The sequence below is a fragment of the Macaca fascicularis genome, chromosome 7 (genome assembly GCF_037993035.2).
Source record: "Macaca fascicularis isolate 582-1 chromosome 7, T2T-MFA8v1.1".
Lineage (NCBI taxonomy): Eukaryota > Metazoa > Chordata > Mammalia > Primates > Cercopithecidae > Macaca > Macaca fascicularis.
The window spans coordinates 109,209,326-109,353,504 of NC_088381.1; the positions used below are offsets into that span (position 1 = coordinate 109,209,326).

The 144,179-nt window shown below is 35.4% G+C and overlaps 1 long non-coding RNA gene across 6 annotated transcripts; it reads right to left on the reverse strand.

The window, feature by feature from the left end:
* Positions 1 to 3,881: 3,881 nt before the first annotated feature.
* LOC107130405 (uncharacterized) lies at positions 3,882 to 102,784 on the reverse strand. Of its 6 annotated transcripts, XR_012416305.1 has the most exons (6): positions 102,626 to 102,784; positions 85,391 to 85,458; positions 76,119 to 76,176; positions 49,872 to 49,973; positions 38,366 to 38,650; positions 35,131 to 35,901 (listed from the first exon to the last, which is right to left on the reverse strand). It is a non-coding gene; the product is annotated as an uncharacterized lncRNA (long non-coding RNA). The 6 variants fall into 6 exon arrangements; XR_006699515.3 differs by lacking the exon at positions 76,119 to 76,176; XR_010588448.2 differs by lacking the exons at positions 35,131 to 35,901; positions 38,366 to 38,650; positions 76,119 to 76,176 and adding an exon at positions 3,882 to 5,248.
* Positions 102,785 to 144,179: the final 41,395 nt, after the last annotated feature.

Here is a 144,179-nt window from a genome sequence, read left to right on the forward strand (position 1 = left end):
TTCCAACTGGGTCCCTCCTACAACACATGGGAATTATGGGAGTACAATTCAAGATGAGATTTGGGTGGGGACAGAGAACCAAGCCATATCAGGGGACTACTGCGTGTGTGTTGGTAAACAAACACCTACACACACATACACATATATTTACACATCTATAAATACATATGTGTATATCCATATATATGCATATATTTTCTGGGTGCAAATAGGTATCTAGACATATATAATATATATGTATACATGTATGTGTGCATAAATATTTATCTGAATATTATCAGTTTAGAAAAGAATTACATTACTACCATTTCCACCTTGTTTTTAACGAGCACCTAGTTCATTTAATTAATTTTCTAAAAGAAAAAAAAATTAGACCTTTTATTTTTTCAGAAAAACCCCCATATATATGGACTTTTAGTAAAGAGTGTGTTTAAAAAAAAATACTTTAGATTTGAAAATTTAAAAATGCACTTACCAGAAACTTTTATTTGTTTGATAGTTTAATAGTTAATGCTGTATTCTTTAGCCTAGTTCTGTGGTTCTCAACTTTGGTGACCCAGTACAATCCCCTTGGAACATTTAAAAATCCTAATGTCCACACTGAGCTGCAGAACGATTAAATGTGAATCTCTGGGTGTGGGATCCAGGGATCAGTATTCGTTAAAGCTCTTCAGGTGATTTCAGTGTACCGCCAAGATTGAGAACCAAAATGCCTGAGGTGGATGGGATGGAATACAAGTAATGGTTTGTGTGTAATTAAGGAAAGAACTCATAGTTGTAATTCAGTAAAATTCACTACAAGGCTGCTAAATTTTGATAAACAGACACACACATACACACACACACACACACACACACACACACACAGACGAGCATACATACATACTGGCTTGTATTTAGTGAAACTAAAATAATAGTTCCATTTCACTAAAATTCTAGCCCATTATGTTGTGCAGAAAGAGCAATTGAGAAGTAATTTTCAGATACTGGCTGCTTCTTCCAGATGCATCATAAATACTTGATATGTTGATATTCCTTGTATTTTCAATCATCAATGCTATGGAAGCATTAAGTAGATTATATTTCTCTATTAAAGTGAATTATAAACAACAAAATGGTTCCCCTAAAAATATAAAGGAGTGTTAAATAGGATTGATCAGAATTTAACTATATAAGAAGAGTTTTACTAAGAATCAGAATGCAAATTAACATATAAATATCTTAATACTTTGAATCAGTAGTCTTTTAGCTCACGGTGATTCTATACATTACAGAATTCATTCTGGGTTATTTTAATGTGAGGATAAAAAGCACAAAATGTAAAATGTGTGACTTTATAATGACATTTTCTCAAATCGGTTTCCTGGTGCAACTAAATAAAGGACAATTTCATTTGTGCCTAACATGACTGTGGCTATGAGGTTCAAATAAGAGACGCATTTATTTCATTCCCTATACATCGTTCAAAACAGGAAAACTGAGAGTTTATTTGGATATCATGGACAATGATAAAATGCTTAGCAGTGATATTAAAATTTGGTAGTGCATTGGAATTACCCAGTGAGCTTTAAAAAAGTACCAGTGCCTCTGTCCATATTTTAAAAATCTGACTTAATCCTTTGGGGTGTGGTCTGACCTTTGGGAGTTTTAAAAAAAATTCCTAGTTTATTCTAACGATTACTGTAGATTTAGGGTGCATAAATGTCTTTGAATATGGTAGGTCAATATTTGATGGCAATAATTCCACACATAAAAAATGTACACTTCTCTCCCTTGTAGAACAAGTAATATTTCATATTTGCCTAGAGTTTATTAAGAGAAACCCCATAGAGTGCAGTGTTTCTGCTGAAATCCACTAAAATCAAGAAACAAACTTTGACAGCTATTTAGTGCGGAATATTTTCCTGCTGTCTGGAAAATCCCAGATGTAGTAAGACTACCTCACTTTCAGTATGAGGTATTTTCAGGTATTGTAGAATTTGCTATACAGCAAAGATATGTGAAGGATGTTTTTATCACTTGCCAAACAATGTACCATATAACTCCTCTCAAAAATATCTGTTGTTTACTGCAAGAGTTCTCATTTGAGGTCAGCCACTCGATTCCATGTCCATTTCCATTTTTCACCTCTAAAATCACCGTTATTAATCCACAATTTTTATCCTTTATAAAGCCTCAAAACCCAGGAATTAGCTACTTCCTTTCCTCCTAGAGACATCCCAAAGGCTATCTATTATTACTTAAGCATGTGCTGGCTGAATCTCATTGTCTGCCCCCATCTCTGCAGCTCCAAGCAACTTATTATGATATTCAAAAGGAAACAGATCATGGTAATGAAGAAGGGCAGAAAAGAACAGTGAGGATGTCAGTCTCTAGGAAGATAAAATCTATTCCACATAACAACCCTGGTTTTTGTACCTGTCTGAACTCCAATGTGTCCATCAGCTTGAAATATGTAACCCCTTTCAACCCTCTTTCACTATCTTTAGGTAATATAAACTTACCTAAGTAAGTGAGGGAATGTAGCACTGTTGTATGTAAAAGATACACAAATGTATGTAAAAGATCTAACTAAATGAGGGAATACAGTACTGCTGCCATTTCTGATTCACGTGAAAAATGCATGTGACCAAGAATGGAAGTTTAGGTGGAAACCCCGAGTGCCCATTAATTTTTGAGCTTTTAGGGAACTGAGCCTCTGGAGAACCCCTTCCAAAGTGCCACCAATTTAAGAGGGAAATGAAAGGAACTTTACTAGTCAGCCACTGGTGAAGTCTGGTAGACCTTAATAGGCATAAATATAAATATGGTACTCTGATAAATTATAAGATAAATAATGTTGATTTTTATGTTTCAGGCAGTTATACTAGATTTATAGTGTTTGAATCTTTTATTTCGTAGATGAAGCCTATGATGTAAGTATTGGCATTATTCTCATTTTTAGAGAAGAAAACTAATGCTCACAGAATGTATCAGTCTGTTCTCATGCTGCTCTAAAGACATCCCCAAGGCTGGTTAATTTATAAAGAAAAGACATTTAATTGACTCACAGTTCACTAGGGTTGGGGAAACTTACAACCACCGCAAAAGGGAAAGCAAACATGTCCATTTTTACAAGGCGGCAACAGAGAGAAGAATGAGAGCTGAGTGAAAGGGGAAGCCCCTTAGAAAACCATCAGATCTCATAAGAATTTACTCACTGTCCCAAGAATAGCATGAGGGAAACCAGCCCCATGATTCAATTACCTCCCCCCAAGTCCCTCCCATGACACGTGAGTATAATGGGAACTACAATTCGAGATGAGATTTCATTGGAGACAGAGCCAAATTGTGTCATGGAGATTAATTAAAACAAATAATAAAAATACAACTCTACACATGATAAGAGAATTCTTCTGTATTGCGGTATATAGTGTTACCCAGTAAACCTAGACACATAATTTGTGGATAGGGTGTGACATCTTACAAGCAGATATATTTCTCTGACCACTTCTTTAGGCTGCTTCTGACATATACCAATTGTTTCTAAGTTCCTCCAAACTACAATCCATGCACAAAATAAGCTTTTCTACTAGTCCAGGAGTTTGAAGTAACAATCCAACAAGGCCACACACTGACTGCAAAGGGTGAATGGGAGCAAGAGAGCAGGCCTTGCCCCACATACCCCAACAGGCCCTGATGTGTGATGTTCCCCTCCCTGTGTCCATGTGTTTTCATTGTTCAACTCCCACTTATGAGTGAGGATGTGTGGTGTTCGGTTTTCTATTCTTGTGTTAGTTTGCTGAGAATGATGGCTTTCAGCTTCATCCATGTCCCTGAAAAGGACTTGAGCTCATTCTTTTTTATGGCTGCATAGTATTCCATGATGTATATGTGCCACATTTTCTTTATCCAGTCTATAATTGATGGTCATTTGGGTGGGCTCCAAGTCTTTGCTATTGTAAATAGTGCTTCAATAAACATACGTGTGCATGTGTCTTTATAGTAGAATGATTTGTAATCCTTTGGGTAGATACCCAGTAATGGGATTGCTGGGCTAAATGGTATTTCTAGTTCCAGATTCTTGAGGAATCATCACGCTGTCTTCCACAATGGTTGAAATAATTTATACTCCCACCAATAGTGTAAAAATGTTCCTATTTCTCCACATCCTCTTCAGCATCTGTTGTTTCCTGACTTTTTAATGATGACCACTCTAACTGGCGTGAGATGGTATCTCATTTGGTTTTGATTCGCATTTTTCTAATGACCAGTGATGATGAACTTTTTTTCATATGTTTGTGGCCACATAAATGTATTCTTTTGAGAAGTGTCTGTTTATATCCTCACTCACTTTTTGACGGGGTTTGTTTTTTGTCTGTTTGTTTGTTTTTCTTGTAAATTTGTTTAAGTTCCTTGTAGATTCTGGATATTATTATACCTTTGTCAGATGGGTGACTTGTAAAAATTTTCTCCCATTCTGTAGGTTGCCTGTTCACTCTGATGATATTTTCTTTCACTGTGCAGAAGCTCTTCAGTTTGATTAGATCCCATTTATCAATTTCGATTTCTGTTGCAATTGTTTGTGGTGTTTTATTCATGAAGTCTTTGTCCCTGCCTCTGTCCTAAATGGTATTGCCTAGGTTTTCTTCTAGGGTTTTTATGGTTTGGAGTTTTACATTTAAGTCTTTAATTGATCTTTAGTTATTTTTTTTATATAAGGGGCACTGAATATTTATATTTATGCCTCAATTTTAATCAGATAATGCTGGATTGAGTGGATAAAGGGTATTTTGATTCTTCAACTGATTTTTCAAAAACCAACCTTTGTATACACCAACCGTAAGTAATGTTTTAAATTCCTTGAAATTTGCATAGTTGGCCCAATCAGTGGTAATAATGATCATTATTATAATAATAATGGCAACTAATTTAAAGCCTTTAAAAGGTATTATCTCATTTAATCACAGTAACCTAATGAAGTCTATTGTGTTAATCCTTTTACAGATGAAAAGTCTGAGGTCCTAAAAGGTTAATTACCTTTCCTAAATTCACATAATTAGTAACTGTATTAGTCAGGGTTCTCTAGAGGGACAGGACCAATAGGATAGATGTATATATTAAAGGGAGTTTATTAAGGAGTGTTAAACTCACATGATCACAAGATTCCACAATAGGCCATCTGCAAGCTGAGGATTAAGGAAGCCAGCCTGAGACCCAAAGCTGAAGAACTTGAAGCCCGACGTTCAAGGGCAGGAAGCATCCAGCACTGGAGAAAGAGGTAGGTTGCGAGGTTAAGCCAGTCTAACCTTCTCACGTTTTTCTACCTGCTTTATATCTTGGCTGAGCTGGTAGCCGATTAGATGGTACTCACCCAGATTAAGGCTGAGTCTGCCTCTCCCAGCCCACTGACTCAAATGTTAATCTTCTTTGGCAACATCCTTCAATCCAATCAAGTTGACTCTCAGTATTAACCATCACAGTATAGAGAAGAAATATAAGTTCAGGGTCTGTACTCAACTTGTGATACTACATGCTTTAATTATCTTAGTGATGCAGCAGAATTAGTTTTTCTAAGCAATAACTCATGTCTGTTTTAGATTGTTGAGTATTTCAAGTAGTCATTATTCATAAAATTTAAAATATCATCTATATAAAATAGCCACTCTGGATAGTACATAAATAAAATTACTGACTCTTTAATAATGGAGGGATCCTTACACTTCATTTGACAGTAAGCATTCATAAAATGCAGCACTGTAAAATGCCATTCCTCAAAAAGAATCTTATGACAATTCTTCCCAAATTTACTTGTACATTATTAAAACATGAAGGTCTGATCAGAAATACAGATTCCCGAGTTTCATTACAAACCTAACGAAACTGAATCTACAAGTTTAAGAACTAAGAGTCTGTATTTTTAATAAGCTCTTCCTGTGGCCACAAGTCAGACAAGTCTGCACTGGTCCTTTTATTGATTTGAGATAAACCAGCGCTCTAGTGTTTAACAAAATAGGATCCCCAGAACAGCAGAATCAACATTGTCTAGAAACTTAGGCTATAATGCATAACTTCTGAATTAAAAACCTTGGGGTGGAGACCAGCAATATCTATTTCAACAAGCTTTCATGTGATTCTGACACAGGCTAAGTTTGACAGCCACTGTGCTGACCAGTGCTTCTCAAATATTAATGTGAATATGGGTCACATGAAGATGTTGTTAAAATGTAGATTTGGATACTGTAGGTCTTGGCTGGAGCCCGACAATTTTCATTTTTAATATGTTGTTTGATGGTAATAATAAACAGATAATACTACACGTGTGTATCTATTTAATGTTTTTAATATTACAGAAAGCAAAAATAAAAATTCAAATCTTTAGCAACACATGGGTTCTACCAGATTGAACAGCACAGATCTGGAAGATTTACATCATTGCAGAAATTTTATTCAATAGAAGTGTTCTAGAGAATCTTGAACATGCAGTTGAAGGTTATGCTGTGCAATTAAGCACAGGAATCCAAATTTTCTCAATATTTTCCCCAAAAATGTATGAGAATAATGTCTCGTCAGGGATTCTCAGAAAAGATTTCTGAGAAAAGGTTCTTAAAAATTATTCCTTTAAGATGATCCACAAGGCATTAGTTAGAGAAAGTTGGGAGCCTGCACATAATTCATATTGAATATATGATGAGTGAAAACCCCTTCTGGCTATAAATTTTTCAAAATTTCTTTTCCCTTTTTCAGGTACTAGGAGTGCCCCAAATCAAAGGAATATGAGTTAAATTGAAAACAGCCATTTGGGACAGTTTCAGGAACAAAAACACTGGTTAAAGTATTTTAACATTTTCTACCTGTATTTTTTGGCAGATTTCTGTATGCAATCACCAAGTAGAAAAGATATCTGGATGTTCTATTAAGGTATGTTGGGTATAACTTTGAAGACACACTTTGAAAATATAAAGTTGACCCTGATTAGCAGTCACCTTCATTATGTCTTCTCTGTAGGGGAAGAAAAACCAACCAAAAGCCATCAGTGCAAGTCTTTATTAAAAGGCTACCAAAAAGAACAGCTCTGAGATGACAATTATAGGAAAAGCAAGAAACTGAAAGAATTTGCAAGGCATGGAACTCAAAGTTCACCTTGTTCTGAATATCGTTCACTGTTCAAATGCTCAGAAAGCATGGGGAAACTGAAGTTGCATTAGTAATGAGATGGTAGTGGCAGAAAGAATGGGATTATGGTTTAGCATCTGTTAGCTGGGCAATTTTTACTTAACAAGAAGGATATTAAGAAACAGTTGGAACTAAGTTCTTACTAAAGTTAATGAAAAACATTTTATATTCAGTATTCTTTTATCTATTACTGTCCTGAAACTCATGTACCTTTAAAAAAACAACCTTTATAATCTCATATCCAAGACATCAACATTCAAAGCACTTAATGTTTTGCTCAATTTGCTGAAAGGTATGTCAGTTTTGTCCTTTGAACTACTTTGAACTTTTAAATATCATTGGTTGGCATTACCTTTGCCCCTCATTTTTCTTTTTCTTTTATTTCCTGTAATAGTACATTCCCTTTAGACAGAATCCATGAAACACCACACTATCATATTTCCTTGGCAAGGTGATTTTATTCATCTATGTATTCATTCAATATACTAAATGTTGAAATATGAATTGAGCACATCATATGCCCACTGTTCCACATGCTAAAGATGCAGCAGTGAGATTTCTATCTTTAGGTCTTTGAGGAATTACTACATTGTCTTTCACAATTGCTGAAATAATTTACACTCCCATCAACAGAATATAAGCATTACTTTCCCTCCACAACCTTGAACAGCATTTATTATTTTTTGATTTTTTAGTAATAGTCATTTTAACTGGCATTATATGGTATCTCATGGTGGTTTTATGGAGCTGGAGGCCATTATCCTTAACAAACTAACACAGGAATAGAAAAACAAATACATATTCTCACTTATATGTAGGAGCTAAATGATGAAAACACATGGACACAAAGAGGGGAACACCACATGCTGGGGCCTTTTGAAGGGAGGAGGGTGGAAGGAGGGAAAGGATCAGGAAACCTGGGTGATGAAGTAATCTGTACAACAAACCCCCATGACACAAGTTTAACAAACTGCACTTGATAAACTGCCTTATATAACAAACCTTCACTTGTACCTCTGAACTTAAAAGTTAAAAAAAGGAAGAAAAAAGATGCAGCAATAAACAATCCAGTAAGATTTCTGAACTCATGATATTGACTGTCTATTACATGGAGAAAGAGAATAAATTAAAGATAAACACGAAAAACTCAGTAATAATCAGTGCTACGATTTTTAAAGGAGTCAGCACAAATAGCACCCATTATCACAACACCAGCTCTCCATGTACTCTTTTTGCATTTGGACTTTTTAGCCAATAAATCAGGCAACCCTAATTTTCTAGGCTTTTAAATAGTCATACCATGTTTCTATTACATTTCTATTTCTTGGAACAAAAGAGCATTAACTGTTGACTATACAATAGTATCACTGAGCACCAAATCAACTCCATTCATTCTGCATCATGAAATGATGAGCCACCATGGATGATGGAATAAACCATCATTCCAGGTCTCGCTAATCCTTATAAGGTTTGCTCATCCTTGTTTTCTTTCCAATAAGGACATTGAATCATTTAAACCATTCTTCCATTTACAATTAATATTAGAAGTAATTTCAAAATTAGAACTAATTTCAATAGGTTTTGTACTCGGGTACATATATATATTTTATATATATATAAACATTTAGAATTTATATATCATATATAAATAAAAATAAATAAATAAAAATATAAATAAAATAATATACCTTTTAGAGTTTCCTGAGGAGACTTATTTTATCTTTGGGTTGCTGGTTTCCACTAATGTCTACCCTTTAAGGGCTTGCCCTTGATTTCTTTTTCCCAAAAGATGTCTGGCCTAAGACATATTTTGTCAGGAGTTTATCTATATTTGTCATCAGGATGTTTTATGGTGTTTTTGTAGTCACCTCAATTATTCCTGGCTTCCTCTTCTAATTTATTGGCCTACTGCCTTCTTTTTCTCTGCTCATCTCTAAAGTAGTTCCAATATTTGGAAGAAGTTTGGGATAACAGCTGTTCTTGAACTGAAATATTCTTTTTAGCAATTACTCCTTCAGGACTCACTTTAGTGAAAATGCTGCTTTTTTTTTCATTTCTAGTAGCATTTTTGAATTAGAATAATCAACATTATTGTTAGAGAAATACCTTTTTTTCCACCATCAGCAAATGGTATGACTTCAGACCTGATCTATCCTATGATTCACAAATAGCCTGAAGCATTCTTACTGCTTCATTTTTAACATTGAGAATGTCAGTTTTCCAAGGCCTTCTGTTTATCTCCTCCTCTCTTTTTAGAGTATTAAGAGCATGCCGTATTCAGTTGTCCAATGCACTTTTCTCTTCTAGTGGGGTAGTAACCCCTAAGTTTAAGTTTAAATACTGTTTCTTTTTCTTTTATGGTGTCCATAACAGCTGGAATAACATTTCTCTCTCTCTTGGACCCCTGACTTGGGTGGATGTCCAAAGCCAAAATATAACCAAGGATTCTCTCTTACCTTGTGTGACCTTATTTAATACATTTTATAGTAAAACAGTAAATCTTTTGCAATTGAATATCTGAGGCAAGAAATTGAAAATCATTTTGCACACATATACTTTCCTGATATCTCCATAGAAATTACATAGTCATTTCAGCAAACTCCTGCTAGGTCCCATTCATATTAGTTTTCCTCTTAAAGATTTTAATAAGAACTTAATATCACTCCAGAAAATTGTAAACTGCTTTAAATGTTTTCAATTTCATTCTTATTAGTTCATAGTATTTATCAAACCCATATTAAAATCTGGAAGTTCACATTCACTCCCACATACCAAAGTTATTACCATTGTTTTGGTTGTCAATTTTCTCCAATTCAATGACTAGTAAATAGATTTTAGTGCAAAAGTACAGTGACAATTCATGTAAATATTAAATAAAATTAGAAATTGTTTAAAAATCAACAGTGGTGCCTCAATATCTTTTGCTGGTGATTGACACCTATACCCTTAGAGTAGTAGATACAGCTCCTGCCATCACCTGCCCTACACACACACACACACACACACACACACACACACACACACAGCCCAATTAATATACACACACAAACTAGAACAACAAGTTTGTGAAATCTAACAAGAAACAGCCAATTCCAAGCAGTACTGCTGAAAATCATAGCTCATGTTTTGTATAACTGATGGCAGTGGTGGCCTGGCTGGGGCAGCCACTGTGGGGATGCTAGCTGCAGCAGGGGAGGCACAGCCAGGGCTACACACTCCATGGAGCCAGCAGGAACCAGAAACACGCAGGAGCTTCACCCCATTCTGAGTTGGCAGGGCAGGAGCCCCACGCTCCCCGGCACAGCTGCAACCAGCCAGCTGCAGCTGCCGACCTGAGCATCCTCCCTGTCCCTGTAGAACTCAGAAGTACCTGTTCCCACTGCCTGGCCTCTCCCTGCTCCTGGCACCCACTCTGACTTTAGAGAAAAGTTGAAGCCAAGCCTGGGGCACTGTCACAACCCAGAGAGGTGTGAATGCGTTCGAGGTGGTGCTGACACCCCAGCCCCGTGCCACCTGTCCCCTCTGGACTTTGGGCACCAACAAAATCAGGGAGGGAGGCCGGGGCTGGGGGCTGAGAGTGGCCTGACATGGGCCTGCAGGTGACCCTTGGCACAAACAGCGTCAGCACTGTCGACAGCATGCTGACGGCGGGAGGCAGACAAGTTCCTGGGTGGAAAGGGGTGGGTCCTCAGCGAAGCCCCACTTTTAAGCCAGGAAAAGACTGAAGTCTGGGTGCCAAGCTGTGGCTCCAGATGAAGTCCACAACCTAGGGGGAGAACTTACGTGCTTTTTCTGGGCCCACCCATGGCCACCCTTGGACCAATCAACACACACTTCCTCTCTTCTGAGCCCACGATAACCCAGGACCCAGCCAGATTCACACAGACATGGGGATCACCAGCTGTAGGAAGGAGCTGCTCACTTCTGGTCTCCTCAGTTTGTCAGGACGACCTGCCTGCAAAAAGGGTTTCCACTCCACGGGACGACCTGCATGCAGAAAGGAGCCACCCACTCCAGCTCTCCTGAGAACCATTCTGCTGCTCAATGAAGCTCCTCTCCACCTTGCTCGCCCTCCAGTTTTCCGTGTACCTCATTCTTCCTGGATGCTGGACAACCACTCCAGACCTACCGAATGGCGGAACTGAAAGAGCTGTAACACAAAAAAGGCTTAAACAGCCCCAGGCTCCCCATGTTGCTGGTGACAAGAGGGAGAGAAGAGCTGTTGTCCTTCGGGGATCTCAGACCTAGGGACTCTCAAAGTCAGGGCTATGATACCCTCTTTGGCAATCTCTGGTTCCTGGCATCTCCGTGCTTCTGAGCACCACGGTGTTCCCTTCGTCAATCCGCAGGTGCCAACAGTGGAAGCTGCGTGTGGTACACCTGGTTTAGCTGCAGCCTCACATGGAGCCAGTACCTGTGCTGGCTCCCGAAGCTTCCCTCCCTACTGCAGCAGTTGGCATTCCTGGCTGTGGCCAGTGGCTGAACCACACGCTCATTCACACACACAACCCTCACTGTTCTGCACCTGGCTTGCCCATGGCAGGTGTGGGATCTAGGCTGATAGCAACAGTCAAGCTCAGCCTGCTGGGCCAAGTGGGAAACATGAACCTAGCGGGAATGAGCAATACTGAGGCAGAAGGTGCCCTAGGCCACAGAGGTTTCCGGTTAGCAAAGCAACACCCCTAGGATCATGTGACATATTAAAAGCAGGTGAAAAAGAAAAGATTATCATGCCAAAGAGATTTTCTCTAACCTGTCCAAGCCATTACATCATTAATATTTATTAAATATAATCTGGTAATTAAATACCACATTAGGAAGACTGAAGAAATCAACTAGATATTGAAGACACAATAAATACTTTCCAAAAGTCAACACTAAAAAATAAAAACAAACAAATGATAAATGAATCATATGAGGTAAGTTTAAATATATTATCACAATACAGATATGCACATAGGTAACTTTATTTTTCTGAACTGAACTCAGTCTAACAACATCTTATTGTCTAAACAAATATGAACTTGTCCACATATGGCAGTATCATCACTTCCACTATAAACTTAATTTTTCATATTTAATTAGTATCTTCCAAGTCAATACTCAGTCTTTCAGTGTTTTTCCTCCTGCCCCTACTCTTTGTCTTCTCCTATGGTGGCACCTGGCTGCATGGAATAGTTTATACATTATCATGGTATTTTTGAAGTGAAGCTCCACTTCCACATAAAGCACTTTAGATTCAATGATTTTCATTTAGATGGTTCACCTTGTTTGGCCTAGGAGATATGTAGGCATCTGCTGTTGGCAATATCTATGTTTAATACCATGATTTCTAGATGTAAGATCCAGTTACTCTGCAATTTTCTCATCTTAATGCTAAAATGCTTTCAGTCCACTAGCCTCCCAATACTTGGGGGCTGTGTTGGAATGTTCAGATGTTCTCTACACCACAGTGGACTACAGGAATGGAGATGGGGCATAGGCAGGGGAATGGGGTTCCGGCAGAAGGGCTACCTGAAGCCCTCTCCTGAATTTTATTCCAGCGCTAAGGCTCCTTGTTATCATAGGTGCTTTTTTCAGTTAATCTGGGCGCAGAATTCCCATTGGGTAGCAGGGCAGAAACCACCTTTGTTTTAAAACTCCCGAAACTAATATAAAGGCCTTTATTCCCAGCTTTCCAGGTTGTCAGCTCACAGGTAATGGGCAGAAAGTAGATCCTTTCATTGTCTGATCTCTGAAACTCTTCAGCCTCCTCCTCCATGACAGGCAAGGATCTGACTGGTCTTTTAGGGTAGGAATGAAAGCTATTTTTAAGTTAGATTCTACATAGATCTATATTTGCATTATCCTTAATGAACTCTCCACTATGGATGCCCATATTCTAACTTAATATTTCACTCCAAGATCTTTCAGATTTCAAGGAAGAACTGTTTTTCTATTTCACTGATGTGAGTTTGGTTTCAAGCCAATACTCTCCCTTGTACTTTTATTTGAAGAAAAATATAAGGAAATATTTTATTTTTTATTGATGCATTATCATTGCACATATTTATGAGGCTCAGGTGATATTTTCATACATGTATACAATGTGTAATGATCAAATCATGATAACAGATATCCATCACTTCAAACATTTATAATTTCTTTGTGTTGGAAATGTCCCAAATTTTCTCTTCTATCTATTTCAAAATATACAAAAATTATTGTTAATTGTAGTCACTCTACTATGCTATCTAACACTAGAACCTATTTCTTTTATCTAACTCAAGTTTGTCCAACATGAGGACTATGGGCTGCATGTGGTGCAGGACACAGCTTTATAAACTTTTTTAAAACGCTGTGAGATTTGTGTGTGTGTGTGTGTGTGTGTGTGTGTGTGTGTGTGTGTGTGTGTGTGATTTTTTTTTAGGTCATCAGCAATTGGTAATGTTAGCATATTTTATGTGTAGCCCAAGACAATTTTTCTTACAATGTGGCCCAAGAAAAACAAAATATTGGACTAACTGTATTTTTGTACCCATTCATCAACCTCTTTTAATCCTTCTCTGCTCCCTACCCTCCCCAGACTCTGGTAATCACCATTATACTTTCAGCCATTGTGAAGCTGAACTAACTTTCATTCTCTAGAGTATATCTGCCCTTCCCCTAAAGCTATAAAAAGCTTAGAGACTTGGGCAATATTAACAATTCTGGAAAGACAGAACACGTTGCAAAATCTCCAATTTTTGTTTCAGCTACAATAACATGATATCTATTACTGCAATCTATTAATTCATAAATAAAACTTTCCAACTATATTAGTATAGCTCATGCAAAAACCTACTTAAAATCCTTACTTGAAATGGGCAAATCAATTATGTGAAAATATGACCAGTATAAAAACACACAACACATGATTTAAAGGTCAGATTAGTGAGTAATCTGTCACTCTATGTAAAAAAATATATCCAAATATATCTGTAAATAAATCTAATATAAATTACTTTTAAATCATAAAACTGGTTTACACACAGTATTATACTTTATCCTTGACATATATAATCATGAGTTTATTGATTTATGAGAAAAACTAAAATCACATGAATTTTTCAGTCATTTAGCCAACATTTAGATATTGATATCTAAGTAATCGAAACTTGATTAGAGGCACATGTATACAAAGCTAAACATACAAAATCAGTTCTATATTTAATTCATATCAGTTGTAAGTTTTGTTACAATAAACATGCTAATCGTATATTTCTGTAAAATGTTTTATAGACAGAAAACTATTTCAAACACTTTATTTTCTTATGCTGTGAGATATATATGAAATCCATATACCTTTAAAAACTCAACCTTTATAATCTTATATTCAAGACAATAATAACATCAACACTCAAAAAACTTAGAGTTTCAGTCAATTTGCTCAAAAGTAGATCAGTTTTACCCTTTGAAGTACTTGAAAGTTTATTATATAAACTTAAGAGACACAAATGCACTTAGTAGTTTCATTACATGGATATATTGCATAGTGGTGATGTCTGGGCTCTTAGCATAACTATCACCCCAATAATGTACATTGTACCTATTAAGTAATTTCTCAACCCCACTTTCCTCACATTTCCCCACCCTTCTGAGTCTCCAATGACTCTTATTTCACACTCTATGTATACACATTATTTAGCTCTCAACTTTTAAGTGAGAATATGGATATTTAATTTTCTGAGTTATTTCAGTTAGGATAGTGGCCTCCAGTCCTACACATCTTTCTGAGAAAGATATGCTTTTATTCATTTTGTGGATGAATAGTATTCCACTGTATATATAATACAGGTTGTATTTTAAAATTTTCAACATTGTGGTTGATATTTTCATTGCCTGTCCTATCTTTCCCTCATCCTTCTTGTAACAGAATGTTCCCCCTTCAATAGGAGACATAATATACCAAAGTATCACATTTCCCTGACAGTGTGATTTTATTCATTCATGTATTCATTCGACATCCCATACTTTATTTTTAATGCTTTTTTTTAATGCAGTGAGGAGATCTTTTCTGCCTTAATTACATATTCCAACAAATTCAGCCTTTAAGGCTCCACCTGCATGGCTTTCCAAAAGCTATGTATGTTGGAGCTAATTGTTTGAAAGTACAAATAATAGTGAAAAACCCCTAAGAAATACGAGAATCTTTCATTCATCAGTAGAAGCAGCACTGAATTAATATGTATTTCAGAAAGAGACTGTGCCAGCCATGAGGAAGTACCTTGCAGACCTCCAACTACAGGGAGCATAATTGGCCTAGGGCATGAGAGGCTGCTCTGAGATTATGGCTGTGTTTGTGCAGAGACCATGCTTCTATGTGCTGCTCCCAACCAATTACTAAGCCCCATAGGATACTGAGCAGGCCGTTTCCTGGGAGACATATGGCTCCTCAGGCTGAAGAATGCTTAAGGCCTTGTCAGACATGCCTCAGTCTAGGATTTTCCATCAAAACTCCCTTCTTCCCTCATCCTTTCATGTTGTGTCAGATTTGCATAGTGATGGCTATCCCAGTCTTCCCAACTTATTTCTCCTTTTCTCTTGGTTTTTGCTTCTCTGAGGGCCTAGACTAACATAAAGCTACTAAGGACCTGTGTCAACAGTAACAGGGAAATAGCCTACGAAGAAAGAATTAAGAACTCTACTGAGGGTGGATTCAATTTCAGGGGGGTAAATTGGAGTCTAAACTATTTACATTATGATGTTTCTTTGTCTCTTAAACCCATGTTGTAGTCTTCCTCCAGGGTGGTATTGTGTGATAAACTAAGATTTAGATGAAGATTTCAATTTAAGTGCCTGAGCAAAAAATTGTAAACCGATTACCACTGTTTGGGGGGAGGTCCACCATAGACCCTGATTGTTTTTGCACATTTTGCTTACTGTGCTCACCCTCAAGACATTCTTCTCTTATTCTAAGTAGTTTCCATAATTAGCCACATAGGCAACAATGTAGCTCAAGCCCACAAGGGAATGATGACCATGTAAAGTCTTGCTCCCTGTAGGGAGGAAGACTGGCTTATTTACTGCTTGCTACCAAGTTTGCTGCTAGCTCAGAAAGTACTGGGCCCTTGGCCCTGGGATCTTCTCCTGTAAGAGAAACCCCTTCCTGTACAGGTATAATCTGCCTGCACAGGAATCCCTCCATATTGCCCAGTGCAAATTAGGGGTCAGAGAACAAGCACAAACTTTCTGACACAGTGGTTACTGCTTTCTCTGTGGCTATTAATGCCTTTTGTCTCAGAATTCTCATGTCTCCTTCCACCATCTACACAGTGTGGGCAGGCTAAATTGTTAGCTTGCAAGTAGAGTAAAATTGCATACTCTTCTCAGTTGGTGACACTACTTCTTTCTTCTCAAAACTGCTTCTCTTCTATGTTCTCTTTTTAGTGAATGAAGCTATCAGTCATGCTACAAATAAGAAAACTTCTCAGATATCTAAGAATACCAATGGTGGTCCAGCATGACATATTAAAAAAAATTTTCTTAAACATTGTTTTTCTGTAAGCAGAAAACAGTTTTAATTAACTCAATATAACTGGCCACTATTAACAAACGACTTATCCTATAGTATTTAATGAGGTTTCATTTATGTTTAAGCTATGTTTAAGAGACTAGTAATCATTCATTTAAAAAATACAGTGATATAACATCAGTTAATGAGTTGCTTTTTCACTCCAATGGTTTCATTTTAATCCTGCAATGTACTTCAGTTAAGCATTTGGGCCAAAATATAATTTAAAGGGTGCACAAACTCATTAAACTGTTCAGCTATTGAGCATGTTCTTGTTTGATCATAGGATCCTGGTTATGTGTGCTTCAACTCCTATGCAATATATTCACAAAACTAAGTGTACTATACAATCATATTTTTCCTATTGGTATTTTGCCTATCTCAGTTAAGCATCCAAGTGTCCAGATGTTTTAAGAAATTCTCAGATAACTAGAGATTACATAAAATATATCTCGGCCAAATTAAATATTATTCTTTCTGCCAAAAGCTAAATAACATTTGTTAATGACTTCACAAAAGAACATAACTCTGGACCAGAAAAAAAATTGAAATGTAGAATTTTAATTCTTCTAAGATCTAGTTATATAAAGATATTAAACCAAAACTTCAGTATTTAACATCTGAGGGTTTTTTAAACATGTAAATATAATATTTTTTGAGTTCTACTTTACATTAATTTAACCTCTGGTTTAAACATACTATGAGATACCCAAAGCCTCATGTGGCCAGGTCAGAGAAAGTGTAGCAAATGCTTGCATAGGAAAGCAAGGATGAGATGAGAGAAGCCACACTGGTGTGAACCACTTGAAGTCCAGAGAACAGCCCAGGAGCAAACCACTCTACTCTGCTGCCATGAAAATATGTAAGATAAGTCTTGTAAGCAGACGCTAACAAGGGAATAGTTAAGGAGTAACAAGAAAGAGATACTAAGTTTCCATGGATCTCAGTACATTATTTTAAGTTATTTATACTTTTAAATACAAAAGTAAAGTACTTGTTGTCATTAGCATAATTATTTCACAGCATTCTTGCTTTTCTTAATTATATCTTCAGTATATTTCTGTATAGAAAACCATATGCTCCAGTTTGTGCAGGATAGTCCTGGTTATGTGTGTTGTCTCAGCATAAATGACTAATTAACAGATCCCATTTTCTGTGCAAAGTATCCCACTTTGGACTATATATTACATAATCAATATCCTTATTATATTTTCTTTGTATTGTGCCTTATATTGCTCATACACATACACTTCGATAAGTTATATGTAATACACATTACTTTTTGGCTTAGATATTATTTGAGGATAAAAATACTTAATGCTTAATACATGATGAATATATTGCACATACCACACTTGGCCTTGTAAATAAGACAAAATTATTTTGTTACAGGTTCAGTTATAATTTTACTTAAAGCCATTCCCCATACACTCTTTGAGTTAAACCTAATCATAGCTCTATGCACAGGAGAATTCGAACATAATCACCACAAGTAGTAAAGTAGTCTCCTGAAGATGAAACAAAGAGTTCTAATCCATTACACACTGATCGACTTGCATTCCCATTCATCTAGCAGTAATCTGGGAGCATTGCTATAGCTGGAGGAGAAAACATCAAGCTAGTTGCAATAGACTTTATTTTTGGCAATGCTTAAACTTCAGGTGTTCACCTATGCTCCCATAAATTGATTCCTTGCCTGGCTATTTCCCATTTCAGTGAATAACAACAAACAAATTCCATTACACAGAAGTATTTTATTTTATGGTAATTGGAGCAGAATGAACAAAGTATTTTAATAACTTGAAGATTTTCCTTACATCAAAGCTCAGTAATTGTTTCTCAAAATGATTCTCTTGCTTAATATAAACATCTAAAATTGAAAGCAAAAAACAGACAACCTTAACTATCTATGTAGTTTGGCATCTGTGGCAATGCTATTTGCCAGGAGTTTTTCAAGAGAATATAATGGATATTGTCATATGGAACCAAACAGTGTCAACTGCAGTGTTCCTGATAATTAAAAAGATTGGTCACAGGTGTAAATTGGAGCACACAAGAAACACAGTAAAAATCAGGGTTTTAGTCATTAAAGCAGTGGGGCAAAGGATAAAACATTACAGAGGAAAAACAGCTGCATGCCTGATGCATGCTTTATGAGCGTCATGAGTATATTTGATGCTTAATTAAATCACCATAATTATAATTTAGGGTGCCGCCCTCAAGAAAGAATATCTGAACTTTAATTATCTGTCCAGGAGTTGCTACTCTGTTTTGCATAGATAAGAGCAATAATGTTTAATCATAGTACAATAAACCAAATTTTAAAGCTGTCTAAAAGATATTTTCTAAAACAAATAAAACAGTAAATCTGCAATGCAATGTTTATCTACCTTTGTTTTTATAGGAAGCTCTGACATTGATTTTATATGTTTACGTATAAATAAAGTAAAATTAACTTGGGGCAAATAATGAATAGAAGTTGCTCACTGTTCAATTCCCACCTATGAGTGAGGACATGCAGTGTTTGGTTTTCTGACCTTGTGATAGTTTGCTCAGAATGATGGTTTCCAGCTTCATCCATGTCCCTACAAAGGACATGAACTCATCCGTTTTTATGGATGTATAGCATTCCATGGTGTATATGTGGGGTCGGGGAAGGGGTAAGGATAGCATTAGGAGATATACCTCATGTAAATGACGAGTTAATGGGTGCAGCACACCAACATGGCACATGTATACATATGTAACAAACCTGCACGTTGTGCATATGTACCCTAGAACTTAAAGTATAATTAAAAAAAAAAGCAGTAGCTAACCAACATAAAAGTTTTCATTTAATTAAAAAATAAACAAACAGTGTGTTCATGAATTATGTTAATAGTATTAACTTTTACATTTTATTAGAAGTTAAGGAGTTAAGGGTGATTTACAACTTATATGATTTGACAGTGTCCCCACCCAAATCTCAACTTGAATTCTATCTCCCAGAATTCTCACATGTTGTGGGATGGACTCAAGTAAAGGTAATTGAATCGTGGGGGCCAGTCTTTCCCATGCTATTCTCATGATAGTGAGTTAAGTCTCATGAGATACCATGGTTTTATCAGGGGTTTCCACTTTTGCTTCTTCCTCATTTTTCTCTTGCCATCACCATGTAAGAAGTGCCTTTCACTTCCTGCCATAATTCTGAGGCCTCCCCAGCCATGAGGAACTGTAAGTCCAATTAAACCTCTTTTAATTTCCAGTTTCAGGTATGTCTTTATCAGCAGCATGAAAACGAACTAATACAACAGCTTCACATTTCTCCCTAAAATAAATGTTTTCCTTTCTGCAGGCCTTCACCATATAATATGGTTTTGTAACCAATACAAAATGGTTTTGTAACCGTGATTGAGTTTCTGAATCTCTCTGAACTTAGTTTTTCATTTATAAAATGCAGATAATAATGACCTGCTTATCAGGACAAATTTGAGGATTTAAATTGGTTAATAAATGAAAATTTCCTAGAGTAACGCTTAGCACATAGTAAGAAATCAATAGGGGGGTGGAGCAAGATGGCCGAATAGGAACAGCTCCAGTCTCCAACTCCCAGCGCGAGCGACACAGAAGACCGGTGATTTCTGCATTTTCAACTGAGGTACTGGGTTCATCTCACTGGGGAGTGCCGGACGATCGGTGCTGGTCAGCTGCTGCAGCCCGACCAGCGAGAGCTGAAGCAGGGCGAGGCATTGCCTCACCTGGGAAGCGCAAGGGGGAAGGGAATCCCTTTTCCTAGCCAGGGGAACTGAGACACACAACACCTGGAAAATCGGGTAACTCCCACCCCAATACTGCGCTTTAAGCAAACAGGCACACCAGGAGATCATATCCCACACCTGGCCGGGAGGGTCCCACACCCACGGAGCCTCCCTCATTGCTAGCACAGCAGTCTGTGATCTACCGGCAAGGCAGCAGCGAGGCTGGGGGAGGGGCGCCCGCCATTGCTGAGGCTTAAGTAGGTAAACAAAGCTGCTGGGAAGCTCGAACTGGGTGGAGCTCACAGCAGCTCAAGGAAACCTGCCTGTCTCTGTAGACTCCACCTCTGGGGACAGGGCAATAACAAACACAGCCGAAACCTCTGCAGACGCAGACGACTCTGTCTGACACCTTTGAAGAGAGCAGTGGATCTCCCAACACGGAGGGTGAGATCTGAGTAGGGACAGACTCCCTGCTCAAGTGGGTCCCTGACCCCTGAGTAGCCTAACTGGGAGACATCCCCCACTAGGGGCAGTCTGACACCCCACACCTCACAGGGTGGAGTACACCCCTGAGAGGAAGCTTCCAAAGCAAGAATCAGACAGGTACACTCGCTGTTCAGAAATATTCTATCTTCTGCAGCCTCTGCTGCTGATACCCAGGCAAACAGCGTCTGGAGTGGACCTCAAGCAATCTCCAACAGACCTACAGCTGAGGGTCCTGACTGTTAGAAGGAAAACTATCAAACAGGAAGGACACCTACACCAAAACCCCATCAGTACATCACCATCATCAAAGACCAGAGGCAGATAAAACCACAAAGATGGGGAAAAAGCAGGGCAGAAAAGCTGGAAATTCAAAAAATAAGAGCGCATCTCCCCCTCCAAAGGAGTGCAGCTCATCGCCAGCAACGGATCAAAGCTGGACGGAGAATGACTTTGACGAGATGAGAGAAGAAGGCTTCAGTCCATCAAATTTCTCAGAGCTAAAGGAGGAATTATGTACCCAACGCAAAGAAACTAAAAATCTTGAAAAAAAAGTGGAAGAATTGATGGCTAGAGTAATTAATGTAGAGAAGGTCCTAAATGAAATGAAAGAGATGAAAACCATGACACGAGAAATATGTGACAAATGCACAAGCTTCAGTAACCGACTTGATCAACTGGAAGAAAGAGTATCTGCGATTGAGGATCAAATGAATGAAATGAAGCGAGAAGAGAAACCAAAAGAAAAAAGAAGAAAAAGAAATGAACAAAGCCTGCAAGAAATATGGGATTATGTAAAAAGACCAAATCTACGTCTGATTGGGGTGCTTGAAAGTGAGGGGGAAAATGGAACCAAGTTGGAAAACACTCTTCAGGATATCATCCAGGAGAACTTCCCCAACCTAGTAGGGGAGGCCAACATTCAAATCCAGGAAATACAGAGAACGCCACAAAGATACTCCTCGAGAAGAGCAACTCCAAGACACATAATTGCCAGATTCACCAAAGTTGAAATGAAGGAAAAAATCTTAAGGGCAGCCAGAGAGAAAGGTCGGGTTACCCACAAAGGGAAGCCCATCAGACTCACAGCAGATCTCTCAGCAGAAACTCTCCAAGCCAGAAGAGAGTGGGGGCCAATATTCAACATTCTTAAAGAAAAGAATTTTCAACCCAGAATTTCATATCCAGCCAAACTAAGTTTCATAAGTGAAGGAGAAATAAAATTCTTTACAGATAAGCAAATGCTTAGAGATTTTGTCACCACTAGGCCTGCCTTACAAGAGACCCTGAAGGAAGCACTAAACATGGAAAGGAACAACCGGTACCAGCCATTGCAAAAACATGCCAAAATGTAAAGACCATCGAGGCTAGGAAGAAACTGCATCAACTAACGAGCAAAATAACCAGTTAATATCATAATGGCAGGATCAAGTTCACACATAACAATCTTAACCTTAAATGTAAATGGACTAAATGCTCCAATTAAAAGATACAGACTGGCAAACTGGATAAAGAGTCAAGACCCATCAGTCTGCTGTATTCAGGAGACCCATCTCACACGCAGAGACATACATAGGCTCAAAATAAAGGGATGGAGGAAGATTTACCAAGCAAATGGAGAACAAAAAAAAGCGGGGGTTGCAATACTAGTCTCTGATAAAACAGACTTTAAACCATCAAAGATCAAAAGAGACAAAGAAGGCCATTACATAATGGTAAAGGGATCAATTCAACAGGAAGAGCTAACTATCCTAAATATATACGCACCCAATACAGGAGCACCCAGATTCATCAAGCAAGTCCTTAGAGACTTACAAAGAGACTTAGACTCCCATACAATAATAATGGGAGACTTCAACACTCCACTGTCAACATTAGACAGATCAACGAGACAGAAAGTTAACAAGGATATCCAGGAATTGAACTCATCTCTGCAGCAAGCAGACCTAATAGACATCTATAGAACTCTCCACCCCAAATCAACAGAATATACATTCTTCTCAGCACCACATCGTCCTTACTCCAAAATCGACCACGTAATTGGAAGTAAAGCACTCCTCAGCAAATGTACAAGAACAGAAATTATAACAAACTGTCTCTCAGACCACAGTGCAATCAAACTAGAACTCAGGACTAAGAAACTCAATCAAAACCGCTCAACTACATGGAAACCGAACAACCTACTCCTAAATGACTACTGGGTACATAACGAAATGAAGGCAGAAATAAAGATGTTCTTTGAAACCAATGAGAACAAAGATACAACATACCAGAATCTCTGGGACACATTTAAAACAGTGTGTAGAGGGAAATTTATAGCACTAAATGCCCACAAGAGAAAGCAGGAAAGATCTAAAATTGACACTCTAACATCGCAATTAAAAGAACTAGAGAAGCAAGAGCAAACACATTCGAAAGCTAGCAGAAGGCAAGAAATAACTAAGATCAGAGCAGAACTGAAGGAGATAGAGACACAAAAATCCCTCCAAAAAATCAATGAATCCAGGAGTTGGTTTTTTGAAAAGATCAACAAAATTGACAGACCACTAGCAAGACTAATAAAGAAGAAAAGAGAGAAGAATCAAATCGACGCAATTAAAAATGATAAAGGGGATATCACCACCGACCCCACAGAAATACAAACTACCATCAGAGAATACTATAAACAACTCTATGCAAATAAACTGGAAAATATAGAAGAAATGGATAATTTCCTGGACACTTACACTCTTCCAAGACTAAACCAGGAAGAAGTTGAATCCCTGAATAGACCAATAGTAGGCTCTGAAATTGAGGCAATAATTAATAGCCTACCAACCAAAAAAAGTCCAGGACCAGATGGATTCACAGCTGAGTTCTACCAGAGGTACAAGGAGGAGTTGGTACCATTCCTTCTGAAACTATTCCAATCAATAGAAAAAGAGGGAATCCTCCCTAACTCATTTTATGAGGCCAACATCATCCTGATACCAAAGCCTGGCAGAGACACAACAAAAAAAGAGAATTTTAGACCAATATCCCTGATGAACATCGATGCAAAAATCCTCAATAAAATACTGGCAAACCGGATTCAGCAACACATCAAAAAGCTTATCCACCATGATCAATTGGGCTTCATCCCTGGGATGCAAGGCTGGTTCAACATTCGCAAATCAATCAACATAATCCAGCATATAAACAGAACCAAAGACAAGAACCACATGATTATCTCAATAGATGCAGGAAAGGCTTTTGACAAAATTCAACAGCCCTTCATGCTAAAAACGCTCAATAAATTCGGTATTGATGGAACGTACCTCAAAATAATAAGAGCTATTTATGACAAACCCACAGCCAATATCATACTGAATGGGCAAAAACTGGAAAAATTCCCTTTGAAAACTGGCACAAGACAGGGATGCCCTCTCTCACCACTCCTATTCAACATAGTGTTGGAAGTTCTGGCTAGGGCAATTAGGCAAGAGAAAGAAAGAAAGGGTATTCAGTTAGGAAAAGAAGAAGTCAAATTGTCCCTCTTTGCAGATGACATGATTGTATATTTAGAAAACCCCATTGTCTCAGCCCAAAATCTCCTTAAGCTGATAAGCAACTTCAGCAAAGTCTCAGGATACAAAATTAATGTGCAAAAATCACAAGCATTCTTATACACCAGTAACAGACAAACAGAGAGCCAAATCAGGAATGAACTTCCATTCACAATTGCTTCAAAGAGAATCAAATACCTAGGAATCCAACTTACAAGGGATGTAAAGGACCTCTTCAAGGAGAACTACAAACCACTGCTCAGTGAACTAAAAGAGGACGCAAACAAATGGAAGAACATACCATGCTCATGGATAGGAAGAATCAATATCGTGAAAATGGCCATACTGCTCAAGGTAATTTATAGATTCAATGCCATCCCCATCAAGCTACCAATGAGTTTCTTCACAGAATTGGAAAAAACTGCTTTAAATTTCATATGGAACCAAAAAAGAGCCCGCATCTCCAAGACAATCCTAAGTCAAAAGAACAAAGCTGGAGGCATCACGCTACCTGACTTCAAACTATACTACAAGGCTACAGTAACCAAAACAGCATGCTACTGGTACCAAAACAGAGATATAGACCAATGGAACAGAACAGAGTCCTCAGAAATAATACCACACATCTACAGCCATCTGATCTTTGACAAACCTGAGAGAAACAAGAAATGGGGAAAGGATTCCCTATTTAATAAATGGTGCTGGGAAAATTGGCTAGCCATAAGTAGAAAGCTGAAACTGGATCCTTTCCTTACTCCTTATACGAAAATTAATTCAAGATGGATGAGAGACTTAAATGTTAGACCTAATACCATAAAAATCCTAGAGGAAAACCTAGGTAGTACCATTCAGGACATAGGCATGGGCAAAGACTTCATGTCTAAAACACCAAAAGCAACGGCAGCAAAAGCCAAAATTGACACATGGGATCTAATTAAACTAAAGAGCTTCTGCACAGCAAAAGAAACTACCATCAGAGTGAACAGGCAACCAACAGAATGGGAGAAAATTTTTGCAATCTACTCATCTGACAAAGGGCTAATATCCAGAACCTACAAAGAACTCAAACAAATTTACAAGGAAAAAACAAACAACCCCATCAAAAAGTGAGCAAAGGATATGAACAGACATTTCTCAAAAGAAGACATTCATACAGCCAACAGACACATGAAAAAATGCTCATCATCACTGGCCATCAGAGAAATGCAAATCAAAACCACAATGAGATACCATCTCACACCAGTTAGAATGGCGATCATTAAAAAGTCAGGAAACAACAGGTGCTGGAGAGGATGTGGAGAAATAGCAACACTTTTACACTGTTGGTGGGATTGTAAACTAGTTCAACCATTACGGAAAACAGTATGGCGATTCCTCAAGGATCTAGAACTAGATGTACCATATGACCCAGCCATCCCATTACTGGGTATATACCCAAAGGATTATAAATTATGCTGCTATAAAGACACATGCACACGTATGTTTATTGCAGTACTATTCACAATAGCAAAGACTTGGAATCAACCCAAATGTCCATCAGTGACAGATTGGATTAAGAAAATGTGGCACATATACACCATGGAATACTATGCAGCCATAAAAAAGGATGAGTTTGTGTCCTTTGTAGGGACATGGATGCAGCTGGAAACCATCATTCTTAGCAAACTATCACAAGAACAGAAAACCAAACACCGCATGTTCTCACTCATAGGTGGGAACTGAACAATGAGATCACTTGGACTCAGGAAGGGGAACATCACACACCAGGGCCTATCATGGGGAGGGGGCATGGGGGAGGGATTGCATTGGGAGTTATACCTGATGTAAATGACGAGTTGATGGGTGCAGCACACCAACATGGCACAAGTATACATATGTAACAAACCTGCACGTTATGCACATGTACCCTACAACTTAAAGTATAATAATAATAAATAAATTAAAAAAAAAAAAAAGAAATCAATACACAATCAGCCCCTTCTTATCCCAGTGTTCCACGTCCATGTATTCTAACAATCATGGATCAAAAATTTTCCAGAAAAAAATATAAATAACAATTGAACAAAATGTAATACAAATAAAATATACACTTTAATAACTATTTATAGACACTAGCATTTACATTATATTAGGCATTCTAAGTAATCTAGAGATGATTGAAAGTATGTGGGAGGATGTGCGTAAGTTATGTTCAAATACTACTCAATTTCATATAAGTGACTTGAGGATACACAGACTTTGATATTTGCAGATAGGTGCTGGAACAAATCTTCCACCAATATCAAGGGACAAACATATATTGCTATAGTTTTGAAGATAAAACCAAGATTTAAAAAGGCAAAATTAATTATCCAATATGCATACTAATACAAGATACTCTAAAAGCAATATTCAATTTAATGTTCATATCTTATAGACTAAGTTTGCTAAAATTGATTTTATGGTGTTGAGTCTTTGCTTGTTTAATATTTCCTAAAGGTTTTCTAAATGAATAATTTGTAAAGAGCTTCTATTAGCAAAAAAGATAATTTTAACCAATACAGAAAATAGGGTAACATATGAAAAACTATAAAAAACCTCTTACCTTTAGTTATTGGACTTTATATCTGACTTGATAGTTAACTTGATAGTGCTTTGGACACTATTGTCATGAAAAGAGGAAAACTAGGATTCAGAAGGTTTAAGTAGTTTGCACAAAGTCTTCTTGACAGTGTAAACTTGAATCTAGATACTAATATCAATATCTGTGTTTTTTCCACTTAAATACAGAGTTTGCGCTTAACCAATACCACCCTCCCACCAATATTCCAATAAAAAGGTACACAGCAGACATGACAAGCACAGACACAAACGTTCATATTAACATGCACAAATGCTCCCACCCCACCCTCAACACACATCAGCATTTATGGGGTTGGACTTTTATACATTTGGGTCCTGAACCACCTATTACTTCCCTTTATTGCTAGTGTTGTAGCTAACGCCCAAACTGGTGATCAAATCAGCCTTGAAAGTAGACTGCGGCGATTATAAAAATTCACCTTTAAAACAACTACTTATGGCTTCCATTTTATGAGGAAAATCAAACAGAGATCAGCGATAAGACCTCATCCTCATGACATAGAGAAGTGCTTGTTTTTTCTTTATTCAAAATGAGAGCCCTTACTTCATCCCCGAATATTTAATTCTGTACATTACAGACCATCCTATACCAATATATTAAATCATGTCTTTGAAAATTAAAACAAAATTATTCATTTTTATTAGGTTATCTAACTCTCCATCATAAAATTTGGTCCTTACTATACTCTCTATTTGCTTATACTGAAGTAGTTCAATATATGTATTTGTTTAGATATCCGTCTCTCATTTCGAGGTAGTAGTCTCCTTGGTTTTATGTGCTTTGTGATCTGCCTGGCTTTATATATCCAGCATGCAGTATAGGGTGTGGTGCACAGACGTGTTTGGAGAAAGGAATAAGTGCATGAAAATATAGATACGGCATTAAGAAACTGCTCCATATCAAAGTGAATGTTCAGAAAAACTTTCTTGAAGACATCACATAACTAACCTTTAGTTTCTTCACATGTAAAAAGATGACAGTAGGAATACTAGTCTCATATGATAGCTATACAGAAAAAAAGGTAGTGTAGATATTATTGCTTTAGTAAAATGAACATTATAAAAACATGAATTATTAATTTTACATCTACTTTCTTTTAACCTTTTGCTGGGGAGTTCTTGCATCCTCTGAAATACAACCCTACTTGATTCCACTTTTAATTCTGCTTCTTTTAGCTTCCACTGCCTTCTACTCCAACTCTCAAGCCATGGCATTATTATCCACATGCACTATTGTAGCCCGCCTCTGTTATTTAAAGGCTACTCAGAATATTCTTCTTAAAACATACACTGATTCATCATTAGCATGATCCAAATATTTTAGCCTTTCATTTCACTTAGAACAAAATCCTAAATACATATAAAGATATAATAAATACATCCTCTGTGTATACCTCCTGTCATTTTCCCCTCTCCAGTCTGATTCTGATACATGGACTCTCTTTCATTGCCTTAAATTGAATAACAAATGTCTATATTCGGTGTTGTTCCTCTGCCTCACATCTTCTTCCTATCATGCCTAGATATTTTTCTGGCCTACATTTAAAGGTACTTTCTCAACTAGTCCTTCCTCTCACTTAGTTGTTTTGGTTATGCCACCTCATCATGCTCTATAATTACCTTCATAGAATATTGCTTTCAGTAATTTTATTTTGTTTTTATCTAATTAATGTCTGACTCCCCTCACTAACTAAATGACGGGAAGGGTAATGACTATTTTGATAAAGTAGAGAGGCTGACATTAGTAGGCCTTTTAGAGCTTTTCTAAAGGATATTATCAGGTCTTATACAAATATATAAGAATTACAAAAAAGTACTAATTGGTGGTGCTTAGACCCAAAACAATTTTGTATAGTCATGTGTTATCCATATATTGCTTAATATAACTAGAATAAATTATTGTTTTTTCAAATGAATTAATCTATATGAATACATATCTCAGACTATACTTCGGGTAAGACATCTAAAATAAATGTGCTGGGCACAGTGGCTCACGCGTTTAATCGCAGCACTTTGGAAGGCCGAGGCAGGTGGATCACTTGAGGTCAAGAGTTCAAGACCAGCATGGCCAACATGGTGAAACACGGTCTCTACAAAAAATACAAAAAATTAGACAGGCGTGGTGGCAGGTGCCTGTAATCCCAGGTAATCAGAAGGCTGAGGCAGGAGAATTGCTTGAACCCAGGAGGCAGAGGTTGCAGTGAGCCGAGATCGTGGCACTCCACTCCAGTCTGGGTGACAGTGAGGCTCCGTCTCAAAAAAATAAACAATAAAATAATAAAATAAAGTAAAATAAATGTATGTTTCCTTATGTTTTCCCAACCAAAATAAAAGTGAAGATCAGTATTTAACTCTCTATAGGGAATTACCATTTTAACTACATATCTAACAAATTTAGCATATCATCTTTGGAGAATCAGAAAAAAATTAGGATTTTAATATTTATTACTCAATAATACAATTAATCAACTGATATATTTTAATGTGTGGCATTTTATTTTAATTATTGTTTTAGTTAGAATAATGAAAGTTGTTTTAAGTTAACCTCAAATGTAAGTGGCTTTAAAATTTAGAAATTTATTTTTCATTCACCAAACAATTCATCACAGCTCTTAGTCTGCAGGTAGCTTTTATCACATGGTAATTAAGGAATCCAAGTTCTTTTCATCTTGTGGCTTCTCTCCCCTATGTTTAGAGTCCCAGTTAGCTAAAGAGGAGGAAAGCAAAAATTGTTAAAGCACACCAGCTTGTTAACTACTTTGATAAAGGAATGACACACGACTTTTGTCCATATTCCATTCATGGGAACTATCCACATGGCCCAGCTAGAAGCAAGGAAATGTAGTCCAAGTTTGTGTAGCTGCTTTACGATGTCAAAAGTAAAGCAAAGTTGTACCTGCCAACTAGCTTTCCCAGCAAGAATCATATAAATATAGAAATAGTATTGATGCACATACATAATCTACAGAATATAAATAGTAGAATTGGATATAAAGTGTTCTGGTTTTGTTTTTCTCATTAATATTTTTGAAGTGATAGAATTTGAATTAGGTATTAAAATTCAAAGAGTTGGTAAATGATTCTGTAGTATAAATTTATCATTATTTTACTATTCTATTTTAATTTCAGAAAATTTTCCAACATTCTCAATTTTACTAAGTTAAAACATGATTTTATTGAAGATCATATTAAGATTCAATATTGCAGTTTTATAATGAAGTGTATAATACTGTGGAAGAAAAATATTTTGTTTAATCATATTTAAGCATACCCTACTAGGAAAACTAGCTTTAGAGAAATTTTGATAAAAGTTAACATTAAATTAACAACCTCTAATTTACTAGATACACATTCATTAGAATTCATCACTTTTTAAAAATGAAACTGTATTTTATATTGTTTCATCTCTCTTGAAGTACTTAATAAAATGACTAACTCATGAAACAGAAACTTTTTATTTATGCCAGTGAACCTGATTTACAGAATAATACAAAGATTTACAAAATACTAAGATTTCCATTTCAAAATGATTTAGCCTGTTCAAAATGATAATAAGAATTTTATTTCAAAATTATTGAACTTACATACTACATATAACTATAAATAAATGGAATTGCAGTGGTCGTGTTATTTCTCGAGCACATGATCTTACTAAGAATATTTATTTAAAACATTTGATATAACTAGAAATTCGTAAGTATTTTCTTATTTTTATAATTCCCACCTGCAATCTCCTCTGCCTCCATTTGCATATGATTTTCTCCCCTCGAATTTCTGTGTCTCTATGTCTCTCCTCTTCTTAAAAAGGAACTAGTCATATTGGAGGGTCCACCATACTCCAGTATGAACTAATCTTAACAAATTACATATGCAATGACCCTATTTTAAAATAAGTCACATCCTGAGGTATTGGGAATTAGGACTTCAACATGTTTTTTTGGCGAGGGTTGTGGGGACGGTGGTGGAGAGACACATTTCAACCCATTATAATCCCCAACAAATTTACTGCGAATCAGGAGAGCTAAGAGAAGGTTTACAGGATTTCTGCACCAGGATGCCCACAAAGGTTTCTTACTTCAACCCATTATATTTCCCAAAAAATTTGCTGTGAATCAGAAGAACCAAGAGAAGGTTTTATGTGATTTCTGCACTAGGATGCCCACAAAGATTTCTTCTGACTTTAGGCAAACAGAATATTAACCCCCCAAAAAGAAAATAAAGGTTTTATTTCTGATATTTTTCCTGTTTATTTACTCAGAGAGTTAAGAGATGAATAAAGATAAAATGTTCCCATTACATGTTTTGGAGGTTTGACTGCAGTTCCTTGACAACGACATAAAAACATATAAGACATTTTTCAATATACTGCTAAGAAAAGTGCAATGGTAGCAGATTTTTTGTTTGACAACAGCTTTGGTTAGGTTGAGGAAGATGGCAGCATATGTGAGGTTAGTAGAAAAAAGCCTGATAGTAAGTTGGTATACTCTGGAGATGGCAGGACATATCTTGATAATGACCTAGGTTATATAATGGAGAAAAAGGTAACAAAAACTAATTATGTTTAGCATTATTGTTATGTGAATAGTGAAAATACAAAATTCCCTGACCACAAGCAGATAAAAGTGTATTTTTGTGTTGGATTTTCAAAGCTAGAACTTTAACGGTAATTAATTTATTTGAGTTGGAAATTTTCTAGATGTTAAAGAAAAGGATCTTCTCTATAAAGCTTAGAGAATTTGTTCACCACTAGAATTTGTGCTACAAGTAGAATATAACACTTACGTATAACATTACTTGTAAATGCTCTTCTCCAATCACTTCTTGTTCGACTTTGCATTCTTTATTATATATACATATTATATATATATAAAGCAGAAAAATGATTAATTATTCTAATAAGTGACTAAAAGTAGTTGGCAAGAGTCAGACTATTATGAAAAGGGTCTTCAGAAAAGTTGTGGAAAATATGTATTAGGAAAAAATATATAGATGGATTTCAAAATATTTTTGCATCAAAATAAACCAACAGGATCTAGTTTGAGGCACTAAGGATGAGACATTAGTTTGAAAAGAATCCCTATCGGAGCAACATGAATTCTGCTAAAATAGAAGTAAGAACAAACCTCAGATTTGGTGAAGTGTGAATGGAAGAGTTAGGGATGGCCCTAACTGATGGGGTCTGAGAATCAACAGCTAAAACAGCTAACACCATAGACATTTCAATTGGTTCAGCTTATGCAATTCTGAATGAAAAATTAAAGTTGAGCAAATTTCACTCAATGGATGCCAGAACCATCGCACCCAAATTGGCTGCAGGCGAGAGCAGAACTTTCAATGAAAATTTTAAACAAGTGGGCTGAACATCCTGAAACGTTTTCTTGAAGTATTATATGAAGAGTTGAAGCAGGCCGGGCACGGTGGCTCACGCCTGTAATCCCAGCACTTTGGGAGGCCGAGGCGGGTGGATCTCGAGGTCAGGAGATAGAAACCATTCTGGCTAACACAGTGACCTCGTCTCTACTAAAAAATACAAAAAACTAGACGGGCGAGGTGGCGGGCGCCTGTAGTCCCAGCTACTCGGGAGGCTGAGGCAGGAGAATGGCGTGAACCCGGGAGGCGGAGCTTGTAGTGAGCTGAGATCCGGCCACTGCACTCCAGCCTGGGTGACAAAGCAAGACTCCGTCTCAAAAATAAATAAATAAAAATAATAAAAATAGAAAATAAAAAAATAAAATAAAAGAAGAGTTGAAGCATGGCTTTACCAGTAAAATCCTAAAGACAACGCACAATCAAAGCAAAGGATGCTAAGAGATGGAGGTGGTCCAATCAAAACAAAAATGAACCAGTTAAGTGCAAAGGACATGACAACAGTTTTTTGGGGATGTTCAAGGCATTTTGCTTGTTGACTTTCTGGAAGGCTAAAGAACAATAACATCTGTTTATAATGAGAGTTTTGAGAAAGTGATCCAAGGGTTTAGCCAAAAAACACCCAGGAAAACTTCACCAGTGAGTCCTTCTCCACCATTACAATAAAATTTTGCCAGAGTTTCAGTAAAAAATTAAGGCTGGGCGCGGTGGCTCAAGCCTGTAATCCCAGCGCTTTGGGAGGCCGAGACGGGCGGATCACGAGGTCAGGAGATTGAGACCATCCTGGCTAACACGGTGAAACCCCGTCTCTACTAAAATACAAAAAAAAAAAAAATTCAGCCGGGCGAGGTGGCGGGCGCCTGTAGTCCCAGCTACTCGAGAGGCTGAGGCAGGAGAATGGTGTGAACCCGGGAGGCGGGGCTTGCAGTGAGCTGAGATCTGGCCACTGCACTCCAGTCTGGGCAACATAGCGAGACTCCGTCTCAAAAAAAAAAAAAAAAAAAAAAAAAAAAAATATTAGGCATCCACCTTAAAGTTCTAACTTCGCTTCCTCTGGCTTCTTTTTGTTTCTTAATTTAATTTTTTTAAAGGTCATCCAGTTTTCTTTAGTTAATAATGTAAGAAGATTGCATTGACATGGTTAAATTCCCAGGACTCTCAGTTCTTTAGAAATAGACTAAATAGCTGATATCATCATTTATAAAAATGTCTTCAACCTGATGAAGTTATATTTAGAAATAAAGTTTCTATTTTCATGTTTATCTTTTAATTCAATTTTTCACAAGCTTTTTGAAGCCCCCTCATATTCTAGTTTAGTTGAGTTGGAATTATCAGAAATTCTGGACTACAGAGTTCTTTTTCTCACTAGAAATGTTTTTAGGTTACATTTACCTTCTAATCTGTTCCCTCTTTTTTATCACCTCATGCAAGAATATATCATCACTACTACACACATCAGGTTCTAAGTCCTCTTAATTGGCTTTTATGAAATTCCTGCTACAATCAAAAACCTGATACTCTTGTTTTTCTTTAGACAAATCAACAATTAGTTGCCTACTCTACTTCCCTTATTTATACTCATTACCACATGTTATTTTTTTTTCTATATTTCTCTAATCTCTCCAGGGAGATTTTATATTTTGGAAGCACCAAAGCTATTCCCTTAATGCCAGCCATTGTAATGAAAAAGTTTGGGGCAAATCTTCTAAGAGAAGATAAACAATTATTTATGTAATGGTTTATTCTCTCTTTCCTAACAACAGGACTATTTTAAATAGCATAATATTGTTTCAGTTTTCAAATGGATTAGTTAAATGTGAAAGAATTGGTTTGATGATGATAATTCAATTCCATAAATGCTGCTTCTATCATCTTATTCCAGGGGTTCACACAGGCGACATCACACAGCTTAATCCTTTGAGATATTTAGCAGCAATGGGCAGATCAAAATTACTCCATTCTTTTCTCTAATTTTCTAGAATATGGCTTGAATTTTTATTTTGAAGAGAAAAATATCTTAAAATATTTAATTTAAATCATATATAGTGGAATTTCTAGAAATGACTAAAACTTCTTTGGGTATTAAAAACTGATTTATTAAAGTTATTTGTACATGCATGTTAAACAAGTACAAATACATGAGAGTTTAAAAATAAACTAAAAAATTTTGAAAATATGCAGTTCTCTTTGAGAAGCAAGGATGAAATACCAGCTCGTAAGGAGGTGGTTGGTGTAATTTATCTGTAGATAAAACTGATTTAGTGCTTCAGGCTTGTATACTTACCCTGAGACACCAGTCTCATTAGGGAGGGAGAAAATGATGTCTTATATTTCAAGTTAATGCTTTAAAAGTTCAAGATTCTCAAAGAAGCATTCAAGGATTTTTAAATCATTATTGTTTTATGGATGGAAAGTAATAAATGCAATCTTATATTCAAAGTTTAATTAAAATTACTGTATGAATGCTTTTGAACTTGTTAATATTTTCTATTAAGTCAAATAATATTGGATAGTACATGAAGTCTTGATATAGATCTGGTATTTTTTAAAAATACCATTAGTAATAGCAAGTTGGTGACTTTATTATCACTGATATAAATAAATTATGGATAATCTAAATTTGCAGTCGACTACAAGCTATTTTCTATATTTTACAACTGGATATTGCAGTTCAAATTAAATTTCTTAATTTATAAGTCAAAATATAAAATTTTGATATTTGACTATATAATATTTTGCTTAAAATGAGCTAAATATTGATATATTAGGCTGATCATTCCTTCTATGCTCATACAAAGGTGATGCTTGACCATACCTTTTTTAAAAAAGTCACAACCTCTTTTTCTTTAACAAAAAAGCCCAGCTGAAATACCTTTTGCTTACTTTTCTAGGCTTATATAAACCCATCCTATATCCCTCTACGTCTTTCTCTTCATATAATTCCAACTAATGCAAGTCCTATTAGCCACCTTTGAAATATGCTTAAATATTTCTTATTCAATAAGGTTCAGTTAACACAATATGCACTAAATCATAATAATAAAATTTTTAATAATAATACAATAACATGTAATGAATATTAAGCTCCAGGCAGTGTGTGAACTGCTATATAGTCTTCATTCAATTTTAATACAACAATCCTGTGAGTTAAAAATTATTATTCCTGTTTTACAAATAAGAAGACAAGGCTAAGAGAAGTTGAGTAACTTGCTCAAGGTCATAAAGTCAATAATTGCCAGATTTGTTATTCAAAACTGGGTCTTATTGTAACTACTATGTTAGATTGCCTTTCCATATTACTTAAGAACGAAGCAAGCTGCCAAATTGAACACTATGAGCACTTGGATCTTGTCTGTTTACTTCATCTTTGTAGTTTTCATGTCGTTGAATAGTGTGTGTTACTCAGTAGACATTCGTAGAATTAATGAGAGTATCCATTATATTGAGTCAAAAATTTTCGATCATATGAAAACCCAAAATCCTATGTATCCAAAAACAGAAATCATAGATTATGGCATCATTTTGGTTTTCTTTTCTCAAATTCATCTCCTTAAAGCAATCTTACTCCAGTAATAATATTTGTTTCTGATACTAATCTCCTGTATCACAGGTACTTGCTCCCTTAGCCACCCACCCTGCTTTCTTTTGTATGTGTAACTTTTCCCTCTCTACTCACTTATTCCCCAGTCGAATATGTGCAAATATTGCATGACCTCTGCAACATTCCAGTGACTCTATCTTCTACTAACTAAATACCATATGACGGAATATCTCTCCTTTTGCATATAAGCTCCTATATCATATCCAATATACCACCTCCCTCTCATTCCTACAAAATCGGAGCTTATGTTTTATAAAGTACGCTAAAATTATTTGGCACACTTTTTCTGTATTTCTCTATTTCCAGATCCAATACATTATTAGGTTCTTATCAAGAAACATCTCTGAAATATTGATATATTGATATTCTCATTTCACTAAACCTCTGGGATGACACATTTTCTGAGTTTCGTACTTCTTCCCTCTCAGTATTACTACTACTATCATCTCCATACCCCCATGCCCAGTCAAATGTCTGTCTTTGGGTTCTTATCTTACATCCACTTTTTGTTGATCCAATTTTGTTATGTAAACTCTTATTTACATTCTAATGACTCCTAGTTCCATATTTCTGACTTAGTTCTCACTTTCAAGATTCTAGGAAAAATATTTGTTTGTTTAAAAAGGAATTAAAACATGTTTGCTGAATTACTTTATATTTGTGATGGGAAAAAATGAAAAAAAAATAAAGGAAATGGCTTTTGGTGTCAGATTATAGCAGAGTACACTAGTGAAACAATTTGAGCTCTACTCAGTAGGTAATGAAAAACCATCAAATGTTTTCTGAAAAAGACAGTGACTTTATGGATAATGTACTTTAGAGAATGTAATGTATCATTCTATGGTAGACAAATTAGCGAGAGATAGAAGAGAATAGAGATGGGGAGAAGTTAGAATAAAAAATTAGCATAGAAATTGATGACCTAAAGTAGGATATCAAATAAAAAGACAATTTAAATGGATAAAAGAGCTCATGGTATTTGTAGAATGCATTATAAAATGATTTATGAATATTGGAGTGTGAGAAAAAAATAAAAAGAGACTAAGTATGGTGTTAAATTATGAAATGTGGCTGAATAGGAAAATAACACACCCATAGGAAAAAGGGTTAATTTATTTTGTCTCATTTTTAAGGCACTAGTTAGACATCTCTGTGAAAAAAAAAAAAAAAATCTGCAGGCATTTACAAAAGCAGTTCTAATATTCAAGGGAGAAGTCATGCTAAGGACAAAAATGAGGGAGCTACTCAGGCTGATGATGGATGTTTTATAAATGAAGAAAGTCCTCTAGAGACAGTTTTTAGAGAAAGTGCATTGAAGATAGACTCCTCAAAAGTGACTGCAATTGTGTATAGATAAAAAAGAGTAGTTGATATCAGTGAAAATACAGAAATAATCACAGAAAAAAAGAGAACACAGCATTAGGGAAGCTAAGATAAGAGAGAGCTCCAGGAAGTAGATTATGGTCAATAGATATGAAAGTTGCAGAAAGGCCAATGCATCAGAGATTTTTTTAAAAAGGCATTTTGCTTACATAACACATTTGGGCAACATAGAGCACACATTTTTTCATTTATTCAAAACATATCATTGAAGGTTCATGAGAGTGGAACAACAGCTCTTTCCTATTGCAGACTAGCACCATGGCATGCAAGGGGCACTCAGTAAGGTTTGCACACTCTATTTGAAAAGTTTAGTAGACAATGGAAATAAGCCAAGCTTACTGCCCTTAAGGATGTCCTAATGGGCTTGTAATGGCTACCACTTTTGAAGGTAGAAAAATCTATACAGCCTAATCCATGAACTCAAGTGTATATGTACTGTAACAAAAGGAGAGTTTTCAGTAAAAAACTGAGTTCAGCTTAGGCATGAGAAGAGAGTGGGTAGGTAGGTAGGAATCAGATCATGAAAACCATTGTACACTCTGCAATGGGGACTATTGTAGTATCTTAAGAAGAATAACCATATTGCAGGATAATATTTTAAATTCTTAGCAATATTCACCTATTACTTTCTCAAATTTGCCTGTCCTTTTCAAGCAGAAAGATATTCTGTACAAATTGCCAATGTAAAAAAAGAGTGACTTCACTGCCTAGAGTAGTGAAAAAGCAACGATTTCCCAGAAACAAACAAGGCTACTTGATATGTTTAAAAGGTGGGGCCCCAAATAGTGTTACTGAAATTCTCCCTGCCCTGCATGACACAGGGTAGCAGAATGACTTCTGAGTGTTTAAGAATAGAACAGATGTACAGAGAGCTACTAGTCCTAAAAGGACCATGTAATCAGGGTCCCGAAGCACCTCTAATGCAACCTGTCTGTGCAGACAACACAGAAGATATACCTACCTGAAATCGTTTAGCCTGCATGTAAATAATATCAATTTATATATTTCAACTTGATCTTTTCCTTCCAGTTGCAAACAACTTCAGTGCTTTCAATGTTGACTCTATTTGTTCTTGAAAACATTTCAAAATCAGGATCATGAATTCCCAATAATTTTGACTGCTATATTTACTTCTATTTACCACTACATGTCACTTAATATTAGAAAAAACAAGAAAGTCTCTCAGCAAAAGGGATATTTCAGCACAACACAACCGGATGGCGTCTAACCGGGATTATGTTTTGACCTATTGAAAATAAAAAACGGATATTAAAACATCTCTAATTCAATTATGTAGTGTGTGTGTGTATGTGTGTGTATATATATATATATATATATATATATTCTTCTGTACTCTTTTACAGTACAATGTTAAAGTACTTGCATGCAAATTATATATTAGGAGATTTAACTGAATAAAAGCCAAATTAAATATCTTAAAGTTAATACTGAAAAGACATTTCCTGTAAAAGATGGCCTAATATTGAGATAAAAATGTCTTTGACACATTAGGAAAACTTTGATCCTTTTTTCCTTATTATGACTTCCTTCACATCTGAAGATGTAGTGCAAGTTGACAATATATTAAAAAATAACCTTCACAAATCTATAATAATGACTGTCTAGAACAGATTATGGCATTATGGATTACTCAATGAATAATGAAAGAAATAGTGAAACTTGTTTGACCCTGCCATTTCTATATATCCTTCCGGAGAATCATAGTAATAGCTCAGTCCATTCATTCTCTATAATTTAATAATTTCTGATTTTAACATCTTTATAACTGCAAGGAGATTTTATAAAACTCTGGAAAATTTAATCTGGTTAATAAAATTAAATTTAATGGTAAGGCAAAGCAGTAAAATTTCAGGGACAATATTTTAATTAGAACCTGTCTTATCTGTAATGCCAACCACACGTTGAAATGGGAAATCTGCCTATATGTTATACTAACAAAATCATGTTACCAAAATCTCTTTACCAAAATAACTAAAATAGTAGTAGTTTTCCTAGAAAACATTTTTAGTGTTATTTAAACAGAGAGAAGCTAAAGTAGCTAGACAAAAATTCAATATGCTTGAAAAAAATATGTTTGTAGAACTAAATATCAATGCAAGTTTGTCAGTTTACTAAAATATCAATTTGAATGAATTGACTATACTTTGAGATCGTGGGATAATGTAGATTTTCCTACAGTCAAATATATTAATGAATTTTTAAGACGTAGCAAACATTTTTGTTTGCTATACTTATTTTACCAAAATAGAACTAAGTAAATGAAGATTGGCAAATTTCACATTAATACTTTTATATGATGTTTTAAAAGTTAAAAACTGTCAGATACATTCCATGTGTATGATCTGCCTGAACAAAAGTGCTAAAGTAGACTGACTTAGGTTAACTTTCCTTTCCGAAAAGAATTAATAATTTTTTTGTTTTCTTACAATAAAGACTGATTCATATTTTAACTTTCAATGTCATATTGCCAATACCCAATTTTTATTATCTCCTCTACTATAAAGCATGTCCTCTTCTTGTCAAGCTCAAAAGGGCACTGTGATGAACCTTGCATTGCGTCAGCTCATGATCATTTTTCTGTCAACATCTATCACAATATCACAGAAAGAATGTCTTTCCTACAGTTACCTCAGTGAGATTATTATGTAATCAGCACTTACTATGACTAACATCACTGCTCAAAATTGCATTTATCAGAAAAATAAAAAAGATAGGCTTGCCTGTTCTGATTAATAATGTACAATAAGATATGCATGACAGGTAATTACTTTTTAAAAGAAGCTCTCATTTAAAAGCAAATTTGTTTAATTATCCAAAAGTATCAATAAATAGTGAGAGTAGAACCAATGTGGGTCAGCCTCAAATCTAAATTTAAATGTTGCTTTATAGTTTCATAAAGCCAGTGGGATTTTTATGACTTCAGAGGAAAGGGATTTTTTAAATTAATTTCATGGGGAAATTGACAGAGCAAAATTAACCAGTTTATGAACCGCAAATAGACAAGATGAACAAACTGTGGGGTAGAAATGTTTAAGAGATTATATTCTAAGAAAACTGAAAGATAAGTCTATGAAACATAGTCAACTTGCCAAGTGAATATTCTATGGCAGAGATGGAAAATCACTGTCATTCCCTCTCCACTGCTCATATTTTCGGTAACCTGAGCGTGCTTAGTCTTTACGTTAGACTGTCCTGGGATCAATTTTGTGCTCTGCTGCTTTCTTACTAGTGCTGTCACACTGTGACTATAATTTACATTGCTCATGCTTTAGTTTTATCTTCTTCAAATGATGCAAACTTGATGGGTAGATTAAGGCTAATTTTACAAGTATATATCATCATGCCTCGTGATTTCTAATTTTATGATAGTAACAATGGATATGAAAATAGTTTAAACAATAGTATTAATGAGGTTATTTTAGAATCTCTGGTCTCATGTCAAAGAATTCCCTTTGATCTTAAAGGTCTAGCGAATCATTAAAAAACAAAAATATAAACACTTGCTGAAATTATTCTGGGTAGAGAGCTTCTTAAATGACCTACTGGAAACTGATTAGATTAAAAGTGCCTCTTACCTATGTGTAGAGAGCAATTTTTATTTTTATGCTTATGAAGAGTTTATGTTTCTCACTTAAAAGTCAGAAATTTGAGTCTCGGAAAACAAAAAGACCAAAAACAACTAAAAGTTAAACAATTTCAATTAAAGTAAAAGGAGATGATTTTGTCTTAACCACTAAAATCCAACTTGAAGTTTATTAACTCTGGAGTTGACTTCTTCAAAATAGGCAGTCTAGGCAGATACCATGAAAGAGAGAGACATGAACACTATCAAGTCCTCCTTTTGGTTTAGCTTTCTGTCTATATTTCTGCTTGACAATCTCATATTTTAAATTCCGTTTTCTCCATAGAATTGGAACCATGTTCACAAATGGCCATGAGATGAAATATTTTTAGCAATATTACTTAGGAAAAGCGCCCATTTCCAGGATTAACACCCTTGAAGACAGTTTCTATCTGGCCTAGGTTGGATTATTTTGTCAATCTTGGTACAATTAACAAGTCCAGATATTTGACACGACAGAAATTTTCCAGCCTTAGATTATTTGCCTATCACTGTGAGTTATAGGAAAATCTGTTTTTCCAATAGAAGAACAGTTTTGTTGGAAAGAGACTCAGTTGCCCTGAGTATAGGGCACTAAAACCAATGAGTGGGAGGAAATATGTCTTATTGTCACAGTGGGAACTCCCTTTTATGTTAAACTTAGAAATTTGTTATTTAACCAATATGCAGCATAAGACAATATAACTTATAAAAATGATGATCATGAAAAGGAATGACAGTGATTGTAATAAAGAGAACAACATGGGTTAAGATAAAAAAAAAAGAAACAAGATGGATATATTGACTTCTATATCTCAGGTAGATTTCTCTTTTTCTTTATATATTTATGCATGTATATAGAGAGAAAGTTTGAAAATTATCTAAATTACTGTCTTAATACATTTATATATGTAATGCATAAGTCATATTTAATTCATTTTTTCTAAAATAAATATTTAACAGTTTTGTAATATATTGCTTTAAAGAATGATTCTCTGTACATTTTTATTTGCCTAGTCAGATGACATGTTACATGAATGTTATTATTAGTTGGGTGTGTAGCCGGGTGCGGTGGCTCACACTTGTAATCCCAGCACTTTGGGAGGCTGAGGCAGGTGGGTAACGAGGTCAGGAGTTCGAGATCAGCCTGACCAACATGGGTGTATTCAGTCACAAATAACAGAAGACATTACAAATTGTGGCTTAGAAAGAATGAGTATGTATCTTACACAACAAGAATCCACACTGGCATGGAAATTTATCCTTGTCAACAGGAACCTATGCCCCTTTCATTGTCCTCCTCTATCAGCTTAAGCTGGTAGCTTTCATCCCTATGGTCACAAGATGGCAGCCACACTTCCAGGTATCAAGTTTTCATTTCAAAAAAAAAAGAGAGAGACAGAGAGAAGGGGGAAAAAAAAAAAAGCAAATAGAGAGCACACAAGGTGTATTTCCTTTCATAAAAAAGTTTCCTGAAAGTCTGATCCCCCAACTTTTTAAAGTACATTGGCCAAAACTGCATCATGATGGCATTCTCTGGCCCCAAGTTAATGTGAGAAGATAAATAATTTTAATTAACCTATGGATACCCAAGGAAAATTGGAGTTCTTATTAGTAGGGTAAGAGACACTGGTAATTGGGTAGACAACTACTAGCATTGAGAGTCCACCATGACATGAACCTATCATCTATAGCTTACACCCCCACAGAGGCATTAACAGACATCTGATGCTTCAGATGGAAACAGTAATCAGAAATCATAGTAGCTACAGTCAGCTAAAGCTTTTTAATAACTACCAATTATCACAGCCAATTTAAAGCTGATGCTGGAGAAATTTTCAATTTTATGTGTTCTACATGCCTTTTTGTTTACTCCAAATAGCTAATTTATGATATAGGTATATCTGTTTTTATAGACAAGAAAGCCAGCTTTCGTGGAGGTAAAATAAGTTTCCCCAAGTTTCAAATATGTTGGGGCCCAAAATTCAACCCAGACATTTTTTAATTGACATTTCTTTTTTATTCATTGTGCTTTTCTTGCCATTAATACATTTTTAAGGCTGAAATATTTTTTGCCTTTCATTTCTCCCTCAGGTGTACATTCATATTCACTTAAACTTTAAAAATAACAAGTACAATTTAGGAAAGGTAAGTAAATAATTAAACAGATTGTTTAATGAATAAGATATATCTTTAGTGTGCTAAATGTGACTGGTAAAGAAAACTTTAAAATCCTATCAACATATTCATGGCAATACCGTCAATAGTTGTAACTGTTTAAAAATGGATGATTACTATTGTGATAGTTAATAATATACATAAAGATCTTTGTTTAATTCTAAAAAAATGTTTTTGAATGGGGTAAAATCTATTGAAGTAATCATTTAAGGCAACTAAACCCAGAAGTTCTTGAAGTAAATTAAAATTCAATTTTACTAATTGTCTTATATGTGGCTACAACTATGAAAGTTCTATGGAAATCTAATAAACTGCTTTCCATCAAAGAAATAACAAAAAAGGGGGCCTTTGTGACACCATGAGAAAATTAGAAAAGACAAAAAATGTTTTATTTAAAAGTAAAACAATAAAACTCTCACTCCACTTAGCACTCATTAAAATCCGTCCTTTACTAGATAATTTAAAAGCAAAGTATCTATACATAATATTGATTATACATCACTGTCCTTAATATGTAGATGCAAATTAAACTTGATCCTCTCCACTGATTAGGTTTGAGAAGAAATTATTTGCCACATCAATGATCATATATGAAGTTTTGTGTTTTATCTGCTCCAATAAAGATTCAAAATGCAGCTGTAATTAAGGCTATTACCTGGTTATTTAGATGGTAGTCTACCTTCATTATTCAAGATCTATTTAGTTTCTTGGTAGCACTAATCTCTGAATTCTTTCCTTCTTGGTAATGCTGTTTAATTTTTAATATTTCATTTGTGAATAGTATTCATTCAGCCATAAAGAAAGAAAATCCTGCCATTTGCAGTAACATGGATGAATCTGGACGGCATTAGGCTAAGTGAAAGAAGCCAGATAGACAAAGACAAATACTGCATTATCTTACTTATATGTGAAATCTAAAATGGTGGAGCTCATAGAAGCAGAAAGTAGAATGGTGGTTACCGGGAGCTGAGGGAAGGGCTAAATGGAGAGATGTTGATCAAAGGATACAAACTTTCAGTTTTAAGGTGGTAAGTTCTGGGGATCTAATGTACAGCAATGCTGCTTCTGATTACTATATTGGTTGGTGTAGAAAAGGTCAGTTTTATGATTTTCCTCAAGACACTTCAGATCATAATTTCTTCTTCTCTTCTTCTTCTTTCTTCCCATAGGTTTCGGGGTACTAGATTATCAGGCTTACAAACCCAAATGTTCTTCAGATTTAGAGATATGCATTTAGGCTCTTCCTGATTTACAATTAGATCATCAAAATAATTTTTCAGCACATTCTGCCCTTCATATATTCCACTGTCGTCCCCAGTTTTATCATTTCTTAGCATTGAAAGTTGGTTATCCTGGACCCTCCATTTAATCTTCCCAAAGTTTCCAATATTTATAACATCAACCGTCCAGATTCATACTTTTATATCATTGCTGCAATACCTTCCAGTTGCCATGCCGATAGCATATCCTAATACCATACCTAGAATCTGTATCCTGTCCCAATCAATTGCAACTTAAAGCTTGATAATTTTAAAGTCACTACATGAAAAGTAGTATCACCACCTCACTTGCTACCAGGGATAGGGTCCTAATTGCCACACTCATAAATCATTTTGTTTGTATATTAATTTCATTTTCATTTTAGTAGATGTTAGGGTATAAGTGGTTTTTTGTTACATGGATGAATTACATAATGGTGAAGTCTGAACTTTCGGTGTACCTGTCACCTGAATAGTGCACATTGTATCCAATAGGTAATTTTTCCTTCTTCATCTACACCCAACTCCCCGCCATGCCTTGCAATGTCCATGATATCACTGTGTATAATAATCTAGCTTCAGATCTTATCCAAGCAGCTGCTTTCTAGAGTAATCCTGGCTTCAACTACCTTGGCCTTACTTTCTACGTCAGTAGCATCTGAAGCCAAGGAAGCTTTCCTCCTACTCCATAGAGTTGTATGTCCTGGAGAACAGAAAGTGGGGAAAAAAGGAAGTAAAACAGGAAAAAATAACAAGGGAGTATTAGCAAGCTGGTTTTTATCAAGTATTAGGTTGGCGCAAAAGTAATTGCAGTGTTTGCCATTTTAATGTCATCTTCCTTTAGACAATATAAATGGATGTTTCTCAGGACAACCTATTACAGGGAAGGAAGAAAATACTTTTTTATTTGCCAGGTTTCATTTCCCATTGATCAGTGGTTTGCTCCATAGGACATTATATTCCTTGCACATTCTGATGGCATATAGGGGACACCAGCAGGTTTCACAACATTCCAGCATTTAATATCAGCAGGGAGTGGGAAGCAGTAAGTGTGTCATACGTTATGAGGTGAGTTCTTACTGGATTGTGCCTTCATATAGTTATTTGGATCATATGCATATTTTTCACTGCAGTTTTTACCCAGGTCAGAACATGTGACCTAATGTTCTGGAGACAGGTAAAATTAAAAGTACATGAAACGGAGCATAGGAGTTTTGTGATACCAGAAAAGTTTACATTGAAGCACTCAGCTAAACAAAGAAGAATGCTACCTCTCAGCTTCTAGACTTGCTTTCCAATTACAAAATTGGCATTTTTCAATTTTCACATAAAAAGTTAAAAAAACAAATTTATCACAGTAAAGTATCAGATGCTTGGATGAAAAAAATAATATGGTCTATCTAGCAAGGTATTCAGATTATAATGTCAATTAAGTGATTGCCTTATCAAATTTATAATTTTTGGCTAAAAGTATATTGCTAATAAAATATGATTTCACAAAATTTGCAATTTTTTCTATGTAAACTGTAAATGAATTTTTAAAAGATTGATTTATTTCTTTAATAATCAACTGAGGTGGGGCTCAGTGGCTCATGCCTGTAATCCCAACACTTTGGGATGCCAAGATGGGTGGATAACGAGGTCAGGAGTTTGAGACCAGCCTGGTCTCAAAAACCATCTCTACTAAAAATACAAAAATTATCTGGGCGTGGCGGCACGTGCCTGTAGTCCCAGCTGCTTGGGAGGCTGAGGCAGGAGAATCGCTTGAATCCCAGAGTCGGAGGTTTCAGGGAGCTGAGATTATGCCATTGCACTGCAGCCTGGGAGACAGAGCGAGACACCGACACACACAAAAAATAATAATAAATAATAATAATCAACTGAGTATTCTCAAAGGGACTTGCCACAGCATTAAAGTTATTTCATAAACTGGTGAGTATTTTTATTGTTATGTGGCTTTCATATGATGTGTATGTGTGTGTGTGTGTCCATGGTCTGTCAGCCTTATCAGGTGATTTTGATCTTTATAATTTCATTTAGCTGGTATAATTTATCTCTTCAGTGTTCTCATTTTTTTCCATTACTTGCAAAAATACAATTCTTCTTCCTTTGTTTTGTTTTTATTTTTCACTTGACCTGTTCTTCTTTGGTTTTCAGGCACTTTAGAGATGCTGTTATGCTCTGCTAGTCATTTTTGTTTCAGCCATATTCTTATTTATCTTTTAGAATAATAAACCAAGATGCTGTGAGGCCAGCCATGGTGCCTCACAGCTGTAATCCCAGCACTCTTAGATGCCGAGGTAGGTGGATTACCTGAGGTCAGGAGTTCGAGTGATAGTGGCACACATCTGTAGTCCCAGCTATTCAGGAGGCTGAGGAGTACAGGAGAAGCCCTTGAGTCTGGGAGGTGGGGATTGCAGTGAGCCAAGATCATGCCACTGTACTCCAGCTTGGGCAATAGAGCAAGACTCCATCTCCAAAATAATAATAATATAATAATAAAAAAAGACGTATGTATTGTGTTTGTATGTTGATCCTCCAAAATGTCTACATTAAAGTTAAGCGTGTTGTTTTTAGAGTAAGTCTTCAGTAGGAATTTTGGGTTGTTACGTATCTTTAGAGAAAGTTATGCTCCAGAATGTAAGGGTTTGTTCATTTATTTAGGATTTGGCTCCTATCACAACTGACATTTGAAAGTAGATAATGTATTTAAATACGTCTATATGAGAAAACTTTTCGTATTTATTCCGGTATCAATTGCATATTGAGATAAACGGAGTATAATTCTAGCCATCAATATGTATTTTCCACACATCTTTAATGTTATTGAATTGCCCTTTTTGAACCAATTTTGCAAATATTATTTCACACCAAATAATGTTTTATGACCTTTCTTTTAACATAAGATTCCATAATAAAGCCACATTTCTTGATATGGAAATAGTGTTTTACATTTTAATACTTTCTAATAATCATTTCAGAGGAACAATAGGGAATGATTTTTATGTCAAGAAAAAAAGTTAATTCTAAGAGAAGTAATCATATTAGGCTATCGTAGTTTCAATATGTACCAATTTCCTTCTTTCATCCACTCATTTTAAAAATATTACTTAAATGTAAGTCATATTTGGTTTACTAATGTTGGTACATTAGCAACATGGAAACTGAACAAAACATTCCCAGAGACATGCATACAGATCTCACCCTGCTACTTCCTCCTTTGTCTTTGAATATAAACCTACCCAATACATTTGTGATTGCAGTACACTTTCTTCACAGGTTTTACGATTCTTTAAGCTATCATTTGTATCTCTTTAAGTTATCATTCAGTTTCACCTGAATTTGTCAATGTATGCATTCACTTAGAGAGTTCCAAAAGAGTAAAGCTGATTTTAGCTAGATATGATAAGCAATTCTGTCCTAGTAATTTCAGAAACAGAGTCTTTCGCTGAAAAATACACACCTCAATTTACATGGTTAACTGATGAGATTCACAGAGAAACAGCAAACACTAGTGAATTCTCAACAAATGCCAACTTTTAAATGGATGCTCTGATTGGCATATAGAAGTCTTTCTATGTATAATAGTATAGTTATTTGGACTCTGTTATTCTGTAGAGATTTTCTTTTTGGGTCATGAGGAATGTAACTGCTGGCTCTTTCTATTTGTATGTGTTTTTTGTTGTTGCCATTGTTTTGCTTCTTCTTACAGAAGTAGTAAGAGAGAGGATAAAGAAGCAGTGAAAATGGTGGAGCATTCAGTCTTCCTCTTTCTAAACCCAGAAGAAAACATCTGAAAAAGTTTGCTGATCTGCCAGGTGTCATGGTGGTTAATTAGGGCAGTGAAGTAAAGTAAAAGTAACAATGAAATTTTTATTCATTTACTGTGATGGTGGAGGCAAGAGGCAAATAAAAATGTGTCATATCCCAAATGTTTTGTTTTTCTCCAAGGAATGGTATCAGGCACAGATCACTCAGATGACACGCAATTCAGGCGTGAGAAATACCTCACTGTGGAGGAGCCCTGAACGAAATTCTTTTGCAGTTTTATGGACCCAGGTGGCTGAGGATCCTGAAAGGGGGAGACCTAGGACTGGAAAAACACTGAGTTAGTGTGACACACAGTATCTCAGTCAAATGCCCCCGGTAAGAAAGTGTAGGCAAAGTTGCCTGAAAAATGCCTTGGTGGAGGTGTCCTTGTGAAAAAAACAAAAACCTCAGAGATGAAGTTCTTCAGGTAGGAATGCCTATATACAGTATGAGCATGCCTGGCTTGAGGTGGGCAGGTGGCTTGAGTCTTTGACTGCAGTTCTCTCCAGAGACTGCAGTGCACTGGCTGTGCACCAAGCCTGATGTGAGGAAGACAGCTGTCCCTCATGAGGCTTTCCAGTTAAGGTCTTTTTAATTACCTGTAGTCAGACCTGAAAGATCACACACAGGCTTTTGACCTGGAGCCAGATTTCTAAAAGTTCTGGTCATCAAACTGTGTGATAATTACACCGTAGGTTCCAGGATATCAGATAAATTGCAGATAATTTAATCTGGCAAGCTATAAAATGAAGACCTCAAGCTAGTCATTTCAGTAGCACCCAAAAGAACATTAGTAGTAAGAGAACCACAAAAGGTGTGATTGGTGCAGAAGATTGCTGTAGGAAGCACTCAAGTAGCAACTCAAAGGAGTGAGTGAAAATGTTTTGCAGACATGTAAGATTCTGGAGACTCTACAACAACTTTCCACTAGTAGCTGCAGCACTTCAGGCCACAAGCCACTTTGTGATAGTACGTTTCTCAACTAATTATTGGAGGATGTGAGGAGAGCATCTCATCTCATGCAACAATTTCTGCCTAGATAAATTACCTAAAATTTACACTTACCTTAAGGACAAGCAGGGGTAAATTGACCAAAATCACTTCCTTTCATTTGTCTTCTCATTGAAGCTATAAAATCTTGGGATTTAAGGCATTCACCTTGGCAGATGTCTTCCCAATGTTTGGTGTGGCAGAAGAGGCAATGGCATCTGATCAAACTTCCTGCCTTAGTCACAGGTATCAGGGATGCTTAACAAACCCAGATCAACAGATGGGGTTGAATACATTGAGAAAATCATTCTCAAAGTTGGCAGAAGGACGTAAGTTGCAGAATTTGTCCTCAAGGATTTCCATTTAACCATATGTGGTTAGACAACATCAAAACTGTTTCAAAAGAAGTATAATACTCTAGACATGTTTTGAAATTCTAGAAAATGACTGAATTTTTTACTAGTCAAGATAGGTGACATGAACATTTATTCGTCATGAAAACCTAGAATATATATTGAGGTAGTAAAGAACGACAAACCATTGGTAGTTATACAGTAAAAGCTTATTTTTAGCTTCTGTAAAGTTGTCTGAGGTGCTAAGCAGCTTACCAGGGAAACCATTCTTTTTGCAGCAACTCAGTAATCCAGGCTAATGAAATTTCCACTACTTTATACGTGCTCCATTTGAAGTTTGCCGTCTCCTCAGTTCACCTGGAAGAGAAAGGCAGTGCTAGGTGGTCTCTCACCAGTAATCCAAGGCTTTGACCCTGAATGACATATTATTTCCATTCAGAAATCTCTGCCAATTCTAGTCACCTGACTTCATTTAACTGCAATGAAAAGTCATGGGTGAACAGTGAAAGTCTCTAATGCCGAGTGTCAAGCTGTGATGTATTGTAAATGTGACCTAATTTGTACTTGGAGTGGTAGAGCTTGGAAATACTAATAGCAGGTATTCCCTCCACATTAAAAAGATTGGGAGGGGGGATGATTCAACTGCCCTCAAGGTTCTTTCTCCATCAAACGGTGTGTTTCTCTTGTTCACACACATTAATATTCCTTACAATTTAAGTCTGTGACATTAATTATCTTGATTTGATATTCACTGCCCTGAATCATTAATCAAGGAGAAATAAATGCAAGAGAACATAACAATTCTAAATATATATGCACCCAACACTGGAGCACCCAGATATATAATATAAACCAAATATTATTAGATCTAAAGGGAGACATAGATGTCAATACAATAGCTGGGGAATTCAACACTCCACTCTCAGCACTGAACAGATTGTCTAGATAGAAAATCAACAACAAAACATTAGATTTATACTGCACTTTAGGCTGGATGTGGTGGCTCACACCTGTAGTCCCAGCACCTTGGGAGGCCGAGGCAGGCAGATCCCTTGAGGCCAGAAGTCATGTCTATAGCTAACTATAGCTCTAGTGGACTGTTTCATAAAAATCAGAATTAGATTCTGGATGTTAACTCCCCTTCCTAACAAATATAAACTTTTTTTGTGATGTTAACATTTTTTGGTTTTAATAATTATTACTCTAACCACTAGAAAGTCAAGACCATTTTATATGGAAAATTTCAACCATTAATCAGCTTTTTTTGTTTAAGCGAAAAATAAGATGCTTTAGAATGTTGGAAAAAAAAAATGGTTCACTTAAAAATACCTCTAGTCAAGACCTTTAAAAATGGTATATGTGTCAACTTAAATTGTTTTTTGATAGATCACAATTCCCCCATCCTTTCTGAGGGTAAATCTTTTATGGAAGTTGTTACTGCACAGCTGTTATTTCCTCTCATTAATAATTAGCCCATTGTAAAGTTCAACCTGTTGTTACTTTAAGACAGCTATTTCACTAGGTCAGTTACATAATGCCAAAATCATCATTTAACTTAGTTATTCATGTTTATTTTTGAAGCTAGTGTGCAATATGTTTTGCCTGCTATCAGCATATTTTTATCTTTAGTGACTGGTATTTACCTGCATGTTTCCTCACCCTAACTCTTGTTATTATGTTATATCACACTTGTTCAGTACTTCCTAACTTTCTATTAGTTTTGTGCTTTTAAGTATTAAATGCCTTCTTATACCTTAGCTCATTCTCATCTATCAATATGTGTACAACCTTGCCTATAGGCAAAATTAGGCATTTGAGAGAGGTGTCTCGGCAGGACAGAATAAAAAGCGTACAGTGCACGCCGGTGAAAGAATGGCTGAGGACATGGCTGGACATTAGGACGCAGGTAAAGGTCATTTCACCAGGCAGTAAGAGAGGCAATGACGTACTATTCACATTACATCTTTATCTTTAATGTTTCAGTCTTCCTCTGACTGTGATTGTATTTTCTCCCCATCACAGACATGCAAATATAACAGTGATGTTTTATCAAAAGTGACAAATAGCTAAGGATATTAAGTATGCTACAGAATGGGTATGGGTATATATAGGACATGTGCACATACTTTCTAACACACCATGGCCAGACATACACCTATTAGACATATACACAAATGCACATACACATATACCAAACTCACACCACACATGTAGCATCCTTTCTTTGTTTTGTATTTGTTTAAAGGTAAAATTGTGTTGTTTTCTTAATAACACTTAATTTAATTTATATGTTTATTATAGTCTTACATATGTTTTTATTTTTTAATTTTTTAAATATTCTTTTTGAACTATCCCGAGTTCAATATTTGTATATAAGATTATATAAAGAAAAAGTTACCTACCTTTTCCAGTAGCTTTTATATCTCTAAGAAAAGCCGCTAATTATTTCTAATGTTGTTAAAAGTATTACTATAAAATAATAAAATCATGAAATTGGCTCCTAACTTCATAAATGACTTTTACTATAATACACTTCAGTATTAGACAGTATTATAAAAATAACATTTGGGTAATAAGAGATCATTATTTCAAATATTAAGTTAAAAATATTAACTGCTAATATTAGATATTTGTTTTTCTAGATTTATGGAAGATCACCATAAAAATGTAATTATAGATTTATGAATATAGACATCGTTAACATCTCTTAGTCTGAGGAGCTTTATTGAAATCCTATTTTATCTCTACCACTTGACAAAGGGTCAAAAATATTAAGGAAGAAATAGAAAAATAAAATAATTATGAGAATCATGATCACTGAACCAATTATATATTTTACGCCTCTTAATAATTATCTCCTTTCTTCTCTCCAGTCAAGGTAGAGAAATTGAGAGAAATACGGATGGTTGGAGAAAGAGAGTGAAGAAAGAAAGCAAGAGGTCAAGAAAAAGTCCACAAGAAATAGGGGACATGACAATTGTAATTTTTTTAAAGGAAAGTATCAAAAATTTTGACTAAATTACGGGGTAAAGGAGCCTATATTTAAACCACTGTGTCATAAAATATTCTTTCACAAAACTGAATACTTAAGATTACAAAAGACTATTGACTGCCACAGCAGCCGTAGCCCTGCCACAGATATCCATGTTGGACGTGTGCACATACATATACATGCATAAATCTCTCCAAGTATAAGTAAACAAGCAAAGGAATGTGATAGGCATGGCAAAGGGGAACATTGGAGAATAACTTAGAACTATTTTTCAATATTTGTCTAAGGCTATTAATGACTAATTCAGGTTCTCTTCTTCTACTGTGAAAAATAACTCTTGCTTCACAGTGTACACAATACCCCTAACATGTATGTTTCTACATAAAGATAGAAATCCTACTTTTATACTCTTGAGAGAGTATTCTTCCCTCCAATGCCATACAAGAGGGCATATCAGAATAGCACAGTGAATCCTGATGATCAAAGAGGTGAGGTGTCTATGACAATTCATTTCCTGGAGCTCACAGCAACCCCGAATATTATTGAATTAGATGGTAGAGAGGAAATGTCTGTGTTGTGTAGTCTTGAAATCATTTCTCTAAATGTGTCATAATATACTGACAGACCATGAATCTTCTATGCTTATCATATAGAATTTTAAGGACAGTGGCTCCAATAATTTTGTTATTTTGGTTGCTTTGATTGTTTCCTCTTTATTTTTGGTTAATTTTCCATTTTTTATACCATGTCCTTTGCTTTGCAGGTGAAGCCTTCCAATACAATAGCTATAGATGTCTGTACTGGGGAATGTTGCACTAGCTGAAAAGTAAACAGTAAAAGCAGGGAAAAAGAGAAATTTCTGAATTTTAATATAAATAATGAGAACTCTGAAAAATGGAAGTATATCATTCATGCTAACACCATATTAAATGAATTTAGGTCTCCTTTTCATAATGTAAACGCAAAGGAATTAGAGAGGAAGGGCAGATCACTTGGATAAAATTGCTGACTGAGCAACACTTCTCAAGCACCTGACTTACTTATGGAGTTCATTACCTATCTCAGAATTGGAGGAACAGTAGACTATGACAATTGCATGGCAGTAGAGCAAATTCTTCTTCCAATTCACAATAAATTTATAAATTCACAATAAACTTCTAGCACTGTAAGAATAGTATACAAAGTAAAAACCAAACAAACAAACCCTCACTTAGCCATTCAATAGCCATTCAACATTCTCACTGCACCCATTAAGCATTCTGTAATAGAAGAGAATTCTGTCTCGAGAATTCTGTCTCAAGAATTCTATCTTAGCATGACAGTTTAATTGTGTTGGATTGATTTATATATTCAAGAAAATAAATTCTAGTTTTATGGCGATGTTTTGTAGTTTGTTGCCTTGAAAATCTAAAAGGATAAAGGGATTCAAGGAAAAGTAAGCACTTAAAAAGGTACTCATAGGGCACAAAAGTGTAGTAGAGACCTAGATAATTGGCTGTCAGTAAAGATGGATGTGCTCAACAAATTTTAGGAGTGATGATAGTGGCGATGATGTTTGTTCAAACTGGTTGTTATTCTCTGTTATAACTTCCTTGCATTATAGCAAATATTATATAAAAATTTTGTACCACATATCACATATTTAATGATAACTTGGAAGATGTCATACATTCCTTACTCTCACTCAAATAAAAGGTAAAAGACAGCACAAGAGAATCCAAAGTCATTGATAAATGAACCTGAGAAAAACTTTCAGAATAAGATGTGATAGGCGACAAGGGTAAACACTTACAAAACAAGAATACATGAATTCTAGGAAACATTAGCGAACACCTGGGCTTTGATCAAGAACATGGGTTGGAAGCTCATGCTATTTGATATACACACTTTAAAAGAAAGGGGGATAGGAAACTGCAAAGGAGTAGGGCATATGGGTAATAACTCTTTGTCCTCTTGTGAGAGACACTATACCATGCACCAAAATCGATCTCCTATCACTGGGCATTGAGCTAGAAATTTAGCAGCCTCATTTGCAGTTAAGTACAGCTGTGTGGAATTCTTTCCCACACAGTGGAACTGAAATGTTACTAGTAGTGATGTAACCCAATTTTTGGCCTATTGAAACCTAACACATTGCTTCTTCATCTAATTCCCTTTCCACTAGCTTCAGGCAAATAATTGTGTTTTCCTAGTAGAGGTATACCACAAAATGGAAGAAACTTGAGTTCTTAGATCACTACATGAAGGAGAGCCATGTCTTTATCTTGACCACCTAACTAAGACTGTGGAAATAAGCAAGTTCCTATTGTACTACGCTAGTGAAATACTGGGATTAATTTCTTTCTAGAGTCCAATCTCTCCTAACTGATGTCTGCCATCTTGTTGGTACCTCAAGGAAGGAGAATGTTTTTGAGAATACAAGTATTCAAAATATAGGAGGCCACTTTGATTTTGTGGTTTTGATAAATTTTTTAGAATCTTGTATATTCATGAAACTCTTCATTAATTCCAAAATAAATAAAGAAAATAAGACTGACACCCTCTTGAAGCTGAAGGTAAAGTTTCTACTAATAAAGATGTTGCAATAAAACTAGGCAGAATAATAAATAGATAAATACACATGTGATAAGGCCTATGACAGAAAAAGTAAACCCAAGGGAAGATAAAGGTGTAAACAAGGGAGAGGTGTTATCACAGGTGAGTCTGGAGGGCTTGGAAAAATGGGGCATTCCAGATGGTAATTGAAAAAAGTATGAAGATCAAACAAATAAACAAATGAAAGCAATGTACTTTCCTGAAACTGAGAATAGTTGAATAATTTCAAGAATTGTGTATAATGAGTTTATACAGTGATCTATCAGGGTTACTATGTGAGACAGGGATTATAAAACATGTTTCAGATTCTGGACTTTTATCTTGCAGGCTGAGAGGTATCGGAGAATTTTTAGCAAAGAAGTGATGTCATTGCATTTTCTGCTGAGGAAAGATTGGTAACCATAAGGAAGGTAGATTGGAGGAGGGATAAGACTGATGACAGGAAATGCCAATTAGACGGTTGATGTATTAATCTGCATAAGAAATAATGAGGCCTGAACCATGTCATGGCAGTGAGAATGAGAGAGAAGCACAGTTTGGAGAGATGTTGAGGTATTTCCTCAGTAATTGGATATATAGGATTTGAACACCAGCAGCTTACTTTTTAGATGCTACCTTACTTACTTGCCATCAAATCTTCCCTGAACCATTCCTCAGTAAAAAACATACCTGAGATGTAATGTCATTTGGTGGTCAAGCGAACCTCTGCTGGTTTTAAACACTAAATGAAAAGAAATAACTGGACTCATTACTCTACTATGTTAGTGTCCCAAAAGAAACATACACTTGTTATATGGGAGCTACCATATTTCCTTCAAAGAAAAAAAAATATGGGAAGTAAAATTGCTCCAATTGCTCTGAGAGTTAAAACATAAAATTATCATAAAACTGGTAAGACAAAATCACCTTGAAAAGACAGAAGCGTCTCAAAACGAGACTCTACTGAAACCAGACAACTCTGTTCTGTATGCCTTTGGTAACAAAAGATGTATTATTTAGTTTTAAAATCAGCTATATGGGGTTGATAAATTTGAATCTAAATCTAAGCAGGCAACCCATTCTCAACTTAACAGTTCAAGACGTTTTATCTGTGGTTATATCCAGGGTTAGTTTAAGAGGGGTTGTTTTTGTTTGTTGCTTAGTCTTCAGAATTTTTCATCCTAGTCATCCCCCAAATCATAAAATCTAATTAAAATCAGTGTTCTTGCCATATACCTGTCAGTCTAAAGATAGTCCCATAGATTCCAGCTATTCTCTAAGCACTGCCCCCTTGAAGTCCTTTCTTTAGAGAAATTATAGAGTAGCTACATTTATTCAGCTGACAAGACTATGGCCAGAACCCCCTATCTTAGGAAGTTCAATAAGATGATGGCATTCACAAGACCCCTGAGAACACAGCCAGCTTGTCTTTTCTTGCTGGTTACTCTATGGCTTTCTTCTTACATTGTTAAGGTGCTATTACTGCTACAACTTCATCATGCTTTCTTCCTGTGCCGCACCCTAGACAAACTGCAAAGTAAAGGCAATACTTTAGAAGTAAGTTTATCAAGAGCAGAGCTAAATTCCCAAAGGAAAGCATAAGTGACCCCTGCTGTGACACAAATCCCAGGCTCCTGAGGTGGAAATGGCCCTGCTTTATTCAAAATGTAGAAAGGAAATGTATATATATAACTCTGATTCTTACAAAATTAGAAAATGATTCCCTTATTAATCTAATATTATGTTCATTTTTAAAGCTGCCTTAAATTACCAAATAGAAATAGGAAAGGATAAGAAAAAAATATAGTTCAGTAATATATTGAGTAACAAATACAGCTCAATACTAACTGGTAGGAAATTCATAATTCTTAATATAGCAAAGACTATATTAAACACAAGGTTGGATATAACACGTTAAATACTTGCTGAATGAAAATGTAAATAGTTCTGTGAAGAAGATTGTAAAGTCATTTACTCCATAAGGACGTTTCAGTCAACAACAGACAGCATATACAATTTGGTACCATAAGATTATAATATCATATTTTTATTGTACCCTTTTAATGGCAGATATGTTTAGATATAGAAGTACTGACCATGGCCGGGACCATGGCCGGGCGCCGTGGCTCACGCCTGTAATCCCAGCACTTTGGGAGGCCGAGGCAGGCAGATCACGACGTCAGGAGATCAAGACCATCCTGGCTAACACGGTGAAACCCCATCTCTACTAAAAATACGAAAAATTAGCGGGGCGAGGTGGCAGGTGCCTGTAGTCCCAGCTACCAGGGAGGTTGAGGCAGGAGAATGGCATGAACCGGGGAGGCAGAGCTTGCAGTGAGCTGGGATCGCACCACTGCACTCCAGCCTGGGCGGCAGAGGGAGACTCCGTCTCAAAAAAAAAAAAAGTACTGACCGTTGCATTACAATTGCCTATAGTATTTAGAAGTAATATGCTTTATAGGTTTGTAGCCTAGGAGCAACAAGCAATACTATATAACCTAGGTGTGTAGTAGGCACTACCATCTAGGTTTGTGTAAGTACTCTATGAAGTTTGTACAACAATGAAATTGCCTGATGCATTTCTCACAATGTATCCCATCTTTAAGCAACAAATTACTGTATTAATTACAAACATGTCACAAAATACTGTATCACACCAAATTCAGTGTAAAATGAGATGGGAAATTTGGGAAAAGTACTCTACTTTTAATATTATTAAATGTAGTTATACATACAAGGATATATTTTGTGTGGAATTTGAAGATATTCCAATATCCACACTCCAGTGCACCAGCAGACAAGGAAACTAATTTGATATGTGATACCAGCAGTCAGTCCTGACAAATACTGGCCTCTGTCCCTGCAAATTTTTTAAGATAGCCTTTCTCAATATTGCTTTCTCTTGTATTTCTTTTTTTTTTTTTTTTTTTTAAGCTTCATGAGATAATTCTTCTCTAAATAAAATACTGAAAGGTAGTCTCTTAAATTTTATCTTGACTGAGGTAGCTTAGCAAAACTATGTAAGTTTAGTCAAGTTATTTTTATCTGGGCTTGCAAAATCACATAATCAAGTTGGTGAAAACAACTGATTTACTGTATTCAAACAGAAACACAAAGTTCTGAAAAAAAAAACCCAGATTGAAAAGTTAAGAATCATGTATTCAATAAATGGGCTCAGTAGTCATCATAATTGCTAACAAATATTCTCTTTTTTTGACTACCAGTTATGACTTTGACAATCATTTCCCAAATGTAACTATCAACCACTGGATTTTTTTTTTTTACATGATATATTTGAATTGGTACAAATTGAGCATTTCTGTTTAACAACTAGCCAGAAAAGTATCAGAGTGAGTCCATGTTACCTACTTATTATATAACAATTAACAGGAAAAGAAACAAATAATATTTAGAGAGTACTTACACTTGCTAGGCTCTGGGCTAACAGTTTTAAATGCATGATTTATTTAATCTTCAAAGCAGATGTATAAGTATAATCACCATAATTTTGCATTTACAGTTGAGGAAATTGAGGTTTAAAGAAGTGAAGTGAGGTTTCTAGGGTTGCTCAATTGGTTAGCTGAAAATGTTTTCTTTAGTATATTGACATGCTTTTCTAAAGGTCCATAGAAGAAGTAAATACATTAAATATCACTGTAACTGTATTAAGCAGTAAGCAACTTCGTTTTCATGTTTTGTTCCACTTCCTGAATTTGAGAGCTCTCCTTACATAAAACGAAGATTAATCAACATGTATGCTATACTATAATCATTTAGGTTCAATTTTCCCTTTCGGTTTTAATTTTTAAAACCTGATTTGAAAGTTGGTTTACTTTGAAAATATATATACACACATATGCACATAATTTATATATTATGAAATCTAGGATATATCATCACAGGTATGAATTGATGTCAACTTAGATAATAAAGCATAGTTCTAATCAAATATCTTATTATTGTTCCTTCCTAATAAACCAATCTCCCAATCTATTTAGGTATTCTATTTCTAAATGAACACCACTTTTACATGACTATTATAAAGGATTAACAATCTCAAGATTTCCAGCTTACAATCAGAGAACTGTATAGGTGTTCCCAACTGTAAGCATTATTTTTCTCTTTATCTAAAAATTAAAAAAAATTAAAGCACAAACATTGGTTTGAATTTTTTTTATCTACACAAGAATCACCTATTTCACCTATAGATTTACTATATTATGTGTATAATTAACAAATTTCAAACATTATTTGAAATATTTTATTTTTGAAGGTTATTTTAGTTTCCAGGAACATGCTTGTTTTATAAAATAAATCATATTTGCATAGGGACAATAAGGAACCACATGCAAAACTCTAACACACTATGAAAATGTGTTTGATTTACAGTTGAGGAAATTAAGAGAAGAATATTCATTAATATTTGGAGTATTTTATAGCTATCAGCATAAATTCAGTAAGAGTTTAAAGAATAGATATATTGGGCTGGGTGCAATGCCTCACGCCTGTAATTCCAACATTTCGGGAGGCCGAGGAGGGCGGATCACGAGGTCAGGAGTTTGAAACCAGCCTGGCTAAAATGGGGAAACCCAGTCTCTACTAAAAATACAAAAATTAGATGGACATGGTGGCATGCACCTGTAATCCCAGCTACTTGGGAGGCTGAGGCAGAAGAATCGCTTGAACACAGGAAGCAGAGGTTGCAGTGAGCCAAGATCATGCCACTGCACTCCAGCCTGGGTGACGGAGTGAGACTGTCTTAAAAAAAAAAAAAAGTATAGATTATATTTATCTACATATTTAAAATATTTTGCATACAAATTCATTACCTAAAGTCTGATATGGAGTGCCCATGAATTTTATTGGGTTTTTGAAAGTCAGAATTTTTATTTGAAATGTGAGAATATCTTATAGTTAGATATAAAGAAAATATTCTCAAGATTTAAAAAATTATGACTATAATGATGATGGTGGAAAAGATGATAAGGACAAGTCACTTGTACTTCTTCAAGAATGGTGGTTGGTTTCTTTCAAGAATGCGGGAAAGCACCAATATCTCTTTTAGAAACTGTATAGTTTATTAAGGAAAAATTAAATCGGATTCTTTTCTTTCTAAAAGGACTATTGAAGAAAATGACTAAACACATATATGATTTATAAACAGATAATTATAAAATTCTCCTAATGTAAAACTGTTTCAAATATTCTGTTCTATTCCCTTAAACATTTAGCTTACTGTACTCTGAGCAGAAATTATTTATTTGCATAACATCGCATCTTACTTTAGTGTAGAACAAAGTCAAATGTTGAATGATTATATTAGCAATTTTAAACTGTTTTTTTGATTATGGAATTGACTCCATTCTTTCTGCCTCCACAGATAATATCAAGATAAATATATTTTCAGTGATTCACCTAATTTTATTGTCCTGACTTAGAGGTGGCCTTGGTGGAGAGTTTACTCTATCACTGAATTATGTCAGGGGGCATTATTTAAGAGTGTTCATTCCTAAAATCATCATTTTTAGTTCATGTCTTCCCAAATGTAACTGGCTTAAGTCAACAACTCTACAGAGTTGGTCACTGTCACCTCATAGAGTTCCTACTAATTTAATTTGGTAGTTTAAGAGAAGGTAAGTTTACTGAGTTTCCTGGGGATACAGAAGGTATTTAATAGGAATATTTTTATAGAACTTTTTATTACGATGTGAAAAGTTAATTTACCTGCTTTAAAATATATCCAATTTAGGCTTAGTTCAATATAGTAGATTAAGCTGGCATAAAAAAAAAAATCATTCTGTACCTCCAGATTTCTTTTTAAAGTGTTTTATGGAAACCACTTCTAAGAAATTAAATGCTGGCTTTATGTCTTGCTTTACATGAGAGATATAAATAGCTATACTCACTTTTTTTGTTTTTAGTATAGGTATACATTAAAAGATATTATCTACATTGTTATTAATTGTTTAGGACATTATACCAAAGTTAGTAACCATTTGTTTAAGCTATTATTCCAGAAGCTTGTGTTCCCAGCACATTGGTTCTACCTACACAATTATACGTTCAGTATCTAAGTAATGTGTACTAAGATTTCACTATGTGTTAAGCAATGCAATAGTATATTACGTGCATTTTATTGCACTTAATACTTCCTGGCACACATGTGACCAAACTATGATTCAAATATAAATCTGACTGGAAAAAATCACAGCCTCTTAAACTAATTCTGTGTTGCATGTCTTCTTACTGGTTAAATAAAATGTGAAATGGGTTATAAATAATCATTACATGGTTATTTATTTCTTTTTTGTGGAGTAGTTTTCTTTTAAATAAAAGTATTTCTTCTGCGTTACAAACTCTTTCCAGTTAATGACTTATTTCCCATAATTTATACTAACAACTAACATTCTAAATTGTTTTGCTATTTTGCTCTGTAAAATAGCAACAGTGTAAGAGTTACAAGAGCAATAACAATAGTATTCCCCAGTGATACTGCCTTTAGGCAGGCGTATTCTAAGAGCTGTCCTCAACATGTCACTATGTTCCAGAATATAAAAGAGCATAATAAAGGACAACACTTAAAAGTGGATTGTAGTTGCCTTGGTTTATAATACTCAACTCTGAAAAAGAAACTGTAAAATGTGTTAAAATTTTAGCATAGTCGGCTCAATTATGACAAGCTTAGTTTCTTGGTATTTAGGAGGACACCTAAAAACAAATGCTTATTCTTTACTCTCTTTGCAGTCTTCTTAGATAGGAAAAACTGTCTTCATAGAGTACTTTTCTGTCTTTTGTGTTGGCTTCATTATGTCCTTGATCATCTAAAAAAAGTGGAAAATACAATATGTCTCACCTATTGCATACTATATTTATTTTTAAGTGTTTCATTATTATGTTAATTAGGCAACCATGTATGGTTTTTCAGGGACCTATCTTAATCAAGTCTCTTCTCACAAACGTTTTAAAAATTTTATTCTACCTGATCCTAAGCACAGAAAAATATAAAATAACATTTTCAGGATATCCCTTGTGCTGAAAAGTCTTTTTGAAATTTTTCTGAGAGCTTCTGGAAAATTACAAAAAAAAAAATTAACTTTATTATAAGAGAGATGCTAGAAATAACTAGATTTGCTTGAACAGTTTCCTGAGAGGAGCTGATAAACCAAAAGAGACATACAGCTTTTTCTAGGTTAAATTGTTGTAGTTAAAATTCTATCAATGTAAATATAGCAGGTCCTCAAATAACATTGTTCTGTTCAATGTCGTTTTGTTAGCTGATGGGGGCGCTGTCTGCGTGGAGTCTGCATGTTCTCCCCATGCCTATATGGGTTTTCTCTGGGCACTCTGTTTTTCCCCCATGTCCTAGAGATGTGCACGTGTCCATATGGTCCCAGCCTGATTGTGTGTGCGTGTGTGTGTGTGTACGTGTGAGTGCGCCCTATGTTGGAATGATGTCTTCTCCAGGGCTAGTTTCTTCCTTGCACCCATTACCCTGAATTGGAATAAGCAGGTTGGAAAGCTGAATGAAGGGATAAATACAAATTAATTCTCAAATAACACTTTGTAAAGCCATACAAATGCTTGACAATAAACCAAGTGGTAAGCAAGAACTGGGCCAGCCCCCAACATATCTGTTACTGTTTATGCTACAATTTGTGAACTGTAGGTTGTACTCCTTAAAAATTTCCCTTTGTAAACATTTATTCCTTCATTTAACTCATCACCACTATGACCACCATCGCTCACCAATTCACTAAAAATTGGGCAAAAAATTATCTTACTTGGTTTTATGAATATTTCTTAAATGTATATATAGCTCATGGTTATTTCAATGGGTGTTTGGGTTTTTATCTAGGAGTTTAGTGATGTTTTAGTGACCAGAAATATGCCATAGGAACTTAACACTTGTTTATATCAATTAGCCTATGTTAAAATTGGTTTTCTTATAAATCTTTTCACTTAAAGTTTCAGTTTCCAACAACATAACAACATTATGTGAGGGCTAGTACGTCTTTACTAGTAAGTCAAAACATATGTGATTTGAGGAAGTCTCCCTGTAAATATGCCAATGCCCTGGATGTCCATGATGTGTTTTTATTATCAGGAAAAGCACTGCTCAGTATTTTTATGAAATAGTTCTTTCGAATTTTCTAATATTTATTGGAATCCTGATAATGTTTGTTTGATTATGTTACATAACAAAAGTATAAATTGTCAGTTATAATTTCAGTTATTATTTAAAATATTAACTTGGTCACAGTTTTTACTTCTTTAATTTCAATTAAATCTCTTCTAGGCCAGTGCACATTAGATTCATTCTGAAAGGAGCTGGGCACATTCCTCAGCCCCGGGGTAAAAACTCCCTGAGCCCAGTACAAACACATCCCATCCTCCCATCCCACCACATATCGCCATATATCTCACAAACTCCCTGAGCCCAGTACAAACACATCCCATCCTCCCATCCCACCACATATCGCCATATATCTCTCAAACTCCCTGAGCCCGGTACAAACACATCCCATCCTCCCATCCCACCACATATCGCCATATATCTCACAAACTCCCTGAGCCCGGTACAAACACATCCCATCCTCCCATCCCACCACATATCGCCATATATCTCTCAAACTCCCTGAGCCCAGTACAAACACATCCCATCCTCCCATCCCACCACATATCGCCATATATCTCTCAAACTCCCTGAGCCCAGTACAAACACCACCTGGAAAGTCTCCGATAAGGAGACAGCCGTTCAAGGTTTTACTGAAAGCGCGGGAACCAAAAGAATTCCTTTGTTCCCCTGTAACTCTCGGGCTATAAAAAGCAAACGCTCGCATTGTTCGGGGCCCTCTTGTATACTGTGGAATGGAGGGACCAGGTTCGAACTTGTAGTAAAGATCCTTGCCGCTTGGCTTTGACACTGGACTCTGGTGGTCTTCTTTGGGGAACGAACGGTCTGGGCATAACAATTCATGAATTTTATTAAAATACGGATATCTAAACTCAACCCCAGGTTTTGTTGATATTCCTGGAATAAGGTCTCAGGATTATTATACAACATATCTAGAGCTTTTTTCCTCTATACATATTATGTTATTAATTCATTTTTATAAAGCTGATGCAACATTCACCAACTTATTTGAAAACAGATAGTCATCTTAATCATTATCCTTAGAAATATTTGTCTAATTCTTTGTATTTGAATGGCTTTTTTAATCTGTTTGTTTTGTATTATACTGGAGGGAAAAATTTCAGTGTCAGTTGCATTATTCTTATTATGAACTTTCAACAGACTTTTTACATTTGAAAATTTTCAATAATAAAATAACAATTATCATTAAATTTATGTTATCCAAAATAGTTTTATTTTATTCTAATGCTTTTTAAAACACTCTGTTATAGGTGAGAGTTTGTTTGTTCAACAAAGAACCATCTCAAAATCTCATGGAAAACAATTTGACTCAGTACTTTATTGACATTTCAAAAAAGAGATTCCTGGGCACAGTCTTTAAGCAGACTGTGCTTAGATGACATGACATTCAGACCATATCCATATGTTAAGTCAGGATTTCCAGATTTTTTAAAAAATTCAAACACAGACAGTTTCATGCCATTGTTAATCAAAAATCAAGAGGAATATAAACTGATTATATGGGACTAAATGAACTGATCAGGGAAATTTTACTGTAATTTGTTAGAATTTTTTTGATGTGGTTTTAGTGTTGTCTTTTCCAGATATTTAAGGAAGCCCTTTCTGTTTCTTCTTAAGCTATTCTTTAACTTACAAAAATTTATTAGATTCTGCTTTTATGAACTATGATGAAACATTTTAAAATTAAATTTGATTCTCATTGATCTCTCCAGTTTAAAAAATCCCTAAGTCGTTTTTTTCTTTTCATGCAATATTTTTATTAATATACTTTCAGTAAGAATCTGTTTTCCTTTCTCTAGAATATAATTTAATACACTATACAAGATAGGCTTGACCTAGCATGCCATATTTGTAAATGATGCTCCTTTAATCATGTATGATAAGCCACTTTTACGTTACTTGGTTGACTTAACTTACAGATTCTAGAAGAGACTAATTTCCCCAAATGTATAAGCAGTTGAGATGTTGTGCAGAATCTTGGGCTTAGTTTCATAGTCTCTGGATATCAAATAATACAGACTTTTAAAAGTCTTACCTGAGATTCCAAAAGAAAATTTCCAGACAGGAGTTAGTTTTGTGATCTTGGTAAAGGTTCAATACCATATGGCTCTAGACTTTTCAAAGCAAATTGAAGGAGGCTTCATATAGTAAAGTGATACTCTTTCTGTGCCTATAAAATTCATCAGGCCAAGCTCAATGTGAAAAACCTCATTTTGTGATTGAGTTGTATTTCCATAGAATTATTATAATCACAAGGTGGGGACAGGTGGGTTATGAAAGACTTTGAAATGTACAAAATAAGACTAATGTAATGTGTACAGTGTCAAGCTTAATTTTTCAACTCTTTATTTTATTGTCTTTTTAAAGAGATAAAAAAACTCTTTTTATAGAGTTTTAAGCTATTTTAAAACTCTATAAATTGTAGCAAATGAATAGTAGTAATACCAATTATTCTTGATTATAGAGCTTCAAATGAATTGCATTCTGTGGAATGTGACTGATTATTGTCCTGTAAGTATTTGTTTTGCATCCATCTTTAAGTGCATTTTAGAGTTCCTTATTCCTAATACGTCTCTCCTATCTCTGAATTCTCCTTTGTACTACTTGAAACCTATTACCAGGTTCCTTCTTAATAAGTAAGTTTAATAAAATCTTTTGCACATGTTCAGTACATGTAAGTATTAGAATCATGATTATACACTAAACTGCTATTCTTTAACATAAATGAATCTAAATAAAGATTATAAATGAGAATTACTATATTTAAAATTTGATTATGTTAATGATCCATTTACTGCTATAGAACTTCTATTTTACTCAAACTTACAAACAATAAGCTCTTAAACTTGGAATATGTATGGCATAACTAGTGAATAATGGTCAGTATTTCAAAAACAATCACTTTTTACAAAGCCAAGTCTTCGGGATCAGATGGATAAAGGCATCTGTTGGAATGATATAATACTTACTGTCAAAGGAATTTACTCCTGAGTGAAATAAAACAAAGCTGTAAATGCAAACAGGCAGAAGAGAACACAATTTTTTTTCTCTCTGCCTCTCTTTTTACCATAAGAGGCAGATCAGGCCAGAATGTCGGAAAGGGTAATTAGAAGATCATTCTACTCACTACAAAGCCTGAGTTTCCCTGGAATTACTGCAAAGATGCTTAGAGGTTTCCAGAGCTAATTAAAAATGCTAAGAAGCAAATTAACACTTTCTCTCTAATAAACTGCAAACAGATAGTTAAGTCCCTTTAATAATGTTCCAAAGTCTCCCAAACAGCTGGAGCAAGCCCAGACAGATTGAAGTGAACAAAGCAGGCAATGTGAAATAAAGGCACCATGCCCAGGGTATTTGGATGGCCAAAGACGGAGTGGGAAAAAATTAAGGTACATCCTAACTGAGAGTGTGAAGGAGCTTGATGAGAATACACAGAAGTTAGTAGAAATAAAAGTTTAGTAACCTACACTTTCTTTCAGCATTTGTTTAGTACCATTTGTGATTTCCATCACTATGGTTCTTTTCATTTTAAATACAGCTATTTATTTGTTATTTTCTCTATCTAAATCATGTGTCGCTTTCTGTTGATTTTCTAGCATCCAGTGAAGTGCAAAATCAGAATAGCTCTTTGATATTTTTTGATAAATAAATGGATGAGTAAATAAAAGAATTAATGGATTGTTGATGTAACATGTTTTTCAGGCAAAGCTTAGAAGTGTTAAGAAAATACAATTTCTCTTAAAAATAAAATATTTTAGGCCGGGCGCGGTGGCTCACGCCTGTAATCCCAGCACTTTGGGAGGCCGAGGCGGGCGGATCACAAGGTCAGGAGATCGAGACCATCCTGGCTAACATTGTGAAACCCCGTCTCTACTAAAAATGCAAAAAATTAGCCGGGCGAGGCGGCGGGCGCCTGTAGTCCCAGCTACTCGGGAGGCTGAGGCAGGAGAATGGCGTGAACCCGGGAGGCGGAGCTTGCAGTGAGCTGAGATCGCGCCACTGCACTCCAGCCTGGGCGACTAAGCGAGACTCTGTCTCAAAAAAAAAAAAAAAAAAAATTTTGGCTTATAAAGTAATTCATCTTTTGTTTGAAAATGAGTTTCTATATCTCCTTTTTAAGCTGTTACTTATTTCCCACCAAAGAGCCAGAGTCACTCCTTTTAAATAATACAATAGATAGATCTTATCCTTCTGCCATCCAAAATTTCCCAAGGTCCCCTAAATGGCAGTTTAGTGACATCCAAATTCAACCCTCCACCCATGAATCCCTAATTCCCTGATGCATATTTTACCATGCTGCCTCTTACCCACTCACTTCCTAGCTTTAGCCTCACCACCCGTTCTGTGTCTCTGAGTCATGACAGTCCCTTTCTTGCCCCAAAGTCTTCCATTGTGCTCTTTCCTACTAATGGAATTATCATCTTTTCCAAGTTTATTCAGAACTCTGATCAAGTATCAATTTCTTGGAAAGATCTTACCTAAGGATTCTATCATTTTACTTTACTTTTTAAAACATTGGTAGCACTAATTCATCACTTAAAATGATTTTATGTATTTACGTGTTTGCTTGTTCACTTTTGTCCAAAAACAAAACAAAACAAAAAAACCTTTCTGTCTTTGTTCACATCTTTATTCCCACAGTAAAGACTGTGCCTAGAAAATAGTACATGTGCAATACATATTTGTTGAAGTAATTAATGTTTAGAAATAGGAGAATAAATTTAAATTTAGTAAGTAATGGTGTTTGTAGAAAGATTCAACAATGTAAAGGTTAAATTAATTTTCATGTTTTGAGATCTAAATAAGAATTAGCAACTAAGACTCTTCTTGACCAAATTAGAGTCAGGCTCTCCTTAATGCTCTTTTTGAGGCCTTGACTTTGGGCTCTGTCCTTAGCCCACTTAGCTAGGTTCGTTTAGCAAAAATCCCTCCCCCTTGTTACCAAATTCTAACACAGACACTAGTATTTATGGCTGGCTACTTGGTATAGGACAGGCTGGTATCATTTGTGGGGAAGCTTTTATGTGTGTGTGTGTGTGTGTGTGTGTGTGTGTATAGTATATCATGTTTTTAAAAGTTAATTTTCCTTGGGTAAAAAACAAACAAGTCTAGACTGCTACCTCTTACACACAACAAAAATTTCAGTTGGGTCAAAAACCTAAATATGAAAAACAAAATGTCGTAAAAAATTAAAAATATGTATATTTGGAGAACACCTTTATGACCCTGAGGTAGAGAAGTCTTTCCTGATAAAGAAAACACACACACACACACACACACACACACACACCCCCCATAATGGAGACAATAAATAAATTCAGCTACAACAAAATTAAAAACCTTTGTAAAGAAAAGACTATAAAAATGTCAACAGATAAGCAACAGTTTAAAAAATATATTTGCAACCCATAGCAATGAGATCAATTTTCAGGATACCTAGATATCAATAAAGAAAAAAAAAAGCAACAATAAACCCAGTGGGGAAAAATGGTAAAGAATGTGCACAGGAGATTCATAAGAGAGGACATGACAAAAGAAAATAATAACACTTGATTTTAAATCAATATATTTATAGACAAAGTCATAATCATCAGTCACTCTTCAGGTTGCTTAACTATATTTTTACCACGCAAAGAATAGCAGACTCCACCCCCACACCCAGCCAAAGTGCTCACTGTAGCAGGAGAGTGGGTTGTCTTTCAACCTGTGTCCTCTAGATCCTTTCTCAATGGTCTATGGCTCAGGCCCACAGGATAATTAGCTGACGGTTTAAGTTCAACTTTGTGGGTTAATTAACTGATGGTTGAAATTACTTACTGACTTTTACTTCAACTAAAATTATCACAGGTATGTATTTTCCCTAGCATAAAGTAATTTCACAAGGACATTTTCAAAGATAAAAGAAAAAGAACCACCATTTATTCTGATATTTTTGGAAGTGAATTTCTGAGTATAATGGTAATTTGTACAAATGTATTAGTCTCTTCCCCTTTCTAAGAGTTCTACTGGGATACCAACTGCATATTAAAATTAGGAAATATGTTCATCCATACTGGAAAACAGAGATAAGTAGCAGCCTTTTGCTGGAAAAAAACAAATAATTTATATTTATAGATATATGTAATTCATAATGTGTGTATATATATATATTTATTTTTTATCTGTTTTTTCAGAATTGATCATAATGAAGAAAGGGTGACTTAAGAAAAAATTCCTGTGAAGGAACAGTTTGTCTACGTGTTAAATGAAAGAAACAGAATTTCAGTAATCTTCCCTAACCTGAAAAGCCAAGACAGTATGTAGGACGGTCAGGAGATGCATCTGCTTAGAACCAGTAACTTTCTAAAGTGCACTGGGTTAAAAGCCACTACATTTTTTATCCTTGGCCTATTCTGGTTTAGACAGACACGCCACAGTCAATACTATTGCTCACGTCTGATGAAGAAGAAACTGCCAGGCAAAAGGGAGCACCAGTTGGGTGCGGCAGCTCACGCCTGTAATCCCAGTACTTTGGAGGCCAAGGTAGGTGGATCACCTGAGGTCGGAAGTTCGAGACCAGCACGACCCAAGTGGAGAAACCCCATCTCTACTAAAAATACAAAAAAAAAATTAGCTGGTCATGGTGGCACATGCCTGTAATCCCAGCTACTTGGGAGGCTGAGACAGGAGAATCACTCAAACCCGGTAGGCAGAGGCTGCAGTGGGCTGAGATTGTGCCACTGCACTCCAGCCTGGGCAACAGAGTGAGACTCTGTCTCAAAAAAAAAAAAAAAAAAAAGGAGCAACACCTCACACCTCACCCCACTCACCCCAAATAACTACTGGCTACCACTTGAAACTAGGGAAGAACATTTTTGTTTTTACTTCAGTATCAAACTAAGTGCCATGGCTGCCTCTCCTTAGGCCACATTCCTTATCTTCTATGGTTGCTCTTAACACTGAACAAACAAATTCAAATAATGACAACTCTGATCTCTTCTTTTTTTTTTCAATTAAGCTTAAAAGAACTGATCAGAATTTATAAACTCTTATCCCAGTACTGGCTAAGACTAGTCTTGATAAGGATGATCAACAGGAAAAGTCTACATAAATTTAAGTTTACATGAATAATCAGAAAATGCTCTTTCTTATGTAATAAACCTATTGTAAACTTGTAGGAAAAGATTGTATAAAACATTTGGCTTGTGATCACAACAAGATAAGAAGGCATGTCTTCTATGCTACTAGACTTGGAAGTTGCAAGCTATTCTGAAAATAATTATTAAAGCAAGAAAAATTGTTTTGCATATTGAAATACTTATTGGTAAACTATGAATAGTAAAATGGTATAACACTAATTGATACCTCAGCAAATCCTGGTGTGAATTTTGAATTTTAAGGATTAAGAAATAATTCCATAAAGAGCCAGAGCAACCAATCAAAACATAAAAGCATTTGGCCATGCTTCTTTTCAACAAGCATAAAGGTCACAACAGAAAGGAGTGAATAATAAAGAAAATAATATTTATAAAAATTTTCTGTTTCCCTTCTTGCCTGTGAATAACTGCTATTCAAACGTAAACTATGTTTTCTTTTTTCTTTTGAGATGGAGTCTTGCTCTATCACCCAGGCTGGAGTGCAGTGGCGTGATCTCGGCTCACTGCAACCTCCTCCCAACCAGGTTCAAGAGATTCTCCTGCCACAGCCTCCCCAGTAGCTGGGATTACAGGCGGGCACCATCATGCCTGGCTAATTTTTGTATTTTTATTAGAGATAGAGTTTCGACATGTTGGCCAGGCTGGTCTCAAACTCCTGACCCCAGGTGATCCACCCGCCTCAGTCTCCCAAAGTGCTGGGATTAGAGGCATGAGCCACCAGGCCCCGACTGTTTTCTAAAGTTATAGTTTGTCAATGGCAGAGTTCAGGTTATGTTCTCTGTCTTCAAAGTCTGGATTGTTAACTACTGCATTTTTCAGAATTTCGTGTGAGAATCAAAAATTCAATCTTCAGAAAATTGTTCTTCCAGTTCAAGCACAGAAAAATATATTTACATACTACCATATTTCAAAATTAAACTTCCCACACAGACTTTCGAATTAAAAAAATGCAAGCAATTAATCATAGTAAGTGTGCAGGATTGGAGAAGTCAGGGTTTAACAATGACAATGATTAAGAAAAAATTACAAAAATCACAAGACATAACATAAATTCTAAATTAATCATTGTTAAATTTTAATGTAAATATCAGAGCAACTTCTTTGAGAAAAATTGAGTCAAAATTAATAGAATTATTCTACATCTAAAAATTGAAATTAGATTTAATAGGAAAGTTAAATGGAAGAAGTAAATGAGAAAGGAATAAGTATGCTACACTTTTTGGAGAAAATACATGGTTTCAATTTTATATAGGTAATTAAAAAATTTAAGTCTAAATATGTTATTATTATTAATTATAAGTAATCACTAATAGATAAAAATAGAATGTATACCTTCTAAATCAAAGATGGAGAAAAAATAAAATACTATAATATGTTGGGGAAATGTCTATAATAAAATAATGTAAAAAATGTGCACTATGTGATTTTATTTTTTGTGCCTTTTCCCTATACTTTTCACATTATCTAAAAGAAATTTTATCAAATGTTAAGTAAGAAAAATATTTTAAATGATAGATTGCAAAAACAAGAGACTCAATTTTATCAACTAAAACATAAATTTAGAAAACAAAACGAAGAAAACAAGGGAAGAAGGAAGGTGGGAAGGAAAATGTTCAATAGTTTATTTTGTTTTGTATAAAAACTTTGTGTCAACCTCTAAGGACAAATAAAAATTAAAAAGAAAAACCTTCATTCTTCCAGATAATAGAGAAGTCCTCTTTCCTTTTTTTTTTTTTTTTTTTTTTTTTTTTTTACCTTTACTTTAGGACACTTGTAAGTACTTTCTTTTCTCTTTGAAAGGTATATAAATTCTTTTCAAAACTAGATAGTTCTTTTGTCACCTTTATGACCCAGGGATGTCTTTCTCAAAGATCTGAGAGTCATCTCTTTGACATGTGAAAATCAGGGAAGATAGCAGCCCAATCTCCCACTTTCTGTGGGAAGGCAGGAGCCTAACTTCAATGCCCTTATTCCAAGTTTTAAAACTACCTCCTGTAATAAAGAAATGAGAAGATTTTTTCTCCAGAAGAAAAAGGCAACTAGCTAGCGTGGATGGTCCCCCTAATTACCAGGTAAAGTAAGAAGGAACTATGTGGACAAATGATGCTGTCAAGTTCTCTTACTTGAGGACTAGTTACTGTTTATCTTGGAACGATGTTATGTATCTGCTTGGCTATATAAAAGGGTGAGATTTCTTTCTGTCTTTGCAATTTCTTAGCAGATTGCCTGTGATGAGCATCACATTCTGATTTGATACTTATTCGGTAGTGAAAGAATTTTCCTTTTATTACCTTTGTGGAGAGAATTTCTGGGCTGGGAGAATGTGTTATTTTAAATTACATTTTCCCATCAACCCATAGCAATTCATCTGAATTATGAGTTTCAGGATATTAATTCTTTTCTTTCTCTCTTCCTCTCTGTCTGAGCAAATAATGGATTAATTGTTTAGTAAAGAAAAAATTTAGTGTAAAAAAAAGAGATTAAAGAACTAATAAAACTCTAGGTGCTATTAATACATTACAAGCATTGCCTCATAAAAACATCTAAGAAATTATTTCACAAAGTTCAGCAGTCAGGCTCTAAATATGAAGTCTCTGATGCATAGACATTCCTGAGATGATGAACAGTATGTGCCTGCCAAAAAACCCTTGCGTTTTATAGCATTCATATCCCTATCTTAAGGAATTTAGGAGTACAAGCTCTCTGGCAATCAGGAAAATCATTGTCTGAATTCAATTTCTATGGACTTCCTTTATCTCTCTTAGCCTGCTCCTCTCCTCAGACAAGGATCTCTTCTTTTTTATTTAGGATCAGAGCTCTAGCAAAGGTTGATTAGGTTGACGTAATATGTGTGTTTTCTTCTATAAGATGTATTTATTTTGTTTAGACACACACGGGCTCATCTTTATGAAAACATAGAGGACATTAGTTCTAGGTCTCCCATCGAAGAACTAAATATTTGTTATTTATTTAAATGCCCACTGAAATTATGAATAATGAAAAGTTTGCTTGGCCCTCACAAAGAAATATATTCATCTATAATATAAACACTGACACAACTTGCCTAGGAATATAACTTGATGGCATTCATTATTTGGCAAATTTTCATTGAAGCCAATCCTCAATCCAAACTGGGTGCCAGTACCCTAGATTACCATTTTGAATATTTCCCTTCCATTTCTTCCTTATGTGTAGCCACCTACAATTCTTAGAATCCATGTCCCAGATTGGATGAAAAATCATGGCTCTAGATATTTCATCTAAGAACATATTACAGACTACAGGACTGTTAAACACACACACACACACACACACACACACACACAGGGAATTGTGAAAGGTAAATTATACTGAGGTACTAACTCAGTTATCACCTCATGAAGACTACTGAACATCCTGTTACGGGGATCTTTCAGAAAATGTTATTCATTGCCAATAGATCAAAAATAATACCTGTATTAATTGTGAATTTTAAGAACACATATAGTCCCCATTTACTTGGAAGATCAGGTATTAAAAAAAAAAAAAGCTTTGGTAGATTTAGTGATTTATCACAAAATTGATATGGGACAACCATTAATCTATAAATCACTAAGCTGTGGTTTTATTACTGGTGAATTAGGATCCCAGTAAATATTACATTAGCATCACACAGAAATGCTGGGGGAAATATATATGCATGCCTACGCACACTGGTATGTATATGTCTTGCTTTCCAACTCTTCCATCCACCCCTTTCTTTGCAGAAGAGTGGAGATCTTGAACTTTAATGCCAATACAGAAAACATGGATAAACTCTTGAACTTCATAAGAAAACTATTAACTGGAACCCCCAAGGGGAGGAATAATTGGTAAAAAATAATAATTATAATAATAATAGATACAATATGGATTAGACAAAACTGTGTAAATCTATCCAGGAAAGAGTGCTTTTCTGGACTGACCTAGTCACCCAACATTTTTTCGTAAAGGGCTTTGTAAGGGGTAAGTTCTCTGTTCTGACTTCTTAACTCTATCATTGCAGTGCAAAGGCAGTCAAAGACAACATGTAAATATGGGTGTGGCTACGTCCCAATAAGCCTATATTTACAACAGCAGATGTTGGGTGGGATTTGGATCATGGGCTCTAGCTTGTTTTTCCCTGTCCTATACTTGAGATTAAATTAAATATCTCAACCGGAAATTCAAAATTCATGGTGTTGATTTTTTTTTCCTCATAAGAGGAAGGTTAGGGAGACAAAAACTTCAAACCCCGCTGCTGCAGTTGATTCTGAGGCCATAAGTGGTACTTGTCATCACCTTCTTCTATCACCCATTCTAGATTCCTTCTTTCTTCTCTTAGTACCTGCGCTATATCTGTATGTGGTATTTCTTAAGGAGTGACCCAGCCCCTTATAACTCAAAGGTCTGAGTTCCTGGGTACCATGCCCCTATCAAATCATGTTTCCACATTTGTGCATTTACAGATAAGCAGAGAAAGAAGCTACAGAAATGGGACCCTGTAAATTACCTGAGCACCAAAAATATTCCTTCCTGTCCCCATTATGAGGCAGCTGCTTACTTCTCATCATGACTAAAGTCAATCACTTCCACAGTGTAGTAGTTCCTTTCTGTGCTTATTGTTCTGCCACTGCCAAGAAGACCCACATGAACAGATGGAAGCTTGAGCTCTGTGTTATGCAGGATTCTTCATTTTCCTGACCTTCCCCAAGAAAAGTGTTATCTGTTTGAGAGCCAGCATCACTGTGGCCATTGATCCTAAGAAGGAGGAGTACAAATAACCTCTGTTGGTTTCTGAAAGCAATAGTGACTAGAGGTACTTCTACTCCTATGATCTCATTGTAAGATTCATATATTCTACTTAGTAACACAACAGCATATAATGAGCATCATTTAAGATGGATACTGTACCCTGAAGGATAATAGCCCATTCTCAGAGGGTGTCATCTCCAAGCTGGTACCTGGGCTACACCTAAAAGATGCTGCTCTAATTCTCTATTTGATGGCAATTTCAGAATGATGCAGTATATGATAGGACCAATGCTTCCCATGGCAAGGAGTACACTGCTACTATAGTGGGAAGCATCAGGGTTCCTAACTGGCCTTTTCTATTAAATCGTACTTACCCAGTGGCTGAAGAACCAATGTGAAGGTTCTGTCAAATGCTATGTCCATTATAATTACACCACATTGACACTGGGAAATGACAATGGGGATACTATGTGGAGAACCTGCAGGTAAATTACGGTTCCAGTACCAGAGCAGGTAGCAACGCTGCCCTAACAGAAAACAAAGGGGAATTGGGCATGGATGTTTATAGTGTGCCTTTCACGGAATACTTCTTTTACCTAGCGCATAGCCTAATTTCTAGATGCCCTACATGAGACCAGGGGGTCCTTCATGCAGAAAATGTGTTTATACTAATAGATGCCCTTGTAGTTCTTATCTCACCCATGTTCAGTTTATACCTGCATGACCATTGCTTTGTTGCTGGGAGAGCACAATGTTCTCCTTGGTGTTCTCAGTAACAAAGGATAGGGGGAGATTTCTGGGAAAACTGACCTGGGATAGCGCCTAGTTCAGATGGAAAGTGCAAATTTAATACATCACCACTATAGGAAATAAGTTCAAAGGTGTTTACTTACAGATCCTGGGGAAGGAGGGTGTAATTAGCTGGGAGGGCAGTCCTCCATTTCTGGGTCACTGAAAGCAGGAATGAAGAGTCAGCAGGAAGAAGGAGAGAAAGAGAGTACTCATGGGCACATGAACATAGCAACTAGCAGTATACATAAGGGAATAAGGTGTGGGTCACTTTAAATTTGTGGGCAAATGCCTGAAAACTTAAAGTCCCTTTAAAGGAAATGGAAATCTGATTGCTCAGTCTGCTAGGTGAGACAGATGCCCCTAAGTTCTTATCTCTGGCCACTGGCTTGAACCATTTGGGTGGGGTGTAGAACTATAAACTGTCAAGGGTGACTGAGCCCTGCTTCTGATATGAGAAGCACTTTTGAACTTGTATTAAAAAATGATGCAGAGGCAACATAAAAGAATTTACTATAGGTGCCAAAGAAGCCAAGGATTCTTTGAGACGGACCTCATTTAGGATTCTGAATATTACCTGGCCCCTAAACACCCCCAGCTTAACATGGAGCTATGATTACACTTTAATTATCTGTGTATCTACATCAAATCAAATTGTATGCTATATATTGAATGTTTGTGTCCTCCCATCCCAAATTCATAAGCTGAACCCCACCCCACAAGGTGATGATGTTAGGAGGTGGAGTGATTAGGTCAGGAGGGTGCAACTCTCATGGGCAGGATTAGTGTCCTTGTAAAAGAGGCCTGAGAGAGGCCCATGACCCAATTGCCATGGAAAATTAGAGTGAAGAGAGGGCTGGCTATGAGGAAGTGGTCCTTTAGCAGATGACAAATCTTCTGGCTGGTTGATCTTTGACTTTTCACCTCTAGAACTGTGAGAAATAAATTTATGTTGTTTATAAACCACCTACTCTCTGGTATTTTGCTTCAGCAGCTGGAACAGACTAAGACACCTTGAATCAAATAATCTTAAAAAACCTACATGTTTTCCCTTTTTAAAAAGCATATGACTACCCAATAGAATAACCACATGGTCCTTTGTAGGAAGTCGGGGACTCACTACTGCAAATGCTTCCTGTGGTGCTGCATGGTCTTTTCACATGAGGTCTCGACCTCTCCTTCAGTCACTGGTTTCTAAGTCTGAGAACAGGTTCAGTTCAGAAAAGTGGGTAAGGGACATGTGAAATGTGAATTAACTTGAGAAGGCTTGCCTCAACCTTTTGCCCTTCCATTCTTGATCTTTTCTGTATATGTAGAATATGTAGGCAGAATCAATCTATATAGAATATACATAATCTAGATATATAGAAATGATCAATAATGGATGGCTGAGCTAAGTCCTGTGTTTCTGTTTGTGCTTGTGTGCATATACACATGTTTAAATGTACATGTGCTCTAGGTGTATGACTGTATACAGGTACATATTCCTATGTACATATATAGAAAAGATCAAGAACATATTTGTGTACATATATATATGTATGTCTGAAGACAGATAAATATATAGAGATACAGAAAGATACAAATATATAGATATAAATAGATACAGATGTAGATGATATAGCTAGATTGAGATATATTGATACAGATATTATTGTTGGCTTCTAATATATTTTGCCCCTATGAGTATTATATTCTCTATGTAAGTTCCAAAGATCCCTGTAAGTCAGGGCTTCCTTGCTGCTATTCATATATGCTACTTATAATTACATCCACATTGTTCTGACAGTTAAATGCTCCTACTTGATTCAATAATTCTGAAATCCTGTTATCTCTGTTGTTACTAGAAGGTCCAATTGTTTTATAGCATTTCTTTTCATTATCACAACCTACAGAAGATGACAACCACTTAGGTTCTCAATAATGCTTGTGCCTCTCTTATCAGGGCATTTCTCACTGACTTGGTAAATGGAATGCCCTCCAGCTTTCCTATAGAATATAATGAGTTTGGGACTCCTATAGAGTACACCTATTCTAGCATGGAGGCTTCTCTGAGCTGCTTCTCTTCCTCCAAAGGGCATAGCAGATCTGGCATCATTTAATATGTGCTGTCACTTTTATACAGCCTCCAGGATCCATCCAGTTAGTGTATTACAACATTCTCCCGGGTCCTTCCGAGCTGTTAAGTACTATGTCACAGAAAAGAGCCCCTGCATGTTTAACTCACAATTTAGGAAAAGATCTCAACATAACTCAAATGGGGAACAAACTTTCTCTTATCTAGGAGGAAATGGCTTTTATTTGTTTGTTTGATGCAGGCCACTTGAGATCTATTTTTGGGCTTGTTTTCCCAGTTTCTGCTGGTAATGTTAGCTAGTACCTACAGTTTCTTTAGTATATTTCCCCTCTCTACCCTTAAAAGGAACAGAAATCCTCTAGTTAAATTATGCAATTATGCTGAGATTTCTCCTAGCTGTAGGGACCTGCAGGTTAAAGTTTCTGAAGTACATATACATAGCATCCCTACCCCAAATCTCACATCTGACCACTTCCCTCTCAGGTCTCTGACGTTCTTGGGTTAAATAATAAGGTTTCTTTGAAATTCTACCACTTTTAAAATTAATATTCAGCTCTGTCTGCTATCCAGATGTAGGAGAGAAGTCTTTTGCAATGCTGCCAAGGAAGCACTCTTGCACACTTTGCATGAAAATATGCAAGTCTAAAATAACATACAAATAATAAAATGTGAATAAAAACTAAAAACACTGATGTTTATCATTTGCACAGATATAAGAAAAAGGAATTCATATGCTTCATGTTGTAAATTATATATTAAAAATATAAATGGGTAAAACACTTGAATAGAAACATGAGGCTAAGTAATGTGTTAGCTTTGATTATTATTCAGCAAATATTATTTCCCCCTTTCCTTCCAACCTCCATAGAAAGAGTATCTTTCACCACGAATTTGGTATTGAGCTTGACCAGTGAATTTCTGTAGTCAATAAGATGTTAGCAAATGAAACAAAATGAGACATGAGCAGACACTTTCAATGTGCTTCCCTCTAGTGTTCCTTCCTTTTATCAAAAGAAGAACATGCCTTAGGTAGCTGCTGATCCAACAAGGATAAAAGACACATGGGGATGACTTTGACCCAATCCTCAGCTTAAAGCAAAGTCCAACCAAATGATTACCTGAACATAAACCAAGTTGCAGACATATAAGTGGAAAGTAAATGTCTTCTCCTACACACCACTAAATTTTGCAGTGATTTGTTATACGTTATTATTGTGGTAATGGATAATTGATACAACTTTTTAAGTGGAACATGGTTATAGTCTATGACCCAGGAATTTCATGTATTATGATAAAAGAAAAACTTCAGCTGAATTAAATTTAAAGGAGTTTAATTGAGCAATGAACAATTCGTGAATGAGGCAACCTCCATAATCATAGCAGATTAACATAGACTCCAGTGCAGAAGATTTATAGACAAAAAAAGAGAAATGACATACAGAAATTGGAAGTGAGATACAGAATGGCAGGGTTGGTTACAGCTCTCAGCGTATGTCTTATTTGAATACAGTTTGAACACTCAGCAGTGTATGAATGGTTGAAGTATGGCCACTGGGATTGGCCAAGGCTTAGCTATTGTTACAGGTGCATACTCCTAAGTTAGGTTGTCAATGTTGTCTGACTGTTAAGCTAGGTGTCCCGTCCCACGGGATCGTCAACCTAGACCCTAGAAGAGGGAGTGGGAACTCGGGGGGACAAGAGACACGAGAAATGGAGACAAGACAGTATCCTGATCAAGTCTCGTTTATTGGTGGCAGCGTAATGCCTTATATAGACCAGCAGGGGCGGAGGTTGGGCCAGGGCGATGACGGTGGCCCTGCGGTGGGCGTGGCCAGGTAGGTTTCGGTTTCTTCGGTGGGACGTCATGTTGCGCCTGCGCCATAGATTGGTAATTTTCCCGGGCGCGGGAAGATGGGTGATGAAGAACCCGTAAGAGGGCCATTTTGTACTGGCATATGAGATATCAGTACAGGGAAGAAAGTAAATCTAGGGAGGAGGCATAGAGTAGAAACTTATAGAGCTCAGGCATCAGTTGTCAATTATTATCGCTATGGCCGGGCCACGCGGCTCCGGACAGCTAGGTTACAGTTCATCCACAAGGACTCAAGTATAGAAGTACAAAGTTCTTCTCAGGCCATATTTAGTTTGCCTTAACAATGTCTATCCTGGACAATTTCTCATACGTGTGTAAAGAGATATGTAAAATTATGTTCATGGCAGTACTATTTGTACTGCAGAAACTGCTTCGCCTGCATGTTTGACATTTTTAAGGCCATATCGCCTTTTGAAATGTGTGAGTCATCCAGCATTAACTTAGAAGGTTTTAACATTGTCTTGACCCTGGGTAATGTGACCATACTTTTATTTATTTATTTATCTAGCTATTTATTTATTTATTTATTTATTTATTTATTTATTTTTGTCCTTCAGCCTCATAAGTCAATGCGTCAATTATACTTTTAAAAATTGATTTTCATCTCATGAATTCATAAATCTAGTCACATTTTAGTATTTCCACAACTTTATGACATGCTGTAAATGTTATTTGAGCAATTTCTGATGTGGTCTGCTGTATAATCAATGAGTTTCCTCTTCCTTTTTCTGGATATACCTTATTTTTGAATCATTAATATCGAACTCAAGGCCAACTGCACTTTGTTCAGCTCATACCTGAACAAAGCTTATGTAACACATATACTTTCTTTAAAAGGCACATTACAGCCTTCTTGTGCTTAAAAAAACTAGACAGCCAGCCTGTCTAGTACCATGCTTAAGAGCCATTTTTGGCCAGGCATGGTGGCTCACGCCTGTAATCCCAGCATTTTGGGAGGCTGAGATGGGTGGATCACAAAGTCAAGAGATCGAGAGCATTCTGTCCAACATGGTGAAACCCCGTCTCTACTAAAAACACAAAAATTAGCCAGGCGTGGTGGTGCACGCCTGTAATCCCAGCTACTCGGGGGGCTGAGACAGGAGAATCGCTTGAACCTAGGGGGGCAGAGGTTGCAGTGAGCCATGATCGTGCAACTACACTCCAGCCTGAGTGACTGAGCAAGACTCCATTAAAAAAAAAAAAAAGCAAAAAATTGTTAGTAAATAAACTGTAAAAATGACACATATTTATGGTATGAGAACCAAATGAAGAAATTAGAATGAGTGTCATTTTGTTCAGCCTCAACTAGAAACAGCCATAATGGATAACTAAAATTTCTTGTGCTTCTGTGTAATTCTGAGTGACCATGAAAGTCTAGTGAGTATCGACTGTGACATTACAAATACATTTCAGTAAGAGGACAAATTCATAAATATGTAATCTGTGAAAATAATAAGGATTGGCTATATTTAATTCCACTGGAATGCAAATATATGCATGGAATGATATCAAAAACTTCAAGATAGTGCTTAAGTCTAGCAAGGAAGGAGGTAAAAAGGATGTTTATGTGGGTCTTAGTTTTATCTGTAACATTTCATTTGTTAATAGAGAAAAATATTTCAAACAAATATTGCAAAATGCTGTCTCTATAATCTCTAATAAGTATAATTTTAAAATATTTGTTTTAAAATATTTGAAACACTTTTAACATTATATGTTAAATTTTAAGGACATTTACAAATTCTATTTGCAAAAACTTAAAAAATAATAAAAAAGTTCATGGGAAGTGGAAACTTGGGCCATGCTGTCAGTTTTGGCACAGAAGGGAGATTTTGAAATATCTATTGGTTGAAGCACAAATCTGACAAGTGAAGTTACAGAGGCCTAGATATACACAGAGTACTAAAAGGGACTCTTCCAATACATTTAGAAAACGGTATAATCGTTGTAATTTTCAATACATATTTGACTGTGAGATATTAACATTCTTAATATTCAGTGACTTAAAAACTTAAATCTATTAAAATGCCCTAAGAAGGCCTATAAAGCAATCTCCAATTATTGATAGCATGCTCTTCCCACATATCCCCAATAATTTTGACTAACTCTGAAATGGTGACCTCCTATTCCTTAAAAACATCAATTTCTTTCTTTCCTGCATATACTATCCAAATAGAATGCCTGCTATTTTCTTGGACAAGTAGTAACCCACTATTACTGATCAAATACTCTGAGGACCAGGGTGTTTTTAGTTACCATTTTTTTTCCACACAGATGATTGCAATACTTTATTATAAACTCCCTGAGGAAAAATTGTTTATTTTTTTTAATCATTATACCAAAACTATCTGGACCTTGGCCACTGTGGCTAGAAATAATATTTATAGCCCAAGCTGCACAAGTTCAATAAAGACTATGATTATTGTCAGCACTCAGAAACTGCAGCTTCTAGCTATAGTGTAGTATCAAACATGGCAGGAACATTGCTTGAATGAAGCAGTAAGAAATTTCAAAAGGTGTAAAACAGATTCTCATCATCCTCCTTATTTCTTAAACATTATTTATAACCATATTGAGACCAATTTGTGTGAGTCTCTGTTAATAGGGAAACAAATTTTATTTTTGTATCTATTTGTTTTTAAATAATGAATCAGCATAAGTAATTTGCATGCAGGTCATTATGCATGGACAGTTGTATAGAAATAAATTTGGCCTCACTCAAACAGACATCTGACATTTTTTTTTTTTCTGGATCCAAGGAGGTAAAGTCTAAAACATTGGAATTTCCCCAGTGCTAAAAGTTTCCATATTATTTCTGATGAGTTGCTCACACCATACCTAATAGTTGATGTTAACAAAGTGACTCAGGGTGGGACTGGCCACACATCATAGTCTTAGAGTAGAGGCTGGCTATGCCAGAAAGACTAACCAAAGGAAAGAATTAGAGTGGGCCTTTTGGTCATGGTATATCATTCCACTTCTGGGAAGGGAGGGAGATGGAGACTGAGTTCAATCATGTGAACAATATAATCCATCAATCATACTTAAGTAATGAAGTTGCAATAAAAACTCTGAAGACTGAAGCGTGTATGAACTTCCCAGATTGGCAATGTGCTATGTTTATTGTCACATACTAATACTGAAGCATAACATGTCCTGAAGATAAAGAAGGCTTTCTGTTTGGAACCTTCCCAGACTCTGTGCTATGTGTTTCTTCCCTTGACTAATTTTAATGTATCGTTCCCTGTAATAAACAGGACGTAAATATAATAAGTTTCTGTAAGATCTGTGAGTCTTTAGTGAATTATTGAAACTGAGAGCAGACTTGGTTGTCTGCAGAACTGCCTCTTTACCTCAGTGTTTGGCAAACTTTGAAATAATGATGTGTTATTTTCTAGAAGTAGGTTTAAGCTGAACAGAAAGCTAACAGTTTAGTTTTCTGACAATTGGGAGAGAAGGGCTACAGATCAACTATTCCAAACCAAAATACATCTTGTTATATATTTTTAAATATTTAATAAGGTTATAAGTAGTATGTTTATTTATAATAAGATACCTTATTTATATTCCTTGGTGTATATTTCCCAAAAGTACATCTAGAAGTGTTGTAAAATAATGTTGCCCAAAGTGATACACTCTCTACATGAATATATTATGCATATTTTGTTTAAGCTGAGACAACATTGGATTATCCCTGACTTAAAAATCTTTCTAGGTAAAACAATTTCAGCAATGTTGAGTGGAAAGAACTTGAGTGTCAATTGCTCATCCCTTTATATATGGGAACAGAGTCAAAACAATCATCTAAAAATAATCAAAGTTTGTTTTATAACTATGTACTAAGCTCACCTCAGACTAAGAGAAGAAATGCTTCCATTATGGTACATATCCTAGTGAGGCAACCTGTCTTAACTTAAAAATGGAACAAAATAGTATGGCATAGCAGACATTGGAGATTCTGTGGGAGGGTAAAAAGGGGGTGAGGGATGAGAAATTTCATAATGCATATAATGTATGTTATTCAGGTGCTGATTACATTAAAAGCCCACACACTAAAACCCCAGTATATCCATGTAATAAAACTATGCTTGTATGCCTTAAATGTATACAAAAATACATAAATATCATTATAGTCAACCTACTTTCAGTTTGATTGCTTATTCAAGTGTACATGTCTGTGTAACTAGTAGTATGGAATAATTATTTCCACGTATGTATTAGTGAGTACGATTTTGAGCTACCAACAATCAAATCAAATTTCACTTAATAAAAGTATGATTATTTTTTCTTTTTCATTATTCCTATTATATCAAATACATGTATCACAACTGTCTTTTTGGTATTCTAAAATACTTCCTAGATCAAGCCATCCTCACAAAGAACAGGGCACTGTGACAGAGACTACTTATTCTCTGCTAACCATTCTACCCAGTCACCACAACAAAAGAGAAAAAGGAAAAAACAAAACAACCCTGGTTATCATCTGGACACATCACTCCCCAGGATAAATATTATATTTCTTATTCCTTAGCTCTAGATGTGGCTATGTGATAGTGTGATAGAGGCTTCTTTTTCTTTTTCTTTTTTTTTTTTTTGAGACGGAGTCTCACTCTGTCGCCCAGATTGGAGTGTAGCCGCGGGATCTCAGCTCACTGCAAGCTCCGCTCCCGGGTTCACACCATTCTCCTGCCTCAGCCTCCAGAGTAGCTGGGACTACAGGCGCCCGCCACCACGCCCGGCTAATTTTTTCTATTTTTAGTAGAGATGGGTTTCACCTTGGTCTCCATCTCCTGACCTCCTGATCCACCCGCCTCGGCCTCCCAAAGTGCTGGGATTACAGGTGTGAGCCACCGGGCCCGGCCGATAGAGGCTGCTTAATGGCAGCCTTGAAAGAATAGAACAGGATTAAGATCATGAATAGACAGTTCTCCAAAGAAGATATACAAATGGCCAAAAAAAATATGAAAAAATCTTCAACATTACTAATGATCATGGAAATGCAAATTAAAACCACAATGTGATATCACCTAACTTCTGCAAGAATGGCTATAACCAAAGAATAAAAAAAAAAGCAGATGTTGGCAGGATGCAGCCATCAGAGAACACTTCTACACTGTTGGTGGGAATATAAACTAGTACAGCTGCTATGGAAAACAGTTTTGAGAGTCCTTAAATAACTAAAAATACAACTACAGTTAGATCCAGCAATCCCACTACTCGGTATCTCTTCCGTGCGGGAAATGCGTGAGGGGCGAGGAAAAAGCACACACCCAATATCTTTAAGGGTAAAAAACCTTTATCTCATGTAAAAGGCAATGCAGATATAATAAGCAAATGATATAATAAGCAGACGATATAATAAGCAGATTAATATAATAAGCAAATTGTAATAGGAAGGGGAGAAGGGAAAAGATATTCACACTCACCAAACTATGGAGGATTCACCACCAGACTGGGAAGCAACAGCCTGGGCTCCAGAGTGGGCCACCGGTCCCTGCACAGACAAGGAGAGGTCTCATGAAGCTTGGGCACAGTCTGGGACCCTGGCTCTTTTTGTAACAAGTTTTTTTGACATGAGGCCCAGTCACGAGGGCCCTTGGAGACTGAGTTCAAGGAACACAAAAAGGTCAACTTGTTTTTCAATAACTAACGTATAGGAATAGATTGAAATAGAGATTTCTCGGAAGCAGAGCTGGATGAATGCCTCGAGGGGCTCACACAACCTGTTCCAGTACTTGGTGACCATTGTTTGTGTCCATGTTCAACTGAGTTCAAATTTAATGTTTAACTTTTCCTCCACAGTATCTACCCAGAGAAAAATAAGTCATTATTCAAAAAAGATACTTGCACATGCATCTTTATAGTGAAACTAGGCCTCATAATTCCTAAGCCTCATAAAATTTAGAAAGCTTGGCCATCATGAAACTTAAACCCCAGATGGCCATGGATAGCCCCCCGATGTTCCCAGAACCCAAACAGAAAGACAATTCCGGGAAATAGCCTCATGGGGTCCCACCCTGATAACCTCATGGGGTCCCACCCTGACTCAATGTCCCCGATGTTCCCGGAATCAGCAATTCCAGGAAAGAACCTCCTAAGGTCCCGCCCCAACCAATCAGAACAAGATACCTTGCTCAGGCCATAGACAGACCCAATTACCATGCGCCTAAAGCTTTGTTTGAATTTCGCGCCCTAAGCTGTGTTTGAACTTGTGTTTGCCTATATAAACAACCTGTAACAAGCACTCAGGGTCCCAGGGCCAACTTAGAGCTTGGGACCCTAGCGCGCTAGTAATAAATAACTCTCTGCTGTGAATCTCGTGTGGGTGATCCTTCGCGGCGACCCCTGCCCAGGGGGGAATCGACAGTTCGGTTCCAACAATAGTAGCACAATTCACAGTTACAAAATCATGGAGCCAACCCAAATGTCCCTCAGTCAATGAGTGAATAAAGAAATTGTGACTTCTATCTATCTATCTATCTATCTATCTATCTATCTATCTATCTATCTATCTATGATGGACTACTACTCAGCCATAAAGAAGAATGAATGAACAGCATTTGCACTGACCTGGATGAGATTGGAGAATATTATTCTAAGTGAAGTAACTCAGGAATCGAAAATCAAACATCATATGTTCTCACTGATGTGTGGGAGCTAAGCTATGAGGATGCAAAGGCATAAGAATGATACAATGGACTTTGGGGACTTGAGGGGAAGAGTTGAGGGGCGAGGGATAAAATACAATAGATGCGGTGCAGTGTATACTGCTGAGGTGATGGGTACCCCAGGATCTCACAAATCACCACTAAAGTACTTACTCATGTAACCAAATACTACCACTACCCCAATAACTTATGGAAAAATAAAATAAATAAAATAAAATAAAATAAAATAAAATAAAATAAAGAAAGGAGAAAACAGTTACCTTGCCATACAAGGATACAAGCCTGCAGTCAAAGACAGGAATAAGACGTTGCCATCTCACCCAAGCCTCTTTAATCATATAGTTTCCAAAGATATTCCAATAATTTAGAGAAGATGAGGGACTGGGACATAGCTGAGCATGGTGCGTAAGGAAAGAACCACAGTCTTCAGATTCAACCTACATCTAGGCAAGATCTCTAGCTTTTATTAGTTATATATAACCCCAAAACTAAGTTGTCAAAGAATCTCTTACACAGAAAATCATTCTTGGCTTGTAAAAGCCAGTAGTTGCTTAGTCCCTAAAGTTAACAAGAATAACACTCCCAGTCCTCCCAGCCCCCACCCTACCACCATACCCACAACTATTCCATCAGCAGGATGCTGGCTAGGAATTTTGCAGTACCCATAAAGAGCATTAAGATTTACTTAAGATATGACCATGAAAAATCGATCAGTAAGAACTTCCCAGGGAGATATGGATTGCTAGGTAAGCTAGCCAAACACTTTGTACTTTATAATTCATATATGGTAAGATTTGATCATTGCTATAGACATATAAGAACTATATGTTTCTCATTATACTTTTTCCCAAATGAGTATATTGTCAGGCCTTTGAGCCCAAGCCAAGCCATTGCATCCCCTGTGACTTGCACATATACGCCCAGATGGCCTGAAGTAACTGAAGAATCACAAAAGAAGTGCAAATGCCCTGCCTCTCCTTAACCGATGACATTCCACCACAAAAGAAATGAAAATGGCCTGTCCTTGCCTTAAGCGATGGATGATATTATATTGTGAAATTCCTTTTCCTGGCTTATCCTGGCTCAAAAAGCTCCCCCACTGAGCACCTTGCAACCCCCACTCCTGCTCACCAGAGAACAACCCCCCTTTGACTGTAATTTTCCTTTACCTACCCAAATCCTATAAAACTGCCCCACCCTTATCTCCCTTCGATAACTCTCTTTTCGGACTCAGTCCGCCTGCACCCAGGTGAAATAAACAGCCATGTTGCTCACACAAAGCCTGTTTGGTGGTCTCTTCACACAGACGCGCATGACAAATATCATGATTATTTTGTGTATTCATGCATTTGTGGGTGGGCAAACTGTGCCCCAAGGACAAATCTGACTTGTTGCATTGTGTGTGTGTGTGTGTGTGTGTGTGTGTGTGTGTGTATGTGTGCATGTAAGTACAGCTTTATTGGAACATAGCCATGCCCATTCATTTTGTCTCTAGCTGCTTTCACCTTTCAGTGGCTAGTAAATAATTATAATACAGACAGTATAGCCTGCAGAGCTTAAACTATTTACCATCTGGCCCTTTGTATAAAAAGTTTGGTGACCTCTGGTCTATATTATCATTTTATATTGAGCATCTTAAGACCAAATTAGTTGTTTCTAGACTAATGGTAGCTATATCATACTGAAAGGAAAAGATTGCACATTGACTAGAGTGTTAGAGAAAAGTCCATTTTTTCTCCTTCCTATAAAAATCAAAAAACTTATATACTTATCTATACTGCATGTTGTTGGACCCTTGAAAAAATATAGTTTTCTTTAATTATCCTTTTTAGTAATAACATCTATTTATATTAAGGATTCTTGTAATAAATAGTCCTATGAGCTTTTTATTGTATATTATAAAGATATTATTGAGTTTTTAAATTCATCATGTTACATCATACCGTACATTCATTTCTCCCAGGAGAAATGATCATGGTGCCTAATGGTATTAAAAATCTCAGAAGTTTGTTTTTATCTCATGAATATAATAAATTGTGTAAGTGATACTAACTTTGCCCTTTTTTCAAATTAAAATTTAAATGACAAATTTATACTTCACTTCTGATGAACTGGTAAATTCTGAAATTGAAAACCACTCCAAAAGACCATGATACAGTCATTTTTAATATTGCTGAAACTGCTAAAATATATGTCATTAGGCTGAGATAGGCTAAACAACTTCCACAGCTAGAGAGGAATCATTCCCTACCCCCTAGCATCCAGCTATCAATCCAGTTTTCTTCTTGTATTTACATAGGCAATAACTCATAAAAATAAAAATAAAATTGTATTTTTACAGGTGAAAAGAAAGCACTTGATAATGCTTTGAATATAAAACAAAGGGGCCTAAATAATTTCTAAAATTATTTAGAAAATTTAAAAAAGAAATTAAAAATAGAATAACAAATTCTCAAAACTGTCCAGATTTATGGCATTCAAAAACATATACAGTCATTCAATAAAACACATTTGTGGAGTTTTATCACCACTGCAAAAGTTGCTCAATAGTAGTGATAGAATTTTAGTAAAACTTGAAAAGGCTGGTAACTTGTCCTTTGAAGTTGTGTAGTCCCAGGAAACGTGGAATTATTTTAAAAAGTTCTTTGCATTTGTGAAAGCACAAGAGAGAAAAGAGCATTAGTGTTTCTTCTTGACTGGGAAAAGTACTTAGAAAAGAGGGGGTATGACCAGAACAAGAGAGTGCAACGGTAATGAAACTCACTTAGTTTTAAAGCAAGATGCCTCTGAAAGGGGAGTATCATGGTTAAATGCAGCCAAGCACATACTGATTCTTCCACTGTGGCTACGTGGGATGTTTGAGCTCTGCCTAATCTATAGTCTTGCTAATCAAAAGTCAAGAAAAACAAAACAAAACAGAGAAACCTTATTTTTCCTTTGAGCATCCCATTAAAATACTTGCATCATGGCACAACTTATTTTAACATGATTTCACAGTTATATGTGTACTAAAGTGGCAATTCACAAATGTAAGTTTTTGAAAAAACTGTAAGTTATTCTCCTTAGGAAAGTCAGCATTCTACTCAGGTTGCTTTTGCCAAAGTCACCTAAATTGAAAAGATCCCTAGCTCACTGGCATAGCTTCTCCATATCCAGTCTTTAAATAGTTTCAACAATCTCACTGAAATCCAACTGGCTCATAGCCCGATCATAATAAAAATCCAAAGTGTTGCTAATTGGCTAGAGAACGGAATTTGAAATTCTGACAGGAAATATTTCCTCACCCTCGATTGAGAAAAAACAGTGCACAGATGGTCAAGGTGATGCACGTTCATGTGCCCTCAAAGATTTATTTCTTTCAAATTCTTATGTCAAAATTGTGCTTAACAAAAAATATAAATAAATAAATAAAAGGAAGCTCATCTCTAATCTCTGGTTTAAAGTGTTCATTGTTAACTCCTATTATAATTTAAGTTTTTAACGGATTCAGTCACCCTTCCCTGCCTGTAGTTTAGATTACTGCATGAACTTCCAATTCTACCACAAGTAGAAGTTTCTATGTCAATTATAATTCTTTCTGAGGACAAGAACACTGAGGTCACATCACATCAGTACTTTCTGCCCTGTACTGATACCGATCAAATTCTGAAAATAATTTAAGGTTTTGATCCTTAGCCTTAGGGCAGAAAACTCGATAGAATCTAGCAATTTCAGAAACCTTATCATGTTCTACACCACATTACTCAGAGCAACTATTTTCAACAAGCAGTCTGTGGTATTGATCCTAAAACTGAAATAGACAAAATTCTAGGTCAGAATACTCCTTTAAAATCAATGGAATGGTAGAAATTAGTTTGAAAATTTCTATCAAGATATGAGAACATTCTCAGAGAACTTGGCAACAATTTAGCAGGTTTATTATTTCACTTGTTTATCAAAATATTCTTCAAGCCATAACTTTGTGAAGTTTCCTCTCCTATTTCCAAACTACTTTACAGTTTCTCAAAGGTCCCTCCTCCATTCACTCAGCCTAATTCTCCACATCTTTACCACTTACTTGACAAAAAATCAAAAGTCAAATATCAGGAACACCTTCTCTGCCTACTCCTCTCTTCCACCCATTCATATCTGTATTTGCAAGTAGATTGCAAAAACAAAAATTGTTTAAGCAGCAAGCTGTTTATTTAAAAAATATATATAGCCCCATTTTTCTCAATCTATGCCTATTATTTTATCTGTCCTTTTCCATCTCCTTTCTCTCTTTTTCCTCTCTCAACAGTGGAACATTAAAAAAAAAAAAAAAAGTTACTACAAAGTAAAATTAGATTTAGCACAAAACTAAAAATAAGGACAGCAAACAAATAGAGAGAACCTGAGGTCACAGTGGCCTGGGTAAGAGGTATTCACCCTTACTAATCCATGAGACTATGTGCTTCAGACCAAACTCATCCATCCCAGAGAGTGGATATTGATCAAACTGATCCATCCCAGAGAGTGGATATTGATTAGTTGCAACCAATATCTTGAGACATTACCATGAAAAGTGTGCCTCGTGCCTCCTGGGAAGTTTTACTCACTCTTAAAAGACAAACAAGTAGGAAAAGAAGAAGAAGCAGAGTCCTACCCATTCTTGATTTCTTTTCAGTTGGGGGCAGGCAGGAGTAGGAGACTCAACAAACTAGAAATAGAAAAGAACTTCTTCAATGTGATGAAAGATATCTACAAAAACAACACATTACCTAATGTTTAATGCTGAATCAATCAATGTGCTCTCCCTAAAATTGAGAACAAGGCAAGAATGTCCCTTTTACCACTTTCATTCTGCATTGTACTGCAGACTCTTTCCTGAGCTATCAGACAAGAAAACAAATAAAAGTTATGCAGACTGGATTCATTTTTTTAAATTAATTAATTTATTTATTTTTGAGACAGAGTCTCCTCTATACAAGGATGGAGTGCAGTGGCGCAATCTTGGCTCACTGAAACCCCTGCGTCCCAGGTTCAAGCAATTCTCCTGCCTTAGCCTCCTGAGTAGCTGGGACTACAGGCACACACCACTACACCTGGCTAATTTTTTTGTTTTTAGTAGAAACAGGATTTCACCATGTTGGTCAGGCTGGTCTCGAACTCCTGACCTCGTGATTTGCCTGCCTCAGCCTCTCCTAGTGCTGGGAATATAGGTGTGAGCCACCGTGCCTGGCCAATTAAAATTATTTTTATTCTCAGACTACATGACCCCGTGTGTAGGAAATGCACCCATACTAGAGCTAATAAATATGCTTAGGAAATTTGTAGGAAACAAGATCCGTATACAAAATAAATGAACATTTTCACCCTGAAAACTAAAAAACTTTGCTTAGAAAAAATAAAAAGGATCTAAAGGAAAGAATTATTCCATGTTCATGAATTGGAAGACTCCGTTTTATCACAATAAAAATTCTCCCCAAAAGATTAATTGCAGATGTTCTTTTCCAAAATTGACAATCTGATTCTAGAATGTATATGGAGAAGCAAAGGACTAAAAGCCAAAACAACCTTGAAAAAAGTTGGAGGACTTTCACTCCTTGTTTTCAAAAATTACTGGGAATCTATACTAACCAGGGTAGTATGCTACTGGAGTCAGAATAGATACACAGGTCAGTAGGATAAAATTGGCATTCCTGAAATAAATCTTTACATTTTTGATCAATTGATTTTCAACCAAGTTTCAAAAGTAATTCATTGAAGGAAGAATAACATTTTCAATAAAGTGCCTTTCTCCACCTCTCCTAGTTTAGAATTAGTCTCTTATATTCTATATTTTAGTGATAGTCTTTTATATTTTATTATTATTTACCAGAAACAGACCCTAATAAATTTTGAATACTCTTTTTTTTTTTTAATTCTTTGTTTCAAAAATCCTTGATTTGATTGAGAACTCCACTCTACAACTTCCTGTGAAAGTTTAGCAGTTGAACCTAAGTACATATTCAATAGAATGTAGGAGGAAATACTGTGTCAAGACTTTTTTCTTTTCTTTTTTGGAGACAGAGTCTTGCTCTGTCGCCCAGACTGGAGCGCAATGGCACAGTCACTGCTCACTGCTACCTCCAACTTCCAGGTTTAAGCGATTCTCATGCCTCAGCCTCCCAAGTAGCTGGGATTACAGGCATGCCCCACCACGCCTGGCTAATTTTTGTATTTTTAGTAGAGATGGGGCTTCACTATGTTGGCCAGGCTGGACTCGAACTCCTGGCCTCAAGTGATCCACCAGCCTTGGCCTCCCAAAGTGCTAGGATTACAGTCATGAGCCACTGCATCCAACCTTGGTCATTCTGTAAAAGCTTTCTTTAAAAAGGGGTCTGAGTTAACTGGGAGGTCATTTTGCCTTTGACACTTCTTAGTAGCTTACTTAATTGCTTGATGTCTTGCAATTGGCCGTGATGGGAAACGATGCAATCACTGACTTACAATCAGTGCAAAATATAACAGAAGAAAGAGTCTACATTTCTGATGACAATATGGAGCTGCCATCTTTGCCCTAGACTGCCATCCTATTATTTTATTTTATATGATAGAAAATAAATCTCTAACATGTTTAAGACAGTCGTTTTGGATTTCTGTTACCAGAAGCCAAACATAATTTCTAATAATACTAAACAAACTTTATTTTTAGTTACTAGCTTCATACCACACTCCAAAAGTTACTTAAAACAAGTGAAAGCTAATCAACTTCATCCTTTGTTATCTTTAACTTCACTTCAACATATTTTTGGTGCCTTGTTTTATTAAGCCCACAAAATAGATTTCTTAATATTGCTTTATAACTTGATATTTATTTCAATTTGTTTGGATTTGTTTCCTTGTTAAAATGGCTTATATCCAAAAGACAGGCAGTAACAAATGCTGGTGAGGATGTGGAGAAAAGGGTACTCTGGTACATTGTTGGTGGGAATGTAAATTAGTACAACCACTATGGATAATAGTTTGGAGGTTCCTCAAGAAACTAAATATTGAGCTACCATGTGAACCAGCAATTCCACTGCTGGGTATATAGCGAAAAGTAAGGAAATCGGTTTATCATTCCTTCTTGACCTCAGCTGTATCTTATGATTCATTTCCTTTCTTACAGAAGTACATTCTTTATACGTTTTTGCTGTGTATCTGTGGACAGTACACTCAATTTTTATTTCGGCAAACGTTGATCTGGTTTGAGAAAGATAGATAGCTTGGGACTTGATTCAAAGTTGAACTTTCCATCTGTACTTTTAGGATACTCCATTATTTTTCTGTCTTCTATTATTTCACTTGAGAAGTCTGTCTCCAGTATAATTTTCTGTTCTTGGAAAATGATCTGCTGATCCTCTCTTGATTATTGAATTCACATATTTTATCAATTCTGGAATGTCCTTAACCATTCTCTGTATTATCTACTTTTCAAAATGGCTATTTAACTCTGTCCACCAAATCCACTAAGCTCCTTGCCATATTTTGGATTTGATTTTCTCTCTGTTCTGCATTCCAAGGAGATTCTTCATGGAGTTCTTTCTTCAAGCTGCCAAACGCTATGTTCATCTATTCATAGTCAATCAATTAGCCCATTCACTGTACTAATTTTACTTTCTAAATTGTTTAGCTTTAGAAGTTTAGTTTTCTCTTTTTAATTTTTTTCCAAATTATCCTAGCAATGTGGATAAACATTAGCTTTCTGCTCACTGTTACTAGGTTTACCACTTATCTTTTTGAACATCTTATGTAATATATTTCTGATGATTCCATTTTCTTAAGTTATTAGAGATACTAAATTTGTTGTGTTTTTGCTGTTTTTGTTATAGTTGCACTGTTGTTTCTCCTGATTTTCACTCATTGTTGGTGGTTTCTTCTATGTTATACACAAGTGTACTTTAAAAGAATAAAGGATTTTGAGAATGATCTACAATAATCACGAGAGGCACTTATACCCGCTTGATGATCCTGTGTATATTGATCATGAGAAAAATATGTTAAAACTATTGCTATGTGAGATGATTGAATGGCAAGAAGTGTCTCCAAAGGAGATCTAGGTTTCATTTAGAGAAAAGTGATAGGAACATATTCAGAGAAGAAGTCAGGCTATGGGAAAATTTTTGTACATATTTTTAGGTGTGACAGGCACAATAGAGGCATTTACGAGAAGAGGGGACAGCTTGGTGAGTGACTGAATCAGATCAGCAGATAAAAGAGGAATATGGGAATAAGTGAGTACTGGATGTCTAGGGGAATGGGGATCCTGCAGGGCCTAAGGTAAGCAGGGAAATAACATATGATGAAATTCTCCTTGATTGTCAATTAGGATAAAGTCTAAAACTTTTTCTGTCTAGGAACTACAGTCTTAAAGAATATAGAACTTGAGCAAAATATGATCTCAAAAGGAATATATTGAGTTCAGTGGACCTGACTTAAATTGTGCTAATATTAGAACCCAAAATCTTAATAGGTGTTAATAATAACAACCTATTTTTTGCTAAATTATCAACAACAGTAGAAGATAATTAAAATAGACCAAAAAAACCTCCATTTCAATTTCTGTATTACCTGAAGTAACATCTTAACTCTTCTGAGCTCCAGATTCCTCCTCTTTAAATGAAATTAGACAAAACAATTTTGCATTTAGAGCTTTGTATGACTAACTCTTCTAAATTTTCTTCAGTATGCACATTAGAAACTCATCAGAGTACACTAATTTGGATTTTACAGCTCAGTATCTAAAGTATTTTTTATACTTTTTGTGTTAAAAGAATGATGGAAAGAATATTTCAGATTGAACTCTTAAAGTTCTCTAGATCAGAGAGAATGGAGAGAAATGCGTGTTATAAAATAACATGCCTTTGAGAAATAAGAAATTTTTGATTCATTTTTAAAGTACTTTTATAAATTTTATTCTTTCTACAAAAAAAACAACTTAACAAATAAGAATTTGCTGTATGCCAGTCATGATCTCCATTTATTTCTCCCACACTTAGGTAACAGACACCTTGTCGTGATTTTGCAGTTGAAGATGTGAAGCACTGGAAGTTTAACTGTCTTCGGTTGTACATTAGTTTGTTCTATCCTCACTTTGGATATAGACACCTGGTGTCTGTATTCTCCTTCCTCATGCTTTCTAACAGTTATGATGCACAGCTCCAGGTAACACAGGACTTATGCCTCAGTTTACCCAAGGTATAGTAAGTTTCTTGTAGCTCCTGAGGAAAGTATGTTACTTTTAAAAAGAACATAATAATAGGTGCTCTGTGGGACCCAGATATTTTCTTCTCAGGACTCAATGTTGCTATAAGCCTGTTGGTCTCTGCCCAAGGATTTTCCTTGGTCACAAGAGTGTAACCGCCCAATGGGTTCACCTTGCTGGCTGTCTAGACAGAACTGATATATCAAGACTGGAATTGCAATGGCAAAAGAGTAATTCATGCAGAGCCCCCTGTGCGGGAGACCTGAGTTTTATTATTACTCAAATCAGTCTCCCCGAGTATGCAGGGATCAGAGTTTTTTGTTTGTTTGTTTTGTTTTGTTTTGTTTTGTTTGTTTTTGAGACGGAGAGTCTCACACTGACACCCGGGCTGGAGTGGTGCAATGGCGTGATCTCAGCTCACTACAACCTCTGCCTCCTGCGTTCACAGGATTCTCCTGCCTTAGCATCCCAAGTAGCTAGCATTACAGGCGCATGCCACCACATCCGGCTATTATTTGTATTTTTTGTAGAGACGGGATGTCTCTATGTTGGACAGACTGGTCTCGAACTCCTGACCTCGTGATCTGCCCCCATCGGCATCCCGAGGTGCTGGGATTACAGGCGTGAGCCACTGCACCCGGCCTCAGGGATCAGAGTTTTTAAGGATAATTTTGCAGGAGTGGTGATTGGTTGGGTGAAGATGAAATCATAAGGGATCAAAGTGAGTTCTTCTTGCTGACTTCTGTTCCCGGATGGGATTGCAGAACTTGTTTAGTCAGTGGTGTCATCTGCTGCATTGGAATGCAGGATCTGCAAAATATCTCAAGCACTGATCTTAGGTTTCACAATAGTGATGTTATTCCCAGAAGAAATTTGGGGAGAATCAGACTCTTGCAGTTAGAGCCTGCATGGCTCCTAAATCGTAATTTGTTAGTCCTACAAAGGCAGACTGGTCCCAAGGCAAGAAGCGGTTTTTCAGGAAAGGGCTATTATCCATTTTGTTTCAGAGTTTAAACTATAAATTGAAATCCTTCCCAATGCTAGTTCGCCAGTTCCGCCTACACCCAGGAATGAACAAAGACAGTTTAGAGATTAGAAGAAAGATGGGGTTGGTTAGGTCTAATGTCTTTCACTGACATAATTTCCTCAGTTATAATTTTGCAAAGGCGGTTTCAAGAGCATGCTTACTTTCACACAGAGCAGGCGGGAATTGCCAGGAATTAACACTTTCAGGAGTATCCTTCAATCAATGGTGAACAGAAATTGGTGGATAAATACAGGAGAATATTTGCTTACCAGTGGGACTGTTGGAACCGAACTGTCGATTCCCTCCTGGGCAGGGGTCGCCGCAAAGGATCACCGACACGAGATTCACAGCAGAGAGTTATTTATTACTAGCGCGCTAGGGTCCCAAGCTCTAAGTTGGCCCTGGGACCCCGACTGCTTGTTACAGGCTGTTTATATAGGCAAATACAAGTTCAAACACAGCTTAGGGCGCGAAATTCAAACAAAGCTTTAGGCGCGTGGTAATTGGGTCTGTCTATGGCCTGAGCAAGGTGTCTTATGCTAATTGGTTAGAGCAGGACCTTATGAGGTTTTTTTTCCTGGAGTTGTTGATTCCGGGAACTTCGAGGCAGGGTGGGACCCCCGGAATTGGCAGGGTGGGACCCCATGAGGTTGTTTCCCGGAATTGGCAGGGTGGGACCCTATCAGGGTGGGACCCTATTGAGGCAGGGTGGGACCCTATCCAGAGCCACCTGGTGTTAATTTTTCTATATGAGGCCTAGTTTCTAAGTTTTATGAGGCCTAGTTTCAGGACAAATATCTCCCACATTCGCCAGTAGAATTTAACCCAAATTGGACATACTGGCTGCCTGCTTAGTAACATACCTTGTATTGGTCTCCATACTTCCCTAATCTCACATCTTGTTCAACTACCAGTGCTTGATGAAATGACCTCAAATAATCTACCTGCATCTAAATTCTTGTTTCAGGCCAGGCACGGTGGCTCACACTTGTAATCCCAGCACTTTGGGTGGCCAAGGCGGTAGATCACCTGAGGTCAGGAGTTCGAGGCCAGCCTGACCAACATGGTGAAACCCCATGTCTAACAAAAATACAAAAATTAGCCGGGCTTGGTGACGGGCAACTGTAATCCCAGCTACTCGGGATGTGGAGGCATGAGAAGCTCTTGAATCCAAAAGGTGGAGATTGCAGTGAGCCGAGATTTTGCCACATGTACTCCAGCCTGGGTGACAGAGACTCCTTCTCTAAATAAATAAATAAATAAATAAATAAATAAATAAATAAATCTTTGTTCCAGGGTCTTCTTGTGGGAAAAACAGTAAAAGTCAAACAATGTTTAAGATTTTATTTCATTATTTGGTTGCTGCTTGAGGTTGAATAATATTCTCTATGGATAGATTTTATAATTTATAACTAGACCTTAAGCTCTTCTTTCTCATGCATGAGATATTTCTGACTGGTCACATTTTAGAAGGATACAATTTATGTGTTAAAAATGATTTCCCAGAAAAGCAGAACAACACATCCTCAAATGAAGTATGTAGACTGAATGAGGATATCAGCCTTGACCAAATGAAATAAAAGCCACAGGTCCTTCTCCAGATTTTCTTGTCTACAAAGGCCTCCAGAGACTATTAAATAAGCTATGTGTTCAATAACAGTTTTTTGAAATGGTAAATTAATTCCTTTGTTCCACATTAGATTTTGGCAGTGGTATTTTAAATATAGAAACAGATAAATAGTTATTAGATATTTCAAGGAGGTGTAGGGAAGTTAATAAAGAAAAAAAGTCAGGATAAATGGAAAAAATTGAAAGCACTCCCCTTAAGTATGAGAACAGGACAAGGATGTCATTCTCACCACTCCTATTTAACATAGCAATGGAAGTCCTAGCCAGACCAATCAGGCAAGAGAAAGAAATAAAAGGCATCCAAATTGGAAACTAGTAAGTCAAATTATCTCTGTTCACTGATGATATGATTATATACCTAGAAAACCCTAAAGATTCCTCCAGAAGATTTCTGGACTTGATAAACAACTTGAGTGAAGTTTCAGAATACAAAATCGATGTAAAAAAATTAGTAGCATTTCTATACACCAATAACATTCAAGCTGAGAACCAAATCAAGAACTCAATCTCATTTACAATAGCTACACAAAAAAACAAAACAGCTAGGAGAACACTTAGCCAAGGAGGTAAAAGATCTCCACATGGAGAACTTAAAAACAATGATGAAAGAAATCATAGGTGACACAAAGAAATGGAAAAACATCCCATTCCCATTGATAGGAATATTCAATATAGTTAACTGAAAGGAAATAAATATTGGAGCCCCCAAATCACTAAGCTAAAGGGAAAAGTCAAGCCGGGAACTGCTTAGGGCAAAACTGCCTTCCATTCTATTCAAAGTCATCCTTCTGCTCCCTGAGATAAATGCATATCTGATTGTCTCCATTGAAGAGGCTAATCAGAAACTCAAATGAATGTAACAATTTGTCTCAGCTGCCTATGACCTGGAAACCCCCTTCCCCGCTTTGAGTTGTCCAGCCTTTGCTTCAAATTATCCTGCCTTTCCAGACTAAACCAAAGTTCATCTTACATATGTTGATTAATTTCTCATGTCTCCCTAAAATATACAAAACCAAGCTATTCTCTGACCACCTTGGATACATGTCGTCAGGACCTTCTGATCCATGTCATGGGCACACATCCTTAACTTCAGCAAAATATACTTCCTAAATTGACTGAGACCTGACTCAGATTTTGGGGGGTTCACAGTTAAAATAACCATACTGTCCAAAGCAATGTACACATTTAACATAATTCCTATCAAATTACCAGTGTCATTTTTTACACAATTAGAAAAAAAGAAAAAAAAAACACTAAAGTTTATATGGAACCAAAAAAGAGCCCAAATAGATAGGCGATCTTAAGCAAAAAGAGCACACCCGAAGGCATCATATTACCTGACTTCAAATTATACTAAAGCATATAGTAAATAAAAAAACAGCATGGTACTGGTACCAAAATAGACTCACAAGTCAATGTAACACAACAAAGAACACAAAAATAAAGTCACATATCCACAAGCAACTGACCTTTGATCAAGTCAACACAAATAAACAATGTAAAAAAAAGGACACCCTATTTAATAAATGGTGCTAAGAAAATTGGCTAACCAATTCTTTACCAAGAAGAATGAAACTGGACTCCAATCTCTCATCATATACAAAAATTAACTGAAGATGGATTAAAGACTTAAACATAAAACCTGAAACTATTAAAATCCTAGAAGAAAACCTAGGAAAACTCAGTTCTGAGTATTGACCTAGGCAAAGAACTTAGAACAAAGACCCCAAAAGCAAATGCAGTTAAAGCAAAAATAGACAAATGAGACTTCATTTACCTAAAAACCTTCCGCACAACAAAATAAATAACAGTCAACAGACAACCTAAAGAATAGGAGAAAATATTTGCAAATTATGCCTCTAACAAAGAACTAATACTATCCAAATCTACAAGAAACTCAGACATCTCAACAAGAAAAAAACAACCCCATCAAAAAGTGGGCAAAGGACATAAAAAGACATTTTTTCAAAAGAAGGCATACAAGCTGCCCACAAACATACGAAAAGATGCTCAACATCACTAATCATCAGATAAATCCAAATTAAAACCACAATTGTTACAGTAGATAGCTAGTCCGGCATGAGCAGAGCAGTAGAGGACTCCCCTCACCTCCAGCCCCCGACACGGGAATATTAGGCGACCATCAGGTGATAGGCAGTTGTTAACTATCTCTTTGAAATAGTAATTGATCACAGCCAGCACCAGGGAAGGGCAGTCTCCCAATAAACAGAAACACCTGAAGCTTGTGATCAGCAGCTTCTGGATAAGATCTCAGGATTTGGGTGAGTGGGCTCACACATATGCACTAAGAGGGAAAATGGCAGAGTTTAACTGGTATATGATCTCCTAGGGATGTTTGGCTGGTAAGCGAAGAATGTCTCAAGTAAGCATGCTTACAAGTCCAGTAAACACTGCACATGCAGCCCCTCCCAAGTGCTGGCAGGCTACTGCACATGCGGACAGCCCACCCTAAGAGAAGAATCCAGGGAGAAGACATGCAATTTCCTGGAAGTATGCTAACACATAAAACCCCAAGTCAAAAGGTCAAACCCTGCACTTGGCTTTCAATCACCTGCTTGACCCACTTCTTAGTGTTCCTTTTGTTCCTTCCTTCCTTCGTTCCTTTTGTTCCTCATCTAAAGCTTTTTAATACATTTTTACTCCTGCTCTAAAACTTGCCTCAATCTCTACTTCTGCCTTATGCCCCTCAGTCGAAATCTTTCTTCTGAGGAGGTAAGAACTGAAGTTGCTGCAGACCTGCCCCAATTCACTGCCAGTAACACAATGACATATCATCTTACACAAGTCAGATGACTAATATTAAAAAGTCAAAAAACAACAGATATTGGTGTGGATGCTAAGAAAAGGGAACACTTATACACAGTTGGTGGGAATGTAAATTAGTTCAACCTGTTTGGAAAACAGTATGGAGATTTCTCAAAAAACTCAAAATAGAACCAGCAATTCCACTACTGAGTATCTACCCCCCAAAATAAATCATCATATATAAAAAGACAGCTGCACTTGTATGTTTATTGTAGCGCTACTCACAATAGCAAAGTCATGGAAATAACCTAAGTGTCCATCAGTAATTGATTGGATAAAGAAAACCTGGTATATATACGGCATAGAATACTATGCAGCCATGAAAAAGATATCCTTTGCAGCAACATGGATGGAGTTGGAGGCCATTATCCTAAGTAACTAAGAAACAGATAATCAAATATGACATTTTCTCACTTATAAGTGGGAGCTAAACAATGGGTACACATGGACATAAACATGGAAATAATATATATTAGAGGTTCCAAAAGCAAAGAAGGTGGGAAGGAGTAAGGGCTGAGAACTTACCTATTGGGTATAGTTTTTGTATTTGGACGATGCATACACTGGAAACCCTAACCCCAACATTATGCAATATATCCACCATGTAATATACTTACATGTATACCTTTGAATCTAAAATAAAATACAATTTTAAAAAAGAGAAAAGAAAAATGTGAGGTTTTATTTTCATTATTTTAGATGGATTAGGTAATATAATGTTTAATGGGGCCCAATATAATTGAAAATAATTCATGAACATTTTACACGGATATATTCAAATATTTCCTTGTTTAATAAAAAATATGTGTTTTAGAAATAAGTTTGAATGCAGCAATTTCAAGAATTAAGTATTTTCTCTTGTCGAATATTTATTTCACTCAAAATTATGTCCATTAAACAATTTCATCGGAGCTTTCCTGATGCATGACTCTGGGCACAAGAAAATGTATTTCTTAAAATATTCATTACCGTTTATAGGAAAGAAAATTTATGTGCCCAGAGTCATGCATCACGAAAGCTGCGATGAAATTGTTTAATGGACATAATTTTGAGTGAAATAAATATTGCTTTTCTGCTCTAATTTAATTTTATAAAGCCATTAGAGTCACTTTAAAAAATTATATATACCTGGATTAATGCTTTTACTCTCTAATAACTTCCCATTGTACTTAAAATAACCCAAAACTCCTTATTTATTTACAATACTTTTCATAACAGTGCTGTTCTTATATCCCTAACATATTTCAAGCTATACTTCACAGCTTAACCTGTTCTGGCCCTCTGGCCTTCTCTCGGGTCCTTTCCTACCCAGGCTCTTACGTACCTCTGGCCTGCACTGCACGTAGTATTTCTGTTGGAACCGAACTCTCGATTCCCTCCTGGGCAGGGGTCCCCGCGAAGGATCACCGACACGAGATTCACAGCAGAGAGTTATTTATTGCTAGCGCGCTAGGGTCCCAAGCTCTAAGTTGGCCCTGGGACCCCAAACGCTTATTACAGGCTGTTTATATAGGCAAACATAAGTTCAAACACAGCTTTTGGCACGAAGTTCGAACAAAGCTTAAGGCGCAAGATGATTGGGTCTGGCTATGGCCTGAGCAAGGTGTCTGGTTCTGATTGGTCGGGGCTTGACCTTATGGGTTTCTTTCCTGGTATGGTTTAGGGCTGGACCTCATGCGATACTTTCCTAGAACTGTTTAGGGCTGGACCCCCTGATGTACATTCCTGGAATTGTTTTTCTGTTTGAGTTCCGGGAACATTGAGGGGCTATCCATTGCCATCTGGTGTTAATTTTTAAGTTTTATGAGGCCTAGTTTCATTTCCTTGGACAGTGATCATGTTAGGAAATTTATTTTAAAAATTTAAAAACCAGTAAAAGGCAGTTAGTTCTCTAACTTAAACAGTAAGAAGTGTTAAAATAATTACCAGAATTTATTTGAAGAGACCTATTTCCTACCAGTTAATAGGTATGTCAAGAAAGAAGCTTTAGGCTTGTGAAGATCTGTAGTACTTTTATCTGTGAAGATTAAGAACATTTGTGTCTTTAGTTGGGAATTATCTGTAGTATTTCTTCACAAGTTTTGCCATATATTTTCATTGCTCTGTAGAGATATACAGGTTCAAACTTATGCAATTTTAGATTCCTTTCAAGTGATTTATTTCTCGATATTCCAATTATTTTGTTGTTTAATGGATACTTAGGCTAATATTTAATATAACTATCAGATCACTAAATTTAGCACTAGCTATCCCAAATTAAGCCGAATAAAGTGATCTTTTTTGTCATAATCATCATTACCAAGTTACCCATGGCAATATAATGCATTATCACTTTGAAAAAATAAGTTAGCAATATTTCAATTTGTGTATTTTTATTACACCTATTACTTGGACCTATAAAATAGATCCTGAAATTAAATGTTTTACTAGCTTTTCCTGCTGCAGTAAATGTTATTTTGAACAAGTCATGATTTTTATGATTCCCTCCTATAAACGGTAACGAATATTTTAAAATTTAAAAGTGTCAGTGCTAAGGCAAAGTGAGGACTAGTTAGACGAGTTTGTTGGCTGCCCTATTAATGCACTGTCTCTATTGATTTCAAATTATTTATATGGAGGCAAGTTGCTTCTGGTAAAAATAACTGAAATGATAACTATGATTGGTGCTGAGTCTATGTCTGAAAAGAAAAAGGAATTCTGAATTGGTGGTGAGTGATAACAGATATGAAGAGATTAGTTCCCTTAGCCAAAGAGTAACTTCAAAAGTTAGGTATAGTAAATAGGTAGAGAATATCTGAGCCTCTGGGTGCAGCACATACATACAAAGAGACAGATAAATCTGTGTCGAATTTAGATAGTCCCTGACTCTCTCTGGTAGCCAATGAACTGATAAGAAGGTATTGTCCCATGACCATAAAGCTTTCAGTTTAAGCTATATTTGGAGATGCCGTTAGTTGTGTTGGGGAAAATTAAGAAAATAAACATACATTTGTAAGTAGGACAAAGTGGTACTGGGTTTAGCAGCATCAGCTCAAGAGATGCAGATGTAGAGTCTTCTGTTAAGTGTTCTGCTCAGAAACAGTCAGCTGAGAATGGAACTGAATTCAGAATACTATAATCAGCTGGCTGGGCAATGTAGTGGGCAAAGGACAAAGTGGGTCGTGGAGTTTATAGGCACTCCTAAAAGTAATAGTTTTCAAACTATGAGCTCTGAGCTCATAGTTTGAAATAACAGCATCAACATCAACTTGGAACATTAGAAATATAAATTCTTGAACCCAACCTACCCCTACTAAACTGAAACTCTGGTGGGGGATCCAGCAGTTTCACTCTTTGGGTGATGTGGATGAATGCTAAATGTCAGAAACATTACCCCAGAAATCTCCCCCAAAAGAATATGAATTTGGAAAAAAGACTGAATTTTTAGCAGCTAAGCAGTATGATAGCTTTAAGTAAAAGCCAGTGAAACAGTGGTTTCAAGTAATACATTGATAAGATTTGGGCATTTGAGTTTTATACATTAATATAACTTTATTTAAATAAAAGGCTTGAATGAATTTGGGTTGCAGAAAATTACTGTTTTTCCCATTAAAGAATAATTAACAATCCAATTACACTCTTTACAATTCCTTTCAAAATAAAAAAAAAATGACTACCTTAAAAATATTGTGTTAAAAGCTCAAAAATAGTCAATTAGAGATACTATCCCTAAAGTCTAATTTTATATATCTACTAATATATTCAACATCTTCCTAAATTTACTTAAAAATTTCCTTATTTCTGCAATAAATGTAGGCACCATAAAAGCATGGTAGCTTGACCATTAACTCTTTACTCAATCTAATTGCTGTTCAGAAAAGAAGAACAATCTTTACCAGTAAATGTATGATTTTAAACAGTCCCACAGATTAGCATTGCATCTACTGCTCACATGAGATATCTAGACTTTAGAGATGAACAGCTAATTTTGTAATAATTTGTAAAAATTATGTGTCCTTGCAAATGGTTAGAATATAAAATTTAATGTTATTACAGTAAAATCAGAGTGAGCTGCAAAGTTTCATCGTAACATTTACCAAATTATCTCAGCTGTACACATTTCATACTATGATGCCCCATTCAGATAAAATAGTGCTAGCATCTCTCTTTTGTGTTCTGATCAACAGATAATCCAGCTAGAAATCTTTTGTCTTCTCCATTTTCATCTTTCCTTCACTCTGATTTCTGTCTTAAACAATAATTCAATAATTCAATGATGTAGTTTTTCCCAAACACTGCTATATCATTCCCTTTAAGTAAAGTGTCTGCTATGCAATGAATTCAGTATAATAAAACTAAATACAGAGCTAAGAATTTATTTAATTTTTTCTTAACCTAGAGTTTTATGCACTTATAAGTATTTTGTAGAATATAACTAATTCTTCTTTTTCCTATATGTAATTATTAAAACATTCTAATTTGATTTTTGGACTCTATAGACATTCCTCCTTTAATAACATCATAATATCTATTACATTATTAGCACTGGAAATTTTAGATAGTATTTTTAAGCTCTTCTTGATTAAGTCTTAGGTAATTTTGGAAAGTAATCACTTTTTTAAAAAGTGGAATACGGGGAGGGGGGAGGGGGGAGGGATTGCATTGGGAGTTATACCTGATGTAAATGACGAGTTGATGGGTGCTGATGAGTTGATGGGTGCAGCACACCAACATGGCACAAGTATACATATGTAACAAACCTGCACGTTATGCACATGTACCCTAGAACTTAAAGTATAATAATAATAATAATAATTTTAAAAAGTGGAATACAATATTTTATTTTTTATCATCGTGAAAAATCTATATCTTACACAAGGCCATTCTTGACTGCATACATGGTAAGATTTAATACAATCAATCATGAATAAAAGATTATATACTACTCACATCAAAAATGTATCACTAATTATTTTGAATTTTACATGCTGACTCTAAATCTTGGATTAGTAACAGGGCAATGGTTTATGTTGTCATCAATACATAAAAGAAGAAGAACACAAAAACAATGATAAAGCAATACATTCTATCAGATTCTCCTGCATTTGGGCATTTTTATCATCCAATTTCATAATGCATAAAGATCAACAACTTGTTTTGCTAAGTTGCCTGGAAAGATGGAACTTAGACAGTTACAGTGGAAAAAAAACACATGAAAATGACACATCAAAGGCTGGTCCAGTAATGCCATTAATTCACTAAAAGTTGTTGATGGTAATTTATCATGAATAAAATGAGGATAACATTCATGAAAACAAGGCAAGTTGAGAATCAGAAATCTTCTAGCCTTTTATTAAATTTATTATCCACTTTTGAGTTGGTCATATTGGACAAACATCTGAAAGTTCCTTTGGTAACATCTAAAATCACCAAATGCAATAAGCATAGCTGTATAATTCTATATCCAACACAGTGCCAGGTAGTATCACTTAACATCTCTAGAAAACATATTTTCTAGTTGATTGTATTTTAGGATCATCTTGGAGCCTCTTATATGTCTGAATTAATGAATCAACATTAAAAAATTATGCTCCAAAAAACTTTTCATCATTTTGTCTTCAACCTGACACAAGGGAATGCCATGTAGGAACTTAATATGACATGTAAGGGATGTTAAAATATTGACCTGAATGCTGAATTCGTATTATCATCTCACTAGGGAGCCATCAGTCTCATAGATTAAATAAAAATACATAGGAAAAAGAACCCATTCTTTTTGGTTGCCAGCAGAAAAGTTTGCTTCCTTTTTAATTGTATTCAATTGTCTTTGTCCTCAGGGACCATGCATTGAAAATGTAAAAGAAAATATTTAGTTATTGGTGAAAGAATAATAATTTGGTGCTTTCTCTTAGAAATAAAAGCATTAAAACTGCGGTTATACAAAATCATTTTTCTGTCTATGAAGTTTTCAGATTTAAGACTCTAAAATGCTTTGGGAAACATTATCTCAACATGCCAGTGGCATAATGTTTTAGAGTCCTCATTTAGAAAGAGGAAACAGAAAATATTTGAAGCATACATATGCTAACAGGATTTTCTGAGCTCCCAGAAGTCAGGTAGAGCTACCACGAGTGATGATATCTAGGTTATCTTCACTGCATAGCTTTTTCTTCTATCAGAATAATTTGAACAAGGAATCAGAAAGCTGGATTTGTAACCTCAAAAGAGTAAAATCGCCTTAAAATAAAAAAACAAATAAATAAGATCAATTTTTATTTTTGTCTCACTGTATGAATTTCTTACTATTGTTATATATCTGGTTTTAGATTAAAAAATATAGACAGTTGTGGAATTGCTAATCCCATAGAGAGTTTCTGGTAATGAGAAATAAAAGGAATAATTTTTAATTTTAACATGTAATAAAGTAAATATCAATATATAAGCCCAGCTGTATAATTTATACAATAAAAATTTCTATTTCAAATTCATGTACTTTCAGCAGAACATTCTCATTAGAAGACTATTGGAAAAAGATGTAAGTAGTTATCAAAATAAAACCTTTATTTAAGAACAGGATAAACCTCTATGTTCTTAAATAATTTTTAAAATATCTTAAGTAAAGCCAACCTAGTGGTTTTTTTTAAAATTATTTACACTTTAAATGAACTGTACTTAAACCTTTACATTTAACTGCAAAGCTTAAATGATTTCATATGTACCTGTAATTCCCTGTGTATCAGAGATTTGTTGTAGTACAGAGTTTATATGTCTGTGCTTTTTCCCTACATTTGGTATAGTGCATGATTAGCAAACATTCAGTTGGACCATTGGGTTAGATATTATTGCTTGTCTTACCAAATAAAATTACTTGATCTGTTACTCGGACTTTGAAGATATCCAAAAGAACAGGTTCATAAGACTTCATGAGGAATGTGACTGACCACATACCTCTTTTTCTAAGTCACTTCATAAACTTCCACGCAGTTTGTTTAAAAGGGGCTGTTCCTGTCACTCCTTTTCACCAGAATACAACTTACAACTTGGAAAAGGAGAAAATAGCATACTCATTTCATATGCTATAATAACCGTGCATTGTAGATGTTATCATTATTTTAAGTATTTTTTACAAAATGAAACTAAAGCTTAGAGAGTTGAAGTAGATTGAGCAATGTCACAGAGCTTCTAAATAGCATATAATAAATATGTTAATCTACCACTATCTGGAAACAAATTGCATGTTATTATAAATAAATACTTGGCTTTCCCCAAAGTCAACTCTCTGATTATGGACATGCACTATAATTTTATCTAATATTCCTAAAATATAATCACTCTGAAGAAGCTTCCCCATAAAACTACCTCAGTATTTTCAACAAAGATGTGATTCTCTCAGATTCCAATACAGAGATTAACATATAACAAAACTGGTTACTTAAAGAGTTTCAATGTATGTAACACTTTAAGAAAATCTAATTGAATTCCAGATTATTTCATTTGTCCAGAAATTCCCCTCACACTTATTTACTAAATGGAAATGAAAACATTCCCACAAACACATCTGTATAAGAGCATTGAAATCATCATTATTTGTATTAGTCAAAACTAGAACCAATCCAAATAACAATAAAGAGAATGATTAAATAAAGAGTTTTATCTTTACATAATAGGATAATATGTCACATACAAAGATAAAATTTCTGATACAGCAGCAATACATATGATATAGCTTGGCGCTGTGTGCCCACCCAAATGTCATCTCAAACTGTAATACCCACGTTAGGGAGGGACCTGGTGGGAGGTGATTGGATCATGGGAGGAGGATTGTTCCCATGCTGTTCTCATGATAGTGTGTGAGTTCTCATGAGATCTGAGGGTTTTAAAGTGTGGCCCTTTCCCCCTTGCTCTCTCTACTGCCGCCATGTTAAACATGCCTTGCTTTTCATTTGCCTTATGCCATGATTATAAGTTTCCTGAGGCCCCCCAGCCATGCATAACGGTGAGTCAATTAAACCTCTTTTGTTTATACATTACCCAATTTCAGGGAGCTTTTTATAGCAGTGTGAAAACAGACTTATACAATGTATAAATCTCAAAATATCGTGTTGTGCAACGTAAGTTAGGCACACACACACGTATTTAGTATGATTCAATTTATATGTAGTTTAAGAAATTCATTGTCCTGACAATAATGACTTGGGTCCTTGGAGTGTAACAGTAACCAGAAAGAGACAGGAGAATGTCAACATAAGAGAAATGTTCCATATCTTGAACTTTTGATTGTGGTTACATGACTGTTTACATTTGTGAAAGCTGATCAAACTATGCACTTAAAGTCTATGAATTTAACTGTGTTTTTAACATACCTCAATAAAAAATTTCAACTGATTTAATAATCACTTAATGTCCACCTGCATGTCCTAACACTCACTTCATCTCTATTATTTCTCATTAGTCAAGAAAAAAAGCTAAACGTCTACATCAGGTTTGAGGGTTTCAATTATTTATATGACTCACCAATATAATAATCTAATAATTCTATCATTGTTTGTTAGATTCATGATTTAATGGTATTGAAAAAATTTTCAGTGTGGCAAAAAAAGCCATGTTAAAGCTTCTTACACATCACAATCGAATTCTAAGCAGCTATACCGATCCTTTAAACAACCTTTGCTGCTTATTCTTTTGAAGGAATAGCTTTAAATATATTGGAGTGATCATAGAGTTCATTGATCCCTGACTCAGTTCTGGGAGGCAAAAAAGAAACACCTCTTACTAGGGCAAATATTTTGATCATATTACTTACCAAAAGCATTGTGATGCAGCCTTGCTTAAAGTTTGTGGATTATTATTTTTCCAAATGAAAAACCAAGTCACTCAGCAGAAACCTTTCCAGAGGAATTCATTCTTTCAAAACAATTTTAGAGATGGTTGATGGTTTTCAACAGAGGAAGTTAACACAGAATGTATATTTTACTAGATTATTTTCTAGCTGCAGAGAAAGAATAATACATGACTGGGAACAGGAATTATCTGTTCTTACCTATCTACTAAAACATATATTTATCTATAGCTTGTAAAATGTTTTATAATATATAAATACAGATGCATAGTTGCCATCTTCATAAAAGATCTAGGTTGATAAAAGTTCTTATGAAATATTTTAGCATCAAGACTTTTGCTTTACTTTTCTACCAGAAATTGAATAAGGCTGAATATTTTTGCTTTACATTGTTAGTTGATGGCATTAGCAAAAATGAACATGATAACTGTTAGAATTTGTAAGATTCCCAGGAGTGGAATTGCTGTTACTTAATTTCTTTTCAGAAGATTTTTCTCCTAGAATCATTTTTCTCTTACTGTTTCATGATGATAATAGAGTTTTGTAGTTCTAATTGTTATAAAAGTGTGTCTGTGTCCATATCTATCTATAGCTATCTATCTATCTATCTATCTATCTATCTATCTATCTATCAATCATCTGTCTATCATCTACCTATCCATCCATCCACACATACACACACATACATAAACACACACACCATGCATTGGATATTTGTGCTATGCTTAATCATTACACAGATACTTTGAAACTCTAGAATGGTTTAATTAGTAAGTAGATTTCAGGATATACTGTTTATTAAAGCTTTTATATTCTGTGGGTGATAAACTAATTTAATCTGACATTCTGTCCAGGATATGTGAAGAAGGTGGTAAAAAAACTAAATAAGAATAAATAAATTAATAGGCATATTTCATAGATAATTTGCCATACATTATATTTCATTTCAGTTATTATTAAATAAGCACCTTGAACACAAATTAAATTCAAAAGACATCAATTGAACACTAGGTTAGGTACTGTTAACTTAATAATAAATTAAGATTACAAGAAAATTCTTAACTTCAAAGAACTTACAATATAGTAAATAAATACATGCCTCAAATAAGAATTCAAAAATATCCTCACTTTATTAAATGGTAATTAATATTTTATTTAAAAATGCACACTGAGTGCATATACAATGTGCAATGTATGTATAGTATACACAGTGCACCCATAATTATACCAGGTTCTGAAGCATCAACAGTAAGTTGGACAATTTTTTTTCCTAGAAAAGCTTATATTATGGTAGAGGAGACAGCCAGATAAATCAGAAAGTACAATGTAATGTGGCAAATGCTCAGATGAAGTTCTTTATTCTAAGTAAGCAGAAAGAGCTGAGTGAATGATTGGAAGAATACCTAAAAACCAGTCTAGGTCAATCGAGGGCCATAGAAGTCTTTCCCAGGGAAAGGGTTGTTTAATGATGAGTTGGAAATGCTAGATGAAGGCAATGAGGGATAACAAGTGTTTCAGGCAGCAAGAATGACATAACAAATGCCTCAAATTTAGAAAAAAAACAGAAACGCATTTGTAAAACCACGAGTACAGGTTGGGCAGAAGAACACCAATGAAGAAACTGATAGACATTCTAATAACTTTGTTTTTTATACTTGAAATAGAATGTCTTGGATGAGGTCTACAGGCATTCATAGAAGAAGCCAATTAAGGATCCAGAAAATCTTTACGTAGGATCTGAAGTTTGAGATAAGTCTTGAAATAATAATATTATTTTGATTGGCAGAAATTAGAGTAGAAAAAAAAATTAGTTTTTTGAAAAAAAAAAAGTGAAGAGCATTAAGAAAAGGAAGTAAATTTAAGGGTAGATAACATTTGTCTCTTTCAATAGGGTTATGACATATGGAAGAAAAGAATGAAAAACAATGGTGAAAAGGCACACCTGAGTTGTTGTTAAAGTTCTTGATAAGCTGCATAAGATTCCATAGTATTTCTTGATTAAAAAAATACTTCTCTAACATAGTCTTTTTGACTTAAAAGAGGAAAAATACAATTTTAAGGCATGATTAAAATGTTCTAAAATTTCATTTGTGTGATGGTTACACAGATGTATACATATTTCAGTACTCATAAATGTGTATACTTTAAGATCATGTATTTTTCCATAGGAAAAAATACCTAAAATTATAAATCTATAAAAAATGCTTATGTACATGCATATAAATCAAGAGCAAGCAAACCCATGATTAACGAAATAAGTTATAGTTGCTTAGTTTGATGGTTATCATTGCAACAATTTATGAAAAGAATATGTATGCCTCTAGAACATAAAAACATAATTTCTTAAAATAAAAAATATTTTTATCAAAGTGATAAATACTCAAAACTTCAAAAGCCAATTAATAGTAAGTCATATAATAAAAAAACAGATCACTCGGATATTTATAAGGGAGAAAACCGAATTCAAATCCACCTTTGATAACCTCAAATGACATGTCTGTCCACTATATCATAATTACTATCTGGTTCAACAAAAACTAAAAGTACCACAAGATTAGGCATTCCTTATTTTCTTTCAGTCATGAGTACAAGCTACTCTATAAATATAAACCCATGAAAAAGACATAAGTATAGATAAAAGACATATAAACATTTATATGACTAATGGTTAATTGCTAATAATTACTCAGATGTAAAAATAATTTTATTACAAATGTCCTATGGAACTCTGCAGATTCTATTTCATATATGAAAAATACTATTATTATATAATGTGAGTTCTACACATATAAACATATTTAAAATATACTTCTGTATTATGGTTGGCAAAAAATAATGACATGAATGGCTCATTGAGAATGAAATCAAGGGTCTTTCAATATTATATTGTTTGCTAAAATGAGTTTATGTTGAAAAACAACTGAGACAAATGACTGTGATTTATTAACATTTGCTGTATCCGTAGAAACAGTTCATTTAAAAAAAGCATCATGTCTATGGAAAGACAGAAAATGGTTTTGGTTAATGAAAACATACAGAAGAATTTCTTATTAGATGCATGGATCGATCTATTTCAAATGAGCACTAACAGATGCTCTGCTCATATTATTTGGAATTCTCCCAGTGCCTTGCTGGTCACAGACATGGTTGGCTTCCTTCTGATGCAAGTCAGTACTTACATGGACTGTAATTGCAAAGTAGTTTTCCTACTAGAATTGGTGAAAAGATTCAAGGAGTAGAGCTCTAAAATGTAGCTGTCAAATATAATGCAAGACATTACCCAGAAATGAAGCCAGAAAAGTTCAGACCAGAGAAAATAAACTAGCCCAGATGAGGAAACAAGAAAAAGAAAATCCTAAACTCTTGAATTAAGACAATGGGTTTAACACTTACTCCATGAAAAGTAACTCTGAGTCATGTGAAGAAGCAATACAAAGTGTTCCATAAAGCTGTATATAAATTCTAGGAAAAGAACTGATTGCAGATATTTGATTTCTAATTCCAAATATCAGTGGTAATCGGTGACTCCCTGTTCTGAAGTACAAAGGCAGCCATGTGAGTACATGACATCTATCTGTAACAAACATGATTTTCCTCAAGTGTGTCTCAAAGTAATGGAGACCTTTCTGAGACTCATAAAAACTGTGACACCAATTCTGTTGATTTACTTGGTGACCAATGACCAGAGACAGAATAACCATAGTATCCCTTTCAAGTAAGTAGGATTTTATATACAGTAAACTGAAATTTAGGCATAAAGTTCATTATTCCTTGCAACTGAATACCACGATAAGTGGATAGTAAATAGTAGGTTATTCAGTGGAATAAAATAACTGAATTTGGGCTGGGTGCAGTGGCTCACACCAGTAATCCCAACACTTTGGGAGGCCAAGGAGGGTGGATCACCTGAGGTCAGGAGTTAAAGACCAGCCTGGCCAATATGGCGAAATCCTGTCTCTACTAAAAACACAACTAGCCGGGCGTGGTGGCGGGCGCCTGTAATCCCAGCTACTGGGGAGGTTGAGGCAGGAGAATCACTTGAACTCAGGAGGCGGAGGTTGCCGTGAGCCGAGATCATGTCACTGCACTCCAGCCTAAGCTACAAGAGTGAGACTCCATCTCAAAAATAAAATAAAATAAAAATAAAAATAAAATTTTAAATTTAAAAAAACTGAATTTGATAGCAAAAAGTAAAAAACAGTGCCCATCAGAAAAAGGTAGAGGAAATTTTTACTATAAAAGAGATTTTGACTTGATCAGCAGGGCTTTAAACTGAAATTCTGGAGAAAAATACTAAAAGGTCCAGTTGCAGAAAAAACTGCATTCTATGTAGAAAAGTAGATTTGACATAGAAATAAATATAAAAGACATATTCAGTGATTCTCAGTATAATTTAAGAGTATAAAGGAGTACTGAGACAAAATGTTAGAACCCTCTGCTTTAAAAGTATGGGCAGAAAATGGAAGACATAATTGGAGCAATGGTTTTCTACTCCCTACTTTTTTATTGCTAAAACACGTATGATAGATGAAGTTCACACGCAAAATAAACCCCAGTGGGGATACCCTAATCATATGTAATCTCTAGTGTAAACCTTTGTTTTTCATACACATGAGAAATATGCTAGTATCAAAATCTGTGGATAATGATATTATTATAAAAATGATCTTGAATATGTTCAAATTTATTAAAGAAACAAGCATGGCCTATGCTTCTGCCACATTGACCTTCATGTTTTCTAAACATTACAATTTTTGGCCAATTTTAGGGCCTTTGTCTGTGATCTTAATCTCCTTCTTCACCTTTTAGGTATTAGGTTAAATGTGTCCTCTTCAGATAGCCTTGCATTTACTACCTATGTAAATCTGATACAGCCTAATACTCTTCATGAGAGGATTCTATTTTTAGAGTAGTTTTCATAATTTGCAATATGTAGGATTAATATTTTTATTATTTTATTCTTTTTATAAATCCTAAATTACATGAGTGTAAGATACATACTACATTTTGATAATCATTTTATCTTCAGAGCTTATATGTGGCACATAGTTTATTAGTTTTAACCTCATCCATAATTATGGTATCGTCAACTCAATGATTCCTAAGTGTTTTCTTTTTCCTTAAATAAGTTTAACAGTAATTGGCTATTTTAAATGATTTATATACTACTATTTAAATTTATTTATCAAACTTATGCTATAATAATTTCTAATTCATTAATTCATTTTTAACAGCTTATTTCTCTTGTTTCTTTTTATATATTTCGTTATACTGTAGCAACTTTATCTGAATATTGTTTTTTAAAAAAATATATGTTTGCTTTTTTCTTTGTTCTTAACTACTCGCCCTTTCTAATAATATAAGCATTACCTTTTATAATAAACAGTGTGTCTTATTTCTGTCATCTTGCTTTATCTGTTCTTTTACACTTCCTTTACTTCCTGTGCTTGGACATTTACTTACTGCTTAGTGTCCAGTGTTTTAGAATATATTAGGAATTTACTGTTAGTCTTTCCATAACACATATTGGTCAATATATTGTCTTATAAATACTGTCATTCCAAGTAAGATGGCTCAATATCCTTTTACTCCCTGCACTTGACCCTCTGATGTAATGTTATCCATATTATTCTTATTATTGAACGGCTACTTTAAAAATAATTCTTGATATTTGCATGAGATACATAATTGATAACCCTGTCTATTAACTCACAGTACAAATCTGAAATATAGTATATGTTATATGTAATGTATTATATTTTATATAATATACATTTCTATTTTCATATTTTATATTATTTAATATAATATAGGTAATGTTTATATAATTATATAGTTTATTATTACACATATAGCATTGTTTGTGTTTATCAAGTGTGCTAGCTAGAAATCTTCCATCTCTTTTTGATGTCTCTGTCATATTATATTAAGGGGCTTACTAGACCCAATTGGAGTTAAATTTGCTTGTAAATAGAAGAAAGAGTAATTTGCAGCCTTTTGTTTTCATTAGGGCGATCTTGGTGATCTTCTTTCTTACTGCTACATGGTCAATCCTAGATTTACAAACAAGTATATATTTAGTTGCATATCTAGCTCCCTCCCTACCCAGGTTTCAGCAGTGCCCTATGTTGATGGCCAAGTTTAAAACAGTTTTTATTTCACATATGCCTGCCTATATGGAATCCCACTGTGGCAAGTTAGCTTGGCATGGAGATTTCAGTATCTACTCTGTATGAAGACAACCTTATGATATAAACTCTTATGTCTTTGTTTTAAACCAGTGCCACAGACTAGACTCATCCTTTCCTCGGAGGCTTTATTGCCCTATCACTAGACATAGATCAAACCATCATTATTCATTCTAACATATCCCCCTAATGTGACCTATTATAAAACAATAATTTGTGGCCTAATTATCTTTCAAAAAAAGTCATGCCACAAGAGAAAATCCTAGACTTCTATAAAATAATAGCAATTAACAGAGCCAGAATTTATGGAGCACTACTATATATCAGACCTTGTTTTTAGTATTTTATAGTTATTGCCTCATTTGTTTATTTTCAAATGAAGAAACTGAGGCATGGAAAAATTGACTCCAATTCACACAACTAGTAAGAGACAGAATCAATAATTAGCTAAGCTCTTGACTTTGGAAACGACGTGCTTAACTAGTAGACAAACAAGCACCCAGTTACAAATCAGTTTATTCCCTTTTCCAGATCCCTATAGAGCAAGAAAAACCTCAGCTCTGTGTAGTTCTACAAGACAAAAGGTGTATTTGTCCAGGACTATAGATATCTACTATTTTTTACACTTGTATAACCAAGAGAGCTACTGGAGTTATTTTGTACGACAATAAAGATTTGCTCAAAAGCAACCTTCCCCACTTGCCAGCTGAAAAATTAGTAATGTTTGTATAGTTGACTTATAATAATAGAATAAATTTGGTTGGAGTCAGTACACTTACATCCTTGTGTTCCTATTCTTAATCTATTGTTTTGCTTTATTTTTCATGTATTTACAAATTATGAGCTTAAATATATAAATATGTTTTAATTATATAAAAAACATAGACTAGTCATGTTGACATATAAATGTATGTCAATGTATAAATTATGAGCTTAGATATATAAATATGTTTTAACTATATAAAAATCATAGACTAATCATGTTGACATATAAATGTATGTTATATACATATATATGTGTGTGTGTATATATATACACACACACACACAGAGCTCACCTAACAGCTCTTGCTAAATTTTTCTTCTACAAGAAAAGGAAGAGATAGAGAAGACATTTACATTCTAGTGAGAAAGAAGATGGTAGATAGATAGATAATAAGCAGATAGACCTCAAGTGAACCCAAGCTTTTATTCAAGCCTAAATCCAAAGAAACTCTGCTTCCTGCTACCATGACTAGAATTCCTCTTTTAAATGATATTCTCTTGTGTTAAACAAAACAAATTATTATCAGAAATGTACATTCCTTTAGGATGACAAGTTTGCTACCTGGAAAGAGTCTTGCTCTCTGAATTACCACGCAAAAAAAAAAAAAAACAAAAAAAACAAAAAAAACAAAGTCACACAACCAAGAAATATCTGTGCTGCACTTTTTTCCTAGGGTAAAATAAAATTCTATTGCTTTAAATTACTGACATATGAATACGTTTTTACATCAGCTGGTGTACTCTAACCAATAATCTTCAAATAAAGTAATGTTTTGCTATATCTCAGGAAGTTAATCTTAATAAAGAGACTTGTAAATTATGTTGTTTTGAGAAACCGTATTTGTTCATTTGGCTATAAAATATGCTTATTATGAGAAATTGAATTTGAGTCATTAAGCTATAAATAAAACCAGCAGTCTTCTAACAATTAAGACATTGTGTGTGTGTTGTTCTGAGGAAAACCTTTTCTACCTGCAATTTCACTAAATTGTGTGCAAGTGTAAGTATACATACACACACACAAAAGTGAACATACATATCATTTTGACCTTTAGCATGTCTAGACTTGGTTTGGTGTAAGACAGAATACTAACTTGTTATGCATTTTTTCTGAATGTATTAAAATAACTTAAATTTTTACATTATGGATATATAATTTCTCTCCTGATCTGACAATCTGATATTACTATAAATAAATACATCTATGCATCTAGCTAACTATCACTTATAGAGGTTTCTCCAGTTGTTTTTGCATATTTTTTCAATAGGTCTCTCAGAAGACTGATTTGCAACCTGTAAATATGTGTGGAGTTTAATAAATGGCAGCTGGGACTTAGGAAGTGGTTGGGTGAGTTAACTAGTGAATGAAAATCCTGGAAAAATTAATTTTGTTTTGAGCACTTTTATCCACTCAGCAATCTAAACATTATATAATTCTGAGTTTAGAATTTGGCTCATAATAATTTAGAAAAGAATAATCTGGACTTCCTCTTATCTTCTTTCCATTAACTGGAACACAAATATGGCAGTAACCAACCTTTAAACATTCAGTCAAAGACAGCAACTGGAAGAGCAGTAACTCATAAAAGAACAGAAATTTGGTGTCTGGTAATTTGGGGGATATGTGTCCTACAATCCCAGATATTGCATAGTGATGACAAAATGTTAGGGTCACTGTTACAACAGCTAATAAAAAACTTGGAGCATGGCGATAAGAAAAATAAGGCACTTCATGAATAACTCTTTTTTGAATAACTTATCAGAAATTTTTACTTATTAGGCATAGTAGCAAATGGACAGCATTATTTACCAGTAATCTTGGGATATGAAAAACTTTCCCATGATCTTCAGAAGAGAAGAGAAGGTATTCAGGAGGATATCATAAAAATATTCAAATATTTTAATATAGAGGTAATACAGAATGTACAAAAATATTACGCTTTTATTCTGTCCAAGTATATATCAAGGGATATTTATGTAGTAGGTACCATTAAACATTTATATTATGGTACATATATAATATTATATTAATTACTTAGTGGTTAGAATTAAGTATTTTACATTGTGACATGCCAAAGACAAAAAGAAAATAATATAAAACATAAATGAACAAATTCATAAATTAGTATATAGTTGATATCTCTGTAACTACAATGAAGTTTAAGGAATAGAATATGGTTCCCACTTGTTCCCACCCCAGGACACCCTTGCATGTGCTTACAAAAATCAAAATGTCCTTCCTTTACCTTACAGTTAACCACTATATTGACATTTATGGTGAATAATTTCTTATTTTTCTTTATAGCCTTCCTGGAAATATGTATTCCAAAACACACTAGTTAAGTTCTGCCTGCTTTTTAAATCATACTGTATAATTTTTTTTATGTCTGGTGTCTTTCACTTAAAATTATGTTTGTAATGTTTATCTACTTTGTGTACACTATGGTTTGTGTACTGCCATTATCTAACATATTGTAATGATGATACCACATTTTAAAATCACTGATCTTAATTAACATTTGCACTTTTTTTTTTTTTTACAATTCTTAAATGACACTTTTGCATTTGATCTTCATTAACATTTTACATTCTTCTATGTCGTCTAGGATACATACATGGATACATTTCTGTGTGTATAAACCTCGCCACATTGCTGTTAGCAGCGTGACATAGTACAACCACCTTGGAAAATGGTTTGGAGTTGTTTACTAAAGTTAGTGTTGCATACTTATCTCTAATCTGCTCTGGAGTCCATTCTGTTAATTCCTAATATCAGTCACTTTAATTAGTAGCTCTAGAATTTCTACTTAATTTTTTTTTTCCAAACCGGCCACGTCATTTTTTTAGGGATCGTAGTTCTCCACTTCAAGTTTTTGGAATGACTTTTATCTACTTGAAGTCAAGAGATAGTTGTTTCAGAGTCCATTTTGATAATTCAGATATCTGAAGACCTAATTAGAGTGTTGCTATTATCTGCTGTTTATCTTTCATGTTATCTCTTCTAATCTTGTCTGTTTATCATTGACTGTGTGCTAGCATTGACTGTATGCTAGCACACACAGACACACAGACACATAGAAACACTTATAAAAATAATTTGAGAACCAGAATGGGATTATTTTCTCCAAAGATAATTTTTTTTTCTATCACCTGAAGGCACTACCAGGTATAGTTCGGGCAATATTCCGGGCCACCAGACAACACAAACCAGGAAGTGCTGCAGTCTCTGTGATTACTCCACATGTCCTGTGCCATTCCAAAAGATTAGGCTTCTAAGTGATGGCCCAAATAGGAGTAATTAAACATGGCTCCTACTCTGGGTGAAACTTGGAATCCGACTTTTGTTTACTTAGACTGATAAGGATTTCAAAGCTATGCTAAGGTCCCAACATGTAGGTCAGCAAATCATCCCAAGGCAAAAGTCCTGTCAAATGCCATGTCTATCTCGGATTTTTACCTACCCCTGAACTTTCACCAAATGATGCTTGTCTTTCTTATTAGCTCTTTAACGTTTCTAATACAATTATTTTTCCATGTTTTAAAGTTTTCAATAGTGAAAGAGTTATTGATTAAATAATTTGCTATTACAGGCCGTGAAACTCTAGTTAACTTAAAGGTAAATTTATGTATCTGATATTATTAGGACATAGCTTCCTTGACAACAAGAATACTGTCAGTTTTTAAAAATACTGTCACCACTTCCCTATCACCACAAATAAAGGACTCAATGAATATTTGCTAAGTGAAAGAATAAAAATTGTAAACCCAGTATTTAAACCGTTTACAATTTAGTAGGAACTTCACATGAATTTTCAATTAATCAAATCTAGGGAGAAACTTCTGTATTCCCAGTATTGGAAGAAACTGTGAACAAACTAAAGCTTTTGAGAAACCAAAATGTGCGTAACTCACTGTGGCCAAAATGTTTTATATTTTGACAACGAAGGAGTGCAGGAAATGCTACCCCAAAATATGCTACTTTGGTATACGATTACTTAACCAGAGGGCACCTGGGGCACAGCAGATGCAGTGTGAGGCTTTCTCTGAGCTCTCCTTATCTGAATAAAGATCCTGCAAAAATAATTCAATTGTCACCAGTCTCCTCCCCAGGAGTTTCATCAACCAGGAGACTCATATCACAGGAGAGGAGAGGATAAATTGACACCTCGGCCAGAAAGACTGTCACAAAAAATCATCTTTTCTCCTAAGGACCTATTTATCTTTCCAAAACATTATTTACCTTCCCAAAACATTATTTACCTTCCCTTAAGTTGCTTACACAGTCCTCTCTTCCCGCTTTCCTATGAAGAGGGCATGTGAGCTTCTGGATATCACTGGGCTTTGGGAAATTCACCTTTCTTTTCTGTGATGTCCCCTTGCAAGTAATAAATTTGTATACATTTCTCCCATTAATCTGCCTGTTGTCGGTTTATTTCATGGACTCAGTTATACACCCTGAGAGGACAAGGGAAAGTCTTCCCTCCCTTAAATCAGTATATTCATAGGAATTGAGTCTTTTTTTTTTTCAGACTAAGTCTCACTCAGTCAGCCAGGCTGGAGTGCAGTGACGTGATCTAGGCTCACTGCAAACTCTGTCTTCCGGGTTCAAGCAATTCTCATGTCTCAGCCTCCAGAGTAGCTGGGATTTCAGGCATGCGCTACCACACCCGGGTAATTTGTGTATTTTTTAGTAGAGACAGGGTTTCACCATGTTGGCCAGGCTGGTCTCAAACTCCTGACCTCAAGTGATCTGCCCACCTCGGTCTCACAAAGCCCTGGGATTATAGGTGTGAGCCACTGTGCCCAGCAAAAATTGAAGAACTATTTCTTTAGTAGTTTGAAATATTGTTTAAAAGTTTCACAAGAAGTGCGAAACTATGAATGTTTAAATCTGGACAAGTTGAGTTTTCATCAGTGAAATTACAAGATTTTTAATTATTAATAAAGTATCAAACTGGAAAACCAGGTACACCTCCACAAACAGAAAGAAAGAGAAAATGAAAGAAAAGATTAGAAAGGTCAAATATCAGTGCCATTTCAAGGTCATTCAGAGAAAAGTAGATAGTTTGCTATTTCCTTTGAGGTAGGATAGAAACAATAACTGCAGAGCAGAACTCATCTAATAAATATCATTCTCATGTGACTGTAGCTAAGCACATCATTGGCAGAGGCTTAAGCATTTCTTATTCCCTGTCATCAATTTTTTTATCCATACCAATTAGGAGGTAAACATAATCAATTCTTCAATGACACTTTATTCATTTAACAAATATGTATTGAGTTTCTTCCATGTCCCAGGTACATTCCCAAACACTGAAGATACACAATCATGAACAGGAAAGGCAGCACTGCTATTCTCATGAAGCTTACATTCAGTGGTCCATACGCTGACTGTGAGCAAGTGAACAAACATAAGTTACTTTTGACCAATCATAAGTGATAGAAGAAAATGGATCGAATAAATCTCCTCATACGAGATGAAATGACATTCAAAGAAAAAACTGGATGGTGAGAGAGTATAAATCCTGCATAGAGCTAGAGAAGGAGAGTCTGAGGCAGAAGAGATAGCTGATGTAAAGTATCAAGAGTGAGAACAAACTCTGGTCACCAGCAAAGCACCTGTGACAGAACCATTAAGGACAGCAGGATGATCTGTACAAGATGAAATTAGAGAAAATGGCAGGGATCATAAACAACTTTGTAAGATACACTTCAGGGTTTTGATTTTATTCTAATTGGAATGGAAAGCAACTAGTGAGCTTTAAGTAGGGTAGGCCTATAATCTTACAAAAGTTTTTACACACTGTATCCTGCTACCATGTAAAGAATAAACAATAGTGGTAGCAGAAAAAGCAAGATTTTGCAGTTTCCTAGATCAACTGAAACAGTCTCTACTAAAGAAAATGTAGTATTTACTATTTTCAAATGCTTATTACATTAAGGCATGGAACATTCAGTCCATCAGATTACAGTTTCTTATTAAAATACTCTGCTTTTCTTCAGTTTCAACATGTTTTTTTCCAGGAAATGATTTAACCAAGGCTTATTTACAATCAATCTAAGCATATATATGTTTAGATTTATATATGATATATATTTTAGAATATATATGTTTATATATTATTATACATATATTTACATTATTTCTCTAGTTTCCTAACTCTCTTTTTTTTTATGGCTTTAGTACTCAGCAATGTAGAGAACAGTGTTATTAACATCTTGGGTAACTGGGTTCTTTCCCCCAAAAAACATATATGCGCAGGAAAGTTTGCAGACAATTTCAGAGGATTCACATACTGCCTTAATTACATTGATGAAAGCCCCCAAATAAGAAACCTTGCTATAAATATTCCTCATAATCTTTTCTTAGATGTAGTTGTCTTCCATTAAAAACAATTAAGATATTATTTAATAAGATGATAAATATAAGAATATAATAAATGCCTCAAAAATTAGCCTGATATAAAATCCAATGGCACAAATAAAATGGTACAATTGCAAAGAACAATGGTCATAACCTAGAATCAGTAGTTTTTATGTTGATTACCATCCAATCATATATGCATCTTTACATCAAAATATTTTAAGATAAAAATCAAAAATTGGATTAACATAAAGAATGAGTTTCAACTGTGCAAATGATATAAAAATTAAATTATCCTCTGATACTGAAGCAATGTTAACTCAGACACTGTGACTTACCTGTAGCTGTATTTTTCTAAAGTGATATTAAAAGATAGAAAATGAGCAAATATGACCACACTTTCTAATTTTGATCTTAAAAGTAAAACACAGGTAATAATGAGAAACTCTAGTTATGGGATCATTAGCCTGCAGATCAGATAGTAGTGTTTTCTCCAGATTTAATAAATAATTGTGTAACCATAGTCTCTAGCCTCTGGTAAACAAATCATAAAGTTGAATTGCCTTGAAAGGCAAACCAGAAAAATCAACACTTAGAAGAAAAAGCACGTCTTCATTTTTCTTATAAATGTGATTTATAAAGGATCCTTATTTTAAATGTTCAAATAGATCTCTCAGCACACACACTTATGTTTAATAATCACCTAACCAAGAGCCATCTTTTAAAAACAAAAATTAGACACACTTGATAGCAAACAGAGAAAAGATTCAGCTCAATATACACCACTGAGCAAACCTCAATCTCTCAGCAAAAATTGAAAATTGAAAGTGCATGAACCATAGCTATTAGGCTTTCATGAACCCAGTAAGTATCATTATTGGGCTATTTAGGTGCTTTTTGTAATATATTAAATATTGTAATTGAAAGAGTGAAAGACAGATAGTCCTATTCAGTCCCCTCAATATTAGATAAAATAATAATCTGAGGCTTTTCTGTGTCATAGGCAATCCATTAAAGGTTATGGAGAAATTGAAGGTCAATGAATAATGAAAAATATATTCATATAAGCAGGTGGAAAAACCCGGTAAAATAAAATAGTAACAAATAACAATAAAATATTTAGTGCTTGCTTTGTACATGAAATGCAAATTTAGAAAAATTATATAAATTGGATTTTTAAAATCAAGCACATAATTTTAAATGCATTAGGGGAGATAGCTTTGGAAAATAATACCACTCTGAAAGCTTGTAGAAAATGGGCACTTTTTCATAAACAAATGCTCTGAACCTTCCTACTCACATCGATAGTTCATGACCATTTTAAGAATAGAATAATCTTAAAACACTAACAGGAATAATAGTAATATTTGCAAAACAAAAATCATTCATATTCAGTCTTATAAATGGATTCCATAGAATTCCTTAAACCAAGAAGGGTTACACTCATTTGACTTACAAATTGTTTTGTTTTGTTTTGTTTTTGGAGTACATATTTTATGACAAACAAAGCATTTTTGTATACAGTTTTCTGGAAGTAAAACTCTTCATTTCACAAAATTTAGGAAGTGTCTTCTATGTATAACGAATTAATTTTGTGTGCTAGATATGAATGAGATGGAAAATTTCATTAACATAAAGTACTATCACTAAATTATTATTTAAAAATACACAGTATATAGAAGTTGCTCTGTAACCATTTCTTAATGTTTCTACCAAGTCAACATTAAATGGTGATATCTTAGGTCCCTTTCTTTATCTCCTCATTAAATTATTTGTTCACTCTATCTATTCAACCATCTCCTATCAGAAAATAAATACAATTTGAGTTTCTCATTGGAAAGGTTTTTAGACTTCCTCATTTTTCTGGGTCACATATCTCCAGGATAAGACAAACTTTAGCTTGTTTATATGGACCACATCTGAAGCTGATGCATTGTTTAACAGAGTATATGACTCTTTCTTCTGCATGGTTGAGATGGTCTTTTGAGAAATGGGAGAGGAAAAAAGGGCATAGGTAAGAATTGGTATAATTGGTTTTGTCACTTAATTGCAGTCATTGTGTACATGAAAGTGACTTGGAAGTGGGGAGAGGGATATTCAAGTTGGTTCCAACAAGACCAGAGACAGATATCTAACTAAATAATTAAAATTCAATTTGACCAGTAGTTCTATGAGAATAGTAAATACAATTTATGGAAGGGCATTGCCGATTTAGATTGAGCGTCTGCATTAGACTCCAAAAGATCAAACCAAAATGGAGTCACTCATGCTAAAAGTTCCATGTCATCAAACTGAAATTAAGTTGTTTATCTGACCTTCTGAGAAATCAGGAGAGATATGATAGCCAAATCCCCAAACAGACCAGTTTTAGCCAGCATGATAAAGAAATCCCCTCTGCTTTAAAGCTTACGAGGAAAGTAACCTAAGATACCCTGATGTTAACCAGTTCGTTTTTTTTTTTTTTTTATATTACGTTGTTTCCTTGTTCCTGCTCAAGTTACCTTATAAAAACTGACTGTTCTACTATTCCTAATGGAGCACCTTTCAATATTTTATAGAATATTCCCTGATTTATGAGTCACGAATAAAAGACAGTTACATTCTTAAACTCAATTTGTTGAAATTTTGTTTTTTGCAGGATCATTCCTACTATGAAGGACTAATGAAAACTTTACAGAAAATAACAGATCTGAACGCTTAAGGGTCCTTGAACCAACCCTGAAGTATCCATGGTCTGAGATATTGAAGAGCAAAGTCACAGCAACACTTCTAAATACAGAATATACATAAGATTGCTAGGGAAATTTAATACTTGATGCACATATTGACCACTGAAATTGAATCCAAAAGACAATAAATATGAAGAAAAATCCATCCATCCTACATGTATTTTCCAGAAAAGCATGTGTCCTTACCAAACAGCATCCACACAGCCAACTCTACATTATGAGAATTGCTCCCTATGGTGAGCACTTCTGCTGTCTCCAATCTTCATCATCACCTCCTATTCTAAGTCCATTTAAAACAGAACCTTCATGTAATCAAAGCCAGGAGTGAATATATATGATCATTAGGGTGTTATAGAGATAGTTTACAAAGTAGAGGGTTAAACACTCAGGTTCAAGGACTACCTGGATTTAGATCCTGGCTCTGGTACTTGCTAGCCAAGTAACTTGGCAACTTATTTAACCAGACTGTGCCACATTTCCCTCACTACCTAATTCCTAGAATTGCTATTCCTAGAAAAATCAAAAGACTATTTGTACCATTGTACACATGATACAATTTAGATTAGAACACTGTACTAAACCTTTGAAGGTTTTAGTACAATGTATGATTCAGAGCTTTTATTATTTTAGAGCATTTGGTGCAATAATTAGCAAATATGACCAATTTTCCAAATAAAAACCTGCCTAATTTATGATACTTAAACCATCTTTGTAGAAAATTACTATTTCTATTCTCAATGGCAAGGGGAAAAACATTTAGTTCAGTTAATTGAAAAATGACTATAAATTATTAATATAAAAATCTGACAGAAAAATATTCAAAAATTCCCCCTAGTGTGACACTCTTCACTATGTTATCTGATCTGTCAGGACACTGTCACTATACTGTACTGGCTTTAATGAAGTTTCTGGAAAATTCTAGGGATAACAGGAGTTCCTTGATGAGCTCAGTCATTGTAGCTCATTTTTAGTTCATATCCACAAATTCAAAATCAATAGAAACTACGAAGTATCTTATACACATTTTTATACAAGGTAGAGATTACAAAAACTGGCTGAGTATTAAAGCTAAAGATGCCTGCCAATTGCTATATTTTTAGTGTGAGAAATTAATGATTATGATTTGACAAGGAGGAAACTGGCCAAGACTTCCGACATAGTTTGGATCTCTGTCCCTGCTGAAATCTCATGTTGAATTGTAATCCGCGATGCTGGAGGTACGGCCTGGTGGGAGGGAGGTGTTTGAGTCATGTGGTCATATCCCCCAATGCTTGATGCTGTCTTTTTAAGTTCTCCCAAGATCTGGTCATATAACAGTGTGTCTTCACCGCACCTCACACCACTTGCTTCTGCTTTTGCCATATAACATGCCTGCTCCCCTTACACCTTCCACCATGATTGAAAGCTTCTTGAGTCCTCCCTAGAAGGCAAGCTGATGCCAGCACTATACTTCCTGTAAAGTATAGTTATGCAGAACCATAAGCCAATTTAACCTATTTTCTTTATACATTACCTAGTCTCAGTTATTTTTTTATTGCAATTCGAGAACAGCCTAATAGAAGTTTAACAGTAATGCCTAATGAACTAATACAAATATACTTGGGTGGAAATGTGAAGCTTGTTCTTTAAAAGAATGGCATATATTAAAATCTAGATTATTTTTTAGGACTATCTATGTAGTTACTCAAACTAAACAAGGCTACAAAGTTTGAGAGCCCCGTTCAAAGGGAATGTATTAAATATATAAGGCAAATAGCATAGCCAATGGTGTGTTGCAAGATTTTTAAAAATGCGATCTCACATCTAATAAATACATCTAATCTTTCTTTAAGCATTAAAATACAAGATTTAGGTAAAGCAAAGATTTATTAATGGTTAAAAAATATGTGACTCAGGAATAATCAACAGAAATCTTTGTTTAGTAGAAAAGAAATCTACAAGTCTGGTTATAAACTGAAGGTAGTGGGGTGAAAGAGAACATTTCTGATAGATGTAAATGGTTGTACATAACTTCTATATCTGTCTCTAAGGAAACAACCATTGCTTCAAATGCACATGGAGCCTCCAAATACGTGCATGTTCAATAGGTTGATATTGTTCAATACATCACTAGTTTTAGTTAAACCATTGTGTTATAGACTCCAATCTGTTGTTTAAATCAAAAAGTAAATTTTTCATTTCAGATATTGCATTATTTAGCATTATTTAGTTCTAAAATTGATACATAGTTCTTTTTTATGTTTTTAATTATCTACTAAGATTATTATCCATTCCCTTATTCTGATAACCTTACTTGTAAGTCTTTAAAAATATAACAACTATTGAAGATCTTATCTGCTAATTCTAACATCTGAGTCACCTTGTGTTTGTTTCTTCTGACTTACTTTACTATTGTTGATTACGGCTTATATTTTCCTTCTTTTTGTGAGTGCTAATTTTTTATTGTATGCTTTATATTGTGACTAACGGACTTTAGAGAGCCCAGTTTATTGTCTTCCTTTAAAGGATATTAAATTTTATTTTAGAAGGCAGGCAGTTAAATACTTGTAAATCATGTGATATTTTGGGCTTTTTTTTTTTTTTTTTTTTCTATAGGGTCTATTTCAGTTTTTCCTTTCAATCATAGAGTTTACACTAAGGCATGGCACGTTGTCCTAAGATGTATTTTTTCTGGACTTTCAGCTGAATTGCCAAGTTGCTCCTCAAGGTCTCTCTACATTCTGACTGGGTCACAATTTCAATGTATTTTAGCACCATGTGATCTCTTACATGTCCATTTGAGTCTTAGTCATGCAGCAGAGTCACTCTCTGCTAGGCTTTCTACAGTCTCAACTTGTGATGGTTGATATAATAGATCAGTCCTAAGACAAGTGTCCATAGGAAATCATCATGAAACTTCAGTCATGCCCCAGAAAGACATCACTCTCCTTTCTGATACTTTACCACCTAAATTATCAAAGTTTTGAAGTCTGAAAGTCTCTTCTTCAGGTTATATTGACCATGTTCTGCAAGGGCTTCACTTACCCTGGTTATTATCTGGAAAATGATTCCAGTGGAGAGCGTGACGGAGTATGGGGCTCACTTAATTTGCTTCTCTTCTATCAAACATCAGAGTTTTGCATTGTCTGCAATACAAGGCTTACAAATATGTATTTCAGGTATTTTGTCAGTTCTATAGTTGTTAACCATGGAAGCAAAATTTTAATATGCTTGCTACATATATGTAATATGATATGCTTAATATTCATATGACAATTATGCTTCTATGGTTAACAACAACCAATGGCACTTACGGCACCATAGCCAGAACTTTTAAAAAAATGTATTTATTTAGTAATCATTGAATGAATCTTATTAAATAACTAGGCTTTTACATTATAATATTTAAAAATAGAATTTAAAAATCTAAAACTATGTGAAAACTTTATTACATATAAAACTTCTAATAAAAATACCACATTAAAAATAAAAATCCAGGAAAATGTTAAATCAATGGAATGTCAGGATGATAGTCTTAAGTAAAGACTATATGAGTATATAAGGATATATTGCAAGCTAAAGAGAGGGAAATTTCAAAGATATTTCCAAGGTTTCTAGCTTGTGCAACCAGAGTTTTCATGGTGACATTTTTTCAGTGAGCATTTTTAAAAGGGAAACACATGTTTCTTATTGTTTCTTGACATTGTCATGTGTGGATATAATTGTTTGAATTCCCGTAATTACTGCAGCCTTTTTGCTACAAAACTCAGTGAGGGTCAAAGTCAAGAAAATCTGAAGAAGAACATCCGAAGTCCCGCTATACAATGTATCCAACTCTTTATTTTGATTTTTGGTTGTTTAATATCATAAGGTTTATTGCTTATAGCTGAAAACATTTTTGCCTCATAAGAATTCTCTAATCATTGACTCCTTTGTGCCCACCAGACCAGGAACTATATAGATCTGCCGTTGATGCCCAGTTCTGTCTGGATTAACTCATGTTTGATAACTATTCTCTCCAGAAGATTATTACATACATAATCAAGGCTGCAAACTAATAAGTAACTTTAATGATATAATAATTTGTAATGAGTTCTTGCAAACAAATTCACCCAAACAAAGACTGCTTATCTGTGAAAAACTGCTCACCTATCAAGACAACATTTTTTATCAAGATTTATCCCAAGACCCCCATCTCACTTTTTCCAACAATCCTCGTCTCTAATGTCACAAATATTGTGCAGTCCTCATGAGTTTCCCACACTGAATGAGCCAGCTTAAACAACATAAGCCCAAACTTCAAAGCTTGATGAATACCCTTCAGTTCATTTAGTCCTTTTGAGATATTACCAATAATTAATCAAAGTGGTGTTTTCCCTTGCTTCAGTAAATTAAATACTCAAATTTAATTAATCAGTAGGTTTCTCCGGTGGCATTTCAGAAGACAAATAGTCTTAGAGGACCCACTGAGATAAAGCCAAAGATCCTCACTACTGCAGCAAAATCTCTCAGCATAAACAGTATACTTCTCAGGATACCATTGAATTTACAAATGTAGGGTCTCTCAGACTGCAAAGTTGAGTTTCCACATTGAGTCTGAACTCTGATTACTTTTTTTAGCCTCCTTTTTAAGGGATCCTTAGATTATTTTATCAGACTTGAAAATAATTTTTCTTGGTCTTAATTTTTCTTGTAACTCTGGAAGTTAGTACCTTTTCTGTTTGTCTCTCTGCCTTTGTCTCTTTCTGTTTTGAGTCTATAAGAGCAAATCCAAGGATGGAAGATATACACGGTTGTGATAAATGCATCTCTGGAACTAATCTCACAGACTAACTGGTAACAGTCGATTCTAGACCTTTCATTATTGGATAGGTACATCTACCAAAATTTATGAAAACTTTCCTCAGTCTTATCTTGTTTTGTGAAAGTCTAGTTAAAGGAAATATCTCATCTGAAAATTTCTTGTCTATCAGAAGTTGCAGATTAATTGGGTCTGCAACACAAAATGGCCAGTCCTTAGTGGTAACCCCACGTATAAAATGAATAAAAAAATCTGACAGACTGTTTCCAGACTCTCATAGGTTTATCTCAGCCTAAAGACACACTTTGTTCAGCACAGACTCCTGTTTTTTTGTGCTGTAAACGTCACTTTTTTGCTTATATTTATAAATGGCCTAATTTCACCAGAATAATTTACAGTTTTAGTGGTCACTTTAGATAACTTTAATAGGAAGGAAATTGAAGCAAAAGTGAGCAAACTTCCAAACATTCGATAGTCTGAAATTTTTGTATGAAAAAACTTCCAAAAGAAATGAAGATTCCATAATTTTATCCTGAAGTGATTCACTGGCTAAGGCAAATTAAAAAAATACAAAACTTAAATATCTTTCTCTGTGTATGCACTAAGGAAAGGCCACGTGAGCACACTATGAGAAGCTGAAAATCTGCGAGCCAGAAGGAGTGCCTTTACCACGAACCGAATTGGTGACCCTTTGATTGAGGTTTCCCAAACTCCAGGACTGTGAGAATACATTTCTGTTTAAGCTCTCTAGTCACCGGGCGCGGTGGCTCAAGCCTGTAATCCCAGAACTTTGGGAGGCTGAGACGGGCGGATCACAAGGTCAGGCGATCGAGAACATCCTGGCTAACATGGTGAAACCCCGTCTCTACTAAAAACTAGCCGGGCGAGGTGGCAGGCGCCTGTAGTCCCAGCTACTCGGGAGGCTGAGGCAGGAGAATGGCGTAAACCCGGGAGGAGGAGCTTGCAGTGAGCTGAGATCCGGCCACTGCACTCCAGCCTGGGCGACAGAGCGAGACTCCGTCTCAAAAAAAAAAAGCTCTCTAGTCAAGTGTTTTCCTATGGCAGCCCAAGACGATTATTAATGTACCTTGCTATTCTCCTTGTATTACCATAAGGGGAAAGTTAATATTAGCTTTTGTTTGTAAACTCTGTTCTAAGGAAACTTATTAGAAACCTTTCTAGAAAACCCAAATCTAATCTCCTATGCTCTTAGGTCATACCTTAAGACTGAAATATAAAATTTCAAATTCTGTCACCAAACTAGAAGTCCATTCAACTATAGAAAATTATTGTTTTTCAGAAGCACACATCAGCAGAAATGGTAACTTCATTGCATTCATCAGAGCTTGCCAGTTGGCTAGTGATAGAAGAATCAACACATAAATTGGTAGCAACATGCTATTGTGGCAGTACCTAATTTTGGAATGCTTTGGAAACAGTGGGTGTTCTTGACATTAACTAGGGAACCTAATTTAAATGGTCAACAATTAAATAGTTTTTTTCTTAGAATCTTCGTAGGAAGCTATAGAGCACTTTGCAAAGTGTTCTATTGCTTCCTAAGAAGACAGCTAGTATAAAGGTGGGAACACATGTATAAAAGGAAAATAGGAAGGCTAAAGGAAATGCCCAAGTTGATCAGCATGACAGGCAGGCAGTTGTTCCTAACATCCTGTCTCCCACTACATCTAAAAAGACCAAAACTTTGGAAAAGTTCAAAGAGGCTATATAGACTGCTAGTGATCTAGATGCAGAAAAAAAAAAAAAAAAAAAAGATTTTTTGAACAGTCTGATTGCAATTTACATGATGATAATTTCTGGCACTTTCAAAATAGCTGCTGAATAGTACCAAAGTAACTCAAAAGAAATCATCCAAAATTTTAAATAAAATTGCCTACCAAATAAAGTACAAATTGGACAATAGGCTCAATGAATATTGGTGGGGAACGTTATAAAATTTGCTGAGTAAGTCTCTGGTGCCTGACTCACCCATCACTAGTATAATCTTGCAAAAATGATAAAAATAAGGCACTAACAAGATACCAATATCCTAGGCCTCTTTAAAATTTCCAAAATGTTTCATAAGACTAACCCTAAATAGTTTTGAATACATCCCTGTCATTGTCTGCTGAGCCTAAGGATAGAGTGACAATTTTCCTTACCAGAAAGCTACCTAGCAAACATCTGCACTCTGATCATAGCAAATAAAGAAAGAAATAAAAGCTTAAATTTGTGTTTTACTGAGATGGTTATTAAGAGCTTTGCAATAACTTTGTAATAACAAACTCAGAAACTTCACTTTCTTATCACCCTCAATCACTGCAAAATGTCAGATAATTGAATTCTCAAACTAAAACCAGCAAAGTTTGGAGACACTCAAACTTCCATGTCGTAAAGTAAAGCCATGGACTTTAACAACAGAATCAACTTCTGGGGTTAACTGGCTCTTTCTTCATGGTTAAGGAATAGGGCAGCTCAACACAAACCTGGATGGATACTGAAAAACAATACATTACATATATTGATATTGGTTATACCAATACCATACAAGCAATATACCATATCTGATCATCAGCTTTTCTTCAACATCCTACCAAACAACTCTTACATGACCTAAAGCCTGAAGATCTAGTCTTCTAGAAGAGATACAGATAAATACAGCTCTTGAAACACAGTTGGAAGGACCACATCAGGTAATGTCAGCTACTAGGGTATCAGTAAAACTCCAGAAACTTAATCCTTGGGTTCATAATTTTCAATAAAAGAAACATAAGCCATCCTCAGATTACTGGAAAACTATCTCAATCAGACATCTCAAGCTGAAGATTTTAGTGATTGCTCAGAAGCAGATCATCTTTGGAAAGGAGATAATGTCAAAAAAAGTCCTACAGAATTAGATTGACGTGAATGGGGCCAAAGATCACCAGATTTCAAATAACATGTATATGTTGTCTATTTTTACAGCCTTTTTTTTTTTTTTTTGTCTTTTTGTTGATTTAATGTTCTGGACTACAGATTCTCTTACAGTTGACTAAAGCACAAAACCAAATCAAATAATAGATTTATACTTACTTTCTTTCAGAATCTTTTGTTCATTTTTAGAATTTACCTAAAAGAAAATTGGTATAAATCTCTCTCTCTCTTTAGTACAAAGTTCATTTTACAAATGAGTTTACTACTTAGGTAATTGCATGTACCTCAAATGTGATTTTCTATGTTAAATACACAATAATAGGCCAGACATGTCATACCAGAAAAGAGAGGTTGCTATTTCCACTGAAATAATACTTGAGCCTTTGAAACTTTGTTGACCTTAAAACTGAAGCTTCACAGAAACAGAGATTAGAAAGTACCCTTGGAAAATGGTGTTGTTGTGGAAGCTTACTTTACAAACCATGCAAATAATTTCTCCCAATTTCAACTGAATCTCATGTTCTTTTGCTTCAATCTACCTGGTTGATAATCTCTGTACTATTAATCTCATTACATGTGTGCTGGTACGCTCCTCAGTGACAACCAATCTATACAGTAGGTTTCATCAATCCCATTGGAATATTTTGGCTGAAATTAGATTATTGTGTGTCTCCACCATCACCACCATCAACTGGTATTAGCTTTTTTCCACAAAAGTCTATCATTCCACAAAAGCCTATTGGTTAAACTCTACAAGGTGATCAGTAATTTGTTTTCTCAATAAATTAATGTGTGCATTCAATTTCTTATTTCACTTAGAGTTTGCTTTATCTCATCAACTTTCTGCTCCTAGCAAAAGAGGCCTTAAGATAACTTAATTTAAAAAAGAGGAAAATTTGTTCTCCATTTGAAACTCTGAAACATATCTCCCCAAAAAGAAATTTGGTGTTAACTTCTTCAGTATTCTATGCCCTTTATTTAATGCTTACAATAAGTCTGAAAATTGGTAACTTCTTCAGTATTCTATGTCCTTTATTTAATGCTTACAATAAGTCTGAAAATTTGAAAAAAATAATTTTATGTGAGATTTGCATGGAAGGCATTTCACTAAGAGCATAAATTTTCCTGTCCTTGAAACTTGTGACGTTGAGTAGGTTGTGGTTCAAAAGAGAAGAGTGCTAAATGTAATAGCAGTCTTTGAAGGTAAAATACAGGTGTTCTTCAGTGAAGAATGTTGTACGTAATTCCTGGACACTTCCTGATATTATTAATATTACTAAAAGATTGAAATAGTAAACAAGGACATTAGGAAAATAGGTAACTTGACTGTCATCCCTATATTGTTTTTCTCTGATTTACTCACATTGGGAACTAATTTCATTTTCTTGGGTGAATGTGGACATGCTAGTCTACTAACTGAAAGTACAAAGCAAACTATAATAATAATAATGTTTTTCTTAGACTCTGTATTATTTAGCTTTATTTCCTTTTTTGGTGGCAAATGTGGACATGCTAGTCTACTAACTGGAAGTACAAAGCAAACTGTAATATAATAATAGCCCCTTTCTTAGAACCTATCTGTATTATTTAGTTTGGACTGCAATAACAAAATATCATAGGTTAAGTACATTAACTGGCAGAAATTTATTTTCTGACCATTCTGGAGGCTGTTAAGTCCAAGGTGAAGGTGCTGGCAGGTTGGGTTATTTGTGAGGGCCCTCTTTTTGTCTTGTAGATAGCCACCTTCTCATTGTGTCCTCACATGGCCTTTCCTGGGTACATGCTTATGAATAGAGAAAGATCTCTTCCTCTTCTTATTAGAGCACTAATCACATCATAAAGACCCACATTCATGACCTAATATAAACCTAACGACTTTCCAAAGGTCCCACCTTCTAATACCATCACCTTAGGTGTTAGGGTTTCAGCATACGAATTTTGAAGGAACACAAACATTCAGACTGTAGCAGTTACAATTTTCAAAATGCTTTTGCCCAGAAGTTGTCTTATGAAATGATCCAATGAATGATTATTGAGAGGAAAAAAATGACAGCAAGAGAGAGAGAGACAGAAAAAGAAATAGAGAGAGAAAATAGAAAAATATTGATAATATTAAATATTAAAACAGCTAAAACATGATCCATAATGATAATTCTTCAGTCCTGCACCACATTATCCAACGACCAGTAGCAGTAACGTAATAAGACCAATAGCCCACTGCTTGTACCTTCTATTCTCTTTAGTATTAGTTAATCCTAAGTACTACCCTTCCCAATTCCACAGTGTTCTGGTAGAGCTGTCATTCACTGTGCCACAAAACAGGCAAATCAATCTCTCTCCCTCCATAGAATTTTAATCTCAATCATCATGGCAAAAAGACAGGAAGGTTTTCGGCTTCTCTTTCCATCATGAATATGGAAACTAGTCATCAGCTCCTGACTTGCAGTCTGGGTTATCCTGACTACTACACAGGTTTTCCAAACTTTTAAAAACAGAATTCTTTGTAATCCCTAGTGTCTGATAATAAATTTGTTGTAATTTATCTTGAGTCAAATTCTGTTACTTATGAAAGGCTCCTCATTGATTTCGTATTAGCATGTGTGCACCAACATATGCTCATTCTCAAAGCCTTTCTATGCTCTGAATTAATTTCTGAAAAAGAAAAGGGAAACAGTTCCAAGCTGCATTAGGCTTAGTGAATTGTATCAGCAGCTGTAGACCAAAGGGTCCTCTTTAATATTCTAACAGCATACAGAAAGCTGCTGCAAAAGGCTCCAGGTTTTCAGCCACACCCCAAAACCTAGAATGATAATGCCAGTCACAGTATCATTTTCAAATGCAAAGGGGACAAAGTCTTTTATTATTAATGTCTTTCTCATATTGTATTCTTAAAGAAAATCTATGATTAGAAATTCCTCTCAGACTAAATCCTAACCTGATCAACCCCTCACCTTCTAAAGCTGCACCCAGCAATAAATGAAGATAGAAAATGACTGACTCAACAGAGCCCTCATAGACCATCAGAGCTATAAATATTAATTCCATAAGGAAACTTGGAGGAAGGGAAAAAAAGTCAGTGATTTGCAATGGAGAGAAAAACCAGATCTGGGGAACTGGCTAAGGAGGCTAACTACTTAAATTATCAATTTACATTAAAAAGCAATGGCAATAAACATTAAGAAGGCTTTGGGCTAGCTATTTAAATAGAATTATTATTTTTAAACCCTGTCTCAGTCTAAAACCTTCTCTAACTACTTCTAAACATAATCATGACTAGCATATGAGCCAGTGCAATTAATGCTTGTTGAAAGCATGAGTATAGATTAGTGCTATGTCTTCACTTTATGCTTCTTATCTTTCAATGGCCTGGTTCTTTTTATGTTTGGCCTAACATTTTTCAAACTTTGGGCCTCAGGGTCTATGCTAATTTATATAAGGGTATGAAGGAAAAACACTTCATAAAAATTTCATGTAGAAATTGAAAGACTTCTATGGAATGCACTAGTTAAATTTGGTGATAGATTCCTTTTACTGGCCATCTGGTTTAATTCTGCAAAATGCAATATGGTCTTCATGGGAAAAGAAAGAAATATAAATGCCAGAGGGGAGTGTTTTTTAATTGGAAAACATAAAAAGTTGACAGATTTTGAAGAGTTCCCTATGAAAAGATCCCTTAATATTTTTATTAACTGTTTTGCCTACACTGAAGTACATAAATGATTGCATACATAAGTAGAAAAATACTCATAGATGTTATAGCTAATCTGACTTTAATAGCTTTTTTTTTTTTGAGGTGGAGTCTTGCTCTGTCGCCCAAGCTGGAGTGCAGTGGCACAATCTCAGCTCACTGCAAGCTTCACCTCCCGAGTTCACGCCATTCTTCTGCCTCAGCCTCCCAAGTAGCTGGGATTACAGGCGCCCACCACCACGCCCGGCTAATTTTTTGTATTTTTAGTAGAGACAGGGTCTCGATCTCCTGACCTCATGATCCGCCCACCTTGGCCTCCCAAAGTGCTGGAATTACAGGCACTACTTTCTTAATCAGAATTGTAAAGGCTAATTTAGTTCCCACTATCTTTCAGTTTCAAAGCAATTAATGAATGTCATACTAAAAATGTTTAAGAACAAAGTTGTCTACTTACCAAGCTTCAACAATGTATAACTTATTTCTGTGCTTTTTGCATTTGACAGTCAAGTAAATAGGTTATTAAATCTATTGTAATCTACTAAGTCTAACAGAAACAGAACAATAGTAAGAACTAGTAAGTTCCATTGCTTAATAGTTCTTCCTTCTGAGACCTTCTAGTACTTTTCTTCTGAGACCTTCTTTCTCAGGATTCTAAGCAGTAGGATATACATTCAATACAAAATTATTTAAACAACTTATTTGCATATTCCGTATCACCAAATAATATATGGGAAAGAAACAGCATCCTAAGATAACCAGAAAAGTCCATTTTATTTGACTGAATTTTTGCACTTATTTCCTTTGTGACTTACTCTCTTAAAGTATTTCTATTTTATTATTTATAATAGTAAACAATGGGCAAGCAAGGAAAAAAACAGCTGAACAGGTTCATGTAAAAATGGCTTATCTATGTAGTTTGTATGAGAGGGGGAATTTCTTATAAGGAACAATGTGGTTCTTAATTTTTCACATAGCTCCATTTAATCTATTAAATAATAAAAGACAATGCATTGGATGTTATTTTATTTTATTGTTTCTTTGAAAACATGAACTCTTATGATCATAATATTATAGTTTTTGGTACAAGATAAATTTTCATATTATTCAATCATAAAATATTAGACAGCACAAAATTGCCTGCCTTCCATTAGCAGATACGTTTTTAACCAGAATCAGCTCATTTCAACTAGTTTATTTCACCATCATCCCTGACGAAGATTATCTTTTTCTTCAAACTAAATTAGGTTCCTCTAAGCCCTCTTCACAATTAGGTCTGTTTTCGGTAAATATCGCGACAGCAGTTTAGCAAGAACCCCTACCCTTGATTTCTGATCACTTGGGCCTGCCTTCAGTAAGAATCTGTTATTCTTGATGTCTCCTCATAATAATTTCGCATCCTCTAATTTCCTCATTCTGCTCCTTGGCTATGAATCTCCAGCTGTCTTTGCTGTATTTGGAGCTGGAGTCACTCTCTCTTCCCTATTACAGTAGAATTGACTTCTATTGCAATAGTCCTGATTAGATTCTTCTTTACTGTTTTAATGTGTCAGAATAATTTTTTTCTTTTATACCATAGATTGTCTGTTTTTCTCTTCTAATGAATAGTTGGATTATTAATATCACTTAAAGTTCATCTGAGAAAAAGAGGCATTGGTTCTCACCGTTGTTAAGTAGTAAACCCTCTTCTCCTGCTATTTTAGCTTAGGATGAGAATTTGGGTCTACTTTACCAAAAATTTAGAGATATCAAATACATGACTCAACTAATCCAGCATAGGATTATTAGGCAGGCTTGAATGCCTAGATAATAAATGGATAGTAAAAACCAGTGGAGAGTGTTTATAGTCAAAATATAAACCAATCACATACAAAGAAATCAATAGCCACTGATACAGATACTATGAACCAGAGAACTGAAGAGACGGAAATGCATGTTTCTTAAAAAATGGAGGATAGGAAAGTCAATTAAAAGCGCCATTTCTTGTACCATAGACGTTTCCCTCTTTATTTCTTCCCACCTATCTTTTACACACATTCACGAGTATCCCCCCGCACCACCACCCCTCAAATGAATCTCTCAATCCTCTAGTTTCAGTCTTTTCTCTTCCCATTCACATACAAGACTCATGAAATAAACATTCCCAGTTTTTACTTTTTCACCACTTATTTACTCTTTATCTCAAACCATTGGACTCTGTGTCCTGCCACCATTAATTCTTTGACATTGTTCTTACCAAGTTCACTAGTTCTTCCTTCCAAATTCACTGAATATTTTTGAGTTCTTATCCTACTTTCTATCTCATTTTACAACACTGACAACTCTCTTATTTTAGAAATGTTCTTTTGGCATATATTGACACTGGTTCTTTTTATTATTCTAGTCATGGCTTTTTAAACTCCTTTGCAACTACTTGCTCCTGGACTTACCCTCTAAATAGCCCATGAGTTTTCCCCAAGTGTCAGCTACCAGCCTCCTTCTTTTCTCATTGTGTACACTTTCTGTGAGTATCCTCCATCATCCTGCATGACTTTTAACTACCGTCATTAAGCTGATAACACTCATATTTTTTTCAACAGGTCTTATATCACAACTGAAAATCAAAACCATGTATCTAACTGTCTGTTGAGGTAGTTACCTTTCAAATTCACCCACCAAAGACAGTCACCTTTCAAATTCAACGTATCCCAGTGTAGTTGATTATCCATAGGGAATAGTTACCTTAGTTACCCAGGGGGAGTGCTACAACTATAGCAGCTCTGGCTTTCAATAATGAAAACCAGCCACTGCCTATCTGAAGAAAGAGAAAAAAGATGGAGAAATAAACATGAATTCAAGAAAATAAATATCTAAACTTTACTTTCCTATCACCCGCTGATTTTTCACTAGTGCTTGCCATTGGTTAAATCTAACTGGGATCCAGAGGGCAATTGCTTGCTGATGCAATCTCTAAAGTTAAAGCCTCCCCAGGCACAAACCAGAATGAAGCAGAGTGCTGGTGGGTCAGAAGTATCAATCAGGAAGTATCTAGCAGAGTCCAGTACTTTTATCTGTTGGTATCTATTCTTGTCATTTGTCTGAATAAACACTTCCACCTCTGCTAAAATAAAGCATGGCCTGGGCAGCTGCTGCCCCGTCAGCCTTGTATTCCATAAAGTAAAATGGGGACGTCACGGCTCAGTGGCTCACTCCTGTGATCCCGGCACTTTGGGAGGCAGAGGCCGGCGGATCATGAGGTCAGGACATCGAGACCATCCTGGCTAACAGGATGTAACCCCGTCTCTACTAAACAAAATACAAAAATTAGCCGGGAGGGGTGGCGGGTGCCTGTAGTCCCAGCTACTTGGGAGGCTGACGCAAGAGAATGGTGTGAACCCGGCAGGCGGAGCTTGCAGTGAGCAAATATCGTGCCACTGCACTCAAGCCTGGGCGACAGAGCGAGACTCCATCTCAAAAAAAAAAAAAAAAAAAAAAAAATGTAAAATGGAGACACACAAAGTCTAGTATCACCAGCCCTCCTTTGCCAGCACTTTGAACAGTACACCATGATGTCATTTTGAGTTTTTGGGGATTAGCAGGAGATCAGAACCAATATCTCTTGTCCTCCTGAAAGTCTCCTCGTTTCCCTTTCTTCAGTGCGCAGTCACCCTAGAGAACGAAAAAATACACACACACACACACACACACACACACACACACACACACCCCTTGGTTTTGTTACAGGATCTTTACTCAAAGTACTCTGTTCTTCCAGTTACTCAAAAGGCTTCAAGTGTGTGAACGAACACACAAAAACTCAGCAGAAATCCTTGAATTTACACTATGGAGACTCAAGTTAGGTGTCTATCTACAAAATAAATGTACCAATACTTCCATCAAGATGGAGTCTAATTCTCCTCCTGTTGGTTATAGGCTGTATTTAGTGACTCCATTTGTAATGAAAAAAATATATAGCAGAACTGATAAGATATAACTTCCGAGACGAGGTCATAAAAGGCGTTTTGGTTTCTTCCTTGCTGACTTTCTCAGATTATTCCTTCTAGGGAAGTCAGCTGCCATGTCATGACGGAAACTCAGGTAACCTATAGAGAGTCCCATGTGTCAAGAAACTGAGGCCTTCTGTCAATAGTCATGTAGGCAAGCTATCTTGGAAGTGGATTCTCCAGCCTCAGTCAGGCCTTCAGATGAATACATTCCTGGCTGACATGTTCACAGCAACCTCATGAGAGACGTGGAAAACAGACACATGCAGATAAGCTGCTCCTACATTTCCGACCCTCAAAAATTATGAGTTAATAAATGTGTTATTTTAAACTGCTAAATATTGGGGTAATTTGTAAAGTATGTAACAAAATATAATCAATAATCAATATATCTATATAAGTTAACTATCATTGCTCCTTTCTGGAGATCTCATGATCAATTTGTCAGTGCCAAAAATCCCAACAAATCAAAATAGGCTACTATTCTGTTCCTATGGCTTATTTTAATTACTGTATTGTCTCCATCTATTTTTATCCCTGTAGGTCTCATTATTTCCGTTAAGATCAGGGCATCCCCCATAGTCAACTCTAGCTTACCAGGACAGCTACCATGGTACTCATCAAGAACCCTTCGTGACTGCTTTTTATAATAGCCTAGCAAAGAGAATATTCTCTGATCCTTACTGAAGAGTATACTGAAGGAGTAGTTAAGCAATTTGCTCATAATCCTTTCAAAAATTATCATCTTCCTAAGCATTCAGATTATTTTTCCAGTATGACAGTGGAACATCTAGCATTTTACCCTCATGAACTATGAGACCATCAATCAGTCCAGGCATCAATTAATCAATTCAGTGCATTATTAATACTACTTCCAACTGCTCAAGCTACTGTTTTAAGTCCTGAATCCCAGGTGTGTGTACCCATGAATTTGACTCCATCTAATCTAATATTTCAATCTTCCTTCATCTACTTCCCATAGAATTCATCACTATATATGTTGCTTATATTAGTTTTGTAAGGTTGCTGTAACAAAGTATCAAAAACTGAGTGGCTCAAAATAACAGAACTTTATTTTCTCACAGCTCTAAAACCTAAAAATCCAAAATCAAGGTATTGGCAGAGCACATTCTCTCTGATGGCTCTATGGGAAAGTGCTTTCTTGCATCTTAGTTTCTGGGATTTGCTTGCAATTCTTAGCGTTCCTTGGCCTTTAGATGCATCATGCCAGTTTTGTGGCCATCTTCTCTCTTTCTGTCTTCACTTTATCTTCCCTCTCTTTGACTTCACTTTATCTTCCCTCTCTCTGACTTCACTTTATCTTCCCTCTGTGCATGGTTGTCTTCTTTGGTTCACATTTCCTCTTTTTATAAAGATATCCAGTAATATTATATTAGAGCCCACTTTAACAACTTCATTTTATCTTGATTACTTCTATGAAGGCCCAATTTCCAAATATGATAACATTCTGAGGTACTGAGGGTTAGAACTTCAACATAAGTTTTTTGGGGATGGGTCACAATAAATCCGTAAAAATCCCCAGCCTCCTTCCAATACAAAATGATAAAGTCCCATGTCTTTTTTCACTGTATCTGAAATCTTCCCAGGCAATACCTTCCCATACAATTCTAGTGTTTTGCTTTTGTCTGTCCTGGGGTTTAATTCTCTTGGACCTGGAGGAGGTGAAGGTTGCGTTCTGAGAAAAACTGGCATCCTGCTGTGAGGCAAATTCCATAGCCAAGACTTTCAAGGAAAGGGAGGAGTAGATTGCTTCTTCTATTAGCAAGAAAAATTCAAGGAGATTTTGAATTCCAAACTTCTCAACCAATTGTGTGATGGCCCACACATTCGTTTCCCAGGTACCCTGCACAATTTAAACTTCCATCAGCAGTGCCTGAGTTTCTGTTACTTTACTCCCTAAAACTATGCATTGCCCTTATTTAATCCGAATCATTTTGGCGAACTTGCAGTGGTTTCCCATTGTAACTTTAATTTGTGTTTTCTTGATGTCTAGTGAAATTTGATGAGTTTTCTTATCTTTTGACCACATGAATATTCTCTTGTATTCCTATTTAAGTTCTTGCCAGTATTTTTATTTAGTAATTTCTGACTTTCTCTTACTAATTTTAGAAGTTCTTAATATGCATTTGAAAAGTAATTTCTTACATGGTGGCTTAAATTTTCACTTTCGAAATGATATCTTTGGATATACAGAGTCTCTCTTTTAATTTTAGTCTAATTTGTAAATTTTTTAGTGTTTACTACTTTTTATAAAGTTTCAAATAAGTTTTACCTGCATCAAGATCATTAAGCATATTCTATATTGTATTCTGATAAATTTATTATTTCTCACCCAGAAGACTATTTGTTTAGGGGAGGGTGTGAAATGAAGTTAATTTTTAATAAATTAATGTACTATTTTTATTGAAATTACTTAGACTTATCCTTAGTTGTTTGCTATTTTCTGTCGTTATTATAAAAAGTATTTTAAATGTTTTTCTTAAAAAAAATCCAGTAGTCTCATGAAAATGGTAAGAAAACACAGGTTGAGTTTACTTCAAGGAAGTTATTTAAGGCCATACAATCACTTAGTATAGTATATGCAAGAGTCCACTCCCAAGTATTCTAATTCTTCCATTGCATATTTTTTTCATTG